This window comes from Pantherophis guttatus, chromosome 2 (genome assembly GCF_059756535.1).
Source record: "Pantherophis guttatus breed Tessera chromosome 2, ASM5975653v1, whole genome shotgun sequence".
Lineage (NCBI taxonomy): Eukaryota > Metazoa > Chordata > Lepidosauria > Squamata > Colubridae > Pantherophis > Pantherophis guttatus.
Window position 1 is genome coordinate 107,322,025 of NC_142064.1, and position 144,179 is coordinate 107,466,203.

At 39.3% G+C, this 144,179-nt stretch overlaps 1 protein-coding gene across 4 annotated transcripts; it reads right to left on the reverse strand.

Moving 5' to 3' along the window:
- Positions 1 to 7,758: 7,758 nt before the first annotated feature.
- POSTN (periostin) lies at positions 7,759 to 89,899 on the reverse strand. Of its 4 annotated transcripts, XM_034411201.3 has the most exons (24): positions 89,437 to 89,899; positions 78,101 to 78,199; positions 76,754 to 76,818; positions 74,677 to 74,834; positions 72,990 to 73,154; positions 72,317 to 72,463; positions 69,145 to 69,286; positions 60,703 to 60,915; positions 60,346 to 60,480; positions 51,228 to 51,376; positions 49,109 to 49,245; positions 44,899 to 45,029; positions 42,343 to 42,473; positions 41,997 to 42,099; positions 26,072 to 26,139; positions 24,166 to 24,211; positions 20,486 to 20,542; positions 19,500 to 19,595; positions 18,761 to 18,850; positions 17,769 to 17,849; positions 17,260 to 17,340; positions 9,844 to 9,930; positions 9,251 to 9,292; positions 7,759 to 8,789 (listed from the first exon to the last, which is right to left on the reverse strand). In XM_034411201.3, the coding sequence occupies exons 1-24, from the start codon at positions 89,559 to 89,561 to the stop codon at positions 8,719 to 8,721; spliced, it is 2,619 nt and encodes an 872-aa protein (XP_034267092.1). In that variant the 5' UTR covers positions 89,562 to 89,899; the 3' UTR covers positions 7,759 to 8,718. The 4 variants fall into 4 exon arrangements, with proteins under 4 accessions (XP_034267092.1, XP_087744542.1, XP_034267094.1 ...); XM_087888416.1 differs by lacking the exon at positions 17,260 to 17,340 and having other exon boundaries at positions 89,437 to 89,898; XM_034411203.3 differs by lacking the exon at positions 9,844 to 9,930 and having other exon boundaries at positions 89,437 to 89,898.
- Between the last annotated feature and the right edge of the window lie 54,280 nt (positions 89,900 to 144,179).

Sequence of the window (144,179 nt, forward strand, 5' to 3'; positions counted from 1 at the left end):
AGTCAATATAAATCTTAAGGATACCAGCAACAAGGTTACAGTCATATAGTCATAAGTGAGAGGAGGTAGGTGATAGGAACAATGAGAAGATTAATAGTAATGCAGACTTAGTAACTAGTTTGACAGTGTTGAGGGAATTATTTGTTTAGCAGAGTGATGGCATTCAAGAAAAAACTGTTCTTGTGTCTAGTTGCTCTGGTGTGCAGTGCTCTATAGCATTGTTTTGAGTTGAGTTGAAACAGTTTACGTCCAGGATGCGAGGGGTCTGTAAATATTTGCATAGCCCTCTTTTTGACTCGTGCAGTATGCAGGTCCTCAATGGAAGGCGGGTTGGTAGTAATTGTTTTTTTCTGCAGTTCTAATTATCCTCTGAAGTTGTGTCTGTCTTGTTGGGTTGCAGAACCAAACCAGACAGTTATAAAGGTGCAGATGACACTCAATAATTCCTCTGTAGAACTGTATCAGCAGCTCCTTGGGCAGTTTGAGCTTTCTGAATTGGCGCAGAAAGAACATACTTTGTTGTGCTTTTTTTTGATGACGTTTTTGATGTTGGGTGTCCATTTTAAGTCGTGAGATATGGTAGAACCTAGAAATTTGAAGGTCTCTACTGTTGATACTGTGTTATCTAGTATTGTAAGAGGTGGTAGTATGGGAGGGTTTCTCCTAAAGTCCATCATCATTTCTACAGTTTTGAGTGTGTTCAGTTCAGGCTAGTTGTTCAACCTCCCGTCTGTATGCAGATTCATCATTGTCTCAAATGAGACCAATCGCTGTTGTGTCATCTGCGAACTTCAGTAGTTTAACAGATTGATTGTTGGAAATGCAGTCATTGGTATATAGAGAGAAGAGAAGTGGAGAGAGCAAACAGCCTTGTGGGGCCCCTGTGCTAATTGTACAGGTATCTGATATGATTCTGCTTAGCTTCACCTGCTGCTTCCTGTCTGTTAGGAAGCTTATGATCCATTTACACGTGTGTTCAGGTACCACTAGATGGTTTAGCTTAGTTAGAAGAATGTCTGGAATGATGGTGTTGAATGCTGAACTAAAGTCTACAAAGAGGACCCTTGCGTAGGTCTTTGGAGATTCAAGATGTTGTAGGATGTAGTGCAGAGCCATATTAACAGCATCATGTTGATCTATTTGCTCTGTATGCAAATTGCAGGGGTCTAACACGGATCCATGATGGTTTTCAAGTGAGACAGCACTAGCCTTTCAAAGATTTTCATAACTACAGATGTTAAAGCAACTGGTCTGTAGTTGTTCAGTTCCTTGATGGTGGGCTTCTTTGGCACTGGGATGACAGTAGAGTGTTTGAAGCAAGAAGGAGCATAGCACATCTCAAGCAATTTATTGAAGATACAGGTGAAGATGGAGGCCAATTGGTCAGCACATGTTGAATGCTGTTTCTCTGTGCTGCATGTTTTCTGGATGGGATTTAGAAGAAAGCGGCAGCTCACAGCTGCTAAATTGCACAAGAGATGCTCTCTCTCCCAGCAAGAGCAGCAGCGAAGAGAAGCAGCTGCTGACCTGGAGACCACATGGAGCGTCTCTGCAAGCGAGACTCAGCAAGGTGCAAGGTCTCTGCTGCAGTGCTTTAGGTAAGAAGAACCTGGACGTAGTTTGAGGCCAGAGGGAGGCAGTGGTGAGCAAGACCGGAACCGGGGAATTATGCATTATCCCGGACCTTGCCGAGGCAGGCAGTGAGCAGGCGGCAAAAGGTAAGCGGGCAGCATGCTTACCTTTGGTGAGCAGAGAGGGCGAGACCCAGAGATAAGGCACGGAGATTAGCTGCACTGTGTGGCGAAGGGAAGATAATATATAGGGCAGGGTGGGGCGGGGTGGGCATGGATACCCAATGGTCAATTTTATCGGTTCTCCGAACTGCCCAAAATCATAACAACTGGTCAGAACCAGCTGAATCCCACCCCTGCCCTTCTCTCCCTCAGCCTTGCCCCACAGAAGCCTCCCCTATACTATCCCCTTCTCTCCCTCAGGCTTACCCCACAGAAGCCTCCACTATCCTATCCCCCTTTCTCCCTCAGGCTTGCCACACAGAGGCATCTCCTCTCCTATCCCCCTCTCTCCCTCAGCCTTGCCCCACAGAAGCCTCCCCTATCCTATCCCCTTTTCTCCCTCAGGCTTGCCCCACAGAAGCCTCCCCTATCCTATCCCCTGCTTGCTGCTGTGAAAGAAAAACTGAAACTGAAGCTCCTCTCCTCTGCTTGTGTTTTGCATTTGGAACAGATTTCTTTTCAGGTGGGGAGGGGGAGTAGAACTCCTTAGCATTAGAGGGTTGTTTGGAAACTGAAACAGTATTTGCTGTGTGAGCAAGGAGACAGGAAGGAATCTGGCTGTGGCTCAGCTCAACTGTTCTGTAGTAAAGCTGCTAGCTGCTGTGAAAGTAAAACTGAAACTGAAACTCCTCTCCTCTGCTTGTGCTTTGCATTTGGAACAGATTTCTTTTCAGGTGGGGAGGAGGAGTAGAACTCCTTAGCATTAGAGCGTGTTAATAATAATATAGAAAATACTAATGCTCTGATGGTCATTTCGAAAAATCCTTTCTTAGTGAGCACGTAGAAGGCAAGAGGAACATATATGGCAAATTTCAAGTTTGTAGGCTTTACAGTTCTGGAGATTTTGTGATGATGCGTGAGTGGTATTTCGCTTCTATATACTGTATATAGATTAACAGAGTTGGAAGGGACCTTAAAGGTCATCTAGTCCAACCCCCTGGCTAAGCAGGAGACCCTATACCATTTCTGACAAATGGCAGTCCAATCTTTTCTTGAAAGTCTCAAGCAATGAAGCTCCCACAACTTCCAAAGGCAAGCTGTTTCATTGATTGTTCTCATTGTCAGAAAGTTCCTCCTTATTTCCAGGTTGAATATCTCCTTGATCAGTTTCCATCCATTATTCTTTGTCTGGCCCTCAGGTGCTTTGGAAAATAGCTTGACCCCCTCCTCTCTGTGGCAGCCCCTCAAATACTGAAACACTGCTATCATGTCTCCCCTGGTCCTTCTCTTCAATAGACTAGCCATGCCCAGTTCCTACAACCGTTCTTCATATGTTTTAGTCTCCAGTCTCCTAATCATCCTGGTTTCTCTCCTCTGCACTTTTTCTAGAGACTCAACATCTTATTTATAGTGTGGTGACCAAAACTGGATGCAGTATTCTGGTGTGGTCTCACTAAGGCTTTATAGAGTGGTATTAGTACCTTACTTGATCTTGATTAAGTAATCTGTTAATGCAATTTAGGATTGTATTGGCTTTTTTGGCTGCCGTTGCACACTGCTGGCACATCTTTAGTTGGTTGTCCACTAAGACTCCTAGATCCCTCTCACAGTCACTGCTATTACGCCTGGTTTCACCCAGTTCATATGTGTACTTTTGGTTTTTCTTACCTAAGTGTAGGACTTTACTTTTTTCTACATTGAATTTCATTTTGTTAGATAGGGCCCAGTGTTCAAGTCTGTCAGGATCCATCTGGATCTTGAGCCTATCTTCTAGGGTGTTAGCTATTCCTGCCAGATTAGTATCATCTGCAAATTTGGTAAATTCTCCCTCTATTCCCTCATTTAAGTCATTTATGAAGATATTGAATACTGAAAAATACAAGACCACCCCAGAGATGCCCTTTCCGTAATGTCCCGTTGCCTGGAGGAGGTATGAGCCTGGATGGGCAGAAACAGACTCAAACTCAATCCCTCTAAGACTGAGTGGCTGTGGATGCCGGCATCTCGGGTTTCAGAGGCTCCATCACTTTTGATAGATGGGGAAAAACTTGCACCCGTTGATAGGGCTCGCAACTTGGGTGTCCTCCTGGATGCTTGGCTATCCCTAGAAGACCATCTAACGGCCGTGACCAGGGGGCCTTCGCACAGGTTCTCCTGGTGTGCCAGTTGCGCCCTTTTCTGGACCGAGATGACCTTCGCACAGTCACTCATGCCCTGGTTACTTCCCGCTTGGATTACTGCAATTCCCTCTACATGGGCCTGCCCCTGAGATGCGCCCGGAGACTCCAGCTGATACAGAATGCAGCTGCACGGGTTGTTATGGGAGCCTCTCGTTACTCCCATATAACACTCCTCCTGCGTGAGCTGCACTGGTTACCAGTGGTTCTCCAGGTCCGCTTCAAGGTGCTAGTCCTCACCTATAAGGCCCTTCATGACTTAGGTCCGGGATATTTGCATGACCTTCTCCTGCCTGCCTCTCACCGTCCTGTTCGCTCACATAGGACCGCTCTCCTCAGGGTTCTGACGGCGAGCCAATGTCACCTTGCTGTGCCCAGGGGTAGGGCGTTCTCTGTGAGTGCTCCCACCCTCTGGAATGAATTACCTACTGAGCTCCGGATGGCTCCTGATCTCCGCTCCTTCCGTCGGGACTTGAAGACTTGGCTTTTCAAACAAATAGGCTGAGACTGATTCCGGGCTTTATTATTTACTACTAATTAATTATTTAGATTAAATTATGATTTTATTGTACTTGTTTCTTAACTTGTGTTTGCCGCCCTGAGTCCTTCGGGAGAATGGCGGCATATAAATACATGTAATTAATAAATAAATAAATAAATAAATAAATAAATAAATAAATAAATAAATAAATAAATAAATATTTAATTATACATATTACAACAGCGGCAAGAATAATATATGCACAAAATTGGAATAATAATAATAATACACCAACAGAAGAAAATTTGATTAGAAAAGTTTTGGAGTGCGCAGAGATGGACAAGCTCACAAAAGAAATACAAGAAAAGGAAGAAACAGAATATTATATGGTATGGGAGAAATGGTATGAATGGTTAGAGGAGAGGTATAAAGGGCAAGGAAAGAGTAAATGAGGAAGATATAAGAGTTGAAATGTAGTAACAAACAAGTGGAAATGGAACGGACACAGAATGTATGATTGAAATTGAGTACATTGTTATCTTTATGTATATAAATCAATATTAGAATCATATATAAATGGTAAATCGAAGTAAGGGAGAAAAATGGATAGGTAAGAAATGTTTACTGATGTGAAAATGTTGAAAAGAAGAAAATTGTAAAAAAAAATTGTTTTTTAAAAAACTAATAAAAATTATTTTTTAAAAAATATTATGATTAGCAGTGAAATGATAAAATTAAACAATGGGTGATTAGATAATGAAAGAATATATTTTAATGTAAATATATGTATTAATAGTAGAATCACACGGATTGGATAATTGGAAAGAACCTGAATAGGTTTAATTTATATGTTTAAATGATTGTGATTGGTACTAGAAGTACACATTGAAACACTGAATAATGAAAGAATGAAGCTTGAAACTTTAATATAAATAGATGTGAAGAGCTAAATAAGGGAAATATGAATAACAAAGCAGGTGAAAGATGGAAAATAGAAAAGAAACATCTTTGAATATTACGGTGACATGGGAAAAAAAGTTAAAATAGAGATAGACATAAGAGGGGAATAATAGAATATATATATTAATATAACAAGCTATATGTAATAACAAGAGGGAGGTTTAGAAATTGAAGGGCAGTAGTATTAGGTATGTTTAAACAATATGAAACAATGAAAATGAAATGTAAAAACTATGAGTAATAACATTATTCTATTTGTATTAAAATGTATGATATCCAGGTATCACACGATTCAAGTATTGATATGTATAAATAATATAAAATAAAAAAACTTTAAAAAAAACACTTTGAAATTCAAGAAATTCTAGACTTTAGGAAATTCTACAGAGCCACTCAGTACTTGGTGGCTTGAAAACACCTCCCCTTCTTCCACAATGAATGGGTTCACAAAAAACATGTGCATGCCCCTAAATTAATACATATATTTCATCAATTGTACCTTGACAAACCTCGCTGATTTTATATTTTGTCTCCCTTCCCTCTTCTTTGTCTTCTTTCAGGTGGATTTCCCATTTGGGGGGGGGACAACATGTCAGGTCCCATATATTTCTATTGGGATGCTGGCATTCTGGTGGGAGGGGGGAGGATTGGAGGGTTCTCTATATGAAGTTTCTGTTTCTATTTCCTGCTTGGAGAGATCACTATCTGAAGTTTCTGTTTCTGTTTCCTGCATTGCTATGCTGTGAGTTTCCTGCATTGCTATGCTGTGAGTTTCCTGCATTGCTGTGCTGTTGGAGGGGTTTTGTTTGCACTGCTTTAAATTGCTCTTTTTAAGTGGGAAAATTTAGTTCCTGCCTAGACCTCTTGCTATCACAAGCCTTTCAATAAAAGCTTCTTTTGGAACAACTTCAGTTTCAAGAGTCCTGCTTTCTTGGGAAGATTGGAGAGGCAAGACCTTACATTGACTATGAAAGAGAAAACTCAGTAGGCTAGAAGTATATCAAGTGTGCGGCCCAGATTTAGGTTACAAAATTCTAGATGACTAGATGGGTGGATTAATTTATGAGCTTCTCCAATCAACTGACTGGTTCTGAGTTGCAGACAACTATTCACATTTGTTGAGTTAACACATAATGGTTACAAATTAAAGCCCAGTGCATAAGATATAAACAGCCATATTTGCTGAACCCCAGATGTAGGACATTGCACTGGGAATGTCTGGTGTGCAAGAAAGAAATCAATATCTTGGACCCCACCTTAAAAGGAACAGCCTATTGTGATTCTTACATTGAAACAATACATTTCATATTTCAAAAAGTATATGCAGTTTTTGGGTTCTGACCATGTGCAGTCAGAACCCAAATATTACATATAATGTGGCCCTTTGTTGGATCAAAACTATACAATTGATAATTACATATGTGGATCAGATTGGATAAATTGTATGGATGACTCAGAAATTTGCATTTTTCTTTTTCTTATGTCTTTTGCTCTGTTTTCTAACTAATGTTTCTGTATGAGCAGGGGTGGACTAGAAGACTTCCAGCTCTATTCTGATTGATTGATTGAATGAGCATCAAATTGCAAAACAAATATATGAAGAGAAAGGATAAAACTGAGAAAACTGTGTTTAGATAGAATTGTTACGATTCTCAAAAATAGAGGTATAAAAACAAAAGAGAATGTATGAAGTATGAATATGTTAGAAGCAAGAATGATCTGCAGGCTAAAAGATATAGAGAGGGACAGTGAATGTTTTAATGTAAACTGTATGTACTTAATTTATTTTTATGACCTGACTTTAATATCATTTGCTTTCTACTAATTCATTTTTGCACTCTTTGTAAAGTTGCTTGCACCAGAAACTAATATCATGAGGGATGTGTATACCTGCTAAAAAAATCAGGAAAGGTGGGGTGGGTGGGTTGTTAAGTACTTTAACAATTTATTAAATTGTCCTGGCTAAATGAAAAGTTAAGGAATAAATAAAATCAATAAATAAAGTAGTTTAGTGATACTCTCAGAGGACTTCATAAGCTGCAGAGAATCCTAGCTTATCTTCCAGGGCACATTCTTAAAGTGCTGGGTCTCTGTGCCTTCCTGGGCCTCACCGTTGTCCTTTTGTCTATGCTCCTTGAAATATTATGCCTTTTTGTGTGTAGTTGGCTGTTTCTGATCTCACTGCAGAACTCTAGACTTTCTAGAAATACAGCTTGAAACTATATAAGGAATCAGAAAAATAACAGTCCTTCCAACCCCCATCCTTGGCCATTCAGAAAATCTCATGTTTTTTCTCTCATAAAAAAAAATTACTAAAAATTGTAATTCACACACGTTATTAGAAAAAAATTCTCGAACTAGAAGTATAAAGGGAACCCTGAATTCTTTTTGACAAAACACAGCAGAATTAAGGCACCTTGATTAAATTTATTTCATTTACAAGGCTTCTTGTAATTTAAAAATATGAAAGAATAAGCAAATAAGGTATTTAAAAATGACAATTTACAAACAATCCCATGTTAATAATGATTAATAGTGTAGTATTATAGACAAACATTTTCAACTGAATTCTGTCAGGGTTCCGATGGATGCCCTAATTAAATCATGAGCCTCGAGCCAAGCTTCAAAAGAAATCCAGTTATTTATTAGGAGCTTCATGTTGGCATGTTCCAAGTGAAGCCAACTCTGACCCCATGTAATTTATGGCCCAGACTTGACCCTGTTTCCCCCTCCTGCCCCCAGGGTGTGTCATCAGTCACATTCACCAACGGAGCAATTTCATGAGTTGTAGAGATCACTCCTCTCTGGCCGCTGTGGGTAACCCTGGGAGACAGCCTTGAGAGAGATATGTCTGGAATGTGCTTTTGTTTTTGGATGCCGTGCTGCTTTGCCGTTTTCCCATCCCCCTTGCCTATGGCAATTCGACAACAGGCCAGGGATGCTTTGCAAGTTCATAAATTCTAAATTTTATATTACTTCCCAACAGAAGTAATTATTCAGATAAGATTGCTTTTTATTTTTAAGGCAAATGTTTCAGAAACGTTATAGTTGTCTTCTGTACATAAATGATATAATGGAGATACACATACATATATTCTATTCAGGTTATTTAATATACAATGGCTCAGAAATAAGATCCACCAAAATCAATGGAACTTATCTGTGTTTGCATATTTTCAGAACATCTACTCTAATCAGTTATTCATAGAAAACAGATAAATTCTAAATTTATTTTTTCTAACACATATAATTTTGTGAGATTTTATTCAATAGTGAGTACTATACCCAATTTTATTACTAACATGAGTAAGTAAACAATTTTCCTTGATAATTTTTTTTAAATTTGATTAAATTTTTGAAAGTTTTTTCAGTTCTTTTTCTGTGGATTTTGTCGTCTTGTGCCAGGATGGACAAGTCTTGTTCTTCTCCGTAGTGATTCTGTTAATCCAAAAATATGTCAGATAAGGTTATTTTATTTATTGTTTTTATCAGTTAAATATTCATAAAAATATAGCAAAATACATTAATTATGATTATTATTGCTTAAAATAAAAACATACTTATTACAAAAATAATAATACACATAAATAACTAGGATATGTACAAGTTCAAAAATAGGTATTCTTCCTTCAATATCCAGTAGTATATTGATTCAGAATTGTTAACTCTTCAGTGCTTTATTGTTTCATTCTTTGGTATTATATGCTCAAGCTAGTATAATGCAAGTTCATATTTTGTGTAAATGGATTTACCAAATTTCTCTCTAAATATTTAATATTATTATATTTTATAAAGTAGTTCACATAAAGAATCTTGCAACCATTTTAAAATTAGAACACATTTAAACTTTTTTATTTAAGTATAGCTAGAACATGTTAATATTAGAAACCTCTTCATACCTTGTGCCTTTCTAGATGATTGTACTTTTCTTACTGGGATGTCTAAAAAATATTGAAACCAATATCCTTAATTGTAAAAATTTGATAATAATAACATAGGTTCAAAAGTTCAATTTTCTGACTTTACAGTATAGGGGGGGAAAGTTCAAGCAACATGACAGTAATTAGTTCTCTAGATTCTGTCAATGTTGATGTATAACTACTATTGAATCAACATTTCAACAAGGCAAAGATTTAAATTTTTTTATTTCATCCAGATTTAAAAGATTTAATCCATACTATGCAAAAAATAAAATGGAAAATAATGCTTTGTATCTATAAATAAATAAATTTATTGTAGCATACACATCAGTTTAGCTATAGGACAGACAAATACACACACACACACACACACACAGAGAGAGAACATGAAACAATTTCCAAAGCCTCTCATTTAGGGTAGATAAAGACATAGGGAAATTTCAGGCATTTGTTCTCATTCTAATCAGCAATCTTGTCAGAAATACTGTTTTTTCTAGCTTTCACCATAACCACCTCCATAATGCCCCAAGGAAAATAATTACAACAATAATTCCATTTATTGTATGACTGACCTTCCAGATGAATTTTCTTTATTTCTGTTTCAATAATCTGTGGCTCTCCTTCAAATTTTTTAGTAACTTTAGTGTACTCAGATCCAGCTATGATAAGCATTAAAAAATGATGGTTAACATAAGGAGAATATTTTTGGCAAAAGAGTGATCCAGGCATTAAATTCTGAAATCTTACTGTGTAGATTGTCAGGAAGGAATGACAAATTCCTAAGCATTTTCTTAGAAATGATCATTGAGACTTCTATTCTAGGACTGGTAGTTAAGCATAGAAAGCCAGTTTGCTGAAGTAATTAAGGTATAAGCTAGAAACCAATATAGTTTTAGTCCCACTTAGGGACAATGCCACCTGGGTGACTTTAGGTCAGTCAACCCTAGGAAAGAGACAATGGCAAAAATACTACTGAACAATCTTGCCAAGAAAACTTCAGGAACTAATCTGTAGTACACAGCTTTTTCTCACAGCTTGCACTGTTTTATGTTGCTATACACAAAGAATAATTTGCTTGTGTAGTATTTTGGCCTAAACAGTTCTGGATATTATCTCAAATGTCTATGGGCCAAGTGAAATTTTAAATTGATGTATGATTCTCTAATTAGATATAAAGGCTTGTTCTGCACAAAAGAGGAAAGTTTCTAGATGGCAGCAAAGATTCTACCTATAGCTTATTGTAGATAGAGAAGTCTGAAATCTTTCACACCCAAAGCATGAATGCTTTCAATTAAGCATGAATTAAGAACAGAGACTGAGGTATCTTCATTTTTTGTATTTGTATTTGATAGCATAATTAAGTTTTAGCAATCATTTTATGCTATAGTAAGCATTTCAGTACATGAAAACAGAATTATTAACAGGAGTATTTTAACAATGGGGGCAAGCAGTTCAGCTGTTTTAAAATCTGTCCGCTATTAGATTCATAGCTTAAAATCTGAGGTAATATATGTCTTATCCAAATGCAACAAGAATTCATTCACTCATTTAAATGCAGAATTGTCATTAATCTGTGGAATACGTGCATTTTGGTTCTTAAGATTCTTTTTTAAAAAAACAGTAACATACATACATAACAATTCATTTTTGTCCTGTCCTGCTAGAAAGATGTGCTGACATTCTTTTGCCCTGGTGAGTTTGCCCAGGTAAAGATGAAGAGGTGAAAGCGAAGGAATACTGCCATTTTAACTCATAAATTTACCAATGGCTTCATTGCTTTAGGAGGGCCGGCCAATTTATGCTAAATGTTCATTACCAGGGGGTGGGGTAGGAAGGTTATTTTCATCAACAGACTTTTTTTTTAAGCAACGGCAAGAAAAATAGATTAGTGATTTGGAATCTGACCGTTTGTTTCTTTACTTGAGATGATAGAATCTCTGTTGTTAAATTTTGTTTTGCAACTAAGGTAATGAATTGTTTGTAACTCTTATCTACTGATAGTTACACATAGATAATAATCCTTTTCATCTTTTATTGAAGTTAAAAAGTTACATGCTGTACATATACACATATATGCTAAGCATAAAATGTAATTTAATGCTGCAACCTGCCAAGAATCTTGAGAGATGGAAAGTATATAAATAATTTTAATGTCTAAAAATGTTATACGTTATTTTAACTTTAGCATGAGGTTAGAAAATCAACGGCTTCAGAAAATATTGCCCAAACTACTGATTTCCTTTTTAAAAAATCTTTAAAATCTTAAAAAAAAATAATCTTGGACCAATGAGGAACTATCAGAGGATTGGAAAAGAGCTGATGTGGTTCCCATCTTAAAAAAAAAACAAACAGACCCAAGAAACTACAGCCCAATCAGTCTAATATCAATACCTGGGAAGATACTGGAAAAATAATAAAAAAGAGATTTGTGAACATCTAGAAACAAATAAAGTTATAACTAGTAGCCAACATGGATTTGTTGAAAACAGATCATGCCAAACTAATCTTATTTCATTCTTTGACAAAGTAACTAAATCAGTAGACCAGCGAAATGCTATGGACATAGTATATTTAGACTTTAGCAAGGCAGGTGACAAAGCAGACCACAACCTACTTTTTGGTAAGCTAGAAAATGTGGGATAGACAACATCATCACCAGATGGCTTTGTAACTGGCTGACAAACCATAAACAATGAGTAGTCTTTAATGGTACTGCATGTACATAGAAGGAAGGAAACAGTTGGGTACCACAAGGTTCCATCTTAGGCCCAGTTCTCTTCAATATCTTCATAAATGACTTAGATAAGATAATAGAAGAGGAACTCATCAAATTTGTAGATGACACTAAGCTGGCAGGAATAGCCAACACCCCAGAAGACAAGCTCAGGATCCAAAAACATCTTGACAAAGTTGAACAATGGGCCCTATCCAACAAAATGAAATTTAATGTGGAGAAAAGCAAGGTTTTACACCTTGCCAGGAAAAACCAAAGGTACAAGTACAGATTAGGTGAGACCTGGCTCAAAAACAGTAACTGTGACAGGGACCTTCGAGTCCTAGTAGACGATCATTTAAACATGAGTCAGCAGTGTGCGGCAGCGGCCAAAAAAATACAATCCTTAGTTGTATAAACAGAGGCATTGAATCAAAATCATGTGAAGTAGGCCACACCTGGAATACTGCATTCAGTTTTAGTACCACATTACAAAAAAGATGTTGAGACTTTAAAAAAAGTGCAAAGAAGAGCAACTAAGATGACTAAAAGCCTGGAGACCAAAACATTTGAAGAATGGTTGCAGGATTTGGGTTTGGCTAGTCTAGAGAAAAAAAGGACTGGGGGGGACATGATAGCAGTATTCCAATATTTGAAAAGCTGCCACAAAGAGAGGGTCAATTTATTTTCCAAAGCACCAGAGGGCAGGACAAGAAACAATGGATGGAAACTAATCAGGGAGAGAAGCAACCTGGAACTAAGGAGCAACTTCCTAACAGTGAGGACAATTAACCAGAGGAACAGTTTGCCTTCAGAAGTTGTAGGTGCTTCATCACTGGAGGTTTTTCAGAAGAGACTGGACAGTCACTTATCTGACCGTATACGGTCCCCTGCTTGAGCAGGGGGTTGGACCAGAAGACCTCCAAGATTCTTTAAAGCTTTATTCTGATTGGTGATATTTAAAAGGCAAGACAAGAACCAATGGATGGAAAATAATGAAGAAGAGAAGGAACCTAGAACTAAAGAGAAATTTCATGACAGTGAGGACAATAAGGCAGTGGTTGCCTTCAGAAGTTGTGGATGGTTTATCACTGGAGGCTTTTAAAAAGAGACTGGACAGCCATCTGAAATGGTATAGTGGAGTGAAATGGTATAGCGGAGTGATGGCTAACCTTTTCCGGACTGAGTGCCCAAAGTGTACATGTGCACATGCGAATACGCGTGTGCCCATGTGAACCCCCAAAATGCAATGTGTGTGCGGGCCCCACGCATGTGCCCTACCCCCTGCGCATGCACGCGCGGGCACCACGCATGTGCCCCACCCCCTGAATGACACCCATGCATACACGCATGACCCCCTGCACGCCCCCGCCCCCACACATGTGCGTGGGTCCCTGCACATGTACCCCACACGTGCCCCGCCCCCCATGCATTTTCAGCAGAGACCCGAAGACCAGCTGGCTGGTGGGAGGTGCGCACACATGTGCAGCGGAGCTGAACTGGAGTGACGGCTTACATGCCATCAGAGAGGACGCTGTGTACCACCTCTGGCACCCGTGCCATAGGTTTGTTATCATGGGTATAGTGTCTCCTGTTTAAGCAGGAGATTGGACTAGAAGACCTTCAAGGTCCCTTCCAACTCTGTTATTATGTTTTGTTCTTCATTCTAGCTATCTGGATAATTCTAATCTGCCAACTAAGAAAAGGCACTCTAAAGTAATAAAGATAAATAAAGTAATCCAGAGGTGGGTTTCAGCAGGTTCTGACCAGATCTGGAGAACCAGTAGCGGAAATTTTGAGTAGTTCAGAAAACCAGTAAATACCACCTCTGGCTGGCCCCACCCCCATCTATTCTCTGCCTCCCGAGTCCCAGCTGATCAGGAGAAAATGAGGATTTTGCAGTATCCTGGAGTGGGGTGGGAATGGAGATTTTACAGTATCCTTCTCCTGCCATGCCCACCAAGCCACACCCATAGAACCAGTAGTAAAAAAATTTGAAACCCACCACTGAAGTAATCATTATAGATTTAAAAGTTATAGATCACTTAGTTCTTTCTTGGCAAAGAATACTTAAGCTGAAGGGCCAGGATCTCATTTTTGGTGTGTAATAGAATAAATCCTTATATGTTATGATGCTAATGTTCTCAAATGTGGAATACCAAGAAAGCTAACAATAAAATGGAAGTAAAATCCTCCTTGCATGTCTGGCTGAGATTGGGAATGGAGCGGCATATACCATCACAGCATCCTTTGAGAGTAAGGTGACCAGATTTTAACATTGGTAAAGAGGGATACCATTGTGGGCATGGCTTATTTTGTGGGCATGGCTTGGAGGTCATGTGATTGGGTGGGCGTGGCTAGCTGGTCATGTGACCGGGTGGCCATGGCTATGTGTATAGGGACTACTCAGAGGGCTGAAAAAAGTCATTTCTGACAGGTCCTCGCACTTTTGACTGGTCCTCACACTTATGATCATCCTCACATTTATGCCCATGCAGCATTCTTAACAACCATGTCACTCATTTCACAACTGCTTCTCTTCACCATGGTGATAAGATAGGGCAAAAAATGTAAAATGTGAAGACAGTCGTAAGTTTGAGGACTGGTCAAAAGTGCGAGGACAGTCAAAAATAACTTTTTCAGCCCTCTGAGTAGTCCATATGCACAAAAGGACTAACCAGAGGGCTGAAAAAAGTCATTTCTGACAGGTCCTCGCACTTTTGACTGGTCCTCACACTTATGACCATCCTCACATTTATGCCCGTGCAGCATTCTTAACAACCATGTCACTCATTTCACAACTGCTTCTCTTCACCATGATGACAAGATAGGGCAAAAATGTAAAATGTGAGGACAGTTGTAAGTTCGAGGACTGGTCAAAAGTGTGAGGACCAGTCAAAAATAACTTTTTCAGCCCTCTGAGTAGTCCATATGCATAAAAGGATACAGCAATAGAGAGGGATGAAGGAAGGGAAGGGAAATTAGAGTAGGAGTGAGGGTAAGAGAGGGAGGAAGAGAGGAGGAGAAGGAGAAAGGAAGAGGAAGTAGGGAGGAGAAGAAGAGGGTGGGGGGAAGAGAAAGTAAGAAGGAAAGAAAAGAGAGAGGTGGTAGGTTTGAGGAGAAAGATTGCTGTACAATAAAAAAGATGAAAGGGAAGAAAGCCAACCCCAAACAAATATAAAGATATTAAGATAAAGAATGAATTGTTAAACTTTAAAGAATAAAAGAGAACAAATATGAATAAATAGCAATAATTAGAAACACACATACAAACATACAATGTATTTTCTTTGAACAGAATATTTGGCTGGTTCACAAATTTAAACAGTGTTTAGTCATTTCAATTAAATTTACAATTTCTATATTTCCTTTTTGCCATATTTATTCCTCATCTATTTTTTTTTAAAAAAACAATATTATCCTTCATCCTCATCTCTAATCTTAATCAAATTCAGTTTTTCCCTTCTATTCTATATTATACCCCTTCCCATTGTCATCTATTTTTATATCCATCCTCACATTGGTTAATTATGTAATTATGTAATACAGTTGTCTAATGCAAATTCAACATTTTAATATAAATCAATTAGTTATATAACTATCTTTTTTGTATATTAATCAATATGAACATGAATATTCCAATTATTTCCATGCAATCCAATTTCTTACAAATCAATTAATTATATTTACCAATAATAATAAACCAAATAATTTCCCCCATATATTCCTCCAAACCACAACTTAACCATTTCTGCTTTCAACACAATATACAATTAATAGTATCTCAATTATTACAATTCCCTAGTTAAATAGAGCTTTTTTTCTTTTGTGTTTTAAAATCTTGAACTCTCCTCTTTTGCCCTAAATTTCCCATTGTTTGCAGTTTTGCACCTACCATTTTTGGTGAGGAAAAAGAAAAAGAAATCTCTCTCTGCCTCATTTTGTCACGTTGCAGCAAAGACCCTGCTTTCACTTTCGCTTTTTCAGCATAGCTAGGGGAAAAAAAATCTGCTCCAGGAACTCTTTGCAGCTAGCAACAGAACACAGCCCTGCGCAAAACAGCCGAGAGCAAATCAGCTGAGAGTGGGGAAGCCGAGCTAATCAACTTGTTCTAATTAACCTATGCGGAAGCTGTAAGGGATTGTTTTTTTCTATTTTTGCAGGCATCGGTCTACTCATTTGTCTTCTTTTAACACTGATCACCTGTAGGGCGGCCCTTTGAAGCCCCGCGGCAAGAGTTTAAACAGTTTTTTTCCCTCTAGCCATCAGCTGGGACTCAGGAGGCAGCCGGGACTCAGGAGGCAGAATGAAAAATCGGGACTTTTTTAAAATGCTGCGGGACGCGGGACAAATTGCTAAAAATCGGGACTGTCCCGCCAAAAGCGGGACATCTGGTCACCTTATTTGAGAGGCAGTAATATCAAACCTTTGCTGTGAATTGGAAGGCCATTACTCAAAACATGAAATTCTATAATTCTGAAGTAGCTTTTTCTCGAGTAGTTCACAAGTTTTTCGAATATATGCATGAATCATTCTTCAACTCTATCAGTCATTCCTCATTTACATGCAGTCTTTATGTCAGCTAACAGTTTTCATGCCCCAACTGTACTGAGCATTGCTTGAAGGCTTTCATTTTGTTGAATCATGGTGCCAAGCCACAGCAACAGGATATTTATTGTAATGATAAATTAAAGGACTGGAACCTTGAAACTCTTCAAGTTAATTAATTAATAACTTTTAAAAAGCTGACATCAACATGCGTAGTATATAGAGGTACTTTGCATATGCAAAGAATTGTAATTATTAAGTTTCTAATTGTAAGTTTAAAGCATAGAATCTGTAGTTGATCGAAAAGAATATTAAGCATGCCTTTGTTAACTTATGAGCAATGAATATTCACAATAATTAATAAGGCAAAAGATCTGGAATTTTCCCTATGTTTTTATAAATATTTCTTGGGAGTTCCAAATGTATTGCGTTATATGGGGTGTGTGTGTGTGTGTGTGTGTGTGTGTGTGTGTGTGTGTGTGTGTGTGAATCTTCAGTGCTCACTTAAAACTGTTTAAAGACTGAGCATAAGTAATACATATATTTTTCCTCAGTATGGATTTGTGGAAATAAGCAGACTACCCAAATATCTTGTTTTAATATACAATCCTTGAAGTTTGATCCATAGATTTTTCTTTCCTTGAATCAGTCTTTAAAAAGTTAAGACATTAGCTTGTCAACTCTTAAAGTTCATTAGGATGAAATTAGTTTTCTTGCACTCACTAACCTCCCTGGAGGAGTCGTTTGATTTCTTCATCATCCAGTAAATGACCATCACCTTCAATGAGTTTAGTCACCTTGGTAACCTCTGACAGGACATATATTTATGGCATGAAAGTGTTTTATAGGACAATATGGGAAAATATAACTACAGTAAATGCAAAAAAAATATTTTATAATTATTTCATTTATTATAAATAATCAGTATTTGGCTAATTTTGCAGTAAAATTGAAACAATTTGAATAGCGATACTGAATGCTGAAAATCTTTGTTATAAATCTTATGTTATAAAGATTTCCATTGACAGCATTCAATACAGTAAGTGATGTTGAGATTGCTTTTTTTATTTTTAATCATTATTTATTTGTACATACTGAGTTAGGCAGGCTTTGAATTGAATTTAGAATTCAGGCGCTGTTTGTTGAATTTTCATAAATATAGCCATTTCAGACAATGAACAGGCTTCAATGCAATCCATAAATCTTCTCAGATTAATCTCAGACTAACCTACTAACCTTCCTCTAGCAATTTCTTAAGAGTCTCTTCATTATCTGTTCCTCCACCAGCAGTGATTCGAGTATATTTCAGTTCAGGGCCTGAAAAAGATTCAGCAATTTTTACTTGGAATTTCTATACTCTTAATGTTATATTGTGATCATCAGGCTCTTCCTTAATGTTATATGATTATAAAATTATATTATATGCAGAGGTGGGTTTCAGCAGGTTCTGACCAGTTCTGGAGAACCGGTAGCGGAAATTTTAAGTAGTTTGGAGAACTGGTAGTAAAAATTCTGACTGGCCCCACCCCATCTATTTTCTGCCTCCCAAGGCCCAGCTGATCAGGAGGGAATGAGGATTTTGCAGTATCCTTCCCCTGGAATGGGGTGGGAATGGAGATTTTACAGTATTCTTTCCCTGCCATGCCTACCAAGCCATGCCCACCAATCATGCCACACCCACCAAGCCACACCTACAGAACCGGTAGTAAAAATTTTTAAAACCCACCACTGATTACCATGTGTTTGGTAGCTAGCAGGTCATATGCAGAATAAAAACACTAAGATTTCAAAAGATGGATGAACACTTGTGATAATTAAGTAAACGAATTGCCGAAAGATGTCCACATAGAATTCATTATTGCATTATTTATAAAAGATTAAACTTCTATTGACTTCACTGAGATTTAAATGTACTATAAACATGCATACAGTAAAATAAAAATCAGTAAGTGGAGCACATACAACTAAAGGAAACTTTGAGCACAAATTACATCTTTTGTATAGAGGGCGGAGGATATATCTAGGATATTTTAGTTGGATTTTTTAGTTTTACTTCTTGTGCCTTTTCTTAATAAGCTATGTCATTACAGAGACTATTTTTGTTGCCAAAACTAAACCTAAACATCTCAGAATCAGAACATACAAGAAAATTTAAAATAGTACATATTATTCCCCACAGATTTGAAATTTGAATTTTTAAGACTGAAGCTACTTTAAATGAATTTTACCTTGAATAATTCTTTCTTCAGTCACCTCTTTTTCAGTCACTTCCACAGGATGCCCATCAATTATTTTTGTGTATTTTTTAATTTTAGGCTCTATAAGAAAACATTTTTAAATGGTTAATGGCAAGATCAATGCAATTTACTGGACTACTTTTGGATTTTTAGACAGTGGGAAAAGTGTTAGAAATAGTTAATTCAAATGTTTTCATTAGATTATAGAGATACCTCGAAAAAAAATAAGAGCATGCCAGTTTTGCCAAGACTATATATTTTCAAACTAAAAATTGCTATTTTTTAAAAAAAAAATCTGAATAAAAATATTTAGCTATTTTAAAATATATATTGAATTTTTTTGCTTGTTGGCTTACAGTTTTATTGAGAGCTTTGAATAACAAAAATATCATGTTTTTTGATTATTCTGCAGTTGAAAACATTGATTATATCACTAAGAAATTACTAGAATTGGCAAATTGTTATTGCTACATTGCATCTTAGGTCTACAGTTCAATATTTTTAGCATGCAGAGTGAAAAATGATTTCTTTTATTTGCATTAATAAAAAAGAAATGAAAATTAAAACGTTTAATTTCCTGATGCAATATATATAATTAAAACATGCTAAAAGCAAATCTATATCTGCAAGACTCAGTCTTCCGACTTGTATCTAAACTTTGGAATTGGTATTTGGAACTCTTTTCCAAATCCTTCTAGTTAGTACTGCCCAGACCACGAAATATATTCACCTCCATGAATCACTTTAGTTATTGTCTCTCCTTCCCTGACCAGCTTAAATTCTGGCTCCCCTTCAATCACTTTGGTGAACTTTGTAATGGATGGCACTGCAAAGCATTGTTAAAACATCATGAAATGTGTTATGAAAGTGACACATGAAAATTTTATGTAAGTTTCAAAATATCTCAGAGAAAAATACTCTTGAAAACATAATATCTAGAAATCAACTGCAAAGCCAGTTCTAAAGCTTCTGAATTTGGCAGAGCATATTCAGAACAATATAGTCATACCATAATCAGAGTGTAGCATTAAACTGATTTAAATGCTTTGACTGAGGTTTCAAGTTGGGTGGCCAGATTTAAAATATGAAAAATTGTTGACATACTGTATACTTTAACCTATATTGATATTTATTTATTTTGATATAATGCATATTATAGAAGCAAAAATATCATACATGTTTGCATACATGGACAGCAGATTCAGAAATTTGCAGCTCTTTGACATAACTATAACAAATCATAATTCCCATTTGCCATTTTGATCTTTAAAATTATTTGTTTGTCATTTTTTAAAAGCCATCTCAAATGTTCAAGCAACTTTTTAAACAATAAACATACAGAAAATAATAATGAACAACAACAACAAAATACTATATAATTATTATTTTAGAGAAGGAAGTTGCCCCCATTTTGGTTTGTGTTGCTTTTTGGGTAAGCATGGCTCAGATGATGGAGTGATATCACCACTAAGCACACTATCTCTTCTGTCTCCAATTTCAAATTAAATATAGGAATTCTGCTGAAAAATATAGATTGATCCTTCCTACGTTGTTTTTCTGTAGTTCCAAGTAAATTTATAGATTTTGTAAAGGTTTTCATTAAAACATAATTGATTATAGGAACAAACTGTTGCTGAAAGTTATTCCAGTATTACATGCTATTTCCAAGAGAGATACTTGGAGAGATTGCTCTTTGTTCTCTTTCACACAGTTTACCTTCAATCTCCTTTCGAATTGTGGAACCACCAACTACCGTTGTAATCTTTTTAATATCTGTGGGAAGAAATAATTAGTTCACTTATGATTTTTGCCTCTTAAACACACACAGTAATTTAATCTAATTAATTCTGCTAGGATTTTATCTTCCTTTATTCATGGTAGTTGTAAAATCTATTGAATCTTTCCATACAAATATGTTTAAAATACATGGCATATTGAAAACATACATAATATAAGAAGAAAAAAATATGGTATCAGAGTTTTGTTTGAAATGTCCATTATGCCCTTTCTCAGCTTAAACTCTAGGAAAAAAATAAATTATTTCTTTTCCACATGTGATCAGAATGTGGCAAACACATTTCCACATTTGATTTGAGATTTGCACCCTCTCTGATAGATGTTCTCCGTAACTTAGCTTTGACAACTTTTATCAGTCTCCAGCCTTCCCTTTTTAGGAAAAGTGGATGAGAAGATGACAATGGCTCAATTCAGAGTCCTAGAAGAAATGGATTATCTGTATTTCTGCCAGTCAAGATTTAGACGCAGCCATATATCTTCATCAGGACATTAATGAGGAAGCATGCATCTCTTTGACCTATCAGGTGACTGGCAATCATGGCATCTTGTAAATTGTCTAGAAGAGCTGGAAGTTGGAGCTCTGTTCTTCTGTTCCTTTGAATAAAGAATTCTAGTCTGCAATATTTTTATTTATTAATTAATTATTAAGAAAATTTATATGGCCAGCTAATTCACTCATAGTGATTTAATTGTGGGTTATAAGGGAGTACTATAAGGCATGGTTTCTCCAATGCAGATCACCATAAGACCCAATGCTCTTCCCCATGTTATTTAGTATCTATATGAAGCCAATGAAATAATTCTGGCAGATTAGGATGGAATGTCATCAATATATAGATAATATCCAATTATGCATTGCTACTTCAGGCCTGTTTATTGTAGAAGTTAAGGCATCAGGCTAGAAACCAGGAAACCATGAGATATAGTCCCACTTTAGGCATGAACCCATAAAAAGATTCAATGAGTATATGGAAACTATTAAGTCTAGATGGGTTGGGGGAAAAAACTACACTGAATCCCTCAAAGACCAAGTGGTTTTGGTTTTTTTGTTGTTGTTTTTTTTGTCAATAAACTGCCAGGAACTTCAGAAACTCAAGATAGATTGCACTTCCTATGAAGAAATTGGTTCATGATTAAGGAATCTTCCTGGATTCACATTAATTGCTTAAAGCAGCATGTTTAGACAATGGCTGGGTCCTGAGTCATCTTTGGCTGCTGTGCCCATTACAATTAATATATATTTAGATATTTGGGGAAATAATTATATACAATCCAAGCAGTTGTTGAAACCCAACATCTGACAGCAATAAATATATTTTAATGTCTGAACCTTGTGAAAACAAATCAAATATTTACCAACTGAAAGTATACACTGAATTAAGCCATATTGTTGCACAGATTTAACAAGCTTGAGTAATTATGTTAAGAGGTTATCCAAAATAATAAGCTTATTTTTAGTGCCTACAATGATCCACATTAAATATTATTCTTCTGATGAAAGGGTAGTTAAGTCATCAATAAATCTTGAATTGAATTGAACTGAATAATTTATTTGGCCAAATATGATTAGACACTTAAAGATTCTGTCTCTGGTGCAGAAGCTCTGAGTGTACATGCAAAGCTACAGAATAATGATAATCTGAATAATAATAGCATGTGGCAGTTCACTTACTGATGGGACAATTCCATCATAGCCGTGTAATACCACTACAAAAGTCATTAGATTGGTTATTAGTAGGCTTTCAGGTCCAATACAAATTCTCCCAAGTCCCACCTTTCCTAGGTTGAATCTGCCATTCTAATAATAACAGAACAAGAATATCTGCTTAGAGTCTCCCCTTTGTTTGAGATGAGATATGCCTTCTCTGTTGTGGTTTCTATATTTTGGATCTCTTTGCTTCAGAAGGTTCACACCAGTGATGGGTTGCCCCCGATTCAGACCGGTTCACAAGAACCGGTAGTAAAACCAGCAGGAGGCCCCGCCCACCACCCTGGATATTATCATTGGCAATCTGCGCATGTGCACAAGGCGAGCATGTGTGCGTGATCCCGTTGCAAACCGGTAGTAAAGGTAAGTAGAACCCACCTCTGGTTCACACAGCTCTCTCCCTTCTGGCATTTCATAAAATTATTAAAACAACACTATTCTATCATACTTTTAAGATGGGTTAAATGTTTTTAGCCACCATCTGAGGTATTTCAGTTAATTATATGTCTTTCTTTTCATTTTGTATTTTTACTTTGTTCTATGCTGCCCAGAGTCTATGGTTTGGAGAAAGTTATAAAAACTGTTGAATAAATAAAATCTTTGTATATAAAGCAGAGGACTGTTGTTGACTCATCAGCAGTGGTATTCTAAGCAATGATTTAAAAAAACCTCCAATATTAATCATATCCTGGGGTAAAGTCAGATTACTAGGCTGGCAACCAACGATATCTTGGCTGCATAAAGGAATAATTACTACTATTTTCTGTGCTTATTTCAGCTGTATTAGTATTCCAAGTGTGGTCTTACCAGTGCAGTATAAACTGGTACTAGCACTTCATGTGTTCTTGATACTACCCCTCTGTTTCCAGCTGACTAACTGATCAAGGTTAAGAGCCTCATAACAAAGTCTGCAAACAAATAATCTGTTTTATTAAGGTATTATGGATTCAACTCAAATTATCTAAAGATCTACAGTAGTTTTGAAAGAACTCCTTGGGAGCTAAAAGCATTCCAATGAGACACAACTAGCATTGTATATTATAAAACAAGCTCTATTTCATCCCATGATAACCTGGATAGGAGTGTAAGATGCACTTGTGAATCTTCACTGGCTTCATCGTAATTCATTTGAGTTTTGTCTTCAGATTATCACAAATCTATTATTTATTGGTTAATCTTTAGTGAGATTCACAGCCTTTGAGGCTGGTTAATAGCTCAGCAGCTCGAGTCCTAACCAAGGACCTAGGAACTGTTAAGGTATTGTCGAGGATGTAAGCTGTTCTGAGTAAGGTGGTTTTTTGTAGAGTTAAAATGTTCAAGTCCGGCAAATTTAGAATTTCTAAATAGCGGGGTAGCCCTTTGGGTATTGCTCCAAGGGCTCCAATTACAATTGGGACAACACACGATTTCTTTTTCCACAGTCGCTCAACTTCAATTTGCAAGTCCCGGTACTTTGTGATTTTTTCTTGCTGCTTATCTTCAATCCGTGCATCACCAGGTATTGCAATGTCAATGAACCATACTTTTTTCTTTTCAACTATTGTTATGTCAGGTGTGTTGTTGTTGTTGTTGTTGTTGTTGTTGTTGTTGTTGTTATTATTATTATTATTATTATTTAGTTCAAAACTAAAGGAATTAGGGCCACATCATCCCTCCTTAGCCCTTCTTTTTCTACACAGTTAGAAATAAAGTCAGGATAGTTTGTAGCAAATACAAGATCACTGTGATGTTGCATATACAGCATAGCATGACTAAAACTGCCTAAACATTCAAAATTCACACATCTTCAAGCTGCCAAGGCTGAGAAACATTGCCCTTATCTAAACTGCTAAATGATTTTCCATGCCTGTAATTATTTACAATTGAATATTTTAGCTTTTAAACTACTTACTGTAAAATGTTAGTGGAATTTCTTTAAATGTGCTACCATGGATAAACTGTGGGGGGAAAAAATTAAGGTTCAATCAAATCACGTGTATTTATAAGAAACAAGAAAATGAAAACTGCTGAGTTACAGTGCATTAAGTGGGCCAATTCTATTACACAAAAAGCTTAATGAAAATCTGAAAATAAACAAAGTAAAAAAATCATGAAGAGAATGGCTTCTGGAAGTTTTTCAAAGTCCTTAATAGTAGCTCTATTCTGGATCATATACTCAGAGACTTAAGGAATGGTGTAATCAACAATATTCTGAGCTACTGAATGATTTTCTCTACTATAGGGATGCATAACTCCCAGCTAGTCCATTTCTGAACCCTATTTTTCTTTTAATAGCTTTCAATAAGGGTGGGTGGGCCGTGGGTTGGTTGGTTGGGTAGACAGACACTGGACTACTGAAATCTAGGAGAAAAAAAATCAACTCAGTGGCCAAGTGGCTGTAGAATGACATAGAATGAAGAAGCAGTTGTGTCCTTCTGCATACAAACTCTGTCACAACAGCTTTCTTCTTTTATATAGCATTTTGATCTCCCAAGAGACTTATATTTTTGTGTAAGAAAAGAACAAAACTAATAGTCCAATATCCTGGCTGAGTTGTTACTGGCAAGTTTTCCTTCTCGTTGCAATCCACAAGGAAGAAGCAGAAATAATTCTGAATATAAAGAAGAGAAAGGGGCTCTTTTTTGACAGGGAATTATTTAAAATACTATGTCAACACATACACGCCAATCAGTAGTCCTGAGTAAATATATTTGTATTAACGATAAGATTTATGAGGGTGGAGGTTCATTCTCCGAGCTTGTGGGTTAGTTTCTGAATGTTTTGTTACCAGGCTAGGTAGCTTGGTAACAAAACATTCAGAAACTAACCCACAAGCTTGGAGAACGAACCTCCACCCTCATCCTATACCTGAGCTACCAATATTCACCACCATCAATGAGATTTATCTCTAAGTAAATATGTCTAAGATTAGAGTAATCATAGGTTGGGAAGTAAATGTCAATTATATTCATTTTATTGTGAAATATAAATAATATAGATTTACAGAATCATCTTTTAAGAGAAAAACTCCTTAAAACTGGTGCTTTTTCACAGCAAAGAAGAAAAAATGCTTTTAAATAGTATGAAAGAGGAGGTTGGGGGGGGATGTTTCTTTTTATTTATTAATTTTCTTTCTTTTGACAGGACTATCACTGTCCCAGGAAATTTCTGATCCTATGGAAAAAAAACCTTATCATAACTAACTGTCCATTGGAGCATTAAAAGGACATGGATAAAATGGAATGGAATTCTCTGTATCCTAACCATACCCCCCACTTTTCTAGAAAGTTCTTTTTCCTAGGTGATGTTGAGTAGGAATGGAAAAGAATCCAGGATGTCCATCAATCATTGCTCTAAAATTGCTTGGTATTAAATCTCCAAGGGCAACTGTAGCTTCCAACTGCATTACAGGGTAAAATAAAGCTTAGCTATGTGAGAAGCATAGTTTATGTTGACATTTTTCAATGACAGGAAAAATGCTCATTAATGATGAAGAGTGATTATCTATGTCAGACTTGAATTCATGGCCATTAAATTGTTTGCAAAATAATGTTTTGTGACAGAAAAACTATAGACATATTCCCTGGATGGTAATTGATCTCCACATCTTATTTAAGACCGAATTCCTCTTAACTATTAGTACATATGGTCTAAATGTTGCTAAAATATTCTAAAATATTTTGCCTCTTGGTGAGATGGGTGGCATATAAATTTAATAATCATAATAAATAAAAGAAAGCGGTAATATGGTAGGTAAGTAGAGGTAATAAATATAGTCTGCATTCCTTCTACCTCAAAGCACAACCAAATAATCATACCTTGATCTGAATGTACTTAATCAGTTTTCTGAGAATTGCAAGGAGCTGATCATTTCCAACTGGCATATCTAAAACAAAATATATTTATTAAGTTAAATAAGGCATTTAAAAAAGTAGACCACAACCTACTTCTTGATAAGCTAAAAAATGTGGAATAGACAACATCACCGCCAGATGAATTTATAGCTGGCTGAGAAACCATACACAACGAATAGTCCTTAATGGTACTACATCCATCAAGAGAAGTAAGCAGTGGGGTACCACAAGGCTCTATCTTATGCCAAATACTCTTCAATATCTTCATAAATGACTTAGATGAGGAAATAGAAGGGGAACTCATCAAATTTGCAGGTGACAGTGAACTGTCAGGAATAGTGACAGTGAACTGAGCTTGTGAAGACAAGCTCAGGATCCAAAAAGATCTTGACAAAGTTGAACAATGGGCTCTATCCAACAAAATGAAATTTAATGTGGGGAAAAGCAAAGTTTTACACCTGAGCAGGAAAAATCAAAAGTATAAGTACAGATTAGGCAAGACCTGGCTCAAAAACAGTAACTGTGCGAGGGACCTTGGAGTCCTAGAGGATGATCATTTGAATATGAGCCAGCAGTGTACAGCAGCAGTCAGAAAAGCCAATACAATCCTGGGTTGTATAAACAGAGGCATAGAATCAAGATCATGTGAAGTGTTAGTACCGTTTTAGTAAGACCACATCCAGAATATTGCAAACAATTTTGGTCACCATACTACAAAAGAGATGTTGAAACTTTGGAAAAAGTTCAGAGAAGAGCAACTAAGATGATCAAAGGCCTGGAGACTAAAACATATGAAGAACGGCTGCAGGATTTGGATTTGGCTAGTCTAAAGAAAAGAAGAATTAGAGGTGACATGATAGCAGTATTCCAGTATTTGAGGGGTTGCAACAAAGAAGTAGGGTTGCCAGGTCTGCTTCCAAAAAATAGTGGGCAAGCGGGGGGGAGGGGGGGGTTAAGTAGTAAAAAAAATTTAAAAAATTTACAATTATATATTTTCTTACAAACATTTTAACACATATTAAAATAATAACTTCAAAACTTTACTTAAAATTCAAAACATCAAATATATTATAATAATATGTAAAATATTAAATTACATTTTACTTTGCTGTCGTGTGTATTTTTTATTTGACTGCACAGCTTTGATAAATTCTTTGTGTTTAAGGAATAATTCTTTAATTTCAGTATAACGTTGAGAAATATTAAAAAATATACAAAGTTCACTTCGAACTGATGGTACAAGCAGTCGGTTACGTTCGTCAGTCCACAAATTTCCCATGACGCTGAAAATTCGTTCAACGTTTGCATTTGATACCGGAATTGATGCACAATACTGGAACAGTTTCAGTAAACTCGGAGCTGGCTCTTTCTTGAAAAAGTACGTCCACTTATCAAGGGATGAATCGCCCTGCAGATGAACATAAACTTCTTCTAAGGCAGAAATTTCATCGAAGAGAGTGTTGGGTGGAAGTTCTTCTCGCCATGGTGATAATAACCAGATGTTCGTCATTTCTTCTAAAATTGGAGGATTATTGCGATCAGTTAGATTGAAACAACTTAGCGTCTCATATACTGAATCGGTGAAATTATACCACTTTTCTAGGTACGCAATGGCTCTTTGATACACGTTGATGGCTTCTTTCTTGAACTTTTGCACGGCATTCTCAGGCAAATATTTTTTACGTAAGGCAAATAAAACTTTCATTCCAAAAAACTGCTCATCGTATTTTTTTTGGCAAAGAATCACGCAGGTTACACATGATAATGTGAAGATCACATGCAAGAATTTTCTTGCTTTCCAGCTTCAGTAGGGTGTCTTGCATTATTGACATGAAGAAGTGCATGAAATATAAATACAATTCTGAAATTGTTGGTTCATCGTCTTTTGCGAGTTCATTTTCCTGATCCAAAATAAGGTTCCAGATAACCTTATGGCACTCATCAGATCCAAGAGAAATAAAATACGATTTTAGAGGTATCCAGTTTAAAAGAAGTCTTTTGACCGCTTTAAACAAACTTAACAAACATGTTGGAAAATGGCGCAAAGCTTCATGGAATTCTGACTCGCAAAACTTACGTACCATTTCATCATAAAGCTTTTGAATTAAAAAAATGTCCACTATTTTGTGAAAAAAAATAGTGAACATAATGTGAAAAAAGCGTTCTGTCTGCTCAAATAGTGGACACCTGGCAACCCTACAAGGGGATCAAATTATTCTCCAAAGCACCAGAGGGCAGGACAAGAAACAATGGTCAGAAACTAATCAAAGAGAGAAGCAACCTGGAAATAAGGAGAAACTTCCTAACAGTCAGGACAATTAACCAGTGGAACAGCTTGCCTTCAGAAATCGTGGGCGCTCCATCACTGGAGGTTTTAAGAAGAGACTAGACAGTCACTTATCTGAAATGGTATAGGTTCTCCTGCTTGAGCAGGGGGTGGACTAGAAGATGTCCAAGGTCCCTTCCAGCCCCATTCTATTTGAAAAAATAAAAGCTAGTTTGAAGACATTGTAGGCCTAAAATTTCTGGGTAACAGGCATGTCATATGAGTCATTTTTCTGAGGATGGAAGGATGATAGAAAAATACTCTCTTCATTTCCACTATTATCAATTGATATAGTTATGTGTTCTGATCTGTCATATTTATTAAAATATTTGTACTTGGAAGATACATCTGGATCACATGGTGCAATCAGCCCTTAGGTCCACAAATGCCATTTGTTTTGTTTTTTTTTATAGGTGGAGGACTATTAGTCCCTGCAGCCTTAACCCTTTTTGAGGCTAAAACATTGACAAAATTCTGTAGGCTTTGACCTCTCAATCCTGGAAACAGGCAATAGAGCACAAACTGGTCTTATATGGTCTTTCCCCATTGTTCTTAATTTCATGACTAGGCTATGATCAAGTCAAGTAATTGGTATTCAACAGAATAGGAGATGGAGTCCAATCTGAAGTTAATAGGATACTCCTCCACAGCAGAGGAGTAGATGTGAGATAAGGGAACCAGCAAGATATCTGAAAGATCTAACCTTTCCTAAGAGCAGAATAGCATTTTTAGAGCTAGATTTAGCACTAGCAATAGCAATTTAGACTTATATACTGCTTCATAGTGCTAAGCAGTCTCTAAGCAGTTTACAAGGTCAGCATATTGCTCCCAACAATCTGGGTCCACATTTTTCCAACATTGGAAGGATGGAAGGCTGAGTCAGCTTTGAACCTCAGCAGGATCAAACACCAGGCAATGGGCAGAGTTAGCCTGCATTCTAACCACTGTGCCACCATGGCTCCATGGCTGAGGAGAAGATTTAACATCTTCCCCTCAATACTCCAGCAAGGCAGATACAATAAAACCCTCATAGCAGAGCAAACATGTACATGTGGCAATAAGGAAATTAAAAACACCTCACATGTCTTTATTTATTTATTTATTTATTTATTTATTTATTTATTTATTTATTTATTTATTTATTTATTTATTACATGTATTTATATGCCACCATTCTCCCGAAGGACTCAGGGCGGTGAACACAAGTTAAGAAACAAGTACAATAAAATCATAATTTAATCCAAATAATTAATTAGTAGTAAATAATAAAGCCCGGAATCAGTCTCAGCCTATTTGTTTGAAAAGCCAAGTCTTCAAGTCCCGACGGAAGGAGCGGAGATCAGGAGCCATCCGGAGCTCAGTAGGTAATTCATTCCAGAGGGTGGGAGCACCCACAGAGAACGCCCTACCCCTGGGCACAGCAAGGTGACATTGGCTCGCCGTCGGAACCCTGAGGAGAGCGGCCCTATGTGAGCGAACAGGATGGTGAGAGGCAGGCAGGAGAAGGTCATGCAAATATCCCAGACCTAAGTCATGAAGGGCCTTATAGGTGAGGACTAGCACCTTGAAGCGGACCCGGAGAACCACTGGTAACCAGTGCAGCTCACGCAGGAGGAGTGTTATATGGGAGTAACGAGGGGCTCCCATAACAACCCGTGCAGCTGCATTCTGGATCATCTGGAGTCTCCAGGTGCATCTCAGGGGCAGGCCCATGTAGAGGGAATTGCAGTAATCCAAGCGGGAAGTAACCAGGGCAAAGGTCATCTCGGTCCAGGAAAGGGCGCAACTGGCGCACCAGGCGAACCTGTGCGAAGGGCCCTCTGGTCACGGCCATTAGATGGTCTTCTAGGGATAGCCGAGCATCCAGGAGGATACCCAAGTTGCGAGCCCTATCAACGGGTGCAAGTTTTTCCCCATCTATCAAAAGTGATGGAGCCTCTGAAACCCGAGATGCCGGCATCCACAGCCACTCAGTCTTAGAGGGATTGAGTTTGAGTCTGTTTCTGCCCATCCAGGCTTGTACCTCCTCCAGGCAACGGGACATCATGGAAAGGGCATCTCTGGGGTGGTCTGGGGTGGAGATGTATAATTGGGTATCATCAGCATATTGATGATATCACACCCCAAAGCCACGAATGATCTCACCCAGTGGCTTCATATAGATGTTAAAGAGCAGGGGGGGAGAGAACCGACCCCTGAGGCACCCCACAATTAAGGGGCCTCGGGGTGGATCTCTGCCCTCCCGCCCATACAAACTGAAAGCGACCCAAGAGGTAGGAGGAAAACCACCGTAAGACAGTGCCTCCCACCCCTAACCCCACATGTCGCTGCAGTAGGATACCATGGTTGATGGTATCAAAAGCCACTGAGAGGTCAAGTAGGACCAGGATGGAGGAACAACCCCCATCCCGAGCCCGCCAGAGATCATTCATCAGAGCGACCAATGCCGTTTCCATGCTGTGACCGTGTCGGAAGCCTGATTGGTACGGGTCAAGGTATTCCATTTCCTCCAGGAATTGTGGGAGCTGTTGAGCCACTACAGTCTCAACAACCTTCCCGATGAAGCAAAGGTTGGAGACGGGACGATAGTTATTAAGTGAGTCTGGATCCAGGGAAGGCTTCTTGAGGAGAGGTCGAACCACCGCTTCCTTAAGAGAGGCAGGGAAGTTCCCCTCTCTCAATGAAGCATTGACAATTGCCTGGATCCATTCTGTAGTCACTTCTCTGGCAGCCGAAACCAACCAGGAGGGACAAGGGTCCAATAAGCAAGTGGAGGAACTAAGTTTGCCCACAATCCTGTCCACTTCCTTGACAGAAACAGGGTCAAACTCAATCCAGATATTATTCTCAAGACCCACCCTAGTCTCCCGATTGGATTCTGCCCAGTCAGAGTCCAATCCGATCCGGATCTGAGCGATTTTATCATGCAGAAACTGTACAAAATCCTCAGCTCTGCCCTGCAAAGTGTCTTCCCTCGCTCCCTGATTGAGGAGGGAGCAGGTCACATGAAACAGGGCCGCTGGGCGGTTTTCTGCAGATGCAATGAGGGCGGCGAAGTAGTGACTTTCACCGCTTCCATCGCCACTAGATAAGACCTAATATGGGTTCTTAACTGTGTTCGGTCAGATTCAGATCGGGAGGACCTCCAACTTTCCTCTAAGCGTCTTTTCTGACGTTTCATTTCCCGGAGCTCCATGGAAAACCAAGGAGCAATCCGGGATCTGCATCGGGTTAGAGGCTGCAAAGGTGCGATTCTGTCCAAGGCGTCGGTAGCCACCCGTTCCCAGGATGCCACCAGAGCCTCAGCTGAATCGCAGGATTGAGAGGTTGGGAATGTCCCAAGCTGCTTCAAGAACCTTTCTGGGTCCATCAGGCGCCTAGGGCGGAACCATTTTATGGGTCCCGTCTCCCAGCAGCAGGGGTTGGCAGATTGAAAGTCTAGTCTAAGGAGGGAATGGTCAGTCCATGACAGGGGAGTGATGGAAAGTTCCCCCTTACCATGACCATTTATCCACTGCCCAGAGAGAAAAACCAGGTCGAGTGTGTGTCCTCCCCTATGAGTTGGGCCCTGAATAATCTGAGTCAAGTCCATGGCTGCCATGGAGGCCATGAACTTCCAGACTGTCTCAGATGACTCACCAATCGAAGGCAGATTAAAATCTCCCACAACTAAAAGGTTGGGGAGCTCAAGTGCCACCTCAGACAAGACATCGAGCAGTGCGGGCAGGGCTGTGGCAACATAGCTGGGAGATAGGTATGTGACCAACAAGCCCGACTGAACTCCAGGGTCCCACTTCAATAGAAGAGGCTCACACCCGCCTATCTGAGGGACAGTGACCTCCCTAGGACTCAGACTTTCTCTAACAACTACTGCCACCCCCCCGCCCCTTCCCTGGTGTCGCGGCTGGTGCAGGACACGAAAGCCTGAGGGGCATAAATCAGAGAGAGGGATTCCCCCCTCTTGCCCCAACCAGGTCTCCGTGATACAGGCCAGGTCCGCACCCTCCTCATCAATAAGATCTCGTATGAGGAGAGCCTTATTCATCACGGACCTGGCATTCACATATATCAGACGGAAACCAGGGTCCTTCGCTCTCATATCCCCAGGAAAGCAGGGTGAGCAGGAGGTATGGGAGCAAGTCACTATCCGAATGCATCTGGTGTGATGCTCCCCACCCCTACTTCGTTTTCTTCTGCCCCTTCCCACCATCACAGGTATAGCTTGTCCCACCCTCCTCCGAGCATCTCCTATGACTCCCAACCTCCCCAACCTGCTGGGACTGTCAAAATGGCATGGCTGCAGATCCTTAAGAGACCCCGCAGTCTCATTTTTATTATTAAAAACCACCCTCCTCCCGGATCTCCTTAAAATTGGATCTAAAAATCTATTTAAAAAACCCCAGAGTTTCCGTTTTTTAGCATACCACCTCTCGGGGTTCCAAAACCCGTCATCAAGGGCAGCCCTCGATAGTTGAGAGGGCCAAACCTGCGAGAGGGGGGAGTCTCGCAGTGCAAGGAGCTCCGCAGTTGAATACATTAAAGAATAGTAATGAGCTGAGAGTGGATCATTTTCTATTAAAGGGTGTTAGAGATGGTAAAAACAGGTAGATTAAATAAGGGAGGAAAAGATGTTAAAGAGAAGAATATGCTAAAAACATCAGAACATCGGGACATCATCGTCCTATCATGACGATGGTAAGTCTTGTGATTATAATAAGTCTATTCAATGGTGAGGAAAAAAGTCTCAAAGGCCGCCCTTTCAAGGTGACCCAAACCAGAGTCATAAGGTCAAATGAGAGATGGTCCGTCCCACCATAGTCCAAGACTCTCGGTGTCTGTGCCTCCTCCCGTTCTCACACCAGCGATAGCCGAGGCTTAGTTCAGAAAAAAGCAAGGTGTAGTCATAGGATGGAATAAATGATTGAATAATCGAATAATCCGGCGGGTAACCCAGGGAGGACAAGATGGTCAAATAATGGTCAAATAAGGCTGCAGATCAATCAAAAGTTGTAAATTTATGCTGAGTGGCCCTATTAGGCCTAAGCCTAATAAGGGGGGGGGAACAGTTAAGGGGGAGACCAACTGTCATCCCCCAACTGACAATTCTCAGTTCCTTCCCCATAAGCTTGATCTTCAGGCCATTCAGCCCATTTAGCCCCTTCCATGCTTCAGAAAAAAAGTGGGGAAGTGTCCAGATCCCTCAAAAACTGAGGGATCCTAACGTTTGTAATGCTGCCCTCTTCTCCACCAACAACGGGGGCGTCTTTGCAGCCAAGCCTCCAGGTACTGTCACCGTCCTCTAACTTCCTCCCCGAAAGTCAGCTGTTCCTCGGGCTCCATCCACGGCTCTATCGAGCCGGCAACACCTCGGCTCGCTGGGAGGGGGTCAAAAGATGGTTAACTGACCCCCGACACCCCTGAAAATGTCGAACATCGCCTCCCTAAGCTCGGGGTTCACTGAGGAGCTGCCATTTTGGTTTGCTGCCCAACGGACAATTATGCTACAAACACTAAAGGAAAAAGCTCTTTGGTACTTTCTGAGCTTGATAGCTTGCTTGCAGACATTTCATTACCCAAACTAGGTATCATCATTAGTGCTGATAAGGAGTGGGGTTTGTTCTCAGTTTATATTCTAGTGGCTTGCCCTGTCACTGTTGGTGGGAGTGATCTTGGAGGTTCTTTAGTTCAGCTGTTTACTGTACTCCTGTTTACTGTTGGCTTGTTTGTCAGTTTCTTATTGAAAAAGTTTTACAAACATCAATTTTCCCCCCATTTTTCCCCTCCCCATCCCTCCCTTAATCCCCCAAACCCTCCCCACCCCCCATGACTTCCCCAGGGTGAAATCTATCCACATTTATTATATCAGAGTTTACCACCCCTCTATTCTCCCCCCTGTGTACTATACAATTCTTCATGACAATAAGCTATTTAGCCCCCTATAAACTATACATTTCTACACAACATTTAGCTAAAAGCTATCTGGTACTTCCTAGTTTGATATTTATTCTGCACATAATCTATCCATTTCTTCCACTCCCATGCATAGGTCTCTTGAGTCTGATCTTTTAAGTATGCTGATATCTTCGCCATTTCTGCAAAACTGGCCATCTTCAAAGTCCATTCTTGAATTGTAGGCATATCATCCCTTTTCCAATATTGACCAATCAATAACCTAGCTGCTGTCACCATATACAGTATCAATTTTGTTTCCCCCACTGAAAAACCCTTAACTATACCCAATAAAAACAATTGAGGAGAAAACTGAATTTTTTTCTTCAGGACATTTTGCATAACCCACCAAATTTTTATCCCAAAAGCCTTTACTTTCTTGCATGTCCATCATATATGATAATATGTAGCATCTAAGGAATCACATCTCCAACATTTCGGTTGAACATTAGAATACATGCATGACAGTTTCTTAGGATCTAAATGCCACCTATAAAACATTTTATAAAAATTTTCCCTCAAATTCTGCAACTGTGTAAATTTAACATTCTGAACCCATATTTTTTCCCAAGTTTCCATCATAATTGGTTCTCCGAAATTTTGTGCCCATTTTATCATACAATCTTTAACCAATTCATTTTCTGAATCTCTTTCTAACAAAATATTATAAACCCTCTTAATATGCATTGGGCCTTTCTCTTTTATCTGTCTAACCAATTCTTCTTCATGCAACATTAATCCAATTTTTTGATCTTCTCTCCATCTCAGTTGAAGTTGATTATACTGTAACCACGTTAAATTAATCCCTTCTTCCAACAGTGTGTTTAACAGTATGCCATCTGCCCCCATCATTAAAAAGTACTTCTTTATATAAACCCCCCCCCGAGTGACTTTGTATTTATATTCCATATAATATGACCAAGATCCAACCACAACGGTATTTTATAATCCCATTTGAGTCGGTGCTTCTTCCATACTCTCATCAAGGAGCTTCTAAGTATATGGCTGTTGAATACTTTATCCACCTTGTTTTCATAAAATAAATATGCATGCCAACCAAATTCAAGATCATAACTTTCTATATTCAGTATTCCAGTCTTTGTCCTTCCAAACCAGTCACTTGCTTGTGTAAACGCTGCAGCTTCATAATACAATCTCAGGTTTGGAAGTTTAAGACCACCCCTTTCACGAACATCTTGCATAATTTTCAGTTTAACTCTTGGCTTTTTCTCATTCCAAACAAACTTATTCATTCAACTGTTTATCACTTTTAAGCACCGGAATCATTTGAAACAAAAATAAAAATCTAGGTAGAACATTCATTTTAACTGCTGCTATTCTTCCAAGTAAAGACAGCTGCAGTTTTTTTCCAGGTTTCCATATCCTTTTGTACCTTTCGCCACAACACCTCATAATTATTTTGAAACAGTTTTATATTTGAATCTGCAACTTGAACTCCTAAATATCTCACCTTTGATACTATTTCAAAGCCTGCCTTCCTTTCCAATTCTTTCTTTTGATCAGCTGTCATATTTTTAACTATCATCTTGGTTTTTTTCTGGTTCAGTCTAAATCCTGATACCATACCATATTCTTCTATAATGTCTTTCATCTGAATTATTGATTCCATCGGCTGTGTTAGGGTAACAACCAGATCATCTGCAAATGCCCTTGTTCTGTAATCCTCTTGCCTTATCACTATTCCCTTCAAAATGCTCGAGTCCCGTATTGTATTCAGCAAGACTTCTAAAGTTAGAATAAACAACAACAGGGATAATGGACAACCTTGTCTTGTGCCTTTTTCTATACTAAAATTTGTAGTTAAACTTCCATTAATAATAATTTGTGCTGTTTGTTCTTGATAAATTGCTGAGACCGCCTGTACAAACTGATCCCCAAAGTCCATCTTTTTAAAAGTCTTTAATAGAAAGTTCCAATTCACTCGATCAAAGGCCTTCTCCGCATCCAAAAACACCAGCACTGCAGCGATCTGTTTATTCTTCTCAAGATATTCCAATAAGTCTATAATTTGCCTCACATTATCCTTCATGTATCTGCCTTCTATAAATCCTTCTTGATCATGATGAATCACCTCTTGAATAACTGGCATTAATCTGTTGGCTAATACTTTCGCATAAATTTTATAATCCGTATTCAGGAGAGATATTGGTCTAAAATTTTCCGGTTTTATAGAGCCTGCCTCCTCTTTCGGTATCAGAGAAACAAAAACTGCTTTCCATGAAGGGGGTATTTTTCCCCCTTGTTGTATGCTACAAAATAAGTCTTTAAGATGTTCAATCATTTCTGCTTGTAAAGTTTTATAATACACCGCAGTTAAACCATCCGTTCCTGGAGCTTTAGCTGTTTTCAGTTGTTTAATAGCAACAATAATCTCCTCAGCTGTTATTGGTAAACTCGTTCTTTCCTTTTGATCATTAGAAATTTTTATAACTCTCTTTTCTTCTAAATATTTATTTATAAGTTCATTCTGTATATCATCTTTAGCATATAGTTTAGAATAATAATCTAAAAAGGCTTCTTTAATTAGTCTTTGTTGAAATACTTCCTTTCCTCTATACTCAATACTCCCAAAAGTCCGAGTACTCTGCTGTTTCCTCAATGTGTAAGCCAACCATCTGCCCGGCTTATTGGCATTACTAAATGTATTATGTTTTGCAAATTGTAAATTAGTTGCTGCTTGTTCCGCTGTAAGCATATGGAATTGATCTTTCAAAATTTTTATAACTCCTTGTAATTTTTCATCTGTTGGATTTTTTATAAGCAACTGCTCTTTTTTCTTTATCTCTCCTTCCAATTCTAGTCTTTTTCTTTGTCGATTTGATTTGTGTTTAGAATTCATATAAATCAGTACCCCCCGCATATATGCCTTGCTCGCATCCCAAACAATTTCAATAGGGGTACCCTTATTCAAGTTCATTTCAAAAAATTCCTTCATTTGTTTCTTAAGTTCATTTACATTCTTTTCATATCTAAACAAATTTTCATTTACTCTCCAAGATCTTCTCTCATTCTTTCCCATTTCTATTTCTATCCATACCGGGCTGTGGTCTGATAAAGTTCTCAGAAATATCTTTGTTTTCTTTGTTTTTGAGAGTAAATCAACTGTAAGTAAAATAAAATCACTCCTGGAAAAGGATCTGTGTCTGTCTGAAAAAAAAGTAAAGTCCAGTTCTTTTGGGTTATGCACTCTCCAAATATCTTTCAATTCCAAATCTTCTTTCAAATAAAAAAAAACTGTGGTAGTTTGACACATGATTTTGCCAAGCTTTTCTTATCTATTTTAGGATCTATTACTCCATTCCAATCTCCCATAAGTAAAATAGATCTATAATCCCATTGTAGTATTTTAGAATGCAATAACTTGTAAAAATTTTCTTGTTGCTGATTAGGAGCATAAATTCCAATCACCAAGATTGGACCATTATCTGTAAAAAGTTCTATTGCTATATATCTTCCACAATCATCTGCTTCTATAATTTTTGTTAGCAATCTTTTATTTGTATAAATCACTACACCATTCTTTTTCTCCGAATTTGAAGCTATAAACTGTGTTCCTAATCTAGAATTTATCAAATATTTTTGATCTTGTATTCTAATATGAGTTTCCTGTAAGCAAATAACATCATTATTAGATTGTCTCAAGTAATGAAATATCTTCCTCCTTTTCTGTGGTGAATTCAATCCGTTCACATTCCAAGATAAAAACTTAATTGTCATCTGCAGGCTCTTGAAGCGATAAGAGCATTTGCTGAAGTTTCTGTTCCACACTATTAGTCTTCGGCTTAGCTCCTCCCATAGCTTCGGATTTTTGTGCTTTACCATTAACTCCCTGTTCGTCTTGTGATAGTTTAGGGCTCTGATGTTGTTGTTTCTCTAAAAATTGTTTATAAGCTACTCGAGTAATACGCTGATCTTTAGCACTATGCAACATCCAATCAAGATCCGCTGTTACTTCTCTTGTGTTTTTAGGTGGTTCAACTAAAGACTCTAAGGGAAGATCCAGCAAAGGTAGGCCCCCTACCGCTCCTTGAGTCTCTAGTGCCTCCCTCTCCGTCTGTTTCCTCTACTCTTCAAGCTCTTGTTCAAATTGCTTATCCTTCTCACCCTCCATTATGGCCAAGACCGAGGAAGTACGTGGAGATGCTGTACCAGGTTTAAAAACACTGAAATAAAATTCTTCCGCTTTTTGAGGAGTATTTAATCGATATCTCTCTCCTTGATACCTCAATATTATGCCAACTGGAGTATCCCATCTGAATGGAATTTGCTGTTTCTTTAGTTCAGTCACCAAAAATCCAAAATCTTTTCTATCTCTCAACATCTTAGGTGGCAGTTCTTTGTAGATCCCAATCTCTCTTCCATCCACTTGAATAGTAGAAACAAAAGATTTTTGCAAAATATCGTTAATTATTCTTCTAACATTACAGCCAGAGCATCAGCGCAAACCCTTCTCAGGTCTTCTCTATTGTTCTCTTTTATACCTCTGAGTCTCACAGCAAACTCCATAAATCTGAATTGCATCATTGTCACTTCATTTTCAAGCCTTTGTGTTTTATTATCAACATTAGAAATTTTTTGGTCAGCTTCCTTCATTTTAGATTCTACTTCTGAGCTAAGATGTTCCACTTTCTTATCAACTTGGAGCACTACTTCTGACAAACCAGTCACAGCTGTCAATATTTCCCATTTCATCTTGTCATACTTTTCTTGTACCATCTCTTTAAATTCCTGCTGTGATTTTTCAAATTTCTGATTTAAAGCCCCAGCAATAAATTCCTTCAAATCATTAAATCCAGATTCTTGTGTTTGGGTCTGTATCTGTGAACTCAAAGGCTGCTCTTTTGGTTTATGAGTGGGGGAGGGCCCCCCCCCAGCAGCTTTAGCTGGCTTTGTTTGTTTTGAAGCCATTCTTTGCAGCCTGACTCTTTCTAAAAAAGATATCCTCTCTCCCTTTCCACCACAAAAACCTTTCAAAAATTTTCCCAGCTTTAGTCAAGTCCCAAGGGAGAGGGAACAAGTCAAATCACTTTTAAAAGAACTTTTCCTCTTTCTTCTGGCCAGCACTGTTACTTTTTGTTACTTTGTAGCGCAAATAAGCTCAAACAATTCCACTTTCGCTTTCAGCATTCCTTATTGCTAAAGCCGGGCGCCATTTTAAAAAAACTTTCACTTCTTCTCAGTTACTAAATTCATTCACGGGGCTAAGAAAAATACTTGCGGTTTAATTTTCAAGTCCAGATTCCACCCTGCTTATTTTTGACAATTTTCTTGGCTTTCTCTCATTTCGTTGATCGCGTCGCCTGGCTCTGCAATTGCAGAGTCGCCCTCGGAGCCCGGAGCCTCAGCGCGCTGTATAGGGAGCCTCACCCTGCTTCCTCCCCAGACGCTAAAAAAACCGATCTGGGGACTTCAAAGGGGGCTCTACCTGTCGTGCCGGCTCTTCTCCCGATTCCTCCGGATCATGGAGTTTTCCAAGCCGTCTCTCAGCTGTAGAGGTGGCTCTTTACGAGCAACGGGGCTGGCGGTCTTGAAAGGACCGTCTAACAGCGACAACGGCTCCAACCGGAAGTCCTGTCAGTTTCTTAATTGGGATATTGTTTACTTGATTATTGATCTGATCTTAATCTTGGAATTAATCTATGCTCAACTGGTTGCTTACTGCTGGTTGAGAGATGCTTAGGTCTTTTTGTTCCCTTTTTGGCTTGTTGATTCTCTCTTTGCATAGTCTATAGATATTGTTTATGTCTATGTGTCTATTGACACTAATTTGTCAGAGTGCCAAGCATCTAAATTCCCTAGCATTTTTGGACTTGGCTTGGTCTATGATAGTCACAGTTCCACAGTTGAAACTGTGATTAAGTCTGTCCATATGTTGTGAAATTAAAGTTTTCATCATGTCTTCTGACTGCAAGTTGGTGTCCATAGGATTTTTATTTTTGTTCTACTGCCAGTGTCCATACTGAAAGTGAATTACTAGATAGGAATAGTGGAAGCAGCCCAGTGGGAAAGAAGAATCCTTAAGCAATATGTCACAATTAGTTTCCAGTCTTGAAATTCAATTTAAGGCATCTCATACTCAAGTATGAGTACTACATTTGGGGATATTCCAGGGTGTGTCAAGTAGGGGCTTAGAAATTTACAATTTTTACTATCTCTAAAGCATTCTTCTTCATATACAACCTGTGCTGCATAAAGTGTTTGAGCTAAGTCAGCCTGGTCATCATTGCTTTCTTTCAAGCTAACTGCAGCTGCCATGTAAATGTGGGGAGGGAGCAATGGGCATTTGGGAATGGAACGTGCAGGTGGTGGGAGAGTGAAATGCTGAGAACCGATGGGGTTAGACTCATGGAAGGCAGAGAGGCCAAAGGGGGCTATCTCACATCTTCAAGGCCAACTGTCCTGGGAATGGCTTGCACGGAGGCAGCATCTGGATGGGAGACGTCCCCAAAACATCTTACTGGATGATGATTGGGCTCTGTCTGCCTGACTATTGGGGGGGCACCCTAGGGTGACTTTCAATCTGTAATTTTCATGTGCACTTGCTTCAGATCTTGCCTGACTTTTGCTGCATTTTGATCTTTCCTAGTAAAAAAAACCTTTTCTCTAAATTCATGGAGTCAAGGATTTTCTTTCCTAGGAATTGATCGGGACAGTCCTGACAGCTAAGTTTTAGCTTCAAAAAGCCTGAGTGCTGCTGCTTGAGTTCAACTCCTTAGGAGTAGAAAAGTTTTCTCAAGACTAATATACCATATTTTTCGGAGTATAAGATGCTCTGGACTATATGATGCACCTACCTTTTTTGGGGAGGAAAGCAAGGGGAAAAAATCTGCCTCTGCCTCCCAGCAATTTGCCTCCTTGCAGCAAACAGCAAACAGTCTGTTTCATTTTCTTTTTCATCACAGCCTGATTAGCACAAGAAAAAAAAATCTGCCTCTGCCTCCCAGCAATTTGCCTCCTTGCAGCAAACAGCAAACAGCCCATTTCAGCTTCAGCACAACCTGATTAGTACAAGCAGCAGATTGTCGATTAGATCAGCCTCCCGACCATCAGCTGTTTCAGGCTGCAGGGATTGCTGTAGCCTATTGCCACCTCTGTGTGCCCCATTTTCTACCGGTTCCAGGCGGTGGGGATCGAAATATCTTTATTAGGACCAACCAATATAGCACAAAAATTGTGGATATTTTTTCCCAATCATTTCAATATATTGTCAATATGGATCATATTGCTGCCTCCAAACTTCCTATACTGACCATATGGACTGTAAGCAAGAATCAAATTGTCACTGGTGTCTGGCATTTATTACAATATCCCTGCTTTCTCAAATTTCCTATTCAGTTTAACTTGTGCAGAGTGAATGATGAAACATAATATTAGACATTGCATCACATTAAGTAAGATCTTAATTTCTTATTGGAAGTTGTTTCAAAAGCATAGCCAACCATAGGTCCCTTCCACCCAGTCCATTCTTACTCTTTAACAATTGCACACAAATACTATATTTATTTTTCTATGATGATGTGAACCTGTGGGAAAAATCAGTATTTCTCATAGCCAGTATATCTCATGAATACATTGTAATAATTCTTAAATTACCTGCAGGATACAGAAGCTTGTCTACGACATGAATTACACCATTAGTTGCCATGAGATCAGATTCTGTTGATTTCAGTTCATTTACCAGAAGAGTATCATTTATCTAAGCAATAATCAACAAAAATAAAAAAAAAATTATCCACAATTAATGAAAGAAATATTTCCATCTCTAATATTAAAGAAATTTGGAGATTTAGGTAAATTTAAAGAAGCTGCTAAATTTTAATCAACAGTAATGCATAGTTTTTGCAAGGGTACTCCTCATTGTCAGTTTGGATATGTAATGGTCAGTGAATAACTATAAAAAAAGGTAAGGGTCTTTTTAAAAAGAGCTATAACTACTTACCATTTTCAAATATAGTTTGCCACCTTGGATAGTTTTAAGAATGCTAGTCACACCAGGTTCAATTCCATTTGCAATGAAAACTCCTTGTATCAAATGATAAAGCAAAATATTCCTAAGAGCATTTTGGTCTCCTGGTGAAAAAATGCAAAACATATGGGCACTGGTTATCCTACTTCAATGAATAAGTGCTACAAAGAATTTACTTTCCTTCAACCAACGCACTCCTATATCCATACTCTGGGATGTGTTTTTTTTTATTCCAAGTGAATCAAAACCTGAATTTAAGACAAAATAATTAGCAATGAGATTTTATATCTTGATTGCAATGGAAATCTAAACAATAATAATAGTATATCCAATTCATCTTACAATTCCACAGAGAACACAGAGATTTTCAATTTGGATTTGCAACTGGATTTTATACACTATGGGAGAGTTGCAAGAACTCCTGCTGTTGACATTTTTGAAAAAACAGGAAGAAAAACATAAATTTTAAAACAAAATAAAGCAAATTTGCAATTTCTTTGCAAATAAATCATTTATTGAGATCTGACATATAATTCACAAGCGAGAACAAGCCAAAAATAACTCATATACCAGAAAGAACAAGGATCTTAATATCACAGGATGACACAAGAATGGAAAATGCTTATTCAAGTAAGGTAGGATAATACTATATGTGTGTGGGGGGATGGGGGTTGAAAGGGAAGGTTAGGAAGGAAATCATAAAGTGGTGATTTATGTATTTTTGAATCCTACCCCCTACCCCATACAGAAATCCAAACTAAATCAACCACAGCAGCTAGTTGTTGAAAATATTCAATAGCTAGAATTAGCTAAAAACATATTCAGTGATGGTGAGACTACCAAAATCTCTCTCTCTCTCTCTACCTCCCTCCCTCCCTCCCTCTCTCTCTCTTCCTCTCCCCACTCCCTCCAGTCTGGAAAGATTTATTCTTGAGACATCCCTAGAGATTTTTGAAATTTCAATATATTTGTGTATTGTGTATTCAATACATTTGTGTATATGGCCTATTATGGAATTTTCCAAATACCAATGAAAGTCTGATTGGTGTGTCCTTTTTTTCCCTTTTCCAAAATACATGAGCAAAATCCTTCATTATCCTAAAATACAATTCATTTGATCCTGAAAATATAAATGTATTCATAATAAATACATAATTAGGTATTGCCTGACAATAACTCTTGTCTTCAATTTATTCTATTCTACATAGTTGCCTAGTGAAACCATATTACTCTTGATATATAAGAATAAACCAAAAGAGATGGATAGCACTGTTAGCATTTTTTTTTATTTTGACTGAATAGATAATAGATAACTTTCCTTCTTCCTATTATTTCCAACATATCTAATATGTTGAAGATTTTTTTGTTCTAGTTGTTAGCTTTTTGACACCACCTCTACAGTAGCTGTGTAGTTTTCTTTGGTGACCTGTCTCAATTTCTATCTCTTATATGTATTCTTCAGATCTTTACCTATTTTGGGCAGCTATTTTAAAAAATTTTGTTAACCTCTTCTTTGAGAAATTATTTATGATTGTTATTACTATTACTTTTTTAAATATAAGTCTATATATACTGCTCAAAAAAATAAAGGGAACACAAGCAGAAGACATCCGAGATCTGAATGAATAAAATAGCCTTATTAAATACTTGTTCTTTACATACAGTAGTTTGTATACTGCTCAAACAACTAAAGGGAACACAAAACTACTGTATGTAACGAACAAAGTATTTAATAAGGCTATTTCACTTATTCAGATCTCGGATGTCTTCTGCTTGTGTTCCCTTTATTTTTTTGAGCAGTGTATAATTGTATAGAATATAAGTCTATACAGTATTGAACTTCTGCCATGGATTCATATAATAATTGCTGCAATACCCCACTCTCTTTGAAATTTAATAGACATACAGTACATATTGACTTCCAGACTGTTATGGTCACCTTTCAACACTGAGTATTGGTCAGCATCAACTCAAAGATAACATTGTCAGTAAGACACAAGGAATCTCCTGGTCACTTAAGAGAGCAAGAGGCAGAATATATTGCCAAAGCAACAACCATATACCTATAAGGTATAAAAAAACCAAACAAAAACAAATATGAATTCTATATAATTAAATAGTGATGACTTGTTTTTATATTTTCATCGACTCTGGGCAAAAAGGGTAGCACACAAATCAGATAGATGATAGATAGATAGATAGATAGATAGATAGATAGATAGATAGATAGATAGATAGATAGATAGGAAGGAGACAGGGAGGGAGGGAGGGAGAGAATGAGAATACCTGTCATGGAATCACACTTTGTTTTATTTGGGGGGAAGCTTTTGGCTCACCTAGAGGAAGGGAATGGCCATTTTTTTAAAAAAAATCAAAGTTTAATATAACGTTAAATATAAAGACCATTTTAAAAAAAAACCCAAAAACCAAAATGACCAAGAGAAATCACATTGCAATTCACATAGTGCAAAAGAGGAAATGAAACAATTCATTCCAGGGAATGCCCTTATTTATCTTTTTATGACTTACTTATCAGGATCTCTTTCTCCTGTTCAGTCAAGCCTCTGAAAGCATCATTTGTTGGAATAAAGAAAGTCCAATCACCAGGCTGGGACAGAACCTCTTCTAAGCCTGCAGCTTCCACAAGACTAAGGAAAGTGCTGGGAATGAAAACAATACCAAAATAATATATCTCTCAGTATTGTCACTTGACAGAATATTAAAATGAAATTGTATATAGAAAGAAGAATGCGCAATATTCCCAATGTCAAAACCATTTTTATTTTGTATTCAGTTTCAACCGCTTAGTTCTGCTTGTTATGATGTGCCCAAATAGCAATGATAGAGGGACAAAACTGTAAATTCGAGGACTAGTCACAAAGCTGATTTCCCCTCCCCCCAATTGTCATAACTTCAAACAATCAATAAATAGGCAGTTGATAAGTGACAACTACCCATATTCTAAAGTCTTGGAAGACCTCCAAGGTACTTTCCAACTCTGTTATTCTGTTATTCTTGGAGCAGGTCTACTATATTCTTGTAGTTGGGTGCTTTTGCAGTCTTCAGCTTGAGCTATGGAATTCCTGTAGAAAAACTCTAGACAGGTGAATAGTAGAGAGGCAGGGGATAAAAATGGACTTGAATTGGATTACTCATTGAATTGGATTACTGTAGCTAGACACCAACTGTCTTTCAATTTTTTTTAAAAAAAGGAGAGGAATAATTCCTAAAAGGAACAGATTATTCTAAGGATAATGGATATCAGAAAACTAAAATCATGGCATTTGCCAAAAGACCAAAGAGCCATTCTTGGAACATAGATGACCACAAAATTAAGCACATCTCCTGATTCAAATACCTGAGGGTAGTCCAACCTTCTGCTGATAGTAAGAAAGCCATAACTGTGCTGCACCACCATAAATGTTGCAGAAAATGCACTAGTTGCTTATCTGCCTTTCTTAAATATTCTAAAACAAAAGGTGACCACTATATGCCTGCCACACTCAAATTATTCAAAGTCAAGCCAATAACATGTTCTTTATGGTTTCCCAACTGAGCCCCTTCTCCAATTTTTATTATTAGAACCTACACAATCCAAATTTCTAAGATCAGCCCTTCATGTTCTAAAATGTGTTTCTAATGCCATCTGCAAATAGAAACAGACCTCATGAAAGTGAAAGATAGTGTGTAGAAGGCCGTACTCAGCCATTTGCTCAGACTTTTTTTCCTCCTTGGTCTTCTCCAATTAACTGTGAGTGATCCACATGGAAAAGGGTAGTGGCAACTACAACAGAATAACAGAGTTGGAAGGGATTTCGGAGGTCTTCTAGTTCAAACCCCTGCTCAAGCTGGAGAACTATTTGAAACAAGTGGCTGTCCAGTCTCTTCTTAAAAGCCTCCAGTGATGGAGCACCCACAAACTCTGAAGGCAAACCATTCCACTAATTAATTGTTTTCACTGTCAGGAAATTTTAATCCTTGGACTTCTCGCCAGGTCTTCTTATCAGCATAGTATAATATATGATCTTTCCAAAGGGTTCATTAAGCAGCATGTAGCAGACACAGATTACCAAATTGGATGTAGCCAGGATTCCAACATTTATTGTCAGTGAATCCTGTAGATAATCTGCCTCCCCTATGGCATAACTAACTTTGAAGTACCTAAACAGGAGGACCTTTATTCTGGCACAAAGTCATGACCTCCCCTCAGGTATCTTTGAAGACTGATACACCAAGATTCCTTATTTGGAGAGGTAATGCCCCTATAATCTGAACACACATAAATAACAGGATACCTCTCAATTCTATACTTTTAGATACCAACCCTGCTTGTAAGGTCCTGCCTTGCCGGTCTTCTCAAGAAAGCAAAACTCTTGAAATGAAAGCCATTTTATTGGAAGATTGTGATAGCACGAGATCTAAGCAGGAATTAAGTTTTCCTGCTCGAAACATTACATTAAAACATTGCAGACAGAGCCTCTCCCAAATTCCAATACATCATTGAGCCAATCCCAGAATGTGAAGATGTTATGGGAAATATAGGCTGAGAAGGTGATAAATGCTGGTCTCCAAGGCAACACTGCTGCTCTTCTCTGGAGACGAGATAAGGCAGCTGGCTCAAGGCATATTCCATTTCCCCTCCCAAGATTCCGAAAGTTATAGCAAAGCAAAGCAAGGAATAGAAACAGAAACCCCATAAAGAGATTCCCCCCAAGCCTCCCCCTCCCACCAGAATGACAGCGTTCCTATAGGAATCTATGGGACCTGACACTGCTACAATATACGTTGTTGCCAGGTTCTGCATAGCAGTGCTTAAAATTGGTCATACTATGACCTGTGCCATAAATTAGACTTAATTTTGAGCATCTACTTTGTCATGCTAGAGAGCTCTGTAATTTGATATAGACTTAGATTAAATACTAACTTTGGTCTATGACCACAATAAGGAATTGCTTTTATTTGACTAAGGCAAATGTCCCTACCAAGAACAAAACTTTGTTTTTCTCAATCCTCTTCTGGACCATCTCTAAATTGTGCTGGTGTATTCCTAAACCAGTGTAGGATAATGTATTTCTGGAACAATACATACCGTATTTTTCGGACTATAAGACGCACCGGAGTATAAGACGCACCTACCTTTTTTGGGTTTTTTTTAAAAAAAAGTTTTTTTTATATTTTTTAGACAAACACACATACAAACATACAATGTATTTTCTTAGAACAGAGTATTTGGCTGGTTCACAAATTTAAACAGTGTTTAGTCATTTCAATTAAATTTACAATTTCTATATTTCCTTTTTGTCATATTTATTCCTCATCTATTTTTTTAAAAAATGAATATTACCCTTCATCCTCATCTCTAATCTTAATCAAATTCAATTTTTCCCTTCTATTCTATATTATACCCCTTCCCATTGTCTTCTATTTTTATATCTTTCTCACATTGGTTAATTGTAATATTACAATTGTTTAATACAAATTCAACATTTTAATATAAATCAATTAGTTATATACAGTAACTATCTTTTTTGTATATTAATCAATATGAACATGAATATTCCAATTATTTCCATGCAATCCAATTTCTTACAAATCAATTAATTATATTTACCAATAATAATAAACCAAATAATTTCCCCTCTTATGTTACTCATTTTCAATCTTAAACTCTCCCAATAACCCACATAGTTTTGCCCATATAATCCTCCAAATCACAACTTAATCATTTCTACTTTCATCACAATATATAATTAAAAATATTTCAATCATTACAATTTCCCTAATTAAATTTAAAAATGTTCTAGCTGTTATGCAAGCTACAATTTAATCCTTTTTTTACTTTCACCACCATATACCATTAAAGGTATTTCTGTTACAGTTTATACTTATTCATATTTCTAAAAAAAAATTAAAAAAATAAAAACTTATCATTGTCTAGATTTCAAAAATACAAAGACAAATATTCCAATTATTATTCATTTCATTTTTACAATCATGATTTCCCATTTATTTTTTACTACTATTCATATTTCAATTCTAAATATGTATAACATTTTTCTCTTTCATTTCTTTTTCTCCCTTCCCATTTTTATTTTTGCCTTTTTCATTTTCCTTTTTTTCTTTTGTGTTTAAAATTTTGAACTCTCCTCTTTTGCCCTAAATTTCCCATTGTTTGTACCTACCTTTTTTGGTGAGGAAAAAGAAGAAAAAGAAATCTCCCTGTTTCTCTGCCTAATTTTGCCTCACTGCAGCAAACAGCAAACAGCCTGCTTTACTTTCAGTTTCGTTTTCAGCATAGCTTGATTAGCACAAGGAAAAAAAAATCTGCTTCAGCAATTTAGCTCTTTGCAGCAAGAGCAGAGCCCTGCGCAAAACAGCTGAGAGCAAATCAGCTGAGAGTCAGGAAGCGATCTAATCAACTTGTGCTAATTAGTCTATCCTGAAGCTGAAAGGAGCTATTTTTTCTTGCTGTTTGCTTGCAAGGAGGTAACTGCTGTGAGGCACAGGCCAAAGGGTGGGGGCCAGTGGGTGGGCAGGGGTACATTTGGTGTATAAGACTCACCTAAATTTTCATTCCCTTTTTGGGGGTAAAAAGGTACGTCTTATACTCCAAAAAATACGGTAATCTTTGTAATTATATAGTAATATCTACTAACATTTGTAATGTTAAATATGAAAAGCATTATTGTATAGCTTCACATTTTTGGTACTTCCTAATAGTTAAAAATTCTTACTATACCTGAATCGTTTGTCAGATCGCAATACTTCATGCAGAGTTCTTTCTGCAGGTTTGATTATTTGCCTAAAAATATGGATAAATCCATTTCTTCCCTCTTTGCTTCCTCGAATCATGCATGAATTTTCAATACACACAGCCTAGCAATACAAAAGACAAACAGCATATGAGCTAAATCTCATTGGAAAATACATAAAAACATTTTGCATGGAAATGTTTCATGTAGCATAAATTATTATCCAAGCATTGTGGATAATTATTGTGCAATTGTGCAAGCAATCTGCTAAAATAAATATAACATTTTCTTTGATGGCTTAATAAAAGGCACCATGAAAATAACATCATAGTGATTTTAGTAACCTTTCCAAAAATGGTGATTCAGGCCCAAGCATAAGAACTTTAATCTCTAAAGAATTATGTTGTATTTAAATAACTCCACAGAAACTAAATCTTTAGAATCTTACTAAGGCTGTTGAATCCAGAATCATATATTTTCTTTATTAAATAAATATTGTATTTCAAGAGTGAACTTGAAATCCTAGTATCCCCTGATAATAAGCCCAATTGGGCTTTTGAGCACATGTGCTAAAATAAGCCTCCCCCCGAAAATAAACCCTCCCTGAAAATATTTAAACACAGAGCTGGAAAACAGGTAAGATGGCAAGAGGAGCCTCATCATGCTCCACGTGCCCCAAAATAATAAGACCTCCCTGAAAATAAGGCCAAGCTCTTATTTCAGTGTTCAAAAAAATATAAGTCAGGGCCTTATTTTTGGGGAAACATGGTACATGAAGGCAGGCTGCCTTCAATCTTTCAAATGAAGCTTATTTCCAAGAAATACTGTACCATACTATACTGTTTACGTATATATTACTCACATACTTTTGTCCCAAAAGTTACATTATTTCAGAAATTTCTTCTCTGAAAAAATTACCTTTAGAAACAAAACAAGCACATTTTGTTCCTAAGCGTCTTAGTGTTCTGACCCAGCCTTAGCAGAAGCAAGAAAGAGACTCCTTGTCACGAAAAAACCCTCTTTATTTACCTCTTGTGAATTAATTGCATTCACCCACTGAAAAGTCCAGGCAATAGTCCTTCAAAGAGTTAACTGCAGTAACAGACCTTATCAGTTCCTTGAGATAATTGCAAGGCTGTGAGTTCCCAGCCGAAAGGCTGCAAATTAAGTTCTGGGAAGCAGTCTTTGTGGCACGAAACACAATGAGCAAAATCTTCAGAAATACAAACTGTTGTCTCCTATGACAACCACCCCTCTTTCCTTCTATTTATTCTCCAGCCAAGGAGGGGCCATTCAGCGTCCATGTGTGCTCTGCTTCGCGAGTCGACTCCTTGTCCTCCATTGTTCACCTCTGCTAACTGCTCTGTGCATATGTGCATCTGGAACAGGCCCCAGATGTTCTTCTTCCTCACTCATATAAGCCTTCAAGGGCAGCTGCCTCTCCGGTGGCTGGGAAATGTTGGACAGCCCTGGCTCTATCTCTGTGTCCAACGCAGAGCATCCATCAGAGCCTTCCCCAGACTCCAGAACTCGCCCAAGTTCCTCCCCGACCTCCTCATCATCTGAGTCTGCCGCCAGCTCTGCTGGCAGCTGGCAGGCCACAACACTTAAGACCAGATTCTGCTCATCTTGAAATCAGTGTCAATCCAAATATCCAATTAAAGTAAGATCATAAATTGAGCAGAACATGATATTGAGTTTAGATACTGGATTTTGTGCTGATAAAATTCCAAATTGAATAAATGCATCAATACTCTACTTTCATTTCCAAAGCTGGAAAATTGCTCCCATAATACACATCAGGAAATGTATTCCAAACAACAACAAAAAGATCAACTACAACATTTACACCCGCTTATTGCACAGACTGGTTAAGCATAAGGTTGCTGGAAAGTAGATCAAATTGAAATTTGGTTACCCAGTCAGTTCCATTATCTTATAGTACTATCCCAGCTGAGTTTATTCATATTTTCTCTGTATGTTCAAATAAGTTACTCTCCGGGCTATATGGCATAACCATATCCTTTGACTGAAGCAGGACCTACAAAATTAAAATTTTACCATCTTTTACTATAATAATTTTTTGAAATCTTTAATTTTACTTACTGTTCGATATATAAATACTCTTAGCTTCTTTCCTCCTAGTGTTTCCAAGAATTGTCCATTGTAGAGATCATTCAAGCCAACTTTCACTTTCAAAATGTGATTCTGCAGAATCAGTTTAAGGATTCTCTGATCCATATTTAAAGTATCATCTAACAATTTTTTAAAAACATAAAATCTATATTAAGTTTTTTGTGGAATTTAACATATGCAAAGCATGACATTAACTTTAAATGCAGTGAAAATGCTATCTACACATAGTCATAATTTGGGGTTCAGCTTCTCACATCAATTTTAACATGCCATCATTTTACCTTAATTGCAGGTACATGATCACCAAATGTCTTCATAAAATCATAGAAAAGGGCATTCACCGCATTGAAACAAATCCCCTGTTCATTGCAGGATTCCAAATTAAATATTCATGACAAATGGCCATCTAGTCTCTTGTTGAAACACCCAGTGCACAGGAAATATTCTCACAGGACATTTTACAGCCCAAGCAGCTTCATCTGCCAAAATCTAAAGCCCGCCTCCCTTACCATCCCCTTTCTCCTTCTCTCCCTCCCACAAGTTTTGATCACTCTGAGAAAAAAAAAATTAAGTTCAAACTAGTGTTTCAAGTAAACTTACATACTGGCTCTCCATAATCACAATTACACTGGGGAATTCCAACTGATGTCACGGCGAGATCGGACATGAGGAGCGAGTCACCACACTCCCACGCTGAGTTCTCCCCATTGGAGGACTTCAAAGGGAGCTAAAGCCACCCTGTAGGGGTGGTGAAGAAAAGTGGGGTGCCCTGCAGGTCATGGAGAGCAGCAACTCTCCTGCTTGACCCAGGGTTTCTTCCTTCTCATCCACAATGAGGAGAAGAGGTAGCCATCATGGCTGCCATGAAGCTGGGACAGCTGAAGCAATAAAGAAATCTGCAGGAGCAGTGTAGATGAACAGTGACTGAAGCTGGGTGAGAAGAATTTAGACCCTAACCTTAAAAGAAAAAAAGAGGAAAATCCAGGAAAAGAGACTCTGAGAATTATTTCTTAAAGTGGTGAACAACCATAGAGAGAAAAATCCTAGACCTGAAAGAAAGGAACTAAGAGGAGAAAAGCTAAAGACCTTTTAGGAAGTTGGATTTTTAAACTGGGTAGGCATTTTGGAAAGACATTATAAAATGCTGGAACTATCTACTTGAATAGCCAACTTTACTTTCATAAATTGAATTAAAATTAAATTAATCAATTTATCAGACTTGAAACAATGCTGAAACCTAAGCTGAGGGCTCTATCTACTAGTGAATGGAAAATATACCATACTCCTACAAGCCTAGGAAAATTCCTGATAAGAGAAATAAACAACATTCATCTGGAGGACTGTGGTGATACTTACTGTTCCATAACTATCTACTTTATGATTACTGGAGACTCTATTGTGAGAATAAGGAAGAAGACTCTTAAGTAAAGTAAAGTGACTTTTGATTTGTGGAAGCTGCCTGGACTATTTAAATGGAACTGATTAATAATCTTGAGATGTAAAGAACTATGATTATTGAACCTTCTGAAGGAACAATATTTGGACTTGAATACATTATAAAATGCTGGAACTACCTACTTGAATAGCCAACTTTGCTTTCATAAATTGAATTAAAATTAAATTAATCAATTTATCAGACGTGAAACAATGCTGAAACCTAAACTGAGGGTGCCATCTACTAGTGAATGGACTATTGAGTAAGAGCGTGACTTACTAAAATAAGACAATCGGGGAAATGAGTGAGATTTCAAAAGAAATGGCATTGATGTTTCAAAGCATTAAGGTTGTGATGGTTCACCTTTTCAGCACCAAATGCTGAAACTGGAGCATGCGTGCCAGAGCACCAGAACCCGAAAGAGAGCAGCTGTCCAGTGCGCATGCAGCAATGGAACCCAGAAGAGCAGCTGGCGGGTGGTGCGTGTGCCCACAGAGAGGGCTCTGCATGCCACCTGTAGCACGTGTGCCATAGGTTCACCATCATGGCATTAGGGATACTATGACAAAATATCACAGAGAGATAAAGAACCTATTGCAAGGCATAAATGGGAAAATAGAAAATATCCTACAACTGATAATGAATGAAGATCAAAGAGTCCAAGAAAGAGAGGAGACAGCAGAAAAAATGGAGGAAAAGATAGAACAGACAAACCAGCAAATAAAGCAAGAAGACGATAAAGATAATAATGACTGATGAAATAAACCAAGGGAAAAGTACTTTAAGAGATTTAAAAATGAAATTGGATAACTTGAAAGATACTTTTGAAAGGGAGATAGGGGTTTGGGTGGACACTCTGGAGGCCTGGCAGCTTAGGAGGAGATGGGAGAAATATTTCAACTGAATGGTGAAGACACAGATGCTGATAGAGACAAAGATCCAAGAGAGGAGTATGGGAGGCAAGCTAAAAAAACAAATAGAATTTAAGTATTAAAACGGGCAAGAGATGATGGATAGAAAGGAACTATTTCTTTCTTCTTTTTTTAAATATAATGATGGCCTGATTAAAAAATAGAATAGAGGTAGAAATAAGAATACACACCTTTATATAAAGCAATAGTTAGATGGAAAGATTGGAAGTTGAAAGATGGTATTATTAGGTATGTTTAAATAATAGGATGATCGGCATGGGTGGGATTCAGCTGGTTCGGACTGATTCGGGTGGACTGGATGCTAATTTTACATCTGGTTCATCAAACCAGTAGTTGCAAGCACTGGCTGGCCTTGCCCGCCCCACCCCTCCCCTCCCAGGAGTCTCCACGCAGCCCATTTTGGATGCCAGGTAAGTGCAGCGCCCATGCAGAGGTTTTGGGAGTGAAAAACGGGCTTCCTGGAAGTTCTGGAAGTCAGGAAATGGGCCTGTTTTCGGCCTCCGGAGCCTGGGGAAGGCCGTTTTCACCCTCCTGGAGGCTCGAGGAAAACCTTCAGAGCTTGGGGATGGTGAAAATGCCCCCCCACTGTGGTGCAGGAGGCCAAGTAGGCCACACCCACCATGGCCACGCCCACCCAGCAACCAGGCAGAGAACCGGTTGCTAAAATTTTTGAATCCAACCCCTGATGATTGGCACTAGATGGCGTATTGTGACTTTGAATAACAAAATAATGAAGGACTATGTCTTAATATAAACGTGTATTAACACTAGGATTAGTAAAGGTGGCCTGACTAGAAGCTAAAATTGAGGTGGAAACAAGAAATAGGGGAATATTAGCAGATATAATTTTTATATAATAGATATAAGTAATAATTAGACAGAAAGATTAGAGGTTGAAAAATGGTATTACTATGTATGCTTAATAATATCATTGGCATTAAAAGGGAATATTGAAATACTGAATAACTACTCTAAAACAAATGTATATCAATACTAGGATTTTATAAATTTAATTAATGTAACAACTATTATTATTTTTATTATTGCTGTTTGTATCAAAATGAATTATATCCAGAGGCCAAACTGTTCATATATTAATATTGATGTGTATTTAAAAATAAAAATCCAATAAAACTTTTTAAAAATCACAATTACACTGTCTGGCTGATGTTACTTTTATTTTTTTGTTTTGTTAAAGATCCAATCTGATGGTCTAAATAATTTTATTATTAATTATTATTATTAAAAGAATAAAATTCATCAGAAAAATAATATTTTCTCTGTTTTTTAAAGTTGCTGTCCTCTTTATTTGGTTGAGACTTTCTTAGATCATGAAGTTGTTAAGTCTTCACAGATTTTAAATTAAAATCCTATGAAATAGCATTTTCCTCTTTCTTAATTTCAAAAAGGTCTTCAGTTTTCCCTGGCATTTGGAATATTTCTCAGATGTAAAGTAATTAAATCATAACTTTTTAAGAAGATGTAAAAGGTATATTGTATATTGTAATTCCCTTGACTCTCTAGCCACTTGGCCACAATCGATCATAAGAAATTAAATACCAGCAGTCTCCTTACGAGGAGCAGCTGTTCTGGAGCACAAGTGAGTTTCTCTTCTTCCAGAGAAATTTCTGTCAACCAGAACCATCTTCTGGCTGATGCTTCCATCATTGTGCTATTTCCACTTGCAGAGTCAATCAAAGAGATGTCTAATTTTTTTAGACATATAAAAAAACTGAAACCTTGATTTTACTTTGTTTTCCAAATTTAACCAATAGAACAACAGGGAGTGATTGTACAATAGTCTTAGACTAGGAATGAAGCATCAGCAACCACAATTATTTAAGCACATAATGGATTGTTAGCTTCTCTTGCACAGGCTCAAGACTGTTGTCATTTACCAGTTGCAACTGTTGCCATTACTGCTGGAGCTTCACTCAGCCAATCCCTCTCACATGTTTTATTTTAACAGTCTTTTCATAGACACTAGTTGAACTAATATATAATAAGGACTGGAAAATGAGGCAGGAGGAGGAGGACAAGGAGGACAAAGAGGATGAGGACGAAGAAGGCCATCTTCTGTTTTCCAATACATTGTTCTTTAAAGTTCAGAAGATATGTCAGGGAAATTAATTATTCAGTTAGGGGGAGTTGTGTTCTCTAATACTCATAGCACTACTGTGCTGCTTGCCACATGCTTGTTAATAACACATTTTAATTATAAAACATTTGCTATCTTCTACCCTAGTTTTTATAAACATGGTTATAGAAGTTCATAGGAAGGGACCTTGGAGGTCTTCTAGTCCAATCCCTCTGCCCAAGGCTTGGAACCTTGCTTGGGAAATATTGACAAACAGCTAGTATTCATTCTGCTGGTCAAGAGTCAGGGGTGGGGAATAACATGCTGCCTCTTCTGTGGCAGTACTGCAACTAGCTGGCATTATTGTTGGTGAGGCAATCCTCAATACTGGTAGTCTGTTCCTCCCCAGCACAAACAGAAAAGGTGGTAAGATTTTTTTTTGCTTAGTCGCTTGGGCAACTGATAGCAACCAGGGGTTGAGAATGAAGGTCAGGAAAAGCAGTTGCTTTTCTTTCTTTTATCTTGTATGGTGGGGCTAATTTGAGGCTAAGATGACACTTGATGCTAGAAGGATCAGCACTTCTTGTGGTGCAGAGCCAGGAATAAGTTGTGAGGTACTGTATCTGGGTTGCATAGCAAATGAGTTGAGTGTGTCTATTATGTATATGTTAGAGTTAGAGACCCTGCCAACTATGCCTTCGTGAGAATGTAGGACCAAAGATACAAAAAGGCAGGTAGGTATCAGCCCAAGTCACCAGCTGTGTGTGTGTGTGTGTGTGTGCGCGCGCACACACACACACTTGTATGTGTATGTATGTACTGTATGTATATATGTGTATATTGGATATGGTTTATAGTTTGTGTGTTTATTCTTATTCTTAATAACTTGTTTTTTAATCCTAATAAGTAAATTATCTAAAGTTGTCTCCCTGACTGAAACAGCAGATAAGGTGATTAAATAAAATAAATAATAAAATTAATCCTTTCTTACCATATCATGAACAAAGGCCATCCAGAGTCTATTTTCCTCCAGTAAATAAGAAGACTCTTATCACTTTCCAGCAGTTCATTGTTGAACTGCTTTTACTCTTAGGATTCACTTAACAACCATGATGATTCACTTAATGACCATGGTAAAATGGTTGTAAAATCAGGTCCAATCATATGACTCACTTAAGGACCATATCACCTAGCAACTGCCATTCTGGTCCCAATTGCGGTCATAAGTCGAGGACTACGTGTTTGCTAAGTGCAGGAAACTACATGAATTATCTTGACACAATAATTCTCCTCCAGTTTCTCTTTCGTAGGTTCCAAGATGACACAATCACTTTTCCCAAAGTTCTCATTACCATTTAATTCTTGAACCACTTCTTTTACATTGATAGGATTAGATCTAAGAGGGCCGATCCCCTTGTCTTTTCCTCAGCCAGTGAAAAGGATTGTGATCTACAGTAATTACTGTTGGTTGTCTCAGAATTGTTTTTGATACGTAGGAGGTATCCTATGTTTTCATAGGTTATGATGCTTACATTGTGATGGGTAGTATAGTTAAGCACTTTTTAAATGAAATTGCATGGATATCTAGTGAATTGGAAGGCTTATATGGAGTAATCTATTTCTTTCTTCTTTTCTTTTTTTAGCATTATGGCTTAATGAGATGTGTTTTTGCTTGTAGATTAATGCTCTTACCCAGCTCTTCTTATAAACAGTTTGATTATTGCTTTGGTAATGAAGCATTTGTTTAGAGTGGACTGTTTTTCAATTCACTTGAATTAGTATATACCACTGTTTTTCCTGCTTATGATCCCACCAAAAGAAATGGACAGCAATTTGTCTGGAATGATATAGGGTCTCCTGCTCTAGCAGGACATTGGCCTAGAAAACCTCCAAAATCCCTTCCAATGCTGTTGTTCTGTTGTCTCTCCTCCCTCTAAACCAGCGGTTCTCAACCTGGGGGTCGCGACCCCTTTGGGGGTCGAACGGCCATTTCACAGGGGTCGCCAAAGCCCTCTCTCGCCCCCCCTCACGCCTTCACTCACCCTCACTCTCTGCTCTGTTGGATCGCTGGCCGTTCGCGTACCCCGCCCACTCCCAATCTATTGCTGCCTCCTGAGTCCCAGCTGATGGCTAGAGGGAAAAAAACTGTTTAAATTCTTGCCGCAGGGCTTCAAAGGGCCGCCCTATAGCCAGTGGTGGGATTCTGCTGGTTCCGCCCCGCCCCTTGCCCCGCCCCTCCGCACCACTATTTATTGCCAATAAATAGTGGTGGGTGAGGGGCAGGCGAGCCAGCAATTTAATAAACGGTTCAGTGTTTTTTTGTAATTTTATTACAATTATTTATTCGGCATATAAGCCGAATAAAATAAAATAAATAAATAAATAAATTTTATTGGCCCGCAGAGCTTCAGCATAGGCTAATTAGCCCTTGATTAGATCGGCTCCCGACTCTCAGCTGATTTGCTCTCAGCTGTTTTGCTCAGGGCTCTGCTGCTTGCTGGAGCAGATTTTTTTTCCCCTAGCTATGCTAAAAAACGAAACTGAAAGTAAAGCAGGCTGTTGGCTTTGCTGTTGCTGCAACGTTGGAAAATTAGGCAGGCAGATGTCTTTTCTTTTTCCTCACCAAAAAAGGTAGGTGCAAACAATGGGAAATTTAGGGCAAAAAAGGAGAGTTCAAGATTTTAAAACACAAAAGAAAAAAAGCTCTATTTAACTAGGGAATTGTAATAATTGAAATACTATTAATTGTATATTGTGTTGAAAGCAGAAATGGTTAAGTTGTGGTTTGGAGGAATATATGGGGGAAATTATTTGGTTTATTATTATTGGTAAATATAATTAATTGATTTGTAAGAAATTGGATTGCATGGAAATAATTGGAATATTCATGTTCATATTGATTAATATACAAAAAAAGGTAGTTATATAACTAATTGATTTATATTAAAATGTTGAATTTATATTAAACAACTGTAATATTACATAATTAACCAATGTGAGGATGGATATAAAAATAGATGACAATGGGAAGGGGTATAATATAGAATAGAAGGGGAAAATTGAATTTGATTAAGATTAGAGATGAGGATGAAGGGTAATATTGGTTTTTTACAAAAATAGATGAGAATAAATATGGCAAAAAGGAAATATAGAAATTGTAAATTTAATTGAAATGACTAAACACTGTTTAAATTTGTGAACCGGCCAAATACTCTGTTCAAAGAAAATACATTGTATGTTTGTATGTGTGTTTCTAATTATTGTTATTTATTCATATTTGTTCTCTTTTATTCTTTAAAGTTTAACAATTCATTCTTTATCTTAATATCTTAATATTTTGGGGGGGTTGGCTTTCTTCCCTTTCATCTTTTTTATTGTACAGCAATCTTTCTACTCAAACCTACCACCTCTCTCTTTTCTTTCCTTCTTACTTTCTCTTCCTCCCCCTCTTCTTCTCCTCCCTACTTCCTCTTCCTTTCTCTTTCTCCTTCTCCTCCTCTTTTCCTCCCTCTCTTACCCTCACTCCTACTCTAATTTCTCTTCCCTTCCTTCATCCCTCTCTATTGCTGTATCCTTTTATGCATATGGACTACTCAGAGGGCTGAAAAAGTTATTTCTGACTGGTCCTCGCACTTTTGACCAGTCCTCGAACTTACGACTGTCCTCACATTTTACGTTTTTGGCCAATCTTGTCAACATGGTGAAGAGAAGCAGTTGTGAAATAAGTGTCATGGTTGTTAAGAATGCTGCACGGGCATAAATGTGAGGATGGTCATAAGTGTGAGGACCAGTCAAAAGTGCGAGGACCTGTCAGAAATGACTTTTTTCAGCCCTCTGAGTAGTCCCGATACACATAGCCATGGCCACCCGGTCACATGACCAGCTAGCCACGCCCACCCAGTCACATGACCTCCAAGCCACGCCCACAAAATAAGCCACGCCGACAGAACCGGTAGTAAAAAAATTTAGAACCCACCCCTGGTTGGGGGTCACCACAACATGAGGAACTGTATTAAAGGGTTGCGGCATTAGGAAGGTTGAGAACCACTGCTCTAAACTATGTTAAGCAAACCCAAACACCCAGTAATCAAAAAAGAAAAACAGGAGTCACCTTTAACATTCTATGTAAAGACTATAACAGCCATTATGTAGGACACATAACTATCTGTGAAATTAACTGGCAATCAGAAGACATTATGAAAATACCTTAATCTCTCCAAAACTACAATTTCAACTAGAAAACTTTGACATTTTAGATCAAACCAAATCCAAAACTGCTAGGAGCTTCCTAGCATTCCCAAAGTAGCCCTCAACAGGCACATAGAGATAAACTATACCATTTACAATATATAATCAAAAGTCAAGGGAAACATGCAGCCCAGAGCACACCATTACTTAGATAAGCATAAAACAGCATCAAGTAATCAGAAAAAAACAATAGAGCTGATTTTTTTTTCATCATGATCCTCACTATGATGCCATCATATCAGTGGTTGATAATTATAATGTCAAAAGAGTGAAGAAAGTAGAAAACGGTAGATAAAATTATTAAAAGCTGACAGCTGTTTGCAAATCCTGACAAAAAATAAGACTCCAATTACTTCTATCTTTAATCCTTACATAACTTTAATATGGCTCACCTACCAGAAAAAGCCCCATTCAATGGAGCTAGCAGGGTATATTCTTCTTCTGGCCGTAGAGATGCAGCCAAGCCAAGTCGAGCCACCAAGTCCTTGAAGGTAGCTTGGTGGGGGCCAGCAAGGTCAATAACTTGTTTAGCTAAAATTAAAAATAAAATGGTAAATAGAAGTTTGATTTGCTTCAAAATTCTTACTGCACAGATAAATATTTCATATAAAATTTAAGGAATTATAGTTATCAATTTTGGCTACAAAATCATGACTCTCCTTAATTGAGGCAAAAATTAGATCACCTGTTGGTCCAGTCTGGTGATCAATAATATGAAAAATATGAGACTGAATTTACTCCTGCTTCACTTACCAGAATCAGGAATAAGCACTTGATCTATGAGATGAATGACACCATTACTTGTCACAATGTCTTTTCGGTTCACCATTTTGACTCCATTGATTGACAAGCTTTCGCCATCACAGCCAATTTCAATTGTATTCCCTTCCACGGTCTCAAAGACTGCCCCACCCATGATGGCTTCAGAACACTGAAGAGTATTTAAAATGTGAAACTTTATCAGAGCTGAATAGGGAAGAGAACAAAAAGACCCATGCTCCAATGAAAAACAAGATATATACTGAAGTATTGCAGTAATTTGACTGTCCTCCCCTCAATTCAGTCCCATTATAAACAGCCCTAAATTGAGCAGAGCCATACAGATTGGTCAAAAGTTATGCAGTCAAATAGCAAATATGGTCATCTAAGTCCATCATCGAAACACATTCGTGATCTGAATTTTTTTCTCCCTGTCTTAGAAGAAAAATAACTTATATGTTTATCTCTCACCAGTTGTTCTGTAAGATGGGAAAGTAGCTTATCCTATACCCCATTCCCTCCTATCCCCCAGAATGGGGATTACATCTGAAGGTTTTTTAGTTACATTGACACAGAGATTGAACTGGGTACTCTTTGGTTATGGACAGCTTGTATCCCAACAGATATGTCTAAATGAGAAAGGAACTAAGGAACTTACTTGAGTAAACAAGCCTATACCATTTTTTAAAGATTACTCCCCTTCAAGAAGTAATGGAACTAATCTGCAAAATCCACTGAACTAAAAAGATTGACTTCACATATGTACAAGTGTTGATTACTCTGAATAAGGAGACTTATTCTCCATGCCATTTTTCTTTTTTCTTTAATGTATATGGGCATTTCCATTGACCTGATTTTCTTGAATTCAACAGGTAGAACATTAGACTTAATGGGTACACTTTGTTTCAAAGGAACAGCAACACAAGAGAGGTAATGCTGTAAATTACATTACAATATTAATATTAATTAAATGCTGTAATTTTACATTACGAAAAGATATTGAAGCTTTAGAAAAAGTGAAAAGAAGAGCAACTAAGATGATTAAGGGCCCAAAATATATGAAGAACTATTGCAGGAATTGGGTATGGCTAGACTAGAGAAAAAAAGGAGTAGGGGTGACATGATAGCAGTATTCCAGTATTTGAGAGACTGCCATAAAGAAAAGGGGGTCAACTTATTTTCCAAACCACCAGAAGGCAAAACAAGAAACAATGGATGGAAACTAATCAAGGAGAGAAGCAACCTGGAATTAAGGAGAAACTTCCTAACAGTGAGAACAATTAACCAGTTTACCTTCAGAAGTTGTAGATGCTTCATTACTGGAGATGTTTAAGAAAAAACTGGACAGCCACCTATCTGAAATGGTATAGGGTCTCCTGTTTGAGCATGAGGTTGGACTAGAAGACCTCCAAGGTCCCTTTCAGCTCTATTCTGATTAATTGTCATGGCTGACTCGCTACGCACTCCTGCTCGCAATCAGACAACAGAAACAGGGAGGGGGGAGGGAAAGTATTGGAATGCATGGAAGCCTTGGGAGGGAATTGAGGAATGCTAGTGAGCTGATGTAGCCTGGGACCAACCCAACAGTCCCGTTGTCAAATGCTGGGAAAACTTTAAGGTGCTCAGATTGTTCCCAATACAAAATAAAGGCAATTGATTGGTGGACAGTGAACAGTGGGGAGGTCCAGAGGAAAAGGGTTACCTATGCTCGTGTTCATGTAAAAACTTTAGAGCTGGCTTTGCTACTTCTGTGCCTATGTGGAATTATCAATAAAGTTATATTCTTGGTAAAATAATGTCCCAGGAGTTTCTTTTGCTGCATTTACCAATGGGACAGTTGACAGTAATATTATAGATCTGGAATGAACCTATCTGTATGAACCTATTAGTACGTTTTATTGTACTAATAAAACAAGGGCTAAAATATGTGGGTTACAATAAAGGATAAGCTAAACAGAAGAAATAACTGCTACAGACTATTCAACCAGTCAAAAGAGATAAATGAAGATTTATTAAAGCAAATAACTGAAACTCTGGAAAATGAAAACCATTTGAAATGAAAACTTATGAGATGGGTCATTTCAATCATTCATCTGTTAAAAGACAATCAAATACTGAGTGGTCTAACAGAATGAAATTCAGCATACATAAAAGTAAAAGTTTACACTTAGGCAAGAAAAAGCAACAGTACAGGTAAAGACTAGGTCAAATTTGGTTCAATGCCAGCAATTGTGAGAGGGATTTTAGAGTCCAAGTGGACAATCACTTAAATACAACCCATCATTGTGCAACAGCAGTCAAAAAAGCCAATGCAGTCCTAGGCTGCGCTAACAGAGGGATAGAATCAAGATCACATGAAATATCAGTACCACTTTTCAAAGCCTTAGTATGACCACACTTGTAATACTTGTCCTGTTTTGATCACCACAATGTAAAAAAGATGATAAGACTCTAGAAAAAGTGCAGAAAAGAGCAACAAATATGATTAATGGGCTGGAGACTAAGACTGGAGAACAGTTGTAGAAATTGGGTATGTCTAGTCTAGTGAAAAAAATGGATTAAGGGAGATATGATAGCAATGTTCCAGTATTTGAGGGGCAGTGTCAACTCTGAAGATAGCCTGACTGAGGCCATCTTGGAGGCTTCAATGTTGCCACAATAGTGATGAGGGATAGGGAGGGGGGAATAGAGATAGTTGGGGTTTTGTAGCCAAAACAAAATAGTTTCCCTTCAGAACAAAGGATGTTCCCACAGATGGCTGAAAAGAGAAGGAGTGAAGTTTCCAAGCAACTGGACAGCACCTTGATTGGATCATGTGACTGATTGTTTGGGAAAGGGGGAAAAACTTTTACTTTTAATTAGGTGAAAACCAGTGCTGGGATTCAATTTTTTTTCCTACCAGTTCTGTGGGCGTAGCTTGGTGAGGGGGGGTCATGTGATGGAGTGGGCATGTCCAACTTGACATCACTCATGACCACGCCCACTCAGTCACATGATCCACCCGCCAAGCCACGCCCACAGAACCCGGTAGGAAAAATTGAACTTACAGTTATTCTTTCTACCTATTTTCTGCCCAGGCCTGGCCTAATCTGTCAAAGGCCTCCTCCAGCATGCCACCTGCTCTCCCTTCACCAGTCACATGCGTTGCCCTGTTTCCCCTCCTTCAGAGGCCCTGGCCCTAGCCCTGCTTCCTTCCCCATGACCACCTCTTTCTTTGCCATTTACCTTTCTTCCGTGGCAGCTGGTGGCAGAGGGGAAGGCAAACCAGGGCTGAGCTGTCATCACTGGGCTCCCCACCAGCCCACATCTTGCCCCCCTTGTCATGAGATGCCTGCAGCTGCTGCATCTTTTTTTCAGTGTGGCTGGAGTACAGATGCACTAAAAAAAAGATGTGGCGGCTGCAGGTTTCTTGCAGTGAAAATTACTGACTTCCAGCTTGCTCCACTTCTCGAATACACCGCCACCGCCCTATTCTATGTGTCGACTGCGCAAGTGCACTCCATTGCCTGCTGCCTCTGTACCAGAGGGACTTGCCTCTATCTGAGCAGAGCAGGTGCAGCAGGCAATGGGATGCACATGAGTGGCCGGTGCATAGAACAGGGCAGCAGTGGCGCGTTTGAGAAGCAAAGGCCGGTAATTTTCCCTGCAAGAAGCCTGCAGCTGCTGCATCTTTTTTTTGGTGTGGTTGAAGTCCAGCCACACTGAAAAAAAGATGCGGCGGCTGCAGGCATCTCCTGTGAGGGGGACAAGATGAAGGCTGGTGGGGAGCCCAGCAGTGATGGCTAAGCCCTGGCTTGCCTTCCCCTCTGCCACCAGCCATGGGAGGAAGGTAAGGTCGCGGCTGCAGGATGAAGAAAGAGGCGGTCGTGGGGGAGGAAATGGGGAGATTAAGGGCTGGGGCCTCTGAAGGAGGGGAAACGGGATGACACGTTGCGCTTAAGGGAGAGTGGGTGATGTGGGGCAGCGGCTCTGGGGCAAGGCCAGAGCCAGGGAATGGCACATTTTCCAACCTGGCCAAGGTGGGCAGTGAGTGGGCAGAGACTCCGGGGCAAGGCCGGAGCCGGGGAATGGTGCATTCTCAGACTCAGATGAGGTAGGCAGCAAGCGGGTGGAGACTCCGGGGCCTAGGGAATGGCATATCCCTAGGTCCCAGCCCCCCCAGCCCCCCGACCCAAGGTGAAGGGCGAGTGGGCAGCAAGCTTATCTTTGGTGAGCTAAGCAAAGCGGGCAAGGCACGGAGGCAACTGTTGAGGCAATTAGCTGGGCCGCGTGGTAAAGGCAACATATATAGGGCAGGGATGGGTGGGGCAAGCGATGAGCAGGTGGGTGTAGCATGCAGCGAGCAGGTGGGGGGCGGGGCCAGCCAGAAGTCACTAGCGGTTTGGCAACCCAGGCCAAATTTCTCCTACTGGTTTACCCGAACCACTGCGAACCAGCTGAATACCACCTCTGGTGAAAACCATGAGAATTTTTAGAGTCGGTTTTCACCAGTCTGCCAAAATGATATGTCCATAAACCTGTTCTTTGAGGAACGTGCTTGCCTCAGAGTTCTGTTTGCTATGGATGTATTACTTGGACATCCTGACAGGCAGTCACAAAGAAGAAGGGTGCAAACTATTTGCCAAAACACCAGAAGGCAAAACAAGAGCCAATGGATGGAAACTAATCAAGGAGAGAAACAACCTAGAATTAAGGAAAAATTTTCTAATGGTGAGAATAATCAACCAAAGGCATGCCTTACCTTCAGAGACTGCGGGAGCCCCATCACTGGAGGTTTTCAAAAAGAGACTGGGCAGCCACTTGTCTGAAATGGTATAAACTCTCCTGCTTGTGCAGTGAGTTAGACTAGATGACCTCCAAGGTCACTTCCAAATCTGTTATTCTATGTTCTATGTTCTAAAATATCAGATAAATTCTTGATAGGTTAATTTATTTTATTTTATTTTATTTTATATTGGATTTCTATACCGCCCTTCTCCCTGAGGACTCAGGGCGGTGTACAGCCAGATTAAAAAAACATGCAGAACAAATATTAAAAACAATTAAAAGATATATAAATTTGGCCCAATTAAAACTCATTTACCAATTAAAAACGTTTAAAACATTTAAAAACAGTTAAAAATTTCATCTTAAGCCAGCCCGGCTTGTTTAAATAAATGGGTTTTAAGGGCGCGACGGAAGGCACTGAGGTCTTGGATTCTCCTTATCTCTGGGGGGAGCTGATTCCAGAGGGTAGGTGCCCCCACAGAGAAGGCCCTCCCCCTGGGGGCCACCAGCCTGCATTGTTTGGCTGATGGCACCCCGAGGAGGCCCTCTCTGTGGGAGCGCACGGGTCGCTGGGAGGTCGTCGGTAGCAGCAGGCGGTCTCGCAGATAGCTAGGCCCTATGCCATGGAGCCCTATGCCATCATAATAATGATTTCAGAAGTTTGAGGTAGGTACTGGGAGATCTGTTAACTTGGATTTTTGTCCTTACTGACTGGGAGATAGTGAAAAACAGTAATTGCCATGTGAGAAAACATAAAAGCAAAGATGCAGCCAGCTGGATTTCTAGAAAGAGGTATTAAGGGTGATGCAACCTCAAAGCACCAATGAGAATGAAAACTAGGAGTCATCCAAAGGAGCCAATATGGTCGATATGCAGCTCATGAAGGAATTAAATTGTAGAAGGAAGGATGGATTAGAGCAGGGGTGTCAAACTTGCAGCCCATGGGCCAGATGTGTCACATGCTGGCCACCCCCATCCCTGTTTTACTGAAGGGGGGGGGGAAAGGTCACAATACGTCACGTAATGACAACATGATGCTATGAGTTTGACACCCCTGGACCAGAGAGAGAATCTACACAGCTTCAGCTTGGAAATGTAGAAATGAGGTAGGACAACAAAGATAAAAAGCAAGCTAAGGCTTAGCAAGATAGGCAAAATCAAGCAAGAAGGGTTTCTATAATTATGTCAGTAACACAAAGAAGACAGGATTTTTATTTTGGACTACTTATTCCAATTGGAGATATCTTAATAGATGGTCAAGAGGAAGCAGACATACTCAGCTCTTGATTTGTCTTTGTCTTTCAAAACAGGTTTGGTATACTGGTTAGGGCAACAGGCTATAAACTGGGAGTCTGTGAGTTCTAGTCCTGCCTTACGCATGAAGCCAGTAGGTGTCTTTGGGCCAGTCCCTCTCTCTTAGCCTTAGGAAGGAGGCAATAACAAACCACTTCTAAAAATCCTTGCCAAGAAAACTGCAGTGGGTTGTCCAAGTAATCACCAGGATTCAAAAAAGATTCAAAGGCACAAATATTGAATTACTTACTTTACACCCACAAAAAATGTAGATTAGGAATGAATATAATAAAGAATTGCAAATTAGTAGGAATGAAGTAAAGCTAATCTGAACACCTCAAATTCCCAAGCCATGATGCAATATACTGTAGAATATTGAAAGAACTGGTGGAAGAGCTGGCAGGACTTTTGTCAATTGTCTGGGAGGAGTCCTGGGGAACTAGGGAAGTACCAGAAGATTAGAGAAGAGCAAAAGTGCTCTCTCTTCAAGAAAGAAAAAAGAATAATTATTAACCAGTGAGCCTTACATGATGAAAAAAACAAAATTGCAATCTGGCATATTGGAAAACTGGACAGTGAGCAACAAAAAGTTTTTCAATTGAAAGAAGAAATATATAGGACACGGATACCAGATGGAGGATCATGTTTTGGAAGCAATACATTAAAATTAAAAAAAAGAACTTGATTGACAAATTGAACATAAGCAAATGTTGGAGCTAATGTACTTTGAAAATGGATTAGAAAAACCATTGCATCAAATGGTTGCTGAAGTTGTTATTCCTCTCTATTCTGCACTGATGAGATCCTACCTGGACTACTGTGTACAATTCTGTGCATAACACTTCCAGAATGATTTTGGCCAAGTTGTCAAGTTCAAAGGAGAATACAAATGAATAGATGAATAAATAAATGAATAGAGGTCAGACTGGAGGAACTTGAATGTAGAATGTAGACAACCGACTGGTCACAGCCTGCTCCCTAGGAGAGAATGACCCTTGGTCATTAGGTGTTAGAGGAAAGGTACTTTTATTAGAGGTGCTGAGTGCAGCACGAGCAAGGCAAGCTTTGAAGGAAAACCAAGCGAAAATCATATATTGAAAGCAATCCCCAATGTCCAAAACTGTCCCCCCTGTGAGAGTAGTCCAATCAAGTTCTGTTACGATGTTTTGGCAAACCAGTGCCTCAGACACCACTGTAAATTCCTCTTGCAGGGCTGGCGTCCTTGAAGGTAGGAAGATGACAGTAGAAATTTAGATTTAGGGATACAAGATAGAATAGAATAGAATAGAATTCTTTATTGGCCAAGTGTGATTGGACACATAAGGAATTTGTCTTGGTGCATACGCTCTCGGAGTACATAAAAGAAAAGATACATTCGTCAAGAATCATAAGGTACAACACTTAATGATAGTCATAGGGAAACAGTCAATATAAATCTTAAGGATACCAGCAACAAGGTTACAGTCATATAGTCATAAGTGGGAGGAGATGGGTGATAGGAATGATGAGAAGATTAATAGTAATGCAGATTTAGTAATTAGTTTGACAGTGTTGAGGAAATTATTTGTTTAGCAGAGTGATGGCGTTCGGGAAAAAACTATTCTTGTGTCCAGTTGTTCTGGTGTGCAGTGCTCTATAGCATTGTTTTGAGGGTAGGAGTTGAAACTGTTTATGTCCAGGATGCGAGGGGTCTGTAAATAGTTTCACAGCCTTCTTTTTGACTCATGAAAATAAATCGTGAAAATAATGATAGCTATGTTCAGATGTATAAAGAGAAGCTACAGTGAACATGATCAAGAATTATTTTTCCTTGTCACAAAAAATCAGTTCTAAAAATAATGGAAGCTACCAACATTTCATTTATAATAGAATAACATAGTTGAAAGGGACCTTGGAGGTCTTCTAGTCCAACCCCCTGCTCAAGCAGGAAACCCTATATAATTTCAGACAAATGGCTGTCCAGTCTCTTCTTAAAAGCCTCTATTTTCATTTTAAATACAAGGAAAATTGTCTTGATGATTTACTAAGGAAGCTTGTGGTCTTGCTCTATTTGGAGGTGCTTTAAATGAGCCATCTCTAGGATGGTTTCATTAGATTTCCTGCATATTAGAAGGGTTGGATTAGATTATCCTTGTGATCACTTCCAACTCCAGAATTCTATGAAGTGATTCCAGTATAATATGCATCCAAAACTGAACAACTTAATAAGGAGCTTTTGATATTCTGATTTATGGCAAATGCTTTGGTATTAGTCATAGTTATTAATATAATATGCATGGTGTGATAGGTATGACATGTGTTTTAGCATTGTATTTTTATTTTTTGGTAATTTAATTATCAAGTAAAGTAAAGTTTTGAGTAAAGTTACTGTAATACCTTCAGAAGCCACCTTGTCTCTCATTATTCTTTCCAAGATTCCACGTGGAAGTTTCTCAAAAGCTTCATTAGTAGGTGCAAAAAGTGTATAATGCCCGGGCTTCCCTAAAGTTTCCATTACATCTGATGTAAAGGCAGCAGCCTATGAAAAATAGGGAATAAGGAATCTTTTAAACTCTTATACAAAAACTAATATTTTAAATATTGCCAATTGTCTTTGACATCATACCAAAATACATGATAAGTAATTGTACTGAAAAAAATTCTTAGTATAAAATATAATACATAAATATTGCAACATGATACATACAAATTGTATGTTACTTAAAGTAATTCCTATTGAATTGTGATAGATTTCCCTTTCTGTAGACCTGAAGGAGATAGCAGAAGCAAAATCGGAAGTACTAAACCATATCTTTCTAAGATCTTGGAGAACTACCAGATGACTGGAAAATAGCTGATGGTGTTCCCATCTCAAGAAAGGGGAAAAACAGATCCAGGAAACTATAGACCAATCAACCTGACATCAATACCTGAGAAGATCCTAGAAAAGACAATCAAGCTACAAATCTGCAAACAGCTATAAGCAGACAAAGATATAAGCAGTAGTCAACATGGGTTTCTCAAAAACAGATGTCAAATAAACCTTATTTCATTCTTTGACAAAGGGACTAAATTAATGGACCAGCAAAATGCAGTGGACATAATATACTTGGACTTGGATAGTAAGGCATTTGACAAACATCACAACTTACTTCTTGCTAAACTAGAAAAATGTGGAAGAGACTGCATCACCACCAAATGGATTTATAACTGGCTGACAAATCACACTCAACGTGTAGTCTTTAAGAGAATTATATCTACATGGAGGGAAGTAAGCAGTGGAGTTCCCCAAGATTCTGTAATAGGCCCAATACTCTTGAACATTTTCATAAATAATTTAGGTGAGGGAACAGAAAATAGGGAATAGAAAAGATCACATGACTTCAGGTTATTGCAACCATCATAAATATGAAGCAGTTGGAGCAGGGGAGAGAGAAAAAATGAACAAAAAATAAAGGAAAAAAATGTTGCAAATGTAAAATAGCAGACTTGCTATCAGATGCAAAGAAACAGAGCCATTTGTTAAGTTGCAGTTCAGATTTATTGCTCAAGCTTATACATGAGAATCTTGTCAACTAAAGTTCAGTACTAAATTAGCACCAGATAAGGGTCACCATTCAAGAGGGGCTGGTCTTACATCATTTGTGGGTATGTAAAAATGCTAGCTGATGACTTGCTTAACTCCACCCTCAGTTCTGTCTGCCCTTCTACACTTGCAATTTAATCAATATTCTAACACTGAAAATTGATCAACATATAGTTCATTAATTTCACTCCTTCTCTTCAGCACAACTTTCTCTATTATATAAAACTGTTCATTAAAAGGAATTCCAAAAACAATCTAAACAGTGACAAAATTAACAAATTCCTTTATTTTATGACAAAAGATCATAGCCAAATCTAAATTAGATGGTTGATCCCTAATATTAAAGTTCTGTTTACAATTGCAAAGACGGATTCCCCCTTCTCAACCACTTTAAGGAAAGAAAAGCCGATGATAAAAATATTCCCAGTTTGTCTGGAAAACAGAATGCGTTTTCAGTACAACGCTAGGAAGATTAGGCTAAGCTCCACCCCAACGATGCCCTTGAAGTGATGTCCCAGTGCCTGGAGGCCGTACGGATCTGGATGGGGAGAAACGGGCTCAGGCTCAACGCATCCAAGACCGAGTGGCTGTGGTTTCCGACGTCCCGATATAGTCAGCTGGCGCCATCGCTGGCTATTGGGGGCGAATCATTGGCCCCCACGGAAAGGGCTCGTAACTTGGGCGTCCTCCTGGATTCACGGCTGTCTTTAGAAGAGCACTTGACGGCCGTGACCGGGAGGATTTTTCATCAGGTTCGCCTGATTCGCCAGTTGCGTCCCTTTCTAGATCGGGACTCGTTACACATAGTCACTCATGCCCTCGTCACCTCTCGTCTGGACTATTGTAACGCTCTCTACATGGGGCTCCCCTTGAGGTGCACCTGGCGGCTCCAACTGGCACAGAGTATGGCCGCGCGGGTGGTTATGGAAGCAGCGTGGAGCTCCCATGTAACATCTCTCCTGCGCGAGCTGCACTGGCTCCCGGTGGTCTTACGGGTGCGCTTCAAGGTTCTGGTTACCACCTTTAAAGTGCTCCATGGCTTAGGACCTGGTTACTTACAGGACCACCTACTACCATCAATAGCCTCCCACCGACCAGTACGCTCCCACAGAGAGGGGCTCCTCCAGGTGCCGTCGGCCAAACAATGTCGGCTGTCGGCCCCTAGGGGGAGAGCCTTCTCTGTGGGGGCACTGACGATCTGGAATGAGCTTCCCCCAGAGATACGGAGGATTCCGGATCTACGCACCTTCCGCCGCAAGCTGAAGACTCTTTTATTTCATCAAGCTGGCCTCGCCTAAATCTTCTCCCTTTTAAGTGTAAATTTTAAATTTTTACTGTATTTTAAAATATGGGTATTTTAAATTATGGGTATCAATTCAGCCAAATTTATTTAATTCATTTTATTCGATTTTAAATTTTGTATTTGTATGTGTTTTATTTCATGGCTGTTCACCGCCCTGAGTCCTTCGGGAGTAGGGCGGTATAGAAATTCAATAAAATAAAATAAATAAATAAATTAGACAGTTCTATAAATTGCCAAATAACTCATTGCCTCAGCTCTGTTTAATGTGCTTTTTACCTACTGGCAATAGATTGAGTAGGAGCATACAATGATTCTAGAATGGGATACAAATATGGCATCACATTGCATTTTAGATTATCAAAATGTAGCATCTATAGCTCAAGAGGAGTGAGGTTCAGATTTGTCAGTGGGAAGATTTTATTTTATTTACAATGTCCCTTGATACTACTAATTCTGGAAAATCAATAGTTTTCTACATAACTTATTCTACCACCAGCCTAATAATAGATCTGGGTGGGTGGATTAATTACCAATCAAACCATTTATATATTTAAAATAGTATTTTACTGTACTATCTTCTTCCATTACATGCAATTTAGCTTGATTTTCAGTTATATATAGGGACACCAACTATTTTAAAAGACAAGATTTGAAGAAAATAAGATTAAATAAAAGCTTACTCTAAGAGATGAGAGATCATCTTCAGATTCAATGAAGTCTTGAATAGTATTACCAACTGGAGTTAACACACGATCAATTACATGAACAACACCATTTGTAGCAATTTGATTGCCATGGGTGATTCTGGCACAATTAACAGTCACAACCTAAATTGGAAGAATAGCATGAATTAATGTTTGTTATAAATTTGGCTTCCCAACTTTTACCAAATAAGCTTTATATAATCTTTTCTTTCAATTAATTTTATAACTTGCTTAAGAAACTTGTGCTGTTTGTTTTAAAAAATTCAGGGAACAATATAGCTGGAACATATTTTGCAACACAGCCCTTTAAGTTATACTTCATTTTGTGTGACTGGAAAACTGATAGTAATCATAATTACTGAACTGCTTTCATGTAAATTGTTGTCTGAGTACTAATCCAAGGATTCTAGTAGGATGTGTAAATTAATTAGGCTCAATGAAAGTTTAGCAGTATTTTGTATGTTGTTTTCTATTTTTTGAAAATCATCTTAACATAATGATACATGACATCTTATATGAACAACAAACAAACGAATTTCAAGGGGAATTTAAACTAGAACACTGAATCTTAGATCTCTTTCCAAAATGTATGATGTAAGTGGTACAAGTCACATCCTATTGTCCATTTATGTTATACAAATAAGCTTACCCCATTGGGATAGTGATTTATATGCAGTTTTTGATTGTTGTACATAGACACCAGAGTCATGCCATTCCGAAGGTCCTTTGTCAACATCCGTTTGTTTACCATATGATTGTGGAGAGCATTATACAGTTCGATGTTTACATTTTCAATCAGACCATTGTAGATTTCCTGGAGGCAGGGGAGTTGAATTCAGGTAGATATTCCATTAATATTATTTCAGTTAGCTAGTGAGGTATTTTTGACTACTTTCTGAATCTTCTGAGTTACCAGCCTACCAGTGATTTCATTGATATAGCCACTACTTGGCAACAATAACAAGTGGCTAAACATTTCCTTCTTTGAGGATAGCTTCAACTTTCTGCTCCAGCCTATATTTTCTGGATACCTCACAATTAAGTACAAAGCAGGCAACCAGACAACATCAGCCACATGCTACTTCTCCTGCCTACTGACTTTATTTCAGTTTCCTACTTCTTTTCTTGGTAATCTTTATATTTTTCATATCCCCTTTTTTCCAATCTAGCTTTTTGCCTTCAGAAAATGTTTATTTATATCCACCCCCACCTTTTCTATTCCTCCCTACCTCAAAGATTTTCTTAGATCAGGGGTGTCAAACTGGATTTCTTCAAGGGCCGGATCAGCATTGAAGTTCTCCTCCGCGGGCCGGCTGGAGAGACGGGACGGATGCCTCCTGCACTTTGCTAGTCAAAACATAGTGCACTTTGCTGGTCAACACCCATTTTGGCCAGTAGAGTGTTGCAGGAGGCCGTCCAGGCTGAAGACGGGGCATGGGAGGGGGCACATGCACCCCTGCCCCCAATTATGGCTGTAAGAGGCACGGTGGGCCAGTTGTTTGCTATATCCAGGCTGGCCCCATGGGCCAGATTTAAGCACCCCATGGGCCTGATCCAGCCTATAGGCCTTGAGTTTGACACCCGTCTTAAATCAACCTGCCATAATACTTGCCAACTCAACATTGTCCTTCATATTATTATTATTCCACTGTCAGAAACTGTGCAGTCTCTTAAGTTTTGTCCTTTTCATTTTAGTCTACACCTAGGTTCTTATACTTATTTAATGCATCAATGCTGGGTAATTGGAAAAGCCTAAAACCAGACAAAATAAGTCTTTAGTGGGCATTCTCTCCATCTCAGTATTAACTCCATTTTCTAGGATTTAATGATAACCTGAGGGAGGATTATGGGCTCTCCCTATATAATCTTAGGGCTTTTCACTTTAGGTAGAAACATGGGAGTCAGCAATTGGAGAACATAATCATAATTTTACTTGTTACATGGTACATTGGGAAAGACATGATTGGTTGTCACAATAATACATTTTTATTACAATATTACAGTATTACTATAAAACAGATTTTCTGCAGCCTAATTCACAAAATTTGAAAGTCTGCCTTTCTGAAGCCAGAAGTTATATTCTAGAAGCTACTGTGAAAATCCAACTTTAAGTTACTGTTCCAGCCATCTTACCTCATGCCTGCAATGGTTATTTAGAGTTATGTGCGTGTTTGCAAGTGAACTTACTAATATATGTGTATAAAGTTAACCAGAATCAATAATAACCAATAATATGTACAAAAACTGAGTGTTAGTATTTCTTCATTCATAATTTATTCATCTATAAATTTCTTAGGATTAAACATTTCTTTAAAAATCAGAATTGATATAATTACACGATCTAAAAGATTCCAAGCTTCATTGCTTGGTGCAAAGAATGTGTAAGAGCCAGGTCCTTCAATTTCTTCCTTCAGTTTCGACATCTCAGAATAACGTTGAGTGGAGGTAGCTCCTACAATGCCCAAAGTACCAAATACGTGATCTATTGGAGCCACTGAAAAAGAAAAATAGCTTATAGTTATCAAATCCTTTTCTAAATTATTTCTTCTTTTTCTAGTAAATTATTAATGGAATTTACTGAAGCATTGAAGTGCTTCCTGTTTTAATGCCTAGATTTTAATGCAAATAAAGTTCCTTAGGATCTTTTGTGTTGATCAATGAAGTAAGTAACCTGGGATTTCTTTTGGCCTGTGAAATCCAAGGAAGTAGACATGGCAATATTTTAGATTATCCTCTGCTATGTGCAAGCTTGATCTGTGCTTATCCTGGTCCAACTTGCACATGGCAGAGGATCATCAAACTTCTTTTTTATTATGTCTATAAAGCTGCTGAGTCATCCAAGAGAATAATATCACCAAATTGCTAAGAATACCCAACTTTAAATCAACATTTCAGACTGTAGAGGAGATGCCACTGATGTCTTAGCACAGTGTCTTGAAACTGTCAGGATTTCTGTCAGAAGTAGAATTGAACTGTGACAAGATTCAAGTACAGTTTGTACATCAAAGCTCTCCATCAATAGCAATGTTATGTCTAGACAAGCAGGCATTACCTTTGAAAGAACAGTTTCATGATCTGGGATCCTTCCAAATTCATGGCTTCTGCTAGCTAAAGAGACTTTGGCCCTGCTTTGGCACCCATTATGACCCTACTTAACACAAGATGGCCTAGGTCCATGATGGCGAACCTATGGCACACGTGTCACAGGTGGCACGCAGAGCCCTCTCTGTGGACACTCATGCCATCGCCAGCTGCTCTTCTTGTTTCTGGCGTACACAGGCGTGCTGGCCAACTGGTCTTCGCGCATGCCGGAGCCCTGGAAACCCGAAGACCAGCTGGCCAGTGCGCATGCAGTCTTCACACCTATCTTCGGGTTTCCAGTGCTCTGGCATGCACGAAGATCACCTGGCCAGCCACATGCGTGCGCCAGAAAACCAAAGACCAGGTGCATGCATGCGCACCGGCCAGCTGGTCTTCAAGTTTCTGGGGCTCCGACACATGGGTGCATTCTGGTTTGGGTACTCAGTGCCAAAAAGATTTGCCATCACTGACCTAGGTAATTCATGGACGAATTACCACCAGTTTAGTCTACTGCAGGGGTGTCAAACTCAATTTCATTGAGGGCTGAATCAGGGTTGTGTTTCACCTCAGGGATGGGTGGGATGGGCGTGGCCAGGGTGGGTGTGACCAATTCATGTTGGGGTGCCTGTGGTGGCCCGAGCGCTCTGCCAGCGAAATGAGCTCCCAAGCTCAGTTTTCAGCTGCAACGGCTTCCTGCAACCCTCTGCTATGCATGGCCCTCCCAAACTCCATTTTTGCTGTCAGAGGCACTGCGGGCCGGTCCTTCATTGTTTCCAGGTCGGTCTCGCGGGCCAGATCTAAGCACCCTATGGGCCAGATCCGGCTCACGGGACTTGGGTTTGACATCCCTGGTCTACTGCAATACATTTCACATGGGACATTTCAAAAATGCTTAAAAGTTTCCATTATTGAGAACATACTATAGGCCCTGCACTGACTACAGATTAGTTTCCAGGTACAATTTAATTATTTTTTACATAGATGGCTTGGCACCTGTGCACCTACAAGGCTGCCTAGTCCAACATGAACTGCCCTGACATATTTGATCATCTAGCGGGAATTTATTCCTAATGTTCTATCATTGGGAAATAAAGGGAGCTAAAACAATGATACTGTTTGTTGGTGGCAATATCAATACCCTGGAATAGCATCTTTGTAAAGTTCAGTCTTGAACCATCGTCTGGTTTATTAAAGGATGAAAAATAGAGCTGTTCTAGGTCATCTTTTAATTTTTTTCAAGGCAGTGTTTTATTTCTGTAGTTGTTTGTAGTCAATTGGATACAACAGTAAAAATAAATAAATTGGGTTGATTAAATAGTTCCATGATAATACCTGCAGGACATCCTCGTTCTCCTTCCATCTTCATATAGCCAGGGCAGCACTCATATAAAACCATTCTGCAGAGTACCAATGCAAGATTATTTTATCTTTCTAGGTCTTAATAGTTATTTAGTATATCTTTTAATGTAAACATATTTGAAGTGGATTAGAGTAATTATATAGAATATATAAAAAATAGAATTTATAAAATATATAAAAACAAAATGCACAATATAAAAACTATATTAAAACAAGAATAAGAACAGATGCATTAAAAGTCTGCAATCAGAGTAAAAGCTAGGAACAAAGGCAGTTTAAAAAAGGATCCTGGATTTCCACAAGGAGGATAATTAATCATTACTGAAAACCCTGTATCTGAAATCCCAATAATTTATATTGTGCATTTAATTTTCTACGGAGATGCTCTCTAAGAATTATAACAAAGCCAGTTTGCAGTACTTAGAGAGCCTTATTTTACCATTTATTAAATAACATTTTGTTCTTAAAATGGGGCATATCATTACTTAATTGCTCAGTATTCCTTCAGTATTCTGATTATGCTCAGGACCATATCCTTGAACAAAAGAACCTCCTAAATTCCAATACTCATCCTCCTGCAAGTCATTTAACCAATTTAAATTCTATTTTGCAGCAACAGAATTGGAAGTTATAGTTTTGTGTTGCAGTTCTAACATTTTATAGCAGCAATCAAAACAAGTCAGTCTTTATTACAGTCATTATAAGTTCAAAATAAATACAGTTTTCAATATATAAATGTACAACTCAAGGAATTCTAGGTTCCCATAACCGAGATAGAGCTTTTATGCCATTCCAGTAAAGATTAACTCTAATCTATAAATTTTACTCTCTGAAATATATATGCAGGTAGTCCTTATTTATTGACAGAAGCTGAGACTGAGAATGCAGTCATAAGGCACAACATTATATGACTTTGCAACTAACAAAATCAATGGGGAAGCTGACAGGAATTAACAAAAGTTGATCATGTGTCTGTGTGATGCTGCAATGTGATTGCAAGCAGACTGTCACATGCCCAAATTGCAATCAGATAGCCACAAGGATACTGCAATGGTCACAGTTACAAGGACCCATCAAAAATACCTCTCAGCATTGCCATAAGTTTGAATGGTTGCCAAATGAATGATCATTCAGCAAGGGCTATCTGTACATTTATTTCCTTCTAAATAGTACCATAAAAATTGAGCTGGCTCTGTTACACAGACACTATAGGTAATCCACACAAAATCAATAAATAAAATTATAAGATATATTATTATTATTATTATTATTATTATTATTATTATTATTATTATTATTATTATTATTATTATGACTTACGCTTTCTTTCCACAGATGGCTCCCTGGTACCAGTTCCTGCATGTGCTGAAATATTTCTTATTGGTTCCCATAACTTGCTGGAGAGCACAGACATTTGGCCTGAAAAAAAAAGAAAAAGGTCTATATGAAACATCCTTTACAATTTGAATGTTTACTTACATAAAATATTTATATATTGCCTTTATAGTTGTGAAAGTTGGACCTTTAAAAACCAAGACAGGAAGAAAAATCAACTCATTTGAGGTGTGATGCTGGAGAAAGCTCTGCATATTCCTTGGACAGTTAAGGTGACCAGCAAGCAATGGCAGATTCCTCCAAATATGCATTTCTCATAACTATTTCTGTGTACATGTTGAATAGTATAGGTAACAGGATGCAACATCGCTGAGTGCTTTTTCCAATTCTGAACCATTTTGTGTCTCCATATTCTGTTCTTATAGTGGCTGCCTGATCAGAGTACAATGACTGAATGAGCTGGATTTGGTGTGGTGATATTCCCAGTTCTTTGAGGCAGTTCTAGGGCTTGTCATGGTCAACATAGTCAAAGGCTTTTGTGTAGTCAAGTTTGTATAGAGGTCTTTATGGTATTCCTCTACTATTTCCATCATCCAACACAGATTGGCAATATGATCACACATTTCTCTCTCTTTCTGAAATCCTGCTTGTAGATCAGACAGTTCTCTGTTGGCAGTTAGATTCAAACATGGCTGGATTATCTTCAAGATAATTTTACTCACATGTGATATCAAAGCTATGGTTTAGTAGTTAGAACAGTTTTTCATATCACTTTTCTTTGGTATTGGAATAAATATCAACCTTTTCCATTCTTTTGACCACTGACCAGACTTCCACATACTTTGGCAAAGTGCTGTCAGTGCTTTTGTTGGCAGTGGTCTTAGCAACTCAGCAACTTTGTGGTTAGGCAACTGCTTGAGTGTCCACACTACTTCCTCCTCCAGGATACCTGGTTCCATTTCTGGTAGGTCAGCTACTCTTCTTATGTCTTGATCTTGTTTTCGTTTATGTAAAGTTGCTCTGCATAGTCCTGTCATCTTTTTCTGAATGCTTGTTGGTCATGCAATTCCTGCCAATCATGTCCTCTGACTATAGCCTTTCTTATTATAAAGGGATTTCTGGCCCACTTTACATAAGTGAAACACTCTCTTGTATGACCTCTCATGTCTCCTTCCTCCAGTTTCTTACATTGCTCAGTCCAGTACTTTTCTTTATATTTTCTTGCCTCTCTCTGGAACTTTGCATTTAGTTTTCTCATTTCTTCCCTGTCATCAATGGTGTTTGTTTTCATTCTCTCTTCTGCAGTCTCTATTGTAGCTTTTGATATCCATTTGACCAATTTCATTGGTTTCTTGTATGTAATATATTTTTGGGCTACTTCAGTAACAGTTGTTTTTGTTTCTTCCCATAACTCATCTGGTTGTCTTTCTGTGATGTTGAGCAATTCAAATCTGTTCTTAACTTCAGTTGAACATGCCAGGGGAATCTTCTTGACATCAAATTTCTGAATCATAGGTGGTCTTTTGAATTCATGGTGGGACCCACAATCTGTACCGGGGAACATTTTCATGATGAGATGAAACTTTTCCATTTCTTATGGGAAAGTATGTAGTCAAATTGGTTTCAATGCTCTCCATTTGCTGAAATCCAAGTGTACAGTTGCCACTTGGATTGTTCAAATAATATGTTCATTATCCTTAGCTGATGTTCATGACATAGCTAAATCAGATGTTCTCCTGCCACATTTGTTCAGCAAGGCCAAACTTGCCTGTGATCCCTGTTTATTCCATTTCTCCCACTTTTTCATTGAAATCTACAATAATAGTCTTTCTTTGGTATTTGTTTCAAAGTTTCCTGAATTTCAGCGTAGAATTCTTTGATATTCTCTACTGCTGAGTCCGCAGTGTAAGCTTGCAGAATTGTCATGTTGTGAGGTTTTCTGTTGATATGTATTGCCATTTCCTATCACTGACTGTTCAAAAACTTTCTATGGTTCTACCAATTTTTATGCAGTATAGTATGAAACCCACTCCTCTTCTTCTGATGGTATCATTGTCAGAGTAGTATACCATATGACAGTGATGGCTAACCTTTTTGCCATTGCATGCCAGGAGAGGGGGGGACGGGGGAGGTTCACGCATATGTGTGCCCACACCCATAATTCTATGCACCCTGCCCTGCGCATAAGCACACAACACCCCCCCCCTGTGTTGAATCCAAAGGGACTACTCTGAGGCCAGGCTGCTTAACACATTAACTTTATTGAACCAGTGCAGAACAAGCACAACAAGAGGCTAGAGAACAGAACAGAACGCGCAGCCTGACAGCTGCTTAAATAGCGAGCTGTCAGACGGCGATAACCAATCTGGGACCAGGCAATTCCCGCTACTTTAGTTGCTGCGCATCTCCACCAATCCGAGCCTGCTGACGACACAGCCGGCTCGAGGACGGTCGTACCAGTGAGGACTTAACACCCCACTTCTGGCATGTGATGGCTCAGTAGGCCTGTTTTTCTTTCTTACCTGGCTCCAGATCCTCTCTATGCATCTGCAGAGGGCAAAAACAGCTTTTCCCACTCCCTTGGAGGCCCTCAGGAGGCCTGAAACAGCCCATTTCCCAACTCCCGGTGGGACAAGAAGTGACGTTTTTTGCTGTCCCCAGCCTCCAGAGCCTCTCTAGGAGTCTCCTAGAGAGACTCCTAAATGGGCCTTCCCCACCCACCCCCAGGCCCTCCGGAGGTAGGAAACCACCTGTTTCCCTACTTCTGGTGGGCCCAGAAGGCCCGAAAATCAGCTGGCTGGCACGCGCATGCACGCCAGAGCTGAGCTGGTGTGCCCACTGATATGACTATGCCTTCCATAGTCAGCCCAATGAACTTCACTGATGCCTAGTATATCAATGTTGAGCCTATTCATTTTGTTCTTTACAATGTTTAACTTTCCTAGATTTAAATCATTGACATTCCATGTTCCTAATTTGAAGATCTTTGAACAGTGGAGATATCTCTTTTCACTAGAACTGTGTCAGTGATTGGGAGAGGGCATTAGGATTTACTCCATCTGTGTCATGAATGATCCTGCTACTATAATAGTCTCTTTGCTCTTCCCCTGTAGCTTTATTGATTAGATAACTATTTGTCTGAAGTGGTGTAGGGTATCCTGCCTAAGCAGGGGGTTGGACTAGAACACCTCCAAGGTCCCTTCCAACTCGGTTATTCTATTCTATTCTATTCTATTCTATTCTATTCTATTCTATTCTATTCTATTGTTGGTACCTCCCACATTTTTGAGTTGATCCATAAAGATCATCATTGTACTGCTTTAATGGGGTCATCTTCAGAAAATTGTACACCATTTTACTATTGTACAGTAATAATGCTGGCTCTAGGCAACACTGACTGAGGGTGCCCCTTTACTGTTGATGAGAAGACTTACATTTTTAGAATGTTTCAGAAGGAGGGCAGCATTGGTGCCCTTGAAGCCTTGGAATCTTAGACTAATGCCTACTAGACCTTACTGTAATGCCCATTCTTTATTGTACAATTTAAAATACAATAAAACATAAGCAAATAAAAGTATAATAAAATATTTCAGTCATATTAAACAGACACCAGGTATGAACTATATTTGATAGATACATCATAGAAGCAGAAGTGTGAAAGTAATACTGTCCTGTACAATCAAATAACAATGTTAAAGTTTATCAAAGAACTGCTCCTCCTACACCCATTAATATGAATTTGGCCTATGTCTAGCAACTAGAGGGGAGAAGACATGTGTATACCAGCCTAAACTAGCCAATATGACCTCATTAGATCCCACCCTGGACTGCATCACCAACAATATCATTACTGAAGCAGCTAAATCATCTACATGGCAAAAATTATATTGGGAGAATAGAAAAAAGACCGAACAATTCAAAACAACTTTAAACAACTTCCACTGTGGGCTAGGAATAAATATGTGCTCAGCATAACCTTCTAACCATAGCACAAAGATCTTATCATAATATTATCATCACCTATCAATTTTTCAGGTTTTTGGTATGTACCAGATTGTTAAATGATGATAGCAATTTACTAGGCTGAATAGAAAAATGACAGATAAGCAAAGGAATGTAAATCAAGGTAAATCAAATAAAATCTCTTGGAAAGAAAGCTTATCTGAGTAGTTTCAGAAGACAAATCAAAATTCAAAGACCCAAACCATGTGGTATTGTGCTGGACTGAAGTTTTATAATATCATTTCTCAGAATTTTCCAAGACTATTGAGTTATTTTCCTCTTTAGGATTTCTATCCATGGATCCTTCCTAAGCTCTCTCTAAATTTGTTGAAGTCAGCTCTCTTAAAGTCCAAGACACTAGTTTGACTTTGTTCTATTATTTGTGCCTGCATTATGTTGAATTCCAGTAACACATGGTCACCCTCCCCCAACGTTCACACAACTTCCACACCTTCAATCATTTTATCCCTATTAGTAACAATTAAATCCAGCATAACCCTCTGGTTCCCATATCTTTTGGATGACAAAATTGTCTGTTCGGTTGGGCTACTCCTCACTTCCCACAATTTCTCAAAAAATATCCCCGCTTCCAAGCCACTGTAAAAGCAGCCTCAAAAGTGATAGGTTCCACTTTCTGCAGCACAGTCCACACTGAACAGTTCATCTGTCTCTCAATTCTTTTCCTTTTTTCCAAATACACCATAACTGTTAGACTGTACTTTTGTTGTTGTCTATACATTCAGCACAGGAATGATGAAAAGTGAATTTTTTTCTTTCTTTTCTTTTTTTTTAAATCAGTGGAAATAAATAAGAGTACTGTCAATTTTTTCTCCTGGCTGAAGGAAAAAGGGAGACTTGTAGAAACCATAAATGTTTCTATCAGTCTTCCAAATCCATACCTTTGGAAAAAAGAGCAATTGGTGAGGGTAAAGAAGCAGGAAAATATGTAATCAGGGGCTGTGCTAACCACTCTCCAAACAGAATAAATGGTCAAAGGGGAGGAAGGAACTGAATTTCAGTTTACCTGAAATTCAATTTACCTGGAATACCGCATCAAGTTTGGTCACCACATTACAAAAAAGATGTTACACTTTGGGAAAAAAAATGCAAAGAAGAGCAACTAAGATGATTAAAGGCATAGAGACAAAAACATATGAAGAATGGTTGCAGGAATTGAGTATCACTAGTCTAGAGAAAAGACATAATAGCGGTATTCCATATTTGAGGGGATGCCACAAAAACGAGGGAGTCAACTTACTTTCCAAAACACCAGAAGGCAAGGCAAGAAACAATAGGTGGAAACTAATCAAGGAGAGAAACAACCTGGAATTAAGGAGAAACTTTCTAAGTCTTCCAGTCCAGCCTCCTGCTCAAGCAGGAGATCCTATACCATTTCAGAAAAGTGACTGTCCAGCCACTTCTTAAAAACATCCGGTGATGAAGCACCCACAATGTCTGAAGCAGGAGTGGGTTCTACTTATCTTTGCTACCGGTTTGCAACGGAGCTGCACGCACGCACTTGCGCTCGCTTCGCTCTGTTCTTCGCGCCAGCCGTGCACACGCATCCCATTACCTGCTGCATGAAGAGAGAGCAGGCAGCATGCAGGAGGAGGCCTTTGACAGATTAGGCCAGGCCTGGGCAGAAAATAGGTAGAAAGAAAGGCTGCAGTGCAATAGCTGTAAATTCAATTTTTTTCCCTAGTGGGTTCTGTGGGCATGGCTTGGTGGTGGTGGGTCATGTGACTGAGTGGGCATGGCCATGAGTGATGTCAAGTTGGCCACACCCACTCAGTCACATGACCCCACCACCACTACCACCAAGCCACACCCACAGAACCAGTAGGGGAAAAATTTGAATACCACTAGTGTTTGGCATGATCTGTTTTTAACAAATCCTAGTATGCTGGCTACTAGTTATAACTTTATTTGCTTCTAGCTGTTTGCAGATCTGTTTTTTTATTATCTTTTCCAGCATCTTCCCATGCTGCAGCTGCCAAAAAGGCCAATGTAGGCTGCATCAACAAAGGGATAGCATCAAGGTCACAATCTTTTATACTGGACTAGTTAGGCTGATTCTCTATTGTTTCCTGGGTCTGGGTTTTTTTTTTTTTTCCTTTTTTGAAGATGGGAACCACATCAGCTCTTTTCCAGTCCTCTGGTAGTTCCCCAGTGCTCCAAGATTTTTTTAAAGATATGATACAATGGTTCTAAGATAACATCTGCCAGCTCCTTCAATGGATCAGCTTGCCTTCAGAAATTGTAGGTGCTTCATCACTGGAGGTTTTTTAGAAAAGACTGGACAACCACTTGTCTGAAATGGTCTTCTGCTTGAACAAGGTTCAAGAAGATTCTAGAAGACCTCCAAGACCTAGAAGACTCTAGAAGATTCTAGAAGACCTCCAAGATCCTTTCCAGCTCTATTCTGATTGATTGATTGATTGATTCAGATGGAAATTTTTAAGACACCTTTTATTTCCAGCCAATTTATGCATGGAAGACATGGCTAAAGGTCCAAAGCCCAGGGAATCTCCCAATCACTTCCCCTTTGATTTGTCCTACATGAAAACTGTAAGGCAGCATGACTCTCTGGCCTAGTAACTCAAGCATGAATAGAGCATTAGTGAGGGCAATGCAAAATTTCTGATACCTCAGAACCTGCAGCAAAGCACTTTAATATGGCTGTGAGTGAGTACTGGACAGTGAGCAAGTAGCAAAAACAATATTGTGGCCTTTAGACAATATTTGCATAAAAAGACCGAGTTTGTGTCATAGTGCAATACTGCTTTCATCATTTTTATGAAAGCCTCCAATCCTGCAGTTGCAGCATTATTTACTCTGACTCCATATAATAAAAAATTAAATATAAAGTCAACAGAAAATGCCTCATGGGACTTTGATAAAGCCATGTTTGGTTACTTGCTGAAATTATCACTCTCTTTTCTGTTGTCCCAGTAATGTGTTCTTTTCATTCTGAGATTGTTTTGGATCAGAAAGTATAATAGTCAGCTGTTTGCTTGTAATTTCTTTCATTCTGAAGTTGTTTCTCTTATATTCTTGTTTTCTCCTACCTAAATGACTAAAGGCTACAGACCAACAATTACTTTTTCATAGGTATGCAAGGCTAGATCTAGAAAGCAGGCAATGGCAGACATTTCTGAAAATCCTTGCCAAGTAAACAATAGGGAGTTATCCAGGCAGTCTTCAAGAATCAGGCACAATTGAACAGAAAAAAGACTAAATATTACAGTGCAAAATCATCCTGCTATTATTGTGCCATCCATATACTTAGAAAATTTCCTCTTAAGCTTTTATATATACATATAGTTGTGGCAGTGCCATTCCATTAAATGATAGTAACATCATTCTTGACTAGACAATTATTCCCATCCAGAGATTCTGCTTGTTTTGTTTGTTTTCAGGTTTTGTTTGTTTTCAGATAAAATGGACCTGTACTTCTGTGGTACTGTTCTGAAACCAGCAATAGAGTAATTCATACCTGGATAAGATTAGGAATACGGATACATTGATAGCATAGACCAAGGATGTCAAACTGGATTTATTCGAGGGGCAGCTCAGCATTGTAATTCTCCTCCATGGGACAGCGGGGGGGGGGGGGGGGGAGGAGGTGGGACGGTCATCTCCTGCAGCACCCTGCCAGCCAAAAGGGTGGGGGGGCATGCAGGGGGGGCATGCCCCATTTTTGGCCTGGACCGCCTCCTGCAGCACTTTGCCAGCCAAAAACAGGCCACACAGAGGCCACGCAAGGCACTCCACAAGGCCATTTTCAGCTGGCAGAGTGCTGCTGGAGGCCGGGGAGGCCAAAAACAGGCCTCATGTGGGCCTCACGGTCTGTTTTTGGCTGGCAGAGTGCTGCAGGAGGCCATGGAAGCCAAAACCGGGGCACGGGGGTGCATGCAGCCCCCTGCGGCCCATTTTGGCTGGCAGAGGCACCACGGGCTGGTCCTTTGATATTTCCAGTCCAGTCCCATGGGCCAGATTTAAGTACCCCTTAGGCTGGATCCGGCCCACAGGCCTTGAGTTTGACACCCCTGGCATAGACTGAAGTGAATTATTGAGTCCTGGACTAAATTTTATGGCTCAGTAATATTAATAACTGTGAGAGGGTTTGAGGTGTCCTAGTGGACCACCACTTATGTATGAGTCACCAATATGCTGCAGCTGCCAAAAAGGCCAATGTAGTCCTAGGCTGCATTAACAAAGAGATAGCATCAAGATCACAATGTTCTATAATGCACTAGTATGGGCACACTTGGAATACTGTGTCCAGTTCTGGTCGCCACAATACAAAACAGATTCTGTGATGATAGAATGAATGCAGAAAAGAGCAACAAAGATGATCTGGAGGCTAAACTGTATGATGAATAGTTAATGGAATTAAGCATGTCCATTATGTATGCATGTGCTTGCCTCCAGCAGTTGTGGTACTCCATCACTGGAGGTTTTCAAGAAGAGACTGGATAGACATTTGTCTGAAATGGTCCCTTCCAACCCTATTTTTCTATTTTCTACATTCCAGCCTATCAAGGAGAAGAATTAGGGGTGACATCAGTGGTGAAATCTAAAATTTGTTACTACCAGTTCTGTGGGCATGGCTTGGTGTGTGGGGGGGGGATAATGTGACTGGGTGGGTGTGGCCAATTTTTTTTATTTTTTATTTTTACTTTTAAAACCATTTTTTCTACAACCTCTTCGGCGAAGAGATTGTAAAAAAATACTTTCAAAAGGCTCTGACGATCCCAGCTGAGTTGCCTGATCGGCAGAAGCTTTTTTTCTTTTAAATGCTTTTGACAATCAGGCAACTCAGCTTGGATCGTCAGAGCTTTTAAAAGAAAAAAAAGTCTCTTCTGATCAGGCAGTTCAGCTTGGATCGTCAGAGGCATTTAAAAGAAAAAAAGGCTTTTTTCTTTTTCTTCAGAGGTTGTAGAAAAAATGCTTTTAAAAGCCTCTGATGATCCCAGCTGAGCTGCGCGATCATCAGAGGCTTTTTTTTTTTTACTTTTAAAAGCATTATTTTGGCCAAAGAGGTTGTAGAAAAAAAGCTTTCAAAAGTAAAAAAAAGCCTCTGATGATTGTGTGGCTCAGCTGGGTATGGGGGGGGCAGGGATTTTTGCTACTGGTTCTCCGAACCATCTGCCGCTATCGCTACTGGATCGGGCGATCCGGTCCAAACCGGGAGCATTTCACCCCTGGGTGACATGATAGCTATCTTCCAGTACTTGAGTGAATGTCACATAGAAGAAGGGATTGATTTATTCTCCGAAGCACCTGAGGGCAGGAGAAGAAACAATTGGTAGAAGATATTAAAGAGAAATCCAATTTGGAACTAAGGAGAGATTTCCTGAGAGTGAGAACAATTCAAGATTGGAACACCTTGCCTCTCAGAGTTGTGGTGCTCCATCTCTAGAGGTTTTCAAAAAAAAAAAGAAAAGAAAGATTGGCAGCCATTTGTCTGGGATGGTATAAGGACTCCAGTCTTGGGCAGGGGGTTGGACTAGAAGACTGCAAGGTCCCTTCCAGCCCTATGATTCTGTGAAATGCCTCTGAAGGTGAAGGTCCACTTTGTCCTTATTATACTCAAAAGTATTTAATAGAAATGGATACAGCCAGTGGTGTATTAACCATTAAGCAGACTAAGCACATGCTTAGGGCACCAAGCCCAAAGGGGGCACCACAAAGTTGAGAAAGAAAAAAAAACCCAATGAAGATTTGTAAAAAAAAATTGATAAAACAGTATGTACAAAGAAGGGGGGCATCAAGATTTGTCACTGCTTAGAGCAGGGGTCAGCAACCTGTGGCTCCGGAGCTACATGCGGCTCTTGGGCCCTCTGCTGTGGCTCCCTGTCGGGTGATCCCACCACTAGCTGGCCCCACCCCTCGCCCTCCCCTCCCAGTCACTCCTCGCCTGGCCTGAGAAGGTAAGGGTGATGGCAGGGGATGGAGAAGCAGCCAGGGCAGAGATAGAGAGAAACAGAGAGAGAGGGAGGGAGAGGGGGAAGGGAGGGAGGGAGGGGGGAGAGAAACATGTCAAACGGGTTTTGTGGTTCCTGGTGTTTTTTAACAACTGGTTCTCTGCCCTAATGACCGGCTGGGTAGGCATGGCTGGGGGGGGGGGGTCATGTGACTGGTAGAAGTGAGTGACATCAAGTTGGCCACACCGATCCAGGTTTTGGGCTCCCAGTGTTTTCTTTTCTATGGGAAATGGGTCTAAATGGCTCTTTGAGTGCTTAAGGTTGCAGACCCTTGGTTTAGAGCACCAGTGAGCCTTAATCTGCCACTGGATACAGCCTTTTTTCTGCAGAAATGATAGTTTGGTAACATGAACATGTATCAACTTGCCAGCAGGTAAACTTGTGATTAATGTTGGGAGTTTGATATAAAATGGACAGCTATATAAGCAGAAACCAATCTGGGTCAGTCACTGGGATCAGAGTTTTTTTCTGAACCAGATTGGATCCTGCAACATTATCCTGGGACATGTATATTTGCCTTCATGCGTATATAAATGTTTTAAATAATAAAATAAAAGTAAAATTATAAAAGAATGGTAAATATTTTGCTTCTCATTTTTCCCATTGGAAATACTTATAGTATATAATTCAGTTGGTTGATTTGATTGCCCATGTTTGAAATAAAATCAGAAAACCAAAGTAAATAATTTCACAACTAAACAAAAACATAATATTTTGAATAAAAATGAATTATTTTAATCTGAAAAACTAATTTTCTCTAAAAGTTGAATACATTCCATAATATTATTCCTTTTTAGTAATTTCAAACAACATTGTAATAAATTAAAATGTTTCTTTTATATAAAAATGCATTTGCTATTTATTCATAGTGTTCATTTTTGCAAAGAATGTGAATATTGTATATATTGTAACTAGAAATACACAAACATAAAAACATTATATATGTATTTTAAAAATTATTTAATTAAATGCATTTCATTCTGAATTTCTTGTGTCAAAATTTTGATAAAACTAATACTTTTGCCACATGGCTATAGTTTAAGCAAAGTTTAAAAGAAACCCAAAGAAACAATTCATTTGTAAAGCAAAAGTGATAATTTTAATAATATATAATGATTTATCACATTTATTGATAAACAACACCTATGTAGAAGAGCTATGTAAGTTTTAAAACTAAAAAAAAAGTATTCTGGAGTCATATTAACAAACCTCAGCTTATTAATAAGAAAAAATAGTTTAAAAAATAGTAAATATTTTGTTTAAACTCTAGAAAAATAAAACTTGGAAGACTGTACAATAATTTTTATTCATGTGAAACATATTGCTTACCCTTGATCACGTGCCCTGATTCGACTGTGGGTCAAAATCTTGTCATAATGAGCAGTGGAAGATTCTGCTAGATGAAAAACTGGCATAAAACAAATAGTGACTGTAGCAACCCAAAGGAGGTCCATGTTTCTGTCTCTCTGTTTCTTGAACGTCTGAGAAGAGAACTGGCAAAGACTCTAGAGAGCTCAAAGTTTATATCCAAGATGCAAGGCAGAGGGAGGAGAAAATATATCAACCTGAAACTTTGAACCACCCTCTGAGAAAAAGGAGCATTAGATGATTGTAACCACTTCTGTATGTATGTGAATTACAAAGCAATCTATTAATTTTGACAGCTCCCATAAAATTAATTAGAGTTTAGATTTAACTAGAGTTAAATGCAGAAAATTTAACTAGAAAATTTAACTAGAGTTAAATGCAGAAAATTTAAACTTTCTGGATGGCCTCACAAATTCAACTGACTGAATATTTTTCCACACAGAGATATATAAAACTACTGGATGAAGAACATGAGAAACCAGTTTTTTTCTAACATAGTTCTCTATGGGATATGAGTCTTCATTCTGCCTATAGAAAGTAGAAATGTCACATTACTTTATAGTATAAGCATTTTAATTCTCTTTATCCAGAAGGAAGTTAGTGCTAGTAGTCTTCTTGATGTATTAATTGATGTACTTTTTCAGTATAAAATAACATAGGAAAATAGGATATTTTAAGGAGAAGCATGATACCTAGGAACCATCAGTCTGAAATAATTAATTTTGTTAACGATATTGAAAATTGTTCAATATATTCATCCTAATTTGATAAAACACATGTATTCATAAGTAATTCCAACAAGAGTAATAAATATTTAGCAATGTGTTGTAAACAATTGTGAAATATTATAATAATATTCACAATAAGTCAATGAAAAACTAGGAATGTTGGTGCTCATAGTTTTCATAACTGCATCAAGAAATTTCTAAGTTGCTTAGGAACTGATTTCACAATTTCATACGGAGGCAGGAGTTGACCAAGCCAAGAGTTTTTCAAAACATCTGTTTCATGGAAATTTAGGGTTCCATAAAAGTCTCCTGAATGGTGGGTGGAGTTCACTTGAATGCAGCCAATTTTCTCATAGACTTTGCAATTTTTTCAGTACTTTAAAAACTTACAATAATCTGTTTCACACAAGTAAACTAGGAACATACAATATATCTCCTCTATAGTCGAAGAAGCTTTGACTGTGGTGTGCATGTAGTATCAGAATAATAGAATAATGAGTTGGAAGGGATCTTGGAGATCTTCTAGTCCAACCCCCAAACTTAAGCAGGAGACCCTATACCATTTCAGACAAATAGATGTCCAATTTCCTCTTAAAAGTGATAAAGCACTCACAAATTCTGGAGCAAGTATTTCCACTAATCAATTGTTCTCACTGTCAGGAATTTTCTCCTTAATTCTAGGTTGGAACTCCCTTTAATAATCTTCTATCCATTGCTTCTTGTCCTGCCCTCAGGTTCTTTGAAAAATAGGCTGTCCATCTGTATTTACTTGCCCATGGCTGCAACAGGCCAAATGACCATGTGGTGCATCTGGCAGGCCAGATCGCATGCCTCCCCTCTGCACCTCTGCCTCTGCCTGCTGCTTTGAGGGTTGATCCAGTAGTCACAGTGTTCAGACTCACTTGCGCTGCGCAGGTTGCCCAGGCCCAGAGTGTGCCATCCGAGGGGCCGGCGGCTACAGCTTGTGCTGGACACTGTCAACCCCTATGTGCTTGCCACCTCCTGTTCTGGCCATGCCCACCCACTCCCCAGGGCTGACGATCTTAACTGGAGCTTATTTTGGGGGTAGGGCTTTTATTATGAGCATCCTAAAAATCATGCTAGGGCTTATTTTCTGGTTGGGTCTTGTTTTTGGGAAAACAAGATATTTAGAAAAAGGAGTCCATCGTATAAACTAAGGGGAACATAAAAATAGAGATCAATTACCAATTCAATCACAAGTTAGATCTGTAATATAAATTTAGTGTGTTAAAAGTAAAGTCTTTCTTATAACATGGGCATCCTATAACAGGTAGTCCTGGATTTAAAACAGTTCATTTAGTAACCATTCAAAGTGACTTATGATCATTTTTCACACTTATAATCATTGAAACATCCCCATGGTCATGTGATCAAAATTATGATTCTTAGTAATTATCTCATATTTAGGATGGTTGCAGTGACCTGGGATCATGTGATCACCTTTTGCAGTTGTAATAATTTATAATTTACAGAACTTCCATTTGTATGGACTCCATTTGGTAGTATGATGTAATCCAGTGACATTTCACAGATTTCTTTCTTGGACCTCTGTTAAGCCAGAGAGATTCATGAAACCAAAAGGTTTCCTGAATCTCTTTCTTAGAGAGAACATAATTCAACAGCTGTTTTTTCAGATTTTGAAGTTTGATTGACTTTGAATCTGGGGGCAGGGCAAGAAGTAACAGATGGAAACTTAATAAAGAGAGATCCAACCTAAAACTAAGGAGAAATTTCCTGTCAGTGAGAACAATTATTCAGTGGAACAACTTGCCTCCAAAATCATGAAGGTTTTTAAGAACAGATTGAACAGCCACTTGTCTGAAATAGTATAGGATCTCCTGCTTCAGTGGTTGCGGGGTGATGGGGTGGGGTACTAAAAGACCTCCAAGGTCCCTTCCTGTTATTCTGTATTTACTGCACTCAATGGAAGATTCTAATGAATTGCAACATATTTTTTGTTTTGAGCTTTCTTAAACCAGGGAGACTCCAGAAATAAAATGTTTTCCTGCTTCACCTTCCCAAGGAGAACATGAATCAAAAGCTGTTTTTCAGACACAATGTTTGACTAACCTTGAATCTGCTTACAATGGAATTGTGCCTTCACTATAAGATCCTTCATAGGGGTTGCTAACACATCAACTCTCTAGGATGTTGTGTCACATCATCCTAGATAAATTGGTTTTTTATGAGGTGAAAATTATGGAACAAATATTGCTAGCTAGTAAAGGCAGAAATGAAATATATTTTACTAGTGTTTCTCACTGAAGAGAGTACAACTTGTTTGAATTTCAAAAATGCTATCTTGGTCCTTTCAGTATATCAAACTAAAATCAAATCAAAAATATATAACACTGAATTAAATAAATGCATGAATGGATATATCTTTGTATTAAGAACACCTTCATTATGAGAAATTCACACATTGTTCACATATTAGAATCTTCATTAAAAAGAAGAAAAGAGTTCCATCTTAAAAGAATAAAATGTTGCAGCGATGTTGGACTGCCCTCTTGTGGTGAGAGAAAAAGGAAACTACTATATGGGAAAGAGGAATATTCTGTGTGACCATTTCTTGGTTTGGAATGTCCTCTTATGGTCAACGTAAGAAAACTACCACAAACCATTTTTATAACAGGTGATATCTCAGTCAGATATAATAAACCAAATAAATTAGTTGAAAATCTCACAGCAACAGAAATTTTGGGGTCAATTGTGGTCATAAGTTGAGGACTACCTGTAGTTCAGGTTTCCAAGATAGTGGAACAGCAGAACTAAAAAGGGGCTACTGATCCATGCTGTCTCTAGTTAGGAGAATCTGGAAATTATGTTGTTTTCTCTAATGCCTCTTTGACTTGGAAAAAAAAAAAAAAAGCAATTTTCCATTAAAATTTCTGGTACATTTAAAAAAAAACCAAAAAAACCCATTTGATTTATTTTATTCCAGGGAAAAATAATCAAGTAATGGATTGCATTTTACTCATTTCTGTTTCATTTAAATTTGGCAAATAATCAGATTATAGCAATTTTGCTTTCCTTTGGTACACACAAAATAAGCTCAGACTGTTGTTGGGCCGGATTGGCTGGGTGGGCGTGGCTAGATGGTCATGTGACTGGATGGGCATGGCTAAGTCATGTGACTAGGTGGGCGTGGTCAATTTAGCAGTCCATTAAACAATGCACACAAATTAAACTTTAATTTGTTTTGCTCCTGGGGGTGTTTTATTTGCTTTTGTTTGCATGTTGCTCTTTTGTTTTCTTTTTACTAGATCATTTTTTCAGTTGTTTAGGAGTCTTGTAGTCTAGTAGTCCACTTCAGAAAACTCAGTTTTGCAGCAATTCTTCTCAGCCCCAAACAGCAGACAATCAATAAGTCTCTCTCTCTCCCTCCCCCCCTCCCTCTCTCTCTGTCAGATCCATGTATCTGCCATTCTTCCTGGAAGAAGGGGGGGGGTTTGGAGCATCACATATAGTTCTTTTCCTAAGTATCCAATTTCTTGCCTGATCCTCTTTGTATAAACTTTATCCTGATTTATAACTGTTGCCTGGCACCAGGAATCCCTGAAGAAATCTCACACTTCGGAAAAAGGGGGGAACGAGTGGATTGTAAAATGACCCTGAGAAACTCTTCATATCTGTTTCTCAGAGCGGCTGATGCAATTCGTATTCACACCTCCGGATTGGCTGGAATCCACATCGGAAGGTGGGCAGGGGTTCCTAATTTCCTTTATCCTGAACTGCATGCCCTGAGAGACCACAAAGCCTGCTTTGAGTTTTAACTTGCTTTCATCCCTTTCAATAAAAGATTCCTTTTGAAATACAAAGTTCTCAAGAGTTCATACTTTCTTGGAAGGAGGGGAGAAGCTGGTCCTTACATAAAGCAGGCTCTGCAATAATGGTCAGCCCGGAGAGAAAAAAAAAATTCCCTTAATTTCCACTCTACCAAAGGGACCCTGCAACAATGTCTGAATGAAACAGTGAACAAAGAGAAGCCGAGTGCTGGGGAGAAACCTCAACAACTTCCCAGCCAGACATTGGCTCCATATGTCCCATCGAGGATATCGAAGCTTGTCCTAGGAAGCCCCATAAAGCCCTGATGGTTGATCGGTGTAGGAAAAAAAGACAGCTGGGATGGAAGAGCCAAGGGGGTGACCCTCACCCACAGCAGTCGTAAGCCTGGGTGGAAAAGGGAGCTGGAGGCCCTCTCCAATCAGGAAGAGCTGTCTGAGGAAGCACTGGTGGATGATCGACTGAAGCAGTACATCAACTGTATTGTGATGGAAGCCCTGGAAAATCTCAACATTTGAGGTGTACAGCGTCACCCACAAAGGAGAGCAGGTGGATCAGTAGCCAAGGAAACTCAAGCCATCACCCCTGACCCAGCAGCAGCTGAGCAAGCAGATGACCAAGCCGGCAGAGCAGCAGCCACACCAGGTACCCAACCTCCCACAGTCCCAGCCTAGGCGATCATCCTTGGCCAACCCAGGGGCCCATAGCTCTCTCTCTTGGGAGTAAAATTTGACAGAGACCCTCAAAATTGGGATTTTTCCTGGCTCAAGTTACGTGCAAGAGTACAGGTGGAATTTCCCAACCCAGGGGGCACAAGTGCAAGTCATTACCCTTGCCCTCGAAGGCACAGCGTCCAGGTGGATGGATTAGCTTCTACAACTCCAATGCTTCAGAGCTACAAAACTTTGATCTATTCATGACATCCCTGCATCACCATTTCGAAGGTCCCCTAGCCAATCACAAAGCCCGCGACTGCATCAGAGTAGTTAAGCAAGACCACCATCCTGTAGCGGACTATACCGAAGAATTCCCGGACCTGGCTGGCCGAGTCAACTGGCCAGAAGCTATTCTAGTCTGCTGGTTCAAAGGTGGACTCAACAACAACCTGTACACTGCCTGACTGGCCGTGGTGCCCCTAATCACCTGCATAAATGGTACCTGACAGCAGGGGAGGCAGAGATTGACATGACCCGAAACCAGTACCGCACCGGCAGAGCCTGGAGAAGATCCCCACCCCAGGGGAACTGGGAGCCATTCAAACCCCAAACTGCCATGAAACCAAGGCCACCAGGTTGTTTTAAGTGTGGGAAAGAGGAGCACTGCACAACAGAATGCCAGTCGAAAACCCCCACCGGAAAGCCTGATTGCCTGTCGGGGGGAAGCTTGCAAAACCCAACCCCCGAGGAAAAGAAGCTGCACTGAGAAGCCAAGAGACTGCAAAATTCCATTACCCTCCAAAATCAGAGGAAGGAACTCCGATGCCCCAAGAGGACCTGAGCCATTCTGAAAGCGATCCGGAAGATGACCCACTGATAAGCAACCCAACTGAACTGCTTACCCTACCCCTAAGACTTTTTATCCCCAGCCAAGGGAAAGGGGAGGAAGTAGCAGCATTGCTGGACTCAGGGTGCAACCAATGCCTAATTAGCCCAACCCTGGCAGAGAGATTGGGAATTCACCTAAGGAAAATGAAAAACCCCCAACGCTTTTTGCCAGCTAGACAAAACTGTACTGGGGGGGGGGGAACCAGCCAATTTTGCCATGGAACCATTGCAAATTAAGCTGGGGTATCATAGTGAGACCCTCACAATGAATGTATATGAATGTAATGGCCACTAGTCCTAGGACTAACGTGCCTGCGGAAGTGGAACCCAAAAATGAACTGGAAGAGAGGAACCATAAAATTCCAGAGGTTCCGGGAACAGATGGATTGACAGCCGTCTATTATAAAAATTTGCAGTTAGAAATGGTGGAACCACTTAAGGAATTATTTAGTAAAATACAATTTGAAGGAGATGTACCCCCATCTTGGAGAACAGCTTTTATTTCTTTGATTCTGAAGGAGGACCAAGACCATAGTCAGCCAAAAAACTACAGGCCTATATCACTTCTTAACACAGATTATAAGATTTTTGCTAAAATATTAACAAACAGGTTAATGTTAGTTATGCAACAGATGATTCATAATGATCAATCTGGATTTATAAAAGGGAGACAAATGAAAAGTAATGTAAGGCAAATTGTTAATATATTGGAGTATTTGGGGAAGAATAACCAAGTCCCTGCAGTGCTTATATTTTTGGATGCGGAGAAAGCATTTGATCAATTGAATTGGCATTTTTTAATGAAAATAATAGAAAAGATGCAGTTTGGAGATTATTTTACCCAATCTATTAAGGCAATATACCAGAAACAAACAGCACAAATAATAATCAATGGTAGTGTAACAGAAAACTTTAAAATTGAAAAATGACAAGACAGGGATGTCCCCTGTCTCCACTACTGTTTATCTTGACTTTGGAACTTTTGTTGAATAAAATACGTGGGTCAGATAAAATAAAGGGAATTAAAATTAGGCATTATGATTACAGATTACGAGCATTTGCAGATGACTTGGTTGTTACTTTAACCCAACCAGTGCAATCGGCTATAGGTTTAATGGATATAATTAATCAATATGGACAAGTATCTGGATTTAAAATAAACACACAGAAAACAAAGATAATAGCTAAAAATATGACTATAAACCAAAAAGAAGAACTAGAAAGAGTAACATGATTTGAAATAGTAAAAAAGGTTAAATACAGGGGTTTATATTACAACTTCAAATGTAAAATTATATAAGTATAATTATGAACCGTTATGGCAAAAAATACAGAAAGAGATGGACAATTGGAAAAAACTACAATTGTCCCTGTTGGGAAGAATAGCAGCAATAAAAATGAATGTTTTGCCTAAGTTTTTATTTCTTTTTCAAATGATACCAATACTCAAAAAAGACACAAATTTGGGGGAATGGCAGAAGGGTATTAATAATTTCGTTTGGGCAGGGAAAAAAAACGAGAATAAAATTAAAGATAATGCAAGATATACGTAAAAGAGGAGGTCTCAAAATGCCCAATTTAAGATAATATTATGAAGCAGCTGCCCTATCAGCAATCAGTGATTGGATTAATTTAACAGAAGAAAGAATTTTGAATATTGAGGGATATGACTTGTTATATGGTTGGCATGCCTATTTATTATATGACAAAAAGGTGGATAAGACTTTTAAAAGCCATATATTAAAGAATGTTTTATTGCATGTCTGGAAAACGTATCAATACAAACTAAATGATAAGATACCCATATGGGCAGTACCCAGACATGCGATAGAGAATATAAATGTAGAACAAAAACAAGATCTGATTACATATAAAGAGTTTCTTAATATGGAAAGAGGTACATTACAGTTAAAGTCTTTGAATGTATTAAAAGAAGAAAGGATAATTCAAACTTGGTTTCAGTACGGACAGTTACAAGCTAGATGGAAAGAGGATCAGAAAATTGGTATCATGCAAACGGATGAAAACTTGGTAAAACAAAAAAGAGACCAGAGTCAAATGCATATAAAAAGGTTGTACAATACACTGATAGAAATAGATTCAGAAATGGAATTAGTTAAAGATTGTATGATAAAATGGGCACAAAATATTGAGGAACCAATAATGATGGAAACGTGGGAAAAAATATGGGTTAGAAATGTAAAATTTATGCAAGCTCAAAATCTGAGAGAAAATTTTTATAAAATGTTTTATAGGTGGCATCTAGATCCTAAAAAGTTAGCTCGTATGTACCCAAGTTTACAATCTACGTGTTGGAGATGTGAGTGTGATGATGCCACGTATTATCATATATGGTGGACATGTAAAAAAATCAAAGCATTTTGGATAAAATATGGTGGATTATGCAAAACATTCTTAAAAAGAAGATAAAGTTTACCCCACAGCTGTTTTTTCTGGGTATAATTACAGATTGTATGGTTATAGAGACTAACTTGATTTTAAATTTAATAACTGCAGCAAGACTTTTGGTGGCGCAGTATTGGAAGAAGGAAGATTTGCCTATGATTGAAGAATGGACACTAAAAAGTAGCAAATTTAGCAGAGATGGCCAAAATTTCAGCATATTTGAAGGACTATTCAAATGAAAGATATATTTTGGAATGGAGAAGATGGATTGACTATATTCAAAACAAATATCGGACTAAAAAGTTTCAAATAGTTTATGAATGAAAATAGAGATTTTCGAAAAGTTCTTATATTTAGTCAAGAAAAAGGGGAGTTAAAGCACAAAAGGAAGATAGGAGTCTATAGATGGTTAGCTTATGTTAGTATATGTTTGTTGAATGCTATACCCTGTATTTTGCTCTGGAAAGTTGGGGGGGAGGGTTGGGGAGGGAAGGGGGAGGTGGGATGGGAAAACATTTGTAAAATTCTCTAAAAGTTTTCAATAAAAAAAAAAATCCAGAGGCATGTAACTTTCACAAACGTGAAGGAGGAAGGAAAGGAAAGCAGGGAAACGGCAATGACCAGCCACCCTGCTGCAGCCACTAGCATCCCCAAAGAATACCAGGATTTGGCTGAGGTATTTAGCGAGAAGGTGTCCGATGAATTTCCACCCCATCGTGCGAAACAACCCTATCAGGTTGGCTGTGCAGCAGGAAGATGTGTTGGATAAACAAGCGGGCGGTGATGCGAGCTGTCGGTAACCCCCAACATGGGGTCCACCAACAAGAACACAATTGGTTATCCAGAAGACAGAGGCAAATCCATCAAGAAGTCCATGGAAATGGTACCTCAGGGTCTTTCTGGTGTTGGCAATGGCTGAAGCAGCCTTGGAGGGGCTCCCGTTGCTGACTTTGCCTGATGGCAACAAACACAGGACGTGGCATAAGCCTGGACATCGTGTCACAATCAGGGCCACCAAAAAGTGTGGGAAACTAGATGTAATTTCTTAAAGAGGCCGAAGTGCCCCGCCACAGGATTATCATGGCACTGTGACAAGATAAATCCCTGGAGCGGCCCCACCGGCATGTAGAGCCTGTCTCGGTATCGCAAGAGTTCCTCATGTTACGTCCATGGAGAGTTGGGCCCTATCTCTTCCTTCCATTCGCAAGCTGATAAAAAGCTGGCATTGTCCCATAAAAGCAGGAAACATGCCTTGATAATTTCCTTTATCCTGAACTGCATGCCCTGAGAGACCCCAGAGCCTCCTTTGAGTTTTGACTTGCTTTCATCCCTTTCAATAAAAGATTCCTTTTGAAATACAAAGTTCTCAAGAGTTCATACTTTCTTGGAAGGGGGGGAGAAGCTGGTCCTTACTCTCTCTCTCTGTGTGTCTTGTCTCTCTCTTTCCCTCCCTCTCCCTCTCTCTCTCTTTCTCTTTCTCTCTGTCTATATCTCTGTGTGTGTGTCTCTCTCTCTCTTTCTTTCTTTCTCTCTTTCTCTGTCTCTCTTTCTCGCTTTTCCTCCCTCCCTATCTCTCTCTCTCTGTATCTATCTCTCTCTCTCTTTATTTCTCTTTCTCTTTCTTTCTCTGTCTATCTATCTCTCTTTTTCTCTCTCTCTCTCTCTCTGTATGTCTTTCTCTCTATCTTCTGGAGGTGAGTGGCCCCATTTTTGGCCTCCCTGGGCATCCGGGCCAGTGGTGGGTTCCTCCCGATTTGGCCGAGCCGGTAGCAGTGACAATATGATGTCACTGAACTGGTTCTCTTTGTTCGGGAGCTGGGCCCTCCTGCCCCCCCACTCCCCCACCCCTGCATTTTTCTTACCTTTTATTTGGCCCCACCCCCAATCTATTGCTGCCTCCCGAATCCCAGCTGATCGGCTAGAAGGAAAAAAACTGTTTAAACTCTTGCCGTGGGGCTTCAAAGGGCCGCCCTACAGCTGATCAGTGTTAAAAGGCAGTGTGGTGGTAGACCAGTGCCTCCAAAAACAAATGAGTAGACCAGTGTCTCCAAAAACAAATGGGTAGACCGGTGCCTCCAATAACAAATGAGTAGACCAGTACAGCTCTGCAAGCAGTTAAAGGCCTGGTAGACCAGTATCTCTGCTAAATCCTAAACAATTGTCACATGACAATCAAGCCACACCCACAAAATAAGCCACACCCACAGAACCGGTGGTAAAAAAAATTAGAACCCACCCCTGATCTGCCCCCCCCCCCATTTTTCACCTTCCCCACCTCCAGAAACATTCTGGAAATGGGCTAAAATGGGCCCATTTTTGGCCTCCCAGGGTGTTCACGCACCCTGTTTTTACCTCCCCCGCCTCCAGTAGCACTCTGCAGGCCAAAAATGTTGGCCTTGCCTTCCAGTTCCAGCTCACGAAGTTAAGTCCTGTGCTTGGCCGAAGGGTGAGGCCAGTGGGTTGGTGGGGCAATGTGAGCAGGGCAGCCTTGTGGTCCTTTGTGGGTCAGATTAATGGTGCCCGTGGGCTGTATGCAGCCCATGGGCTGTAGTTTGAGGACCCCTGCTCTAGAATCAGCATGCAGACACTTCCACACCCAGGACAAGCTTCCTTATATAACTGTTTTGGCTGTGCCCCATTTCTCTGCAGCTGCCCCTAAAGGCAAACAGTTTGCTTTTAGGAATAAATATTTCTTCTTTCTTCACAGCTCTCTGGATCTCATTTTTATTTATTCTTATGCAATCCCAGCTTGAGTTGGAACCCCAAATTACACTTCTGACATTCCAAAGGTGCTTTTCAAAGAGCAACTGGACTTCCTTGAAAACGTTCTCATCCATCTAATCATCTAATTCAGAACTGAAGAGGCTTCTTGGATGAGAAACAAATGTTTTCAAGGGGAAAAAAAGTCCATTTGCCTTTTGAAAAGTACTTCTTTTTAATGAAGATTCTAATATGTGAAAAATGTGTGAATTTCTCATAACGAAGGTGTGGAGCCCGATGACAATAGTATGGAAAGGCAAAAGAAAAAGACAAGATGGACTTTGAATACAACAATATTAAATGAAAAAGGATTCCAGGAATTTGTGGAAAAGGAATTGGAACTTTTTTTTAAATTAAATAAAAAAGAAGATACATCACTTCAAAATGTATGGGATACAATGAAAGCATACATTAGAGGACTGGCAATAACATATTTTGGGGAAAAGAACAAAAAGAAATGGCAGAAACAAGTAAGATTGGAAGAAGAATATAAAAGCCTGGAAAAAGAGTTCCAGAAAGATGTTCAAAATAAAAAAAAACTAAGAAATTGATGGAATTGAAGAAGCATGAAATAACTTTAAATGAACAAGAATTATTAGCAAAACAATTGAGAGCATCGAAACAGAATTGTTTTGAAAATGCAAACAAACCAGGAAGATGGCTAGCATATAAACTAAGAAAAGAGAAGGAGAAAAAAGTTATAAAATATTTACAAGATGAAGAAGAGAAATTACAATATAGAACTGAAGAAAAAAAGAAAGTAATCCAAGAATATTATGAAAAACTTTATTCTCAAGAGAAGATCCCCGAGGAGGAGATATAAAACTACCTCGAAAACATTGATTGGTGGCCATATTTGCAAATAGAATCAACATATAAAACAGATCGGACACAATTCGGATTTCAAAACGAACCAAATGAATTAAATAAAATATTACAAGGTACAGATGAGAAAATGATAACCAAAATTATAAATCATTAGATACTTATAAAAGTATCTAATAAAATACAAATTAGAAGAGCAGGTAGTTAAAGAAAACATGATAATTTGGGCCAAAAACATAAGATATAACATTCAATTGGATAATTGGGAAAAATTGTGGAAGATAAATTATAAGGTGACAATGTTTATGCCCTATAAGGAAAACCTTTACAAAATGTTCTACCGATGGCACCTCCCACCGGCACGTCTGGCCAAGATGTTCCCAAATACCTCTCCAATGTGTTGGAAATGTAAATTGCAGAAAGGGACATACTATCATCTCTGGTGGTCATGCCGAAAGGCAAAACAATATTGGCAAGAAATTAAGACAATGATTGAAGAAATTACAAAACAAAAGCTAGAAATGAGGCCAGAAACTTTTCTATTGGGAATAATCACAGCACAATACACCAAAAAAATAAAATATCTGATTATCCATATCCTCACAGCAGCATGTGTACTATTTGCCCAAAATTGGAAATCTGAGCAGTTACCGACAGAAGATAAAATAATCGCTAAAATTACAGAATGTGCAAAAATGGACAGGCTTACAAAAGAACTACAAGAGAAAAACGATACTGATTACTATTTAGTGTGGCAAAGATGGTACAGCTGGCTGGAGGGAAAAATAGGAATATAAAAATGATTATTGACTACTTAATAGGAATGTATAAAATTAAACAAAGAGTGAACTATAATGTTCTATATACAAATATGAAAATATGTAAATATAGATATAGATATGAATAGAGAATGATAAAAGAAATAGGAAAATAATCCACCGATGTAGCAACTTTAAGAGTCAGTCATGGAACTGAATTAATGTTTGTTTGTTTTGTATGTTGTCTTAATGTATTTATGTTTGTTCATATATTTTTTATGAAAATTTTTTTTTTTAAAAAACTACCTGGAAAAATCAGATTTAATTAAAATATCAGAACAATTTAAAGGAATGTTAGATGAAAGAATAACAATTATGGAACTAACAGAAGCAATAAAAAGAGAAAAGAATGGAAAAGCGCCTGGACCAGATGGTTTACCAGCTGAGTTGTATAAAACATTGGAAGAAGTGATTAGTAATGTAATGTTGGATTTATTTAAAGAACTATTATTAGAGGCTAAAATACCAGATTCATGGAAAGAGGCAGGGGTGAAATGTAAAATTTGTTACTACCAGTTCTGTGGGCATGGCTTGGTGGTGGGGGGGTAATGTGACTGGGTGGCGTGGCCAACTTTTTTTTTTTTTTTAACTTTTCAAAGCATTTTTTCTAATGCTTTGAAAAGCCTCTACCAATCAGGCAACTCAGCTGGGATCGTCAGAGAGGCTTTTTAAAAAATGCCTCTCTGCCGATTAGACAACTCAGCTGGGATCGTCAGAGAAGCTTTTTTAAAAATGCTTTGAAAAGCCTCTCTGACGATCAGGCAATTTAGCTGGGATCTTCGGCCAAGAGGTTGCAGAAAAAAAATGCTTTGAAAAGCCTCTGACAATCCCAGCTGAGCCACACGATCATCAGAGGCTTTTTTTTTTTACTTTTAAAAGCATTTTTTCATCGGAAGAGGTTGTAGAAAAAATGCTTTTAAAAGTAAAAAAAAAAGCCTCTGATGATCGTGCGGCTCAGCTGGGCATGGGAGGGGGGGCGCAGGGATTTTTGCTACCGGTTCTCTGAACCACCCACCGCCATCGCTACCGGATCGGGTGATCTGGTCCGAACTGGGAGCATTTCACTCCTGGAAAGAGGCATATGTGACACTCATACCTAAAGAAGATACAGATTTACAATTTATTAAAAATTATAGACTGATTTCATTATTAAATGTAGATTATAAGATTTTTGCTTCAATAATGGCAAATAGGTTGAAAAAAACCATTAAATGAATATATCCACAGTGATCAAAATGGATTCTTACCAAAAAGGCAAATTAGGATGATTTTGAATACCTTGGAATATTATGAGACTAACATAATCATAAAAACAAATGGTGTTGATGTATCTGGATGCACAGAAAGCCTTTGATAATGTGAACTGGCAGTTTATGATAAAGCAATTACAGAGAATAGATTTTGGAGAGAGATTTATAAATACTATAAAAACAATATATGACGAACAATTTGCCAACATAATGATGAACGGAGAAATGACAGGAAGGATTAATATAATGAAAGGTACCAGGCAAGGATGCCCTCTATCACCATTGCTGTTTATTTTGACTTTAGAAGTTTTAAACAGGAACATTAGATGGAGTGATGAGATAAAAGGGATGAAAGTCAAAAAAGAGGAGTACAAACTACAAGCGTTTGCCGATGATTTGGTTTTCATTATAGAGGAACCGCAAATAACAGGCCCTAAATTATTAGAACAGATAGAAGGATATGGAAAAGTATCTGGTTTGGAAATAAACAAAGAAAAAAAATTTTTGGTGAAGAATACAACAGAAAAATAAAATAGAGAGATAAAAGAAAATATAGATATACAAGTGGTGAAAAAAGAGAAATATTTGGGAGTATACCTAACCTCAAAATGTGCAACAATAAAAGAAAACTACTACAAGTTAAAGCAACAAATTGAAAAATACTTGGAAAAATGGAAGAACCTTCAACTATCACTTATGGGTCGGATTGCATTGATAAAGATGAACATATTACCAAGACTATTATTTTTATTCTAAACTGTGCCAATAAAAATTGAAAAGACTTCCTTTCAATATCTTAATAAGATCATGAGGAAATTTATATGGCAAAGGAAAAAAGTAAGAATAAGTTTAAGAATGTTGCAAGAAACAAGAGTACAAGGGGGATTTGGTTTACCAAATTGAGAATTATATTATCAAGCAGCAGCATTGACATGATTGAAGGAATGAATTGAACTAGGAAATACAAGGTTGCTAACACTGGAAGGGCATGATTTACAACTGGGTTGGCATGCCTTTTTATGGCATGGTGGAAGTAAGATACACACATATTTTCATAGACATTATATAAGAAATGCATTGTTACTGGTATGGGAGAAGGTTAGAGATAAATTTTATGTGAAAATACCAATATGGTTATCAAGCTTTAACACACCCAAATGTCTTTAATTTTGGAAATATTGTTAGAAATAATGAGTTATTAACGGATAAGGGGGAATTGAAAGAGAAATGAGAATTGGAACAACAGGGAATTAAGATAAATTGGTATATGTATATGCAGATAAGATCAAGATATGAAAAAGATGCTAAATTATACGGTTTTTATATGGAAAAGACTGAACTGGATAAATTGTGTCCCTTTCTGGATCGGGACTTCTTACGCACAGTCACTCAGGCACTTGTCACTTCCCGCCTGGACTACTGCAATGCTCTCTACATGGGGCTCCCCTTGAGGAGCACCCGGAGGCTCCAACTGGTGCAGAATGCAGCCGCGCAGGGGATTATGGGAGCGAGGGGGCGCTCCCATGTGACACCTCTCCTGAGTGAGCTGCATTGGCTTCCAGTGGTCTTCCGGGTGCGCTTCAAGGTGTTGGTCACCACCTTTAAAGCGCTCCATGGCATAGGACCTGGGTATTTGCGGGACCGCCTTCTGCCGCCAATAGCCTCCCACCGACCAGTACGCTCCCACAGAGAGGGACTCCTCAGGGTGCCGTCAGCCAGGCAATGTCGGCTGGCAACCCCCAGGGGGAGGGCCTTCTCTGTGGCAGCTCCTGCCCTCTGGAACGATTTGCCCCCGGAGATACGAAGGATATCAGATCTCCGGGTCTTTCGTCGTGCCCTAAAAACTTTTCTTTTCTATCAAGCAGGGCTAGCGTGACACCCCCCCCCTTTTTTTTTTAGCCTTTTAAATTGTCAATGGGTTTTAGTTTGAATGTTTTAAATTTTGGGCCAAAGTCATATAATTCTTTTTAAAAATTTTAAATTTTGTATTGGTATGTGTTTTAGTTCTGGCTGTGCACTGCCCTGAGTCCACTAGAAGAAGGGCGGGATACAAATGGAATAAAATAAATAAATAATAAATAAATAAATAAGATACTTATGGAAACAGAGGAAAACTTAATAAAAAAAATTTTTATAACTTTTTGCTGTACATTGAATTGGAGGAGGAACAAGTAAAAGAAATAATGATAGCCTGGGGTAGAAATTTTGGTTATCCACTTAAGTTTGAAAAATGGCAACAACTATGGGAAAGGAACTATAAATTAACAATGTCCACTGCATATAAGGAAAATCAATATAAAATGTCTTATACATGGCATATGCCACTGGAGAAGTTATCAAAAATGTTTAAAGATAAAGCGGCTACCTGCTGGAAATGTCATCAAACACCAGGATCTTATTACCATATGTGGTGGACTTGTCTTGAAGCAAAAGGTTACTGGTACAAATTAAAATCTGTCTGGGAGAAATGATACAGCAACGCATTGAATTTAACCCAGAGTTGTTCCTTCTGGGTATCTTTCCAGAAAAAATTAGTAAGGAAAATGTATATTTGATCATACATGTAATAACAGCTGCAAGAATTGTGTATGCTCAAAATTGGAAATCAGAGAAAATACCTTTGGAAGAAGAAGTAATAAAAGATTTTTTAGATTGTGCAGAAATGAATATATTAACTTTGATGATTAAGGATAAGGAGGAATCAGAATATTTTAAAACATGGAATCATTTTTATAGTTGGTTGGAAAAGAGATATAAATGACAGACATTATAACTATGTATAAATGATGATTACAATATTGTTTTAGTAATGAAATGTTAGAATGGTTTGGATGAAGATGAAGATAGAAGAAACTTATAGAAGATGGAGAAGAAGCCTAGAAGATAACACCGATATGTCACAGGGAAGGGAGGATTGATGTATTAAATGTTCATTTGTCTTAAAAAATTTAAAAAATTAAAAAAAGAAAAGAAAAGAAACCAATTTGTGACAGTGTGACACAACATCCTAGAGAGTTGTTGTGTTAGCAACCCCTGTGAAGCGTCTTATAGTGAAGGCACAATTCCATTGTAAGCAGATTCAAGGTTAGTCAAACATTGTGTCTGAAAAACAGCTTTTGATTCATGTTCTCCTTGGGAAGGTGAAGCAGAAAAACCATTTTATTTCAGGGGTCTCCCTGGTTTAAGAAAGCTCAAAACCAAAAAATGCATTGCAATTCATTTGAATCTCCCTTTGGTTTAACAGAAATCCAAATGACAAACCTGCTGCAGCTCCTGTGAACCATCTTATAACTAAATGCAGAATTCAACTATTACAACTAAAATTTCGAACTCAGAGGTAAAATTTCAAAAACACCAGTAGTATTTTGAAAAATACTAGTGGTAGAATTCTACATTTGCCATTAGATGCTTTAGATTAGATTAATAGAGTTGGAAGGGATTTTGTAGGTCATTTAGTCCAACGCCCCCGCCCAAGCAGGAGACCCTACACCATTTCTGACAAATGGCGGGCCAATCTTTTCTTGAAAGCCTCCAGTGATGAAGCTCCCACAACTTCTGAAGGCAAGCTGTTCCATTAGTTGATTGTTCTCACTGTCTCCTTATTTCTAGGTTGAATCTCTCCTTGATCAGTTTCCATCTATTATTCCTTGTCTGGCCTTCAGGTGCCTTGGAAAATAGTCAGTGGTGAGATTAGCTGATTTTCCGAACTGCGCAAAAAGTTAACAACTGGTTCGCCCAAACTGGTGTGAACCAGCTGAATCCCACCTCTGAAAATAGCTTGACCCCTTCCTCTCTGTGGCAGCCCCTCAAATATTGGAACACTGCTATTATGTCTCCTCTGGTCCTTCTCTTCCTCACACTAGCCATGCCCAATTCCTGCAACCGTTCATCGTATGTTTTATCCTTCAGTCCCCTAATCATATTTGTTGCTCTTCTCTGCACTCTTTCTAGAGTCTCAACTTCTTTTTTACAGTGTGGTGACCAAAACTGGATGCAGTATTCTAGGTATGGTCTTATTAAGGCTTTATAGAGTGGTATTAGTACCTCACTTGATCTTGATTGTATCCCTCTGTTAATGCAATTTAGGATTGTGTTGGCTTTTTTGGCTGCCACTGCACACTGCTGGCTCATATTTAGTTGGTTGTCCACTAAGACTCGTAGATCCCTCTCACAGTCACTGCTATTAAGCCTGGTTTCACCCAGTTTATATGTGTAGTTTTGGTTTTTCTTACTTAAGTGTAGGACATTACTTTTCTCTATATTGAATTTCTTTTTTTCCCCAATAATTTTTATTCAACATTTACATTTTTAACATCCTTGTTACATTTTTACAGCTTTCCGATACCGGCATCTGTAATAATATCTATAACCAACTATATACACATACATTTTATGTATTATTTACTAATTTCTATATTCACTACAATTTATATCTATCTATTACACAATCTTCTCTTATGTTTATACATTTATACATTAATTTTGGATTGTTTCTCCAACCAGTTATACCATCTATTCCATGTCTCATAATAAATCGTTTCCTCTCGGTCTTTTAATTCCATTGTTAATTTATCTGCTTCTGCACATTCTAGCACCTTTTTTATGATCATTGTATTTGATGGAGCAAATCTTTGTTTCCAATTTCGTGCAAATGAAATACTGGCAGCTGTAAATTATGGGAAGTATAAGGTAATAAATTTCTTTCCTAATCTTCTCTTTTATAATTCCCAATAAAAATAGTTGGGTTTCATAGCAATTTTTTCCCCCTGTCATTTCCTCTAACCATTTTTGGATTTTTAACCAATATGCCTTTGCTTTGGGGCTTGTCCACCACATGTGGAAATATGTCCCATGTTGATGATTGCATTTCCAGCAATTTGGTGCATTTTTTGGGGATATCATGGCCAATCTCACCAGGGGTAAATGCCACTTATAAAACATTTTGTAAATATTTTCTTTATAGGCTGCCGACAACGTCATCTTATAATTTGTTCCCCATAATTTTTCCCAATATTCTAATTCAATATTATACCCAAAGTTTTTCGCCCAAATTATCATTGTTTCCTTTACCATTTCCTCCTCCATTTTGAATTGAAGGAGACATTTATTTTTATTTTATTTTATTTTTTATTTAACACAAATTTATATGCCACCCTTCTCTCAAAAGACTCAGGGCGGCGAACACAAGCTAGAAACATACAATGATAAAAGAAGAGTCTAATTAAAACCATTTAAAATCAAAATAATAAATAATAAAACACCAGAATCAGAACTCAGCCCATTTGTTGACATAGCCAAGTCTTTAGGCCCCGATGGAAGGAGCGGAGATCAGGCGCCGTCCGGTGCTCGGTGGGTAACTCATTCCAGAGGGTAGGAGCGCCCACAGAGAACGCCCTATCCCTGGACGTCGCCAGCCGACATTGTCTGGCCGATGGTACCCTGAGGAGGGCAGCCCTATGTGAGCGGACAGGATGGTGGGAGGCAGGCAGAAGATGGTCCTGCAAGTACCCTGGACCTAAGCCATGTAGGGCTTTATAGATAAGTACCAGCATCTTGAAGCGGATCCGGAGGATCACCGGTAACTAGTGCAGCTTGCGCAGGAGAGGTGTTACATGGGAGTAACGGGGAGCTCCCGTAACAACCTGTGCAGCCGCATTCTGGACCAGCTGGAGCCTCCGGGCGCACCTCAAGGGCAACCCCATGTAGAGAGAGTTGCAGTAATCCAAACAAGAAGTAACTAGGGCATGAGTGACCATGTGAAGGGCATCTCGGTCCAGGAAAGGGCGCAACTGGCGCACCAGGCGAACCTGTGCGAAAGCCCCCCTGGTCACGGCTGTCAAATGATCTTCCAGAGACAGGCGGGAATCCAGGAGGACACCCAAGTTGCAAGCCCTTTCAAAGGGAGCAAGAACCTCCCCCCCCACATCAAAAGAGATGGGACCTCTAGAACATAAGGTGCTGGCATCCACAGTCACTCAGTCTTGGAGGGGTTGAGTCTGAGCCTGTTTCTACCCATCCAGGCCTGCACCGCCTCCAGGCATCGGGGCATCACGGAAAAGGCATCCCCGGGGTGGTCCGGGGTGGAAATGTATAACTGAGTATCATCAGCATATTGATGATACCTCACCCCGAAACTACGAATGATCTCACCCAGTGGCTTCATATAGATATTAAAGAGTAGGGGGGAGAGAACTGACCCCTGAGGTGGACCTCTGCCCCCCCCACTCATGCAAACTGCGAGCAACCTGAGAGGTAGGAGGAGAACCACTGTAAAACAGTGCCTCCTACCCCCAATCCCCCAAGTCGCTGCAGTAAGATACCATGGTCAATGGTATCGAAAGCCACTGAGAGGTCAAGTAGGACCAAGATGAAGGAACAACCTCCATCTCAGGCCCGCCAGAGATCATTCACCAGAGTGACCAATGCCGTTTCCGTGCTGTGCCCACGCCGGAACCCCAATTGGTACGGGTCAAGGTACTCCGTTTCCTCCAGGAACTGTGGGAGCTGTTGCGCCACCACAGTCTCAACAACCTTCGCTATAAAGTGAAGGTTGGAGACGGGCCAATAGTTATTAAGTGAATCTAGATCCAGGGCAGGCTTCTTGAGGAGGGGTCGAACCACCGCCTTCTTAGGAGAGGCAGGGAAGGCCCCCTTCATCAAAGAAGAGTTGACTATTGCCTGGATCCAGTCTCCCGTCACCTCCCGGGCTGCCAAAACAAGCCAGGAGGGACACGGATCCAACAAACACGTGGAGGCACCCAGTCTACCCACAATCCTGTCCACTTCATCGACTGAAACAGGGTCAAACTCAACCCAGATACTACTCCCAAGACATACCCCAGTCTCCTGTATGGATTCTGTGCAATCAGAGTCCAATCCAATCTGGATCTGAGTGATTTTATCTTGCAGAAACTGTACAAAATTCTCAGCTCTGCCCTGTAAGGGGTCTTCCCTCGCTCCCTGATTGAGGAGGGAGCGGGTCACTCTATACAGGGCTGCTGGGCAGTTTTCTGCAGATGCAATGAGAGTGGTGAAGTGATCTCGTCTCGCCGCTTCCATCGCCACAAGATAAGACCTAATTTATATATTTTAGTAATTATTTTGTCAACAGTCCCAGTTAATATTTTGTCCATTTCTTTTTTAATTTTTTTTTAATTTTTTAAACAAATATTTTAAAAAACAAATAAAAAGCCATCTTCAATTACAAATACAAACAGTGTGTCAGTTGGTTACAAATCTTTTGTGTGTCTTCACCTTATTCATGTATATCCATATATCCTAATTAACCATATATTTAACTATGGCTATTTCTTCCCTCGTTTCATTTCAGATATTCTAATATTGAGTTAATTTATATTATACCATTCATTTCATCCTCTTAAATCGCTCCAATAATAGTACATTTTTATATTATATTTTATATAATTCTAGATTTCTTATATTAGAAAGATCATATTTCATTTCCATATTTTTTTTATCTAACCATTGGTAAAATAAGTCCCATATCTTATAATATTGTTTATCTTCTTGTTCTTTAATTTCAAATGTCAATTTACTCATTTCAGCACACTCCATTATTTTCTTAATAACTTCTTCTTGCGTTGGGATTTTCTCATTTTTCCAATTTTTAGCAAACACAATTCTAGCTCCTGTTAATACATTCACAATCAAATATCTCAATTCTTTATTGTATATTTCAGGTACCATCCCCAATAAAAAGATCTCTGGTTTAAAGTCTATATGCTTTTGTGTCATTTTTTCCACCCATGTGTGGATTTTAGTCCAGTATCTTTTAGCTTCTACACACGTCCACCGCATATGGTAATATGGGCCCGGTATTTGATGACATTTCCAACATTTTTCAGATTTATTCTTGAACATTCTGGCTATTCTCGTCGGGGGTAGATGCCACCTGTAAAACATCTTATACAAATTTTCTTTATATGCAGTTGAGATTGTCATTTTATAATTTTGCGACCGCAATTTTTGCCATTTCTCTAAGACAATTCCATGTCCAAAATTTTTCCCCAAGCAATCATTGTTTCTTTAACTTGTTCATCTTCCAATTTAACCTCTAATAAATATCCGTACAGTTTTTTAATTATGTTTTCATCAATACCTGTTAAAATTTTATCTAAACTAGTGAAATTATTATAAAAACCTTCTGTTTTATAATCTTTATCTTGTCTAGATTGTATTTGGAAATAAGAAAACCAATTCATCTTTATACCTTGTGCTTCTAATTTTTGCATAGATTTAAGTTCACCCTTTTCATTCAATATTTCACTATATCTAACAATTTGTTCCTTTCTAAATGTTATTGAATATGAGACTGCTTCAATAGATGATAACCAGACTGGAATTTTTAAGTAATGTTGTCTTTTACCTTCTCCCAATTTAATAGCAAAGCCTCTCGTATAAGGTGTCTTCTAAAATACCCCTGTGTTTTTGTTTCCTTGTACCACAAAAATGCATGCCAACCTAATAATAAGTCATGTCCTTCTAAAGTCAATAATCTAGCATTTCTTAACGTTATCCATTCCTTGATCCACATCAAACATGTCGCTTGATAATATAGTTCCCAATTAGGCAAATCAAAACCTCCTCGCATTCTAGCGTCTTGCAACAACTTTAGTTTTATCCTTGCTTTTTTACCCTGCCAAATGTATTTCATCACTATTTTATTCAAATCTTCAAAATAATCTTTCCCCAATCTAATTGGAATTGTCTGGAACAAATATAGAATTCTAGGCAATATATTCATCTTAATTGTTGATATTCTTCCTAACAATGACAGTTGTAAATTTTCCCACTTTGCCAAATCTGTCACTATCTGTTGCTTAAGTTTATTATAGTTATTTTCTTTAAGCGAACTACATCTTGCTGTCAGATATATTTATTTATTTATTTGAATTTTTATACAACCCTTCTCCCGAAGGACTCAGGGCAGTGTACAGCCAGAATAAGAACACACAAATATAAAATTTAAAAGCAATTTAAAATATATATTAAACAATATGGCCCATAACTAATTAAAAAACCCATTCTTAAAAAAATGAGGATTCAAAGTTGAAGAATTGGAATCATGTCAGCCCGGCTTGTTGGAACAGAAGAGTCTTGAGGGCCCGGCGGAAGGTGCTTAGGTCCAGGATCCTCCGAATCTCCGGGGGCAATTCGTTCCAGAGGGCAGGTGCCCCCACAGAGAAGGCTCTCTCCCTGGGGGTCGCCAGTTGACATTGCCTGACCGACGGCACCCGGAGGAGACCCTCTCTGTGGGAACGTACTGGCTGGTGGGAGGTTATTGGTAGCAGAAGGCGGTCTCGTAGGTATCCAGATCCTAAGCCATGGAGTGCTCTAAAGATGTTAACCAGCACCTTGAATTGCACCCGGAAGACTACCGGGAGCCAGTGCAGCTCACGCAGGATAGGTGTTACATGGGAGCGCCACGTCGCCCCCGCAATCACCTATGCGGCCACATTCTGGACCATTGGAGCCTCTGGGTGCTCTTCAAGGGGAGCTCCATGTAGAGAGCATTACAGTAGTCCAGTAGTCCATATCCCCAAGTATTTAACCTTATTGCAGAGATTATGCAATGCATCTTATTGCAGAGGTTATGCAAGATGCAGGTCACCTTGCATGTGACCTGCATCTTCGATATTCCCGCCATTTCTTCTTTTTGTTTTATTAACATATTTTTTGTCAAAATCTTCATTTTATCTTTATTTATTTTCAAACCAGCTACTTTTCCATATTCTCCTATCTTGTCGATCAATTTGGTTGTTGATTCGAATGGATCTTCAAGAATAAAAACCAGGTCATCAGCAAATGCTTGTAATTTGTATTCTTGCATTTGAATCTTCATTCCCTTTATATCTTTATCTTCTCTAATATTTCTATTTAGCACTTCGAATGTTAATATAAACAATAAAGGTGACTGTGGACAACCTTGTCTCGTGCCTTTTTTTATTTCAATAGACTCTGACAATTCTCCATTTACCATTACTTTTGCTGATTGTTTATAGTATATGGCTTCTATGGCTTGACTGAATTTTCTACCAAAGCCCATCTCTTCCAGCTGTAATAACATAACTCACCAGTTCACATTATCAAAGGCTTTCTGAGCGTCTAGAAATATCAGAGCCATTTGCTTTTCAGGATGTGCCTCATAATATTCCAAAGTATCCAGAATTATTCTCATATTGTCCTTAATCTGTCTTTTTGGCAGAAACCCATTTTGATCAGAATGTATAAAAGTTATTTAAATAACTTTTGAGTCTTTCTGCCAATATTGAAGTGAAGATTTTGTAGTCTGAGTTTAGCAGAGAAATAGGCCTATAATTCTTGATTTGTTGTGTGTCGGTGTCCTCCTTTGGAATAAGTTTAATATATGCTTCTAACCATGACTTGGGAATTTCCTCTTTGACATAACTTCATTCATAACTTCTAACAATGGGAGATTCAGCGATTCCTATAGTGTCTTATAGTATTCCGCTGGCAATCCATCTGGGCCTGGTGCCTTCCCATTCTTTTGTTTTTTGAGTGCTTCAGTTAGTTCCATCATTGTTATATTTCCTTCTAACATCATTTCAGTGTCTTTAGAAATCTGGGGTAAATTCGCCTTCTGCGGGTATTGTTTAACACTATCCTCATCTATGTTCTCTTGCTCATACAGTTTTCTATAATAATCTTGTATAATTTTTTTCTTCTCTTTATTTCCATATCTAGTTTGTCATTGGTCATCCACTAGTTATATTATTTTTCTTGATTCTCTCTCTTTTTTCAATTTGTATGCTAACCATCTACCTGGTTTATTTGCACCTTCTAAATAGTTCTGTTTAGCACTTCTAATTTTTTGTGCTAAGTCCTCTTTTTCTATTAACCCCATTTTATGTTTAGTTGTGTCCATTTTTATTTTAATGTCCTTTTTTTGTGGAGATTTCTGTAATTCTTTTTCAAGTTTCTTGTACTCATCCACTGTTTTATATGCTTGTCTTTTCTTACTATTTCTTTTCCTTGTATAGTCTATAATCAAACCTCTAGCATACACTTTCATTGTGTCCCAAGGGTTTTGCATTGATGTATCCTCTTTTCTATTTTCTTTAAAAAAGAAGGCCAATTCTTTCTCCATTTTCTGTACAAAATCCTTTTCTTTTAATACTGTATTATTTAGAGTCCATCTAGATCTTCTCCTTTGTCCTTTCAATTTTATTGTCATTCGATTATGATCTGCCCAGGTATTTGCTTCTATATCAATTTCTTCTATATTAGAAGTCAATTCCCTTGTCATCCATATCATATCTATTCTGGAACGTGATGAATGTCTATTTGAATAAATAGTATATTGTCTATTTTTTACATTTCTTTCTCTCCATACATCTTTTAAGTTTATTTCCTCTATCATTTTAAAAAAGGATTTCAGAAGAATCTTTCTATTTTGCTTTGTCGTTTTCTGTGTTTTATAATCTAATTTCTCATCCACTATACCATTGAAGTCTCCCATCATGCAAATATTATCATAGTCCAATTCAATTATTTTCATATGTAATTTTCTATAAAAATCTTGTTGATTATCGTTAGGTGCATATATTGCTATTAAAAGTATTTTCATATTATTATCTGTTATTTCCACCATCAAAATTTTTCCACCTTCATCTGTATAGATTTGCTGTGCTGGGATTGTATCTCTAATATATAGAACAACTCCTCTTTTTTTACATTGTGGCAATGAAGTGAATATTTTCCCTAATTTTGGCTGTGCCAATATTTGTTCACGTTGCTTTTTAATATGCACCTCTTGTAGACAAATTATATCAAACTTTAATTTCTCTAATTTATGAAATATCTTTCTTCTTTTAGTAGCTATATTAAGTCCATTTATGTTTATTGTAATCAATTTTTTCTCTTCCATGTTTATTTAATTTAATTTAATTTCCAATTTATATACCGCCCTTCTCCCTGAGGACTCAGGGCGGTGTACAGCCAAGATAAAAACATAGAATACAAATATTAAAACATTTAAATATATATATAAATTTTGGCCCGAAAGTTAAAAAATCACAGACTGATTAAAAGAATTAAAAAATTTCTTCTTAAGCCAACCCGGCTTGCTGGAAAAGATGGGTTTTCAGGGAACGACGGAAGGCATTGAGGTCATGGATTCTCCTTATCTCCGGGGGCAACTGATTCCAGAGGGTGGGAGCCCCCACAGAGAAGGCCCTCCCCCTGGGGGCCACCAGCCTACATTGTTTGGCTGATGGCACCCTGAGGAGGCCCTCTCTGTGGGAGCGCACGGGTCGATGGGAGGTCATCGGTAGCAGCAGGCGGTCTCGCAGATAGCTAGGCCCTATGCCATGGAGCGCTTTAAAGGTGATAACCAACACCTTGAAGCGCACCCGGAAGACCACCGGGAGCCAGTGCAGCTCGCGCAGGAGCAGTGTTACATGGGAGCGCCATGTTGCTCCCATCACTACCCGTGCTGCTGCATTCTGGACCAGCTGGAGCCTCCGGGTGCTCTTCAAGGGGAGCCCCATGTAGAGAGCATTGCAGTAGTCAAGGTGAGAGGTGACGAGGGCGTGAGTGACTGTGCACAAGGAATCCCGATCGAGAAAGGGCCGCAACTGGCGAATCAGGCGAACCTGATAAAAGGTCCCCCTGGTAACAGCCGTCAGATGTTCCTCCAAAGACAGCTGCCTATCCAGGAGGACTCCCAGATTGCGAGCCCTTTCAGTGGGGGCCAAAGACTCGCCCCCAATAGTCAGTGATGGAGTCAACTGACTATATCGGGATGCCAGGAGCCACAGCCACTCAGTCTTGGAAGGGTTGAGCTTGAGCCTGTTCCTCCCCATCCAGATCTGCACAGCCTCCAGGCACTGGGATATCACTTCAAGGGCATCGTTGGGGTGGCCTGGGGTGGAGATGTACAGCTGGGTGTCATCAGCGTACTGATGGTATCTCACCCCAAAACCATGGATGATCTCACCCAGCGGCTTCACATAAATGTTGAACAGAAGGGGCGAGAGGACTGATCCCTGCGGCACTCCACAAATGAGAGGCCTCGAGGTCGACCTCTGCCCCCCTGCCAACACAAACTGCGACCGGTCGGAGAGAAAGGAGGAGAACCACCGCAACACAGTGCCTCCCACCCCCAACTCTTCCAGCCGGTGCAGCATGATACCATGGTCAATGGTATCAAAAGCTGCTGAGAGATCTAATAGGACCAGAACAGAGGAACAACCCCTGTCCCGAGCCCTCCAGAGATCATCCACCAACATGACCAATGCCGTTTCCGTGCTGTGCCCAGACCTGAAACCCGACTGGAACGGATCTAGATAGAATATTTCCTCCAGGAATTGCGGAAACTGTTGCGCGACCACACTCTCAACAACCTTCGCAGTGAAGCAAAGGTTGGAGACAGGACGATAGTTAGCCAATATTGCCGGATCCAGGGACGGCTTCTTGAGGAGAGGCCTCACCATCGCCTCTTTCACCCTCACTCAACGAAGCATTAATGACGCCCTGGAGCCAGCCTCGTGTAACCTCCCGGGAAGCCAGTACCAACCAGGAGGGACACGGGTCCAGTAATAATAATAATAATAATAATAATAATTTTATTTCTATACCGCCCTTCTCCTGAAGGACTCAGGGCGGTGTACAGCCAATTTAAAAACACAAGACACAACAATAATTAAAAATTAAAATAATTAAATAGATTTAAAACCCCAAAAATTAAAATACCCCAATTTAAAATTATTATATTGACAGCCCTGCCTGGCGGAACAACAGGGTCTTCAGTGCACAGCGGAACACCCGGAGGTCGGAGATCTTACGTATTTCTGGGGGCAGTTCATTCCACAGGGTTGGGGCTCCCACAGAGAAGGCCCTCCCCCTGGGTGTCGCCAGCCGACATAACTTGGCTGATGGCACCCTGAGGAGACCCTCTCTGTGGGAACGGACTGGTCGGTGGGAGGCTATTGGTGGCAGAAGACGGTCTCGAAGGTATCCGGGTCCTGTGCCATGGAGCGCTTTAAAGGTGGTAACCAACACCTTGAATCGCACCCGGAAGACCACTGGGAGCCAGTGCAGCTCGCGCAGGAGGGGTGTCATGCGGGCACAACGAGGTGCGCCCATAACCACCTGCGCGGCCGCATTCTGGACCAGCTGGAGCCTCCGAGTGCTCTTCAAGGGGAGCCCCATGTAGAGAGCATTACAATAGTCCAGCCGGGAGGTGACAAGGGCATGAGTGACCGTGCGCAAGGCGTCCCGGTCCAGAAAGGGCTGCAACTGGCGGATCAGGCGAACCTGATAAAAGGCCCCCCCTGGCCACGGCCGTGATATGCTCTTCTAAAGACAGCTGTGCGTCCAGGAGGACACCCAGATTGCGAGCCCTCTCTGTGGGGGGCAAAGATTCGCCCCCAATAGTCAGCGATGGCACCTGCTGACTATATCGGGACGCCGGTAGCCACAGCCACTCGGTCTTGGAAGGGTTGAGTCTGAGCCTGTTCCTCCCCATCCAGACCCGCACGGCCTCCAGGCAGCGAGACATCACATCAAGGGCATCGTTGGGGTGGTCTGGGGTGGAAATGATACAGCTGAGTATCATCATACAGCTGAGTATCATCAGCCTCCAGGCACTGGGACATCACTTCAAGGGCATCGTTGGGGTGGCCTGGGGTGGAGATGTACAGCTGGGTGTCATCAGCGTACTGATGGTATCTCACCCCAAAACCACGGATGATCTCACCCAGCGGCTTCACATAAATGTTGAACAGAAGAGGCGAGAGGACCGACCCTTGTGGCACTCCCCATGCGAGATGCCTCGAGGTCGACCTCTGCCCCCCTGCCAACACGAACTGCGAGCGGCCGGAGAGGAAGGAAGAAAACCACCGCAAAACGGTGCCCCCTACTCCTAACCACTTCAACCGCTGCAGCATGATACCATGGTCGATGGTATCAAAAGCCGCTGAGAGATCTAATAGGACTAGGACAGAGGAGCAACCCCTGTCCCGGGCCCTCCAGAGATCATCCACCAACGCGACCAATGCCGTTTCTGTGCTGTGCCCCTGCCTGAAGCCCGACTGGTACGGGTCTAGATAAATAGCTTCATCCAGGTGCCTGGGCAGTTGTCGTGCCACCACACTCTCAACAACCTTCGCCACAAAACGAAGGTTGGAGACCGGACGATAGTTAACTAATTCAGCCGGGTCCAGGGAAGGCTTCTTGAGGAGGGGCCTCACCACCGCCTCTTTCAAGGCAGTGGGAAAGGCACCCTCACTCAGAGAAGCAGTTATAATCCCCTGGAGCCAGCCTCGTGTAACTTCCCGGGAGGCCAATACCAACCAGGAGGGACACGGGTCCAATAAACATGTGGCAGCACTAATCCTACCCAGAACCCTGTCCACATCCTCGGGAGCCACAGGATCAAACTCCTCCCAGATAATATTCTCAAGACCTACCCTCGTCTCCTCCCCCAGACTCACCCAGTCGGAGTCCAAGCCTTCCCGAATCCGAGCGACTTTATCGTGCAGGAATTGCACAAAATCCTCAGCTCGACCCTGTAAACAGTAAACATGTGGCCACACTAAGTCTCCCCAAAATCCTGTCCACATCATCGGGAGTCACAGTATCAAACTCCTCCCAGATAACATTCTCAAGACTGTTCCTCGTAACCCTGCCCTGATCTACCCAGTCAGAGTCCAAATCCCCGCGGATCTGAGCGATTTTGTCATACAGGTATTGTCCGAAATCCTCCGCCCTGCCTTCTAAGGGATCCTCCCGCACTCCCAGGTGGAGCAGGGAGCGGGTCACCCTAAACAGGGCAGCCGGACGATTCCCTGATGACGCAATAGAGGCGGAAAAGTAGTTAGACTTTGCCGTCTTTATCGCCAATAGGTAGGCCTTAATATGCCACCTTACCAGTGTTCGATCAGATTCAGCGAGACTGGCCCTCCAACCGCTCTCCAGGCGTCTTTTCCGGCACTTCATTTCCCTCAGCTCCTCAGTAAACCAAGGACCCGCACAGGATCGGCATCGGGTCAGAGGCCGCAAAGGCACGACTCGGTCCAAGGCCCCACCAGCCACCCGATCCCAGGCGGCTACCAGGTCCTCGGCCGAGTCATGTGCTAGATCCTCAGGAAATGGCCCAAGCTCCGTCTGGAACCTATCAGGATCCATCAGGCGCCTGGGGCGGATCCATCTAATTGGGTCCGCCTCCCTGCGGCGAGGGGTCGCGGTTCGAAGATCTAGGCAAAGGAGTGAGTGGTCAGTCCATGACAAGGGTTCCATATCTATATCCCCTATAACAAGACCACTCAACCACTGGCCAGAGACAAAAATCAAGTCCAGAGTGTGACCTCCCCTGTGAGTAGGGCCATGAACTAACTGGGTCAGGTCCATGGCCGTCATGGAAGCCATGAACTCCCGAGCCACCTCAGACGTTTCATCAACGGATGGCAAGTTGAAATCACCCATGACTAAAAGCCTGGGTGTATCTACTGCCACCGTGGCTATCACGTCGAGTAGCTCAGGTAGGACTGTTGCCACGCGGCAGGGAGCCAGGTACGTAAGCAACAAGCCCATCTGGACCCCACGGCCCCACCTCGCAAGGAGGGACTCACATCCGGCTATCTGAGGCACAGTGGTCTCCCTCAGACCCAGATCCTTGTTAATAATAACCGCCACCCCCCCGCCCCTCCCCTGGGCCCTCGGCTGATGGAATGCTCTGAAGCCTGGTGGGCACATTTCAACCAGAGGGACGCCACCCTCTGGGCCCAACCAGGTCTCCGTAATACCCGCCAGGTCCGCTCCTCCCTCTTGTATAAGATCATGAATGAGGGGGGCCTTATTGACCACGGACCTGGCATTGCACAGCATCAGCCGAAGGCCCAGCTCCTGAGTATCTAAGCCACCTAGTATCCGAGCGGAGCCTTGGGGACCGGGGCAAGCAATTGCTCTCAGACAACGAGTGCGAGCCCCCAACACCTGATGTGGTCCCCTGCTCCCACCACATCTGCCCCTCCCATCTACTGTGCCGATGGTACAGCCCTCATAGATATCGTCCCCCATCCCTTTCCCAATCCCTCGTCCGGTGCCCCCCAAATCATTACCCTGTGCCGGGCACGGCTCTGACCCTGGTGGATTTCCCCCCCCATCCGCCATAGTCGTCTTCCCAGTATCTTTAAAAGAATAATTACAACCCCCCCCCCCAGAACCCCTTAAAATCTTTAAAAAATTCCCTAAAAAGCCCCATAAATTCTTCCTTGCTCCATGCCATCTCTCCGGACTCCAAAGTCCGTCATCGAGATAGGCCCTCGATAATGTGGGGGGCCAAACCTGCGAGAGGGGAGAATCTCGCAGGGCGAGGAGTTCTGACACCGAATACATATAGTCATCAGGGGAAACAGTCCAAGGGTGGGGGACCGCTGATGTTACAGACATAGGGAAAATTCCAGTCCATGGTCAGGCCGCCAAGCTCCACTGTCCTTTCACGACAGTGGCTAAGGAGGTGCATATCATTCGACCCCGAAAGTTTCCAGGGCGGCCGTCTCTCACCAAGGCCAACCCATGGAGACTTTGATAGAAAGCTCAGGGGTGAGGATAGCCATATTCCGCCTCCTCAGGCCTTATGTCCATAGAACCAGTATCCCTCCTGGGATTAGCGGCATCAGGGAAGCCAATATCCAGCTCAAAGGAGGTTTAAGTTCATAAATGTTCGTCAAAGAAGTTCTACATGGTAGGGAATCCAAACAGGCCAGATGGAAGTGGGGAAAAATTAGGAGTAGTTCAGCAGGCCAAGATGGATGGGAAGCTATGATCATAATAGGCCAATAGGCCAAAACTCAGTCCGAAGGAAGGAGGGGGGGGATTCAAACCGCATAAGTTTGTAGTCATTTTCCGGCCCCAGTAACCCTCAACCTTCCATTCTAGTGGGTAAAGCTCCCCTATTTCGCCCCCCCCATCCAGCTCACCCTGGGGGGGAGGTCTCTGGGTCTCCCTGGAGGTAACCCTTCCCCCAAGGGTCACATACTCTCCAGTCACCCCGAAATCAGATCTAAATCCACTGCTGAAGGGTCCTGTGCCGTCTGTTTGGAAGTCTGTAGGCCCTTGGGAGCTGCCCCAACCTCAGGCGCCATCGCCACGGTCACCGCCGCAGCCGCCACAGTCCCCATTGTCATCGTCGCCATCGGCCCCTCCACGGACGTCCCCAGCCTCCCCCTGCCTCCAAAGATCCACCTCGAGGCATCCAGGGGCATGGGGAACCTCTGTAGGGGCCTCACAACGCCGACGTCGTCGAGGAGCTGCCGCCACCGCCAACATGATCGCCCGTGGCCGCCGCCGCTGGCGCCGCTCCCCTGCAGGCCACAGACCGCCGTCACCTACCGCCGTCCCGACGTCATCCCCCTCAGAGCTGGGATGGTCCGGGGAGCCGACAAAGCTCCCAACGGACTCCTCAGATGTTGCTTCGCCCGGGCGGGGGGTCATAGATGTTCGAAATGACCCCCCTGAGCCCCCCCAAGCCGAGGCATCGCCGCCAAGAAGCCGAGACTCAGCGTCGGAGCGCCATCTTGGGCATGCGCAGAAGTATATTTTATAAGAAGGGTTTATTGCTCTAGTAGATCTCGGTTCACGTTGCTCTTTATATTCCACATTTTCACCCACTGCTCCTTCTGCTTTTTCTATCATTGCTAGACATTCCTCTTGTAATTCAAGCAAAGATTCTTCTCTTCTTATCTCCACTTCTTTCTCTCTTATGTGTTCTATATAGAAGGCTTTTGCTTTATTGATTGAATCTATTCTGTATTTTTGTTGTTGCCATATAAACACCAGGCCTTCTGGTATCAACCTTCTGTAGTTCACGCCTTTCTGAAGTAATATTTTGGTCAAGAAGTGATATTCTCTTCTTATCTCCCTCACTCTTCTCAGTATTTGCTTCAGAACCACAATTTCCTTGTCCTTATATTTCAATGTTTTCTCTCTAGTAATCTGCAATATTTGCGTTTTAATCAATTTCTTAGTGAATCTTATATGGACCCCTCTTGGTAGCTTGTTTCTCATTGCATATCTTGTATAGACTCGAAATATCTATGCCATCCATCATCTTTTCTTTAGTAATTTCTAATGCTTCTGCTAGAATTTCTATCATTATTTCTGCCAAGTTTTCACCCTTTTCTTCTTCTATATTTTGGAATCTGAGGTAAAATTCTGCTCTATCCATCTCCCAATATTCCACTTTTATCTCGTTCAACCTCGTCCAATCTACTGTCAATGTCACTGATTTTTTTTTTGTCTCTTTGTTCTTCTTTTTCCTCAATCTTTTGGAGTCTATCCTCATGTTTCTTCATCATTTACTGTATGTTCTCCATCTTTTCATCTGTTTTTTCTGTTCTCTGTTCAATATTCTCTACTCGTGTGAATTTTTTTAATTCCTTGCCAAATCATATGCAGTGTCACTTCCTTTTCTTTCTCTTGTTCTTTTTCCTTTTCCTGTTGTAACATCGTCTGTATTGATCGTTGTCCTCTAGACAGTGAAGAGGAGGAGTTGATGTGGATGAACCAATAGCTGTTGCCTTTCTACTCATTTCTGTAAGGTGCTTGCGAAAGGTTCAAACAAATAGAAAATCTTCAGGTTCTTCTATACCTTAATCCACTTATATATAGGACAGATATTATCCCAGGTACCAGTAAACAAACAAACATAAAAAAAAGACCACAAAAAACCACAAAAAAAAGGGAAGGAAAAAAAAGGAAGTAGAAAAGCTCTCGTATGCCTTAATCCAATTTAATGAGAACAGAAAAATGCCAGGAAAGAAAAGAAGAGCCAAACACTAGGAAAAATTCTATATGTATGTGAAAAATTAGAAGTCCTTCCAAAAAAGTCACAGTCCGGTTAAAGGTAATTTAATAGAGGGAGAGTGGAGAAGTAGCACTAGAAAAAGAAAAAAAATGAGAAAGGAAAAGGGAAACAAATTCTTTTGTTGAATCTCAAATATATATTTACAGCTCTCTTTCCAGAGTCTCTGTAAACTTCTTCTTTTCAATCTCAGACTCCTGCCACTGACAGTTTCCCAGAACAGCACTTGGGTAAACAATCCTGCAGACTGTCTTTGATGCTCTTCCCATTATCTTATCTATGACTAGGCACAGAGTCCTTGAAGAATAACACAGTTATTACTTTCTTAAGCCAAAGAGAAACAATGTTTCCAATCCACTAGATGGCAGTGCTACTTATTTTCTCCACCCTCCCTGCCTTCTTGTTGTTCAATCCACCATAAAATATAAATGGAGAGAAAGAGAAAAATAGATTTTTAAAAAACAAATAAAAAATTTATACTCAAAAGGCGTTAAAAAGTTGTTACTTGAATAGATAAAGCGGAAATCTCCAATCCAGTCCAGTCCAAATTACAAAATAAAATTGTCCTTAAGCATCCACACATAAAAATAAATTGAAAAATAAGCAAAACTACCTTCGACTCAAGCTTAATACTGCCGCTCCCTCTTCTGTCTTCAATTTTGACTTTCTTAAGACCTCAAGGTGTTCTCTCAAAATAGTCTATTTAAAAGTTCTCTCACCAAGCTGACACACTTTCACTCGATCTTTTTCATTCCGGAGCTGTCCCAACTTCAGCAGCTTCTATGGCTGCCTCTTCGTCGCCGGAAAAAAGGGCTTCTCCTGGCTCAACCAGGGACTTTGCAGTGTCCCTGGGATCAACAGAATGTGCCCTCCACTATCACCATCTCTATGGGACGGTGAGGTCCGAAAATGGACTGTCCAGCGACGAAGATATCGACGGCGATCTTGGAGCTTCAAGATCACCCATCGTACCGTCGCGACGCCAGCTCCACCCCCCACCCCCCATATTTTGTCCATTTCTTGTTGGTCAGTTTGAAATCCATATACTTCTAAATCTTTTTTATATTTTGTTTGTATTTGTAAATAGGGCCACCAATCAATTTTTATTCCTTCATCCAATAATTTTTGTCTAGATTTCAACTTCCCTAATCCATCAAACAGTTCCTTATATGTTACTATTTTGTTAAGATCCATTAAATTAGGGTAGACCAAGGCTTCCATTGTCGTCACCCATTTTGGGATTTTTGGATAAAAGTTCCTTTTAATTTTCATCCAAGTTTCTAATAGTACTTCCCTCACTTGATGCCTCTGAAAATACTTGTGGGCTTTGTCTTTTCCATCCCAAATAAAGGCATGCCAACCTTTCTGCAAGTCATGGCCCTCAATTGTTAAAATTCTTCCATTCTTTAGAGTTATCCATTCCCTGAGCCATGACATTATTGCTGCCTGATGGTACAGTTACCAGTCTGGAAGGCCAAAGCCACCCTTACTTCTGGCATCTTGTAACATTTTAATTTTAATTCTTGGTTTTTTCCCTAGCCATATGAATTTACTAATAATTTTATTCAATTTTTCAAAAAAGGTTTTCCCCAGTTTTATAGGTACTGTTTGGAACTGTTGTGACCCCGACTCCCAAGCCTGTCCTAACAGAGGAAGAGGACTCAGAAGGTGATGGGGAGGAACTGACAAGGCCTCCTTCTCCAGGACCCTCCTTTCTGGCAATGCCTCAGGTTCCATCCGAAGGCCAGGAGGAACAGCCTGGGATGTGCCAGGAGGAAGACATATTGGAGCACCAATTGATAGGGAGCGAGGATGATGAATCCTGACTTGATCCCAGGCAGTGTCAGAGGGAGAAGTGTGTGCAGCAACAGAAGAGGCGTGGGAGGGCCAGAGATTGAGTTGAGTCACAGAGCCACGCCCCACCAGGAATAAAAGTGGGTGGGATTGCTCTTCAGGCTTTGTGATGGACAAAGTTAAATCCTGAAAGTCACATTGTGATCTCTGAAATTCAGCTTGGATATATTTTGGACTGAACAATGACTAAACTCTTGTCTCATGGATAATTTGTTGCTCCTGGAACAGACTGAAGATAAATCCTCTTCTACTTTATGGGAGTGAAAACGGTCTTGGCAGGCATTTGGCAGTTTGCTGCCAAAACCTTGGTCTGCCAAGAATTCTAATTTGTTTACCTAATAAAATATTGGCAGGCGTGTTTGGTATTATGTTTGCCTGTGTGAGGAAGGGGGACAGAACAGGAACAAATATAAAATTTTAGGTAAAGATATTTATCTTTATCATGGCGATTCTCCCAATCAAATAAATTTGTAGTTTTGCCCAATTTTCTAAATCTTTTTGAATTTGTTGCAATAATTTTGAGTAGTTGTCTTCCTTTATTGAAGATGTTCTTGCCGTGAGCAAAATGCCCAGGTCCTTTGCTTTTTTGACAATTTGAATTCCTAGTTTTTCCTCTAATTTCTTGTTTTGGCCTTGCGTGAGATTCTTGGTAATTATCTTGGTTTTGTTTTTATTTATCTTCAAGCCTGCTATTATTCCAAATTTCTCTATTTCTAGTAGGAGTTTTTCTCCTGTTTCCAAAGGATCCTCTAATATAAATGCCATGTCGTCTGCAAAGGCCTGTGTTTTGTATTCTTCTCTTTTAATTTTTAACCCTTTTATTTCCTTATTTCCCCTTACCTGTGCCAATAATATTTCCAATGAAAGGATGAATAAGAGGGGGGACAATGGACAGCCTTGTCTAACCCCTTTGTTTATATCGACTTTTTCTGTAAGATCTCCTTTGACCATAATTTTTGCTGTTTGCTTAGAATAAATTGTCTTAATCATTTCTATAAATGTTTCGCCAAATTTCATCCTGATTGATTAATTAAAAACTGCCAATTGAAGTTGTCGAATGCCTTTTGTGCATCTATCATTATTACTGCCAAATGTTTTTCTGGAGGAGCCTCATAGTATCCTAAAATATTCATGATAATCCTTGTATTGTTCTTAATTTGTTATTTGGGTAAAAACCCGTTTTGATCCAAATGAATTATTTTATTTAATATCTTTTTTAGTCTTTCTGCTATTATTGTTGCCAGGATTTTATAGTCGGCATTTAACAGCGAGATTGGCCTATAGTTTTGAATGAATTGATTGTCTGTGGTTTCCTTTGGAATTAATGCTATATATGCCTCCATCCATGAATTTGGCATTTTGGCTTTCTCTAATACCTTGTTATATATAACCAACATAATTTCCTCCAAAACTTCCTGAAATTTTTTATATACTTCTGCCGGAATTCCATCTGTCCCTGGTGTTTTGTTATTCTTCTGTTTTTTAATTGCCTCTCTTAACTCTGTTAATGTAATTTCCCCGTTCAACATTTCCCTATCTTCATCTGTTATACTTGGGAAATTCCTCTCCTGTAGGTAATTTATGATATTTTCTTCTTTGATGTTTTCTTGACTATACAGTATTTGAAAATAATTTTGAATAATATTTCCCCCCCTCAATTCTATGGTGCAAGTTTCCTTGTTCATCTCATAAATATCGTATCAGTTTTTTAGCTTTTTCTTTTCTCAATTTGTGGGCGAGCCATCTCCCTGGTATATTTGCTGATTGAAAATAGTTTTATAATCATTGTTTTATAATCCAATTTATTGTCTACCACTCCATTGAACTCTCCTATTATACAAATATTTTTGCCCTCTAATTCTGTTAATTTCCTGTGTAATTTATTATAAAAATTTTCTTGTTTTATGCTTGGTGCGTAAATTGTTACTAGCAGAATTTTCCTATAATTTGTACTATATATATAATTGTATAATATGTATAATTTTCCATTATTAAAATTCTTCCATCTTTATCACTAAATATTTTCCTAGGGTTTAACCAATCTTTTATATATACAGCAATCCCTCTTTTTTTATTCTGTGCCAATGCCGAAAATACTTCCCCTAATTTAGGACATTTTATAAAATCACTATGTTTTTCCTTAATATGTATCTGCCTGAATGCAGATGATATCCATTTTCTCTTTTGGTAATCTTGATAGTATTTGTTTACGTTTAGTAGCTAAGTTGATGCCATTTCTATTTAGTGACAGCATCTTTATTTCATTTTCCATCTTCTTACTTATCTGTTGATCTCAGTCCTCTCCTCACTCTGTTCTTGGTCTGTGCTCTGGTTCTGGCTCCTTCCCTCACTTGATGCTCTACTTCCTTATGGTCTCTTGTGAGCCAGGCTAAGATTCGATATTGGGATAAAACTCAAATATTAGAAATCCAAATCTTTGGTCAAGACAGAAGTGCCTCTTCTGTGCCAAGGTGCTGAGATGACAAACGGTATTTGACGTAGGTACAGAATTGTAAAAAGGCAAACTGACCCTAAACAGATACATCCTGTTGTTTAATGTTTATTATACCCCAAATGTCATGTATATCCTAGAGAAGAAATACTGCTTCCCTTACTGTCCTCTTTACTGCTCTTGAGGCGCCTTTGAGCCCCTTATCTCCTCTTTTATTATGTCTTGAGCTCCGGAGCTGAGAACCTGAGCCTGTGGGAAAAGGGCTGTTATGTCTTTCCTAGAGATAGATTAAAGGGTAACCTCTACGTGTGAAATGTCTCACTCTTCATAATAACTTTGCCGTTATACTGTATAAATATCTGGCCGAAAGCAGCCATCATTGTTCAGACCCTTTTCTTGTCTTTGGACTGTTTGAACCAGTGCACAATAAACTCTTTCCTGCATCGAAGAGCTTGGCCTAGTTTCCGTTTTTTCTCCTACAACAGCTGGTGACTCCGCCGGGACTAGGTGCGAGGAGATATTTCGCTGAGGGCCGTTTCGACCCCTCGGGACCATCGGGAGGTCGCTCCTGAACATTCTCCAGGCGCCGCGGAGATACGTCTCCGGGAGACAGCAGCGATACCCCTATGGGACCGACGGTGCTCTGATTGAGTCCAAGAACCCTGCAGTGCAGGAAAGGTGGTCTGAACAAATTCCTGGCCAGGAATCTACGGAGTGGGAGCATTTTAAGTGAGTATATTGTAAAAGAATTGTACCTGCCTCATTTGAAGGCAGAAGGAGGGACTTGATCACTCCCTCGGACTCGGGGTGGCTACCCTAACGAAGTCCGTGTCAGGTTGTGTGGGTGGCTAAGCCGTCGCATTTCTCGCTAGTGGCCGTGAGTTCCGGGGCTACGAGTCGGCGGCAGTGTAATAGAATGGGAGGGGTTCAGAGCGTGCCAAACACTCCGTTGGCATGCATGTTACTCCGTTTGACAAGTATTTTAGCAATCCTTCCTATCCGAAAGGATCGAAGGATCGATTAAAATTCTTATGCAGACATGTGTGGCCACAAAGGGAGATGGGCTGACCCCCCCCTCCAGGGATTGTTAAGGGAAGAAACAGTGGATAAGTTGTGGGGAGTGATTGTAGTGAATCAGGATAAATATCCTGATCAATTTCAATATATTTATCAATGGGTGAGAGCCCTAACAGAAAAAAAAACCTGAGGATTTATTGCAATGTCAGGCTGAAACGGTCGGGTTATGTGTATCTGAGCAGGCAGGAAAAGTGAGGGAGAGGGGGATGATGATGATGATGATTTGGAGGCTGTGGGGGCTGTAGGTGGAGAAGAAAGAGCAGGAGGCACGGATGAATAAAAAGGCTGGTTTGTTGGCAGGGGCACTGCAAAGTGGGATGCAAGGGGGTTTTTCTCAGAATTTACCCCTGGGTCCTAATTAATGTGTAAGGGGAAAAGGAATGCCCAAGACAGATGGTAAGAAGTAGAGGAATGAGAAGAGCGGATTTTGGGTCAGGGATGCGTAGGCAGCTCTCTGGGAGAAGGGGAGAATGAGGATAGAGGAGAGGTTTGAGTAGAAGGTTGGACAGACAAGTTCAGGTTGGGGTGTTGATAGAGGATTTGGAGAGGGCGCAGGGCAGCAGAAAGTGGAAAGTATTGGATTGGCAGACATGACTTGGTCAGATTGAGGGGGACCAGGCTTGGAAGAACCCCCGCCTGAGCCATTGGCCACAATGAAAATAGGGGGTCAGTACAGAAAAGTTTCTGGTAGATATGGGAGCAGGAAGATCAGTTGTAAATAAGCAGATTGCAGCCCCCCGGATCCCATAAAATTCAGGTCCAGGGGATATCAGGGCAAGCCATGGGGTGGCAGGTCTTGAAACCAGAGATGTGTGATTTTAAGGGAGCTGAAATCCAGCATGAATTCTTGTATATCCCTGAATGCCTTATTCCGTTGTTAGGCAGGGATTTGCTGAATAAATTAGGGGCAACAATTTCTTTTGATGAAGATAGTCAGAGAATGACCATAAGGCATTCCCCGGAGAAGTGGAGGTTGTTTGATGTGCCTGAGGATAACCTGCCGGGTTTTGCAGCTCACCACCCTCCAGTGGTGGTGGAACTAAAACCTGGAGTGGCGCCTGTGAGTATAAGGCAGCGTCCCGTTTCTTGGGAAGCTATTTGTGCTATTTATGAAAGCATTCAGAGATTTGGAAGCAGGGGTTTTGGTGCCTATTTAGTCCCCCTGGAATACTTCAATTATCCCAATTAAACAGACAGATGGGTCTTACCGCCCGGGGCACGGTAACTTTACACCCAGCCATGTCGAATCCATATACCCTGTTAAGTTTAATTCCAACCCGGGCTGAGTGGTTTTCTGTTATTGATTTAAGGGATGCATTCTTTACAATTCCCATTCACCCCGTAAGCCAGCCACTGTTTGCATTTTGAGTGGGAGAATCCTTATACAGGAATGAAAATGCAATATACTGGGACTTGGCTGCCTCAGGGATTTAAGACCTCCCCCACATTATTTGGAATAGCGGTAGCTAGAGACTTACAGTATTATGTGCCTCGACAACCAGGAGACACAATACTGTAATATGTTGATGATGTTTGGATTAACAGGATTGACAGAGGATTTATGTTGGGATAATACTAAGATGAATGCACGATAATGCTAGATTTGTTATTAGAGTGTGGTTATTGGGTATCAAGAAAGAAAGCTCAATTGGTGAAAAGGAAAGTTAGATATTTGGGATACGATATAAAGGTCGTCGAGCTTTAGGACCAGAGCAGAAAAGGGTGGTCCTAATGCTGGCAGAACCCTGAACAAAAAGACAACTGAGAAGCTTTTTAGGATTAGCTGGCTTTTGCGGTAATTGGATCCCTAACTTTGCTTTGATGGCAGCACTTTTGTATGCAGCCACCAAAGGAGCCAATGTGGAACCCCTTGAGTGGAAAGGGGGGGGGGGCAGAAAAAGCTCTGGCTTTACCGAACTTGCCTTTGAATTTGTACGTAAACACTAATAGAAATATTGCTGGGTACTTACCCAGCCTTTGGGAAGTTGGCAACAATCTGGAGCCTATTTGTCAAAACAATTGGAGGGGGGGCCAAAAAGCTGGCCCCACTGTTTGAAGGTGCTGGCTGCAAGTGCAGAATTGATTCAGAGTTGTAATAAACTTACTTTTTCTTGTCCTGTACTCATGCACTCCCCTCACGAGGAGCAGTCTGTGTTGGATACTAAGGGACATTTGTGGATTAGTGGGCAAAGGTTGACAAAATATCAGGCAATTATGAGTGAGAATCCACAGGTGCGTCTGGTGGTGTCTAACCGATTAAATCCAGCAACTTTGTTGCCTACGGAGTCTGTTTCTGAGCATGATTGTTTACAGGTATTGGAGGTTTATTCCACCCGACCATGTAAATATGGTAAAATAAGGTAAATATGTATGTTAGGTGGCCTGATTTAGATCATAAAGGGGGGGGGTTGGAATATGGAGATGGTACAAGAACTTAATAAGCAAATTGAGAGATTCCAACGATATGTGATGGAACAAGTATCCCCTAGATTAGTAATTTAATGTCACTCATTTGAACCTGGGGACCAAGTGGAAGATGGAAGGGATCTTTTATTGGTATTATGACTTCTCCACTTGCTATTAAGATTGCAGAATCAAAATCATGGATCCATTAGACACGAGTCAAGGCAGCAGCTGACACCGGCTGGAAAGTGTCTGTGGACAAACAACATCCAACAAAACTGACATTTGAATGTGCTTAAAGAAAGCTTTTGTATGTTATATATAGGTTACCTTGATGTACTGTATATCTGCCGATGTAACCCGCTGTAAGCTAAAAAGAGGATGGAGCACCTGCTCTTTTGAATTAGTCTGGAACTTGGATCCTGACGAGAGATTGAAGATCATTGCGGATCCATGTGGGAGGAAAATTGGGTGTGGGCACTTTGAGTAATTGGGGTAGTAGCTTTATTGATCATTGTGTTTTACAGATATAAGCAATGGTTTTGTGGACAACCAGGGCCCATTTGATTTCTCAGTCGTTCCGATCCCTAATATCTCCCCAACTAGCTGCGGAGTGTGAACCTCTTACAGATGAAAGAAGTCCCTGCTTAGGACACCCTGGAAGCTACCTTTTGATGCAAAGGAACAGAAAAGATAATTTTCTTTAAATGTGTTGGTTTTGTAATTGTGGGTGTGAGGGTTGTTGTTGCACTCACTGTATTGATTGTGTTTTATGCATAAGATGTCAGGTAGAGTGTGATGTGAAAATTATAGAGGAGGTGTTAGTACATTATTTGGTAATAGATACTGAAGAGATCCCCTTGTAATCCTTAGCTGGTATGTTACCAAAATTACTAGGACAACACAGGATACGAAAGGATTGTTCTAGTTATATTATCTGAAAATGGAAAAGCTAAATATACCCGAAATTCCTAGTCATGTAACAAATACCTTTGTCAAATTGGCAGAAGACATAGCCCACACTCTGAATGTATCAACTTGTTTTGTATGTGGAGGAACTAACATGGGAGAAAAATGGCCATGGGAAGCTCAAGAATTGAACTATTCCAAAGCATTAGAAATGGAACAGAAGGGTAACCTTTCACATAATTAGGGAAAAGATGGGGACTGGACACTTACCACCAGTTTGGTAGGGAATGTATGCTTCCAAAGGAGGACTCAAACTGATTGTAAACAGGTAGGAAACCTCATATGCACAGGAAAATGGGAAAGCAAGACATGGTGGTCAGGAAGTAATGTCACAGAGGGTATTGATGAAACGGCTCTGTTTGAGGTAAACGGATTAGCCTTCTTAAGGGATCCGGATAATCAAACCCTTGGATGGCTTGCTCCTGATGGATTGTACTGGATTTGTGGTAAGATGGCATATGGGTATCTACCGAAAGATTGGTGTGGAGCTTGTGTCCTGGCAATAATTGGGCCAGGATTCTTTTTTGCTTCCCCTTAAAACACGACAGGTTTTAGGTGTCCCGGTGTATGATGAGGTGGGGAACTTAAGGCAAAGAAGACATGTAGACACATTTGCAATAGAAAAAGTTAGGGTCGGAGGTAACCAACGTAGTTGGGGAAGTGAAGAGTGGCCTGCAGAGCGAATTATTGAGGTTTATGGACCAGCTACATGGGCGGAAGATGGCATGTATGGCTATCGGACCCCTATATACATTCTGAACCGTTTAATTCGTCTGCAAGCTGTGGTTGAAATCATCACCAATGAAACTGTAAAAGGTCTTACTCAATTAGCTAGGGAGAGTGTCAAATCAAGGACATATATTATGCAGAATAGATTAGCCTTAGACTACTTGTTAGCCAAGGAAGGAGGGGTATGTGGAAAGTTCAATTTGACTAACTGCTGCATAGAAGTTGATGAAAGCGGAAAGGTTATTAAGGAAATGACAGACAAAATGGTTCCAGACTTGGAAAGGCCTTAACTTACAGGATATGTTTTCAGGATGGTGGCCAAAGTTACCTGGCCTGCAGGCCATTTTTGGCCTGGTGGGATTAATAGCTGCAGGGTATATTTTTCTCCCATGTATCTTACCTCTGTTTGTTAAGACTATTTCTAAAAGTCTATCCTTGCTGGTGGAACGTAAGACAACTGCTCAGGTGATGGCTATGTGGGATTACAAACGGCTCCAGCAGGAGGAGGACCTGGAGGTGTGACTCGTCTGGATAAGACAGATGAGTCACAAAGGGGGGTATGAGCCAGGCTAAGATTCGATATTGGGATAAAACTCAAATATTAGAAATCCAAATCTTTGGTCAAGACAGAAATGCCTCTTCCATGCCAAGGTGCTGAGATGACAAACGGTATTTGACGTAGGTACAGAATTGTAAAAAGGCAAACTGACCCTAAACAGATACATCCTGTTGTTTAATGTTTATTATACCCCAAATGTCATGTATATCCTAGAGAAGAAATACTGCTTCCCTTACTGTCCTCTTTACTGCTCTTGAGGCGCCTTTGAGCCCCTTATCTCCTCTTTTATTATGTCTTGAGCTCCGGAGCTGAGAACCTGAGCCTGTGGGAAAAGGGCTGTTATGTCTATCCTAGAGATAGATTAAAGGGTAACCTCTACGTGTGAAATGTCTCACTCTTCGTAATAACTTTGCCTTTATACTGTATAAATGAACCAGTGCACAATAAACTCTTTCCTGCATCGAAGAGCTTGGCCTAGTTTCCGTTTTTTCTCCTACAACACTTGTGTCTTGTTCTACAATTTTTTCTTCTGAAATCTGATCTTCCTGGCTTTTACTTTCTCCTTTGTCTTCCCTGCTGTCTTGTTCATCTTCTCCGCTTATATAATGATCATAAAACTCCTGAGCCTTTTCTAATGTGTCAATCTGAAATTTTTTCTCCTGCCACGTTATCAATATCCCCTCTGGGATGAGCCATCAAAATATCACTCTATATTTTAGTAATTGTGTAGAGAGAAAATGATAACTTCGTCTTTGCTCTCTTATTCTTTTGGGAATTTGTTTCAGTACAGTAATCTCCTTTCCTTTGAACATCAGTGGGTCCTCACGTGTTTTACTATATATTTCATCTCTTATTTTTTTCCTAACAAATTTGATGTGGACCTCCCTCGGGAGCCTATTTCTCCATGCAATTTGTGTGGATCCTATATGCCTCATCGATTTCGTTTTCCAATTCTTGTTTGCCTTTTTGCAATAGTTCCGCTAGTAGCTCAGCCATCAGTGCAGAGAGATTTTCTTCCTTGTTTTCTGGTATATATATATATATATATTTATTGAAAAAGTTTTCAAATACAAATTTCCCCCCCTTTTTTTCCCCCTCTCCCTCCCCCTCCCTAACCCCCCCTCCCCACCCATCCCCCCCTGTGACTTCTTCATAACAAAAAAAAAACCTAGTTCATAACAGCTTACTTACTCCCTCCTCTAGATATTGACCTTTACTTACTAAAAATATTATTAATATTATAATTATAACATCCCCCTTTATCCATACATTTCAGAAAAGAGAAAAGAAAGGGAAAAAAAAAAAGACATTATACTTTGACATTATAGAATAACTTCTCCACTTTAAAACTATACGATAAGTCCTACTTTAACATTTAATCTTCTATATATATTACTATAACATTTCAAAGCGGCCTTCCCCATAAAATCTAGTTTAACATTTATTCCACTCTATCCATTTCCTCCACTCCCCTAAATATATCACTTAAAAATCCCTTTTCTTAGACTAATCAATCTACAAACTAGCTTATTCACCCACTATCATGCAAAATTACCATACACAACATTTTTTAATATCTTTGATTCACTGCCCACACTACTTAAAAATATATGTCTATATTTTCCATTATATCTAAATAAAAAAAAAGAAAAGACAATGACTTTAAATTTATAATCCATATAGTATCTTCTTTGAGGTCTTTCCACTGGATTGGTACCAACATCCATAATCGGGTAACATAGCTTGCTAGTGCAACAGTTTATTCAGGATCTTCAATCATATCTGCCCCCATCAGTAGTAAATATCTTCTTATATGTATAAAAGTAAAAACAACCACCCGAGTGACTTTATAATTATATTCCATATAGTAATAATTGTGGGTTTCATCAGGATTATTGATTCCCATCATCGTAATGGGTAACAACCCGATCTTCTGCATGCCCCAGCATAATTCTCTTGCCTTGTGATTCAAGATAATATAATATGTTTATCAACACAAAAAGAAATTCCAAAATGGATAATTCAAATCCATCAGTTTAAGGCTCGTTTCACGTCCCCAGATTACGGCCATGCAGAGATCTGCCACAATCCTCAGGATGATATTAACCAATACGTCGCCTCTTGTGTGTTTACACATAATCATTCATATTTTAAAGTCACTGGCTTCACTGTTGCCTGATTTAGAAATTTCTATTTTTATGCCACCTATTTCTTTTTTTCTTTTCTTTTTGTGGGTTTGGTTTCCATCCTGGTTTCCTTTCTACAAATTGTGTATCATCTGGTCGGTTTTTATTCTGCTTTGTAGATTGGTCTTGTTGGTTTTGTTTTTGTATCTCATGTTTCTTTTTTATCCCTTGTATATCCCCTAATTAGTTTCCATGCTTATCCTTGCCTTGATAAGTCATCACATTAAGGTTAGATGCCACTTCTCTCAAATTTGTAGATAGTCCAGCTGGGGTATCCAATAAATCCAAAGGCAATTCATCTGGTACAGTCTCTGTAATTCGATATTTTACCTTTATTTCCGGCTCCTTCTGCTTATCCTGTATTATATCTGAAGATGTTAAGTTCATTTTCAACCTATTTTGATAAAATTCTTCCGCTCTTTCAACAGTGTTTAGCTGATATCTTTCTCCTTGGTATCTAAATATAATACCAACTGGGGCGTCCCACCTGAATGAGATATTTCTCTTTTTTAACTCATTCACCAGAAAACCAAATTTCTTCCTTTCCATCAATATCTTAGGTGGGAGTTCCTTGTAAATCCAAATCTTTCTTCCATACAATTGCAAATTAGAATTGAAGGAATTTTGCACGATATTATTCCTAATTTCCTTATCTGTAAAATAAATCACCACATCTCTAGGCAATTGCCTTTGCTTGGCAATCCAGGAGTTAATTCGATAAACTCTGTCAATCCTACAAAACACTTCGTCAGGTTGAACCTTTAGAATCCCAGCTAGAAATTCAGAAGATATTTTCCTTAAATCATCTCTATTATTTTCCTGCAAACCTCTTAATCTTATCGCATATTCTGTGAAATTATATTGTACCATTAAAATCTCTTTTTCAATCTTCTGTTGCAGATTTTCTGCATTACCATACTTTTGATCAGCATCCATTTTAGGTTTTTCTTCTAAGCTATTATCCTGAGTGTTTGTCAGATCATTTTCAATTTTTTGAATTCTATTGTCCAATTTATCTTGAATTTCTTCCATTTTAGACTCTAGTACATTAGTATTTGTGTCCAACTGTATCATAAATTCTGTAAAACCATTAACCAGTTTTAAGAATTTTTTGTCCAAAGAATCAAACTTGGATTTCACCAATTCTTTAATTTCCTGCTTAAATTTTTCAAGTTGCTGATTCACAATCTCCTCCCTTCTTTCAATCTCCTCTATAAAAAATTCTATTATATTAAAATCAGGTTTCTGAGACTGAAGAATTAAGACTTGTTCCTTTAAGTTATTGGTGGGGGAATCCCCCCCCTTCTTGTTTATCTGACTTTATGAGTCTCAGTGCCATGTTTCCGCCCAGGCAGGCTTTGTTAAAAAAAAAGCAAGAGAAAAAAAAAAGGGACTTCTTTCCAATCAACAACAATATCAAGTCTCCAAGGGAAGAAAAAGAGAAAAAGACACAGGAGTGAAGTTTAGTCTACAAATGTAGCCAGTGGTATTTATTCCGCTACATTGTGGTAATAGAAAACGAAAGGACTTTCCCTTTCAGCCTCTCCTCCAGCCGACGCCATTTTAAAAGGCTTTTTTTCCTCTTTCTTTTCCTCCTCTCTCTTAAGTAATTTTTTTAAAAATTCAGTAAAATACTTGCGGTTCAGTATTCAGTATTACAGGTCCAGCTCACATTTTCTTTGAGTAGTCTGTTAAATTTGCAGACTTGCTTTTGACGCCTGGCTCTGCATCAGCAGATGTCTCCCAAAGCCCGGAGCAGCGGCTGGGGATACGGGGCATCTCATCCGCTCCGTCCCAAAAGTAAAGGAAAAACTTTTGGGACTCCGCAGAGAGTTCTACCCACCCCTGCCGGCTCTATCTCCGTTTCCTCATGGAAACGGAGTTTTTTCGAGCCGCCATTCCGTTGTGAAGGCGGCTCTGACAGGCGATGGAAGCTGACGATCCCAAAGGAACGTCTGGCAGCGACAAACAGCAAACCAGAAGTCCCGTTTTCTGGTATATTTTGAAAGCGCAGATATACCATTGATTTCTCCATCTCCAAATTTATTTATTTTTTTTTATTGAAAAAGTTTTAAAACAAATACAATTCCCCACAACCCTCCCAACCAACCCCCCCTCCCCCTCCCCGACTTCCCAGAGCAGAACACAAGGTATTTCTATTGACTTTTAACAATAAACTAAATTGCTTAACCAATCATTAAACTAACACCCCCTAAAAAAAAAAATTCTTAACCCCCCATATATAAAATCCTGCTTCTTAGACATAAAACTTCTAATATCACTTATATAATGCTTATACAGATAAAAGAAATCATTCATAAGCTATTTGATATTTTTTGGTCTGATACTTATTTTGTATATAATCAATCATCTTCTCCAGTCCTGTATATACCTTTCTTGTGTGTGATCCTTCAAATATGCTGAAATTTTAGCCATTTCAGCTAAATTAGTTACTTTCAATATCCAATCATCAATAGTAGGCAAAAAGTCCTTCTTCCAATGTTGTGCTACCAACAATCTTGCTGCTATTATCAAGTCCAAAATCAGTTTAGTCTCTGCAACTGTACAGTCCGTAGTTATACCCAATAAGAACAACTGTGGAGTAAATTTCAGTCTCTTTTTAAGAATGTTCTGCATCACCCACCAAATCTTTATCCAAAATGCTTTGATTTTTCTACAAGTCCACCATATATGATAATAAGTTGCATCATCACAGTCACATCTCCAACATTTAGCTTGCACATTAGGATACATACATGATAATTTTTTGGGATCTAAGTGCCATCTATAAAACATTTTATAAAAGTTTTCTCTTAGATTTTGTGCTTGTGTAAATTTCACATTTCTAATCCAAATCTTTTCCCAAGTCTCCATCATTACTGGCTCTTGAAAATTTTGTGCCCATTTAATCATACAGTCTTTAACCAGTTCCGTCTCAGAGTCTATTTCCAATAAAGCATTATACAACCTTTTAATATGCATTTGTTTTTTATCTCTAATTTGTTTTACCAAATTCTCCTCATTTTGCACAAAGCCAGTTTTTTGATCTTCCTTCCATCTAGCTTGAAGTTGACCGTACTGAAACCATGTATAAATTATACCTTCTTCTCTCAATGTATCTAAAGATTTCAAATACATTACCCCACTTTCCATAATAAGAAGCTCTTTATAGGTAATCACCTCCTGTTTTTGTTCTATACTTATATTTTCTATTGCATGTCTAGGATTTGCCCATACAGGTATCTTATAATTTAACTTATATTGATATTTTTTCCAAACCCTTAACAAAGCATTTCTAAGTATATGAGCCTTAAATACTTTATCCACTTTTTTGTCATATAACAAATAGGCATGCCATCCATATAGCAAATCATAACCTTCTAGATTCAAAATTCTCCCCTCAGTTAAGTTAAACCAGTCACTAATTTGTGATAAGACCGCTGCTTCATAATATAGTCTTAAATTAGGCATTTTGAGACCCCCTCTTTCACGTGTATTTTGTATAATTTTCATTTTTATTCTGGGTTTTTTCCCAGCCCAAATGAAAGTATTAACACCTTTCTGCCATTCTCTCAGATTTTCATCTTTCTTAAGCACAGGTATCATTTGGAACAAAAATAAAAATCTAGGTAACATATTCATTTTAATTGCTGCAATTCTTCCCAATAAAGACAACTGTAATTTTTTCCAATTCTCCATATCCTTCTGTACCTTCTGCCAAAGAACCTCATACTTATTTTTGTATAATTTTGTATTTGAAGCTGCTATGTATACTCCTAGATATTTAACCTTTTTGACTATTTCAAAATCTGTTAATCTTGCTAATTTATCTCTTTCAAATATAGACATATTTTTAACTATCATCTTTGTCTTATATGAATTAACTTTAAATCCTGATACTTTCCCGTATTGATCAATTATATCCAATATATATGGAGCCGACTCTATAGGTTGGGATAAGGTAACAACCAAGTCATCTGCAAATGCTCTTAATCTATAATCTTGATGTCTAATTACAATACCCTTCAATTTTTCTGAGTCACGTATCTTATTCAATAGTACTTCCAAAGTCAAAATAAACAACAATGGGGACAGAGGACACCCCTGCCTTGTTCCTTTCTCAATTCTAAAAACCTCTGTTAAACCTCCATTGACTATAATTTGTGCTGTTTGCTGCTGGTATATCGCTCTAATTGATTGTGTAAAATATTCCCCAAAGTGCATTTTCTCTATTATTTTAAACAAAAATTGCCAGTTCAAACAATCAAATGCCTTCTCTGCATCCAAAAATATAAACGCTGCAGGAACTTGATTATTTTTTTCCAAATATTCCAATAAGTTTACAATTTGTCTAACGTTATATTTCATTTGTCTCCCTTTTATAAACCCTGATTGGTCATTATGAATTATTTGTTGCATAACTGGCATTAATCTATTAGCTAGTATCTTAGCAAAAATCTTATAATCAGTATTCAGAAGTGAAATTGGCCTAAAATTCTCAGGTTTGATGGAATTTTGATCCTCCTTTGGAATTAATGAGACAAAGGCTGTTTTTCAGGAAGGTGGTACTCCTCTTCCTACTTGTATTTTATTAAATAAGATTTTAAGTGGTTCTAGCATTTCAGATTGTAAATGTTTATAATAAACAGCTGTTAGTCCATCTGTTCCCGGAGCCTTACCTATTTTTAATTGTTTAATTGCCCCAACAATTTCCTCGGAAGTTATTGGCTGATTCAATCTCTCTCTCTGTTCCAGCATTAATTCAGAAATCTCCATCTTTAAATATCTATCAATATCAACATCTTGAATTACATCTTTAGCTTATAACTTTGTATAGAACTCCAAAAAAGCCTTCTTTATTAAATTCTGTTGATAAATCTCCTTATCTCTAAATTCTATCTTATCTATAACACGTGATTTTTGTTTTTTTCTCATCGTGTAAGCCAACCATCTCCCAGGTTTATTAGCATTACAAAATGTATTATGTCTGGCATATTGTATGCTGGTTGCTACTTGCCCAACCATTAACATATTAAATTGCTCTCTTAAAATATTAATCATATCTTTTGCCTTTTTATCTCCCGGGTTAATTATAAGCAATTGTTCTTTCTTTTTAATTTCCTCCTCTATCTCTTTCCGTCTATTTTGCTGTTTTAGTCTATATTTATTGTTCAAGAAAATTAATGTTCCTCTCATATATGCCTTACTCGCATCCCATACCATCTCCATCGAGGTTCCTTTATTCATATTGTTAACAAAAAATTCTTTCATTTGTTTTTTAAGTTCACTCAAGTTATCTTCATATCTAAATAAATTCTCATTTAACCTCCAAGACCTCCTTTCCCCTCTTTCCTGCTCTAATTCCACCCAAACCGGGCTATGATCAGTTAAAGTTCTTGGACATATCTTCGTATTCTTCACCCTGGAAAAAAGATCATTTGTGGTTAATATAAAATCAATCCTAGAAAAAGATTGATGCCTATCTGAAAAAAAAGTAAAATCACTTTTCAATACGTTCCTTTCTCTCCAAATGTCTCTGAGCTCCATATCCTCCAAAATATCAAAAAAAGATTTAGGCAACTTAGCACGCATGGGTATCTTGGAAAGACTTTTTTTAATCTTTCTGGGTATTTATTACCCCATTCCAATCACCCATTAGAAGTAAAGATCTATAATCCCATTGTAGTATTTTAGTATGTAAAAGTTTATAAAATTTGTCTTGTTGCTGATTAGGTGCATATACTCCAATTACAAGCAGCTTCCCATTCTGTGTAGTTAATTCAATTGCAATATATCTACCTTGAGTGTCAGCCTCAATTAAATTGGCCAATAAGCCTCTTTTAACATATATAACTAGGCCATTTTTCTTCTCTGGTGATGATGCCACAAAATGTGTACCTAATTTCGAATTTATCAAGTACTTTTGATCTGAGGATTTAATATGCGTTTCTTGCAAACAAATAACATCATTCTGAAATTGCTTCAAATAGTGAAATATTTTCTTTCTTTTTTGTGGAGAATTTAAACCGTTGACATTCCAGGATAAGAATTTATTTGCCATCTCTGGGCCCTCCAAGCTTTGAGAGCATCAGCTGAACCTCCTCCGCCATTTTAGACTTCGGCCTAGCTCCTCCCACTGCTTGTGTTTTTTGGACTTGTTGGGTTGAATCTTGAGGCTGTCGTGCCAGATGTTGTTTGTATGTAGCTCTTGTCAATTGTTGATCTTTTGGCAGCTCTATCATCTTTAATGGCTCAAGGGTTGGTGGTGGACCCCCACTCAACAGTAAATCTTCTTCCAAATTAGCTCCTCCAGCTAATGCTTGAGCATAAGTTTGTGGTTGCCCTCCATCTTTCTCTTGTTATATCATTTCCAATTGCTTTCTAGCACCCCCTGGTGAGGGTGGCCTTCCAGCCTTTAAAACATTGACATAAAAATCTTTTGCCTTTCCAACTGTGTTTAAGCGATGTCTTTGCCCAGCGTATGTCACTATTATCCCAAATGGGACATCCCATCTGTATTGGAGCTGCTGGTTTCTTAGTTCATTCACCAAAAAACCAAACTGCTTTCTGTCTCTTAACATTTTAGGAGGAAGCTCTTTCAGGACCACCAGCTCTTGTCCATCCACTTTAATCTTATTTCTATAAGAAGCTTGCAGAATGTCATTTCTAATTCTCCTTGTTGTAAAATAAATTACAACATCTCTTGGTAGCTGCTTTTGTTTTGCCAGCCAGGAATTAACCCTGTAGATTTTGTCCATTTGAATTGCCACATCTTCTGGCCTTTCTGAAATCAGCTCTGCTAAAGCATTGGAACAAATATCTTTTAAATTTTCACCACTCTTTTCTTTCAAACCTTTCAACCTCAGGGCAAATTCCATTGATCTGTATTGTAGCATGACCATTTCATCATCCACTTTCTCTGTTTGTATCATAACCTCTCCTAATTTAGTTGCAAGCTCCAAATTAGCATCATCAATTTCCCGTACTCTCTCTTCAATCTTTAACATATGATTAGCCAGTCCTGAAACTGCAAAAACAATGTCATCTCTTATTGCATCATGTTTTTCCTCCACCACATCTTTAATTTTCTTTAACTCCTCTGAGAATTCTTTCATCATTTCTGCCTGATTGTTCAGGGCACCCATTATAAATTCTTTAAGGTCTTGTGACTGTGTATCAACTGGAAGTTGTTGTTTTTGAGTCACTACAGGGGAACCTCCTCCCCCTTTAGAAGTTGGTGGCTTTAGTTGTTTAGCAGCCATTTTATTTTAAAATGAGTTTTTTCCTTTTACAGCCACAAAGTCTTATAAACAGTCTTACAATGTCTATTTCAGAGTTTTTTCAAAATAAACAGTCCTCTCTTCAAACTATTCTCAGTCCCCAGCAGTTTTCTCTTCAGGCAGAAGACTCTTAACAAGCAGTTTCCCTTTAACTTTCACTTTCCCTTCCGCCCATAACAAAGGCTTCCTCTCCAGCCTCCAGCTCAAGAGAGCTCCGTTTGCAACAATGTATTCACGGAGTTAAGTTCTGTTTCTTTTAAAAAGCTTGCACTCTTGCTTCCGCTCTGTCTGCCTTGTTAAAAATCATTAAAACTCACTGTTTGCCAGCAGAATTGGAAGCAGATGTCTGGCTCTGGTTATACAGAGGCACCAGCGATCTGGAGCAAAGGGAAGGCTAAACTGGGGAGCTCTCACCCTCCGAGTCCCTGGAATTAATCCAGGGACTTTCGGGGAGCTCTACCCACCCCCTCCGACTCTCCTCTCCTTCTTTGCCCGAAGGAGAGTTTTTTCAAACCGCCGGACAGCAGTTTAGCGCTGTCAGGGCGGTTTTTACAGATCGGGTGGCTGGCGGTCAATGGAGACCATCCTCGACGTCCGTGGAGCCACCGGAAGTCCTCCATCTCCAAATTTATTATGGCTCCTTCCAGTTCCCTATGTTCCGCCATCATTTTATTCATTACTATGTCCATCTTTTTTTCTATATGTTCCATTTTAGCCTCAACCGACTTTATCTTTTGTTTGTTTTTAATTATTATCTCCTGCATTGTACAGATTTTATCGTCTAACTTTCGTATCTGGATGCAGTATTCTGGTGTGGTCTTACTAAGGCTTTATAGAGTGGTGTTAATACCTCACTTGATCTTGATTAAGTAATCTGTTAATGCAATTTAGGATTGTATTGGCTTTTTTGGCTGCCGCTGCACACTGTTGGCACATCTTTAGTTGGTTGTCCACTAAGACTCCTAGATCCCTCTCACAGTCACTGTGAGTCACAGGCTATTAAGCCTGGTTTCACCCAGTTTATATGTGTACTTTTGGTTTTTCTTATCTAAGTGTAGGACTTTACTTTTTTCTACATTGAATTTCATTTTGTTAGATAGGGCCCAGTGTTCAAGTCTGTCAATATCCATCTGGATCTTGAGCCTATCTTCTAGGGTGTTAGCTATTCCTGCCAGCTTAGTATCATCTGCAAATTTGATAAGTTCTCCTTC

Coding starts and splice junctions, on each gene's coding strand:
- POSTN (XM_034411201.3), bottom strand. CDS start 89,561: ATGGACCTCCTTTGGGTTGCTACAGTCACTATTTGTTTTATGCCAGTT. Junction 72,464..72,989: donor TAAATCACTATCCCAATGGG/GTAAGCTTATTT, acceptor CTTCCAATTTAG/GTTGTGACTGTTAATTGTGC. Junction 8,790..9,250: donor ATCATCTAGAAAGGCACAAG/GTATGAAGAGGT, acceptor TTGGATTAACAG/AATCACTACGGAGAAGAACA.